Raw genomic sequence first — 144,179 nt, forward strand, 5'->3', positions numbered from 1 at the left:
GGGCCTAGTGGGGATCAAAACGTCAACTAGGAACAAGGCACGTGACTAGGAACATGGCAGCAACAATGTACAGACGTTTACATGGTATTTACAACAAAACTGAAAAAAGTAGCTCTTTCAGGCTATGAAAAACAAATGTCATGCAAGTTTACAAATGATAAAAGCATAGTATAGAAACTAAAATTTACGCAGGCAAAAATGGAAATTGCAGAAATAGGTCTGCTTGTACAATTTCGCAGGACATGTAGTGTACGGATGAAGGTATAATGCATCATTTCAAACGAGCTGTGCAAGAATCATAGCACAATTTCAACCACTATCTTATACGCGCTAACAATAAAGATGCCACTTAAAACACGACAAAATAAACGTGTACACATTATTCGCAATGATAAGAGATCGGTTCTTGCATACGTTGCCACTAGCTGCGTTCATTTGAGTAAATTAATTATTTACACACATACTGATAAAAAACTCCCGTACTTTTTTTAGAAAAATAATGGCTGTATCTTTGAATTTATTAAGTGCCACAGGTAAATTGTGTTTTAGCAACTGTAACTTTTATTGCGTTTAAAAGTAGGAGATGAACCATAATTTGCCATCTCTGGTCATAATTGAAGTATCGCGGGGCGTAAGAGAGGCTAAAGTGTGCAAGGAAGTTTGACGTTCATTCCCGCAAAAATGCATTGATCAAGCGAAATTTATAGGTGGGTGTAAATCGAGTAATATTCTATTGTAAAAATAAATTTCCAGTGATGAATAACATGTCAACATTTGCTATGTGTCGTAAGGTTCGTTTTATTAATGTTTCCCTTGGTAGTCATTCCCAAAACTAAGCTACAGTAGTTAATTTGAGAGGCGAGCGAAGCATAATATATTTGGAGTTTAACATTAACTGGCAGGATCACCTGACAGCGAGATATAGCTCCTGCTATTGAAGAGAGTTTATGGGCACCATATCTCACATGCCACTCCCAACTCAGGCGACAGGAAAACCAGACACCAAGAATTTTGAGTTCATTAACCACTTCAAAAAGGATTTTATTAACAATTATGTATTTCTTAGATCTAAAATTTTATTTCTAGCCCGAAATATTACTGCTTTTGTTTTATTACCATTTTTCACAATTTTTATTACCATTACCAATTCTCAGGCAGTTTGCCTCTGACCACGTCGCCAACCTATCGAGGAGCGAGTTACACCCTACTATCAGACTATTGACATCTTTGCCTGAAACACGAACAGTCCTGTCGTCAGCATATATAAAGAATTTCACGCATTCGTCAATAAAAACTCGGTCAATAATATATAAATTGAATATAAGGGGCACCAAACCACTTCCCTGTTGCACGCCGCAAGGATTCGGTAGTCGGGACGATTCCATGTTGCTAAGGCGTACAAGGCATACGAGTTAATTAGGCAAAGTGGTGTTCGAGGAATTCGAAATGATGAGAATTTTTGGGGAAGGATCTGATGATTCGGGAGCCAAACGCGTTACTAAAGTCCATGAAAAGGCCAAGTGTAAAGTCGCCATTTTCTCTGTTGTGAACTTGCGTCACGTGAAGAGACTTGCGCCCCGTGAAGTGACTTTGCCCACTCTGTGCCTCCTCAGCTGCCCTTCTCTTTGTTGCTATATAGTTCGGCCACGACTTCCATTAGTTCTCTTTATTTCCACCTTGTCAAGCGATGGAGTAATGTCATTCCGTTCTGTGTACGTGATGTGTTGCCGCCACATCAGTTGTCTGGCCATGAGCACACCAACATTCCAACATTGCACTTGCTCTTGGGTGCCTTTCCCAGTGCCAACACTAATTAAAAATAACAATATTAATGTTAAATGCTGGCCCTGTAAAGAGCATGTCCTGCCTAGTAGAAATGTATGAAAAGAATTGACCCAATTTTTAGCGATGCTAAAATAACATGCAGCCAAGGTTGGCAAACTTACTTTGCGAGCACAGAGGTGTCAACGCCTTGTCCTTAAGAAAGTATTGTACACGTATATTTGAGTGCACAGCTGACCAAGTTATTATCTTTTTTTGTATTTTGTATGAAAAGGAATATTACAGTTCTAATATCAACATTGAGCGCCATTTTCTTAGTAAACAGGGAACGCAGTGACTGCCACCAGTGTCCTACTAGGCTTTCTCATCAAGACTGTGTTGATAGAAGCAGCCAAAGCGCGAACAAGTTATCAGACGTTATCAGTATGTAAAAAGAGAAGCATCAAGGCGGACTTGGCTGAATGCCATGTACTTGGACAAAGATGTCCGAGTTGAAAGAGCCTTATCTGAAACACGTGGCCGCCACTGACGCCAACGACCTCAAAGAGCCTTGAGGCATAGCGGTACGAGTGCGACGCAGACTTCGCTGAACTTTTTGACGACGGCGGCAGCAGCGACGTGACCTGACGAGGTAGTCTGCACTCATTGTGTTCTTGCAGGTTAGTCTGTTTTTTATGGTGTATTCCGGCCAATCAGGCGAGGTATACTTGCTGCTGGTAACTTGTTTTTTTATTACAAATTAATGCCCCGCACTTAACCAAAGCCTATTGTGCCATATTTTGGTATGCCGAGCTCACCCGCCGCTATAGCCCCGTGGCTAAGGCGTTATGCTACGGAGCATGAGGGCGCGGTTTGAATTGCCGGCCGCGGCGGCTGCTTTTCTTATGGAGGCAAAAAAAAATGCCCGTGTTCACGAGATTTCGGCGCACGTTAAAATGCCCAGATGGTCAAAATTAATACGGAGCCCTCCACTACGGCGCGCCGCATCGCCTGTATTACGTCGATGCGTTAAACCCTACCATCAATCAATCATATGCCCAGCTACGAAAGCAAAGAGTACCCTTGCCTATCTCGTCTGTCAACGTCGTCGTTTTCTTTGCGCTAAGCCTCTCATTCATTAAGTACCCTTGGTGTGAGGCTCAGCGCGCAGATGACCATGGTTGTGTGCTTGCGTGATGCTACGGTAACTGCAATTTCAGAAAATGCTCTTGCATAGCATAAACTACCTGCAGCTTTCGATTGGAATCTTGCCCAGAGGCGTCGCTATGTGAAATAAGCAAAGATGAAAAAAAACACTTACGGCGGAAAAACTTCAGAACGAAGACGTCAACGTAGCGAGCCTAATGGTAGCTGTTAACCAAAAGTATGTGTGCGTCAGGCTACTAAAACCTTCTTACGAAATATCAACGGCGTACAAAAAACGTCCAATTCGTATTGAAAAGTCTCTCCCGCACTAGTGCACAGGACATACATCAAAAGAGCCAGAACGGAGGATTTACGTCAGTTCAAACCAGGGAGAACGCGCAAAACTAACCTGTAGCGGCAAGCCACAGTGCAGGGGCAGCAGCGTGACGATGGCCCACGAGTGCGCTCACCCGCTGGAGGGCCCGCATGCCCCTGGCATCAGGAGATAGAGACTCCAAGGTGTTCCGAATAAACCGGCCTTGCTACGTGGTCTGGTCGTCTCTCTTTGTACGCCTCCGTGGCATTGGCTCTACAAACCAAACTGCGTGAAGTGTGGTGACGAGTTTACGGCGTTCTCGTCACCGAAAGTGAGGGCTTCTTCAGCGAAGCCAACACCGTAACATAGAATTTAGTCATACACCGGGGAACCCACAATAGAGTTCAAGCAATACAGTGAATGCCGTCTACAGTAGGCATAGTGCTAGGAGGAATCGTACAATTTTCGAAGCAGGCCGCAACATACCCCGGCCTTAAGAAGGACACAGGGTGACCAGATTGAAAGGACTTTCTCCAATAATGGTAACCGTGATAACGGAACAGGATTCTGCTCCAAGAACAACAAAAGTTCGTCCTCAACATTGAGGTTACACAAGCTCACGTAAGGCGGAAAAGAGAGAGGGCTATCAAGGCGCAGAACGAAAGCGACATTGATAATATCAGATAATGGCGGTTGTCATTGACCCCTCTTAAAATAGTTTCGGTTTTTCAGGTCATTGGTTGAACCCACAAAGCCTTCACAATTAGTTGACGCCTGCGGATTGGATTAGTAGCAGTGTTTAAAGTGCTTCACTTAAACACGAAATCCAACATAAAATCCAAAAGCGCATCTTACTTATTTTCAAAAAATTCAGGACCTGTTTCACGGGGTTTTGTTTTGAGAAACAAGGTATACAAGAGATTCCATGCTCTAGGTATTTCAAGCTGACATAGTTTCATTTTTAAACAAACTGGGTGTAGCGGAGGTACTGTACGTATGTCTCATGGAAAAAAAATTCTCTGCCCTTCCCCTCTGTGAGGAAGGATGAGCAGTAAACCTTGCCGCAGTCAACAGGAGCGTACAAAAAGTAGCACATTTTTTGTAATTTTCAATTTAGCATAACCACAAGTAATTGGCGAAATAAAATTTGCAAACCCTGCAGTTTTATGCTAGCGGACTAGGAGTCAGCTGCCTGTTGCCTTCCCGTAAAAGGCCGTGTGTTGGCAGCAAGCGTGTTGACGAACAAACGCCCGAACTGAACGGCTCCCCGAGCATGGAAGAGCAGCGATCTTGAAAACGGGACTGCCACATAGTACCGCTGGCCGTGGGTTGTGCGCTATTTTGCAGCACTATAATGTAGCAGTATTTTGCGGCTCCAATTGGCAGCACTATTTTTGAAGGAATCAAAATTTAATCGGAGCAAATAATATTCTGTGGAATGCAACAGACTACATTTTCAGAGGCGGTGAACAAATGCCGTAATTTTTCATCAGAAATTTTTCGGTGCGCAGCGGCGGAACAAGTCCTTCGTAACCTTGTTGTGAATGCTTCTTGGACATCAGCTCCGAGGTACCGCAAAATTATCACGCAAGAAAGCACTAATTCAAAAGGCTGGAGTCGATGGCATGTGTTGTTTACTCTTGCTCTATCGCCTGGATCCTTGCAGTTCAGAAGGGAAGGGCAAGGAATACAGGCAAGGTAGGCGGAGCTTTACGCTTTCTCAAAAAAATGTTAAGCGTGACACTTAGCTTCTTTGCTTAAATTGACGGCGCAAAACTAACGATGTTGGCAGCGGAATACGACTATTCTTCTTTGCAATAGCGAAGACGTCATTTTATAACCTGCACTTTTACAGTAGTGCGGTTTAAACAAGCAGGATATGTAAATGTCATTCCCCACTTTAGTAATTGTAATGGCGCTTCATGAATACCCGCTGAAATGGAAAAAAAACGATCTATGCAGATTAGAGAGTGAAAAATGCGTCGTCTCGCAATGACTAACGAGTTATTGGCAACGCAGCATTCTGGAACACAACGCACGTAGTGTATTCAGCAGTAGCTCATACGCTTATATAGCGTGGGTGGGGGGAAAGTGGATAAGAAGAAAGGGCACGGCCCGTGCCTAGCAAACATAAGGCGCACACTCGCGTCTATCTTATCACACCGATACAAGAAATATCTGTAGATTTTAGGTAGAGATAGACAAAAGTAGGCTAGTGCATTTTCTCCAGCGATGTAACCTGACGGTAGACTGAATGTTGGGCTTAATGTTAAGAGAAAGGGCCCATTGTAGAAGAGACGAAAATTAAGATGGAAGCACCAACGCCTAGCTATTCTACGTTCGTTAGGTCTGTGTACTTGTTTGACGAATATTCCAGATCAGTATGGAGCACTCTATGGGCGCCGGTGGGCGACAGAAGGCCTTCGTTGGTGACTGGGCAGAAAATGCCGACGGAGCAGAAGGCTACGACAGCATTTCTCGAGCCATCAGGTTGGATAACAATGCACTGCTCCAATTCTACACGAGGGCGTTTCTCCCGTTTCACCGTTCACACGGGGACATTGGAACAAACAAGCGTCTACGTGGCCGCTGTCTGGACATCGGCTGTGGCCCAGGCAGGTAAGTTGTCAAGATTCTCTGGTGGACTTTTGCTCGCGCTCTTGGGTAGGTCAAAAAATTTTCATTAACTATTTCCGAAAGCTATATTGCTGTTGCAAATAATGAATATTTAAGTGGCAGAAAAGAACAAAACGGAAACATAGACTTACTTGGGACGTCATTACAAATCTTAATATGTTCGAAGTATTCCCACTCCAGAAGTACGCTCTGCAATGCTAGCCGAATCGAAGGTTTGGCGATCCCATCCACAATTTCACCTGTTCTCTTACTATCGCTTAGCACTGCCGTGGCCGTGATCAGAGCAAATAATCGGTTAGTTTTAGCTACAAAAGCGTTCTCTAATGGCGGTCGTAACCGTAACCAAAAAAATTCTGAGAGACTAATAAATGTAATAGGGTGCAGGTTTGGGCGTGTTTGGATTCGCTGCTGTACTTTACTTGTGCGAGAAAGACCAAGAATAGACAAAACAAAGAGCTGTCGCGTCACCTCTCCGCAGCCTTAGTCTATTTTGCACTAAGAAATATCACGCACGGAACACCCTTTACATAAGGACATAAGGTGGCAAAATCAGGGCCTTGGTAGGGACTGAATCGCCTTGGAAAGAGCGCTGACCATCGAATAGGGGAAAGTACTTGAAAGAAGAATAGTGCAGGCTACTCTGCAGAAACATGACGCCAAAGCCAAAAGCCCGGCTTCCTTCTTCCATAAAACCGCGCATTTTCTGATACAAGGCTCGCTAGTAATAACAAGGTTGCCATGGCATACACAAATAAGCTGCCATTTGGCACACCTATCAAAGTAACGATCTCGGGGATCACATTTAAGCAACGAGGTTTCTGTCCTTGCTCCACTCTCCCTCGCCCCAGCATGAGCTTTGCATTTTGTGTCGGGTTGTTTCATTCCAGCCATCGCAGACATGACGCTTTTATTTAAACTACTTCTGCTCGCTGCGGACGGGCGATCCGTCGTCATTAGCGGAAACAGATGAAGTGTACAATATATCCGCTCGGACTGGGTACCTTAAGGCTCGGAGAGGCAGGCAATGAGAATAACGGTGAGAGACGATGAACAGTCTGGGTGCACAGGTAATGAGTGACATGGAAATTTGGGATGGTGTAGCCGTACATTCAAGCAAGAAATATGCTCTCCGCCCAAGCAATTCGGCAGTAGCAAGACAGAAGCAGTTCGCTTTCATTCAGAGCGACCTTTAAGCATCGCGTGGCGCATGTTGAGGTTTAATTTCGCCGCACGACGGACAATCAGCATTGTTTATGTTACAAAAACTATGAGTATGCTTCAAGTGAAATAGTTCCACCGAAATGGTGAAGAAGGTATTCGCGTTCTTCGACATACCTATGGAGGGAAGCCCTGTACAATGTACTGCAGTTTAAACGAGGCAGTTACTTGGAGAAAAAAGCTTTTTTACTCTACGCCTCCTGTTTATCGGAAGTTTTCTTTAACGCAAACCCTGGTTCGAATATAAAAATTAGTGCCTTTCCACTCTGTGAAGAAGGATGACCTGCAACGCTCGACGCAGTCCAAGGAGTGCACGAAAGAAAACACATTTATCGTAATTTGCGTTGGAGAATACTTCCTAGCCCATTAGCTGTATGAACCCCTGAAGGATCCAAGCTTTGTTTTTGCAGATAAACATGGAACTGCCTGTGGCCCTCCCGCGTCGTAAGCATCTTACTGTTTGTGTAAGGCCGGGTTTGTGTAAGGCAACTGTCGTAATACCTTGAAAAAAGCCGAACTGCATGACATGCCATTTGTTTACGCGCATAGATCAATTTTTGCGTCGGCAGTCTGCACATATCCTAACACACAAACCCAATCTGCTCTACCACTGACTCCGGACATGTCCTATTTGGGCGTTTAACGTCCGCGTTTAAACTTCGTACCAGCACAACGGACATGCCATCCATCAGTACGGACATGAAACCTATACCTGCGCGTGCGCGCCCCACCTCCTCCCTCCCACTATTCTCCACTAGAAACGTGCGCACGCATAAACCGGCCACCGGTCAGGTGCGAGTGCTGTGAAGTGGACGACGCTGTCGAAAATATCCCCTGAAAGCCCTCTGAAGAAGTGATATTGGCTCACGCCGGCGTTCCAGGCGGGCAAGTTGCTGTTCATCCTTGAGGGATTCGCCGCTACTCGACGAGCTGAACTTCAGGCGTTAACGACGGCGCCAGCAGCTTACCATTGTTTTTGCGCCCATTTGCGTTTGTGTTCGGGCCAACGCTTTAATTTTTGCTCTTCTTCCTCTAAACGAACGGCATGCATAAGTCCCATAAATATTTGAAACTTGGAATCGCTTGAGCTCCATTCCCGCGTGGAAACATGTGGCTCTCCGTTTTCCTTCCCCCCTCCTATGCATCTTACTGTGTGCCTAGGATGTCTGTGTAGCACCTCAACCCACAACCGAACCACTCGATTAAGGAGGACAGCCGAGTAACCACATTGATCCATGTAATTTCGACATCTGCATCTTCAACCAGCACAACCGGCATTTCATGACTTGCAGAATGCAGCCTAGCTGTGCGTGCACGCCCCCCTCTTTCTACCGCAAAACGTGCACGCATAAACCAGCAACCGGTGATGGCGCAGACTAAGGCGTGAAAGACACCGGCGAAAATATCGCTCAGAAGGCTTTCTAAGTTTAAAAAAAAATAAAGGCTCAAACCGGCGTTCCAGCTGGGGAAATTTTTCTTCTAACGGGAGGGATTCGCAGCTACTTGGAGAAGTGAATTTTACCGGAAACGGCGACCGCGGGTTTCGGTTGTTTATGGAGGAAAGCAAGGGGCTTCCCTCTAAAACAACCGAAACCCACCGTCGCCGTTCCCCTTGCTTCCCCCTAAAACAACCGAAACCCGCCGTCGCCGTTTCCGGTCAAATTCACTTCTACAAGTAGCTGCGAATCCCTCCCGTTAGAGACATATACTGCTTTGCAGTAAAAAGTTCTGGGGAGAGGCTCTGACAGGTGCATACTCTGCCTCCATAGGTCGATCACTGCATCCCTGAGCGCCGACCGACATTCAGGCATGTCTGGTGTGGTACTGAAAAATCTGGCCCGAAAAGCAATGAATAAAACTCTGCGTAATGTGAACAATTCAACCCACGTGTCGGAATGCTAGAAAGCGTAGCTTTATGTGCGAGGCATGTCTTTTCGCCATGCTAGGCAAGACATTGTATTACAAAGTTTCAAACTATTTCGATCCTTTTTAATGGATTTTATATCTACGGCCGATCGATGGCAAGGAGTCGCTTTCATAACCTGCGGCCGTGGTATATCATTGCTGATTAGCGTCAACAACAACCGATTCTCGGCGACCCTTCCCGGCCAGATAGCGTACAAGAATGGCTGCACCCGGCTCCTCAGCCCTCACCCAAACCTCTTCTTGTCCAGGAACATTAGACCCACCACCTAACCTCGCTCACCCACTGGTCACCGAGATGGGTGTAGTTGCCGTGGAAGGGGAAGACTTTTCACCCGAGGACTACGACAACGGTGCCGGCTGGCTACCCAGTCACCGCCAGCGGAGAGGCCGCACTTTGACGCGATTGGGCCTAACCACACCGAATGCACCGAACAAACAGGAGCCGCATGCGCCCGAGAAGATCTTGCCCGAGATTCCCCTACGGCGTCACACCAGTCATCAAGCGAGACAGCCACGCTTGCCTCAGGAAGACCTCAAGGTGGTGCGTGACCCCCCCCCCCCAACGTGCTGGACGTATCTAATGTTAGTGAGGGTCTCCTTCAACACACTGTACTCAGGGCCGCAGGAATCACAGCAACCGACGCGGTCGACGATATTCTTCGCTCCCTCCCTCAGCAGAACCTCGTCATGATCAGTACGCCTTCCATAGCGCGCGCAGAACACTACAACCGCATTCGCAGTTTGCAATTTGGAGAGCTTTGCCACACTGCAATAGCATACACCACCCCAGCGGACAATGCCAGTAAAAGGGTGATTCACAACATTCCGTACTACGATACAGCAAATGACATCACCCGCAGCCTGGTCTACTCCAAGAACCTACAGTCCTTCAAGCTCGACGCATCGGAAAGACAAACTAAGTCCTAATACTTTTTGACGGCCGATGAGTTCCCTTTTACGTATATTACAGAGGTGCTGAATATTGCTGCTTCATTCACAAAAAGAAACATGAAGTATGCATGGCCTTCGGCAAGGTCGGACACCGAACGGACGTGTGCCCGAACCCTTCAAGACGAATAGCAAAACTTGCCATACAACAAATCCGCCACGAGATTATGCCTGTTCACCAAGATGTGCTCTGTGTGGCAAGGACCACTTAACCGGGGACCGGCAGTATCGCCAACGCTACAAGACCCCTTCATACAACGACAGCACAAGTGGGATAACCGTCGCCACGTGGTCGTGGGCTGCAGTGAAAGAACTCGCGACTCCTCCAAGACGGGCAGTACTACGGCACCAACAGGCGTCGGATTGCTAGTGAGGGGCGACCAATTTCCCTGTCTACCAGTTCCGGAAGATGCAACGATGGCCTCATCTAATTTGGCCTCGTTGAACGGACGACGTTCCCGCTCTAAGACCCGCGCAACGAGCACAAAGAAAACTGCCTCTATATCCCCTTCGGCGAACGGAAGCAAGAAAAATGCCAAGGTAAACTGGGCAAATCTGGTCTTCAACTCTCCCACTAAGGAGCTCCCGTCTAGTCACGCAGTACACGACCCCCTCACTACGATCAAAGCTGAACTCACGCAATTAAAACAAATTCTAGAGATATTGACTCAAGAAAATAAACAACTCAAAAAGAAAACGCTCGACTTCGCGCCAGCACACCATACGCCTCCGTCATAGACGCAACAGCAACCTCCACACTAGTCACCACACCTGCTCTTTCTCAGCCCATAGAAATAGCAATGGCATCCACATCCAAGGCCACCTTGCCCGCGAAACGCAAAGCCGCAGCACCTGTTGCTACCGCTCAGCAAGCCCAATCTCTGGGAGACATGGGTGACACGTTGGCCAACCACTTGTGCAAGCTCGAAGCCATGCTCTCCACACTTGCCGAAACACCCACGAAGCAACATGCTAATCTTAAAACGAGGATCCTCGCCCTAGAAAATAGCCACGTGGTTGGGCGCAGCCTGTCAGGTGGCGGCCTGCATAAAACGAAGCCGTACCAATTGGCCAACAGCAATCGATAATCAGAAAGCACAGGTTACCCCCGGCACCCAAAATGGAGCGGAGAACAACTGAAAGACAGCACAAAATCTGGCAATGGAATTGTCGAGGGTACAAACCTAAACGCGGGCTCCTACAGCTGTATCTTAATGTCATCGCACCTAACGAACCAGATATCATTACGTTGCAAGAGGCGGGTAATCCTACCAAATTATCGGGATATGCCGGATTTAGTAACCGTCCATCCCAGAAATTTCATCATTGGATAACCACACTTGTAAAACGTAATATAACGGTCATCCATCATCCCCTTACTGAAGAGAATATTGAATGCGTCCTCATCAAAGTCATATCCTACAAAAAGCGGGAAGGACACAGCCTCTTTATTCTTAACTTGTAAAGTAGCCCAAGTCGCCAAGATTCTTTTGCTAAACTATTTCGCCAGACGCTTGATATTGCACAGCGTAACACACTGATTGTTGTTGGGGACTTTAACTTTCCTCATACAGCCTGGGGCTATGTCAAGGACACCAAAGAAGGACGCATAATATGGCAAGAAGCACAACAATTAGGTCGTAATGGACCTCGAGGTCCTCCGGCTGCCAAGCCATCGAGAAAGAGCGAAATGCGCACGTCTGATAAGAATGAGGGCTTTCATCGAACTCGCTGCGGGTGAAGCGCGAGCGCGTGCCAACGCTTCGTTGTCAGACGAAACTGACGTAGATGCAGCGTCATCTGCTACAGCGCAGAAGAAGAAGTTCCAACACTCTTCCCCGCCGACAGATACCGCAGGTGCGCTACAGTTCAATGGTCTCAGCAGAGTGGGTGTAATTCTTGCTTGAGTGAATATGGCTCGACTGAAAACGTCGGCTGACGACGCATCCTCCAAAGTTGTGTCTTTTTTACTAGTTGTCCGCTAGTGGTATCCAGCACCTCTTGCAACCTCCGGTCAGAATATCTCGTACTCCCCCATGGAGGACCTGGGCGTGGACGCGCTGGATCACGAGGGGTGTTCGGTTCTTTCTTGGTTCCTTTTTCCAGGTCACTGCGGTCATTGCGTGATACCTTCTCACAAGGCTGGAATATTTTCGTAGTCTTTCCGTTGAGCTGTGGCGCCGCATCGTCGAAACAGCAAGGCTGTCCTATAGGTGAAGGCTTGGTTTCCACGCGAAAACCTCTTGTCGCTCATTCGTTGGTTTGAATGGTTTTTTTTTAAGTTTGTCATAACCTGTTTGGTGTCGGAGATTTGCTCGTCGTTGCATTTTACGATTTTTGCAAAGTCTGAGCCCCGGTTCAGAGCTTTCGATTCCTCGTTGGCTTCCACGCACGATCGGAGCACGATAGCGTTGGCACAGTGCGTGGCATTTTCTCCTAATGGCAGCGGGCCTTGAACAGTCCAGCCTAGGAAGGCTTTCACTGCTTTAAGCGCCGGCGTCACTGCCCCAACGTTGCCTGTTACAAGTTCCCAGTAATGGTCTACCCCAATCAGGATCGATATTTTGCTTTCGCCAACTCGTTGTGCTGTGAGGGCCTGAGTGTCCAAGCGCATTTCTCTGATCGTCGTGATGACTTTGTAGTCCGGTACGGGAATGTGCTCGTTCCATATTGTGTCGATTTCGAGCACCTCAATCTGTACGGGCCTCTCTGTCTTTCCGCTATCTACGGACAGACGTACTTTTCGGAAGGTTTTTGTCGCCTTTGGACCTCGGAAGGCAACCACAGTCAAGGTATCCTCTTCTAAAACCTCGCATCCCAGTTTCTTGGATGCCTCTGCAGTGATAAAACTGCATTGGCTTCCGCCGTCGAAAAGAATCCGGTGGCGTCCCGAAGATGCGGAGCCTGCTAATGTTGCGGTCAAAGTTTGGATGAGGACCGTGGTTCCAGTAGAGGCCACGTTGCTGCTGCTGGGGGCGTCTGCCATGCACGTGGTGATTGCATACTTTTGAGCACACTTGCGGCATCGCAGTCGACCTTGACAGACCTTTGACAAGTGGCCTTTCTTTAGACATCGGAAGCATCGACCTCCCTTGGTGAGCAGCTGTTTTTTTTTTTCGTGTAACGTTCCATTCATCGAAGTCGCACACCTCTGAATTATGCTTTGTGGACTGTAAGAACAGGCACCGCTGAGTGTTCGCTGAAGGGTGCAGAACTGATAGGCTATGTAAGTCACCGTATTGCTGCTTTCTAAGTGGCTGTTCCGGGGTCACAGCAACGTCTGAGGTCCTTACACCTGTATGGTGCTCGACGGCTTCTCGACACTGAACTTGATGGTAGATGAACTGGAGAATCTGCTGAAGCTCTTGTTCGGGCTCTGCCGTCTGGTTCTGTCCGTCCCTTATTACTTGAGTTGCGGTGGTTGCCGTTGTTGAAGGTGGTGGGCTGAAGCGCTCGCAAAACTTCAGAACCATGTCGCATGGCAGTACTCTGAGGCTGATCTCCCGTAACATGAGGCAGTCATTAGCGGGACTAGTGACAAGGGCCTTCAGACATCGTACATGCGCCTGTGTCTGATCGTAGAGACGTCGAGGTTGCTGTGTGTTGCCAGACGACGAAACCGGTTTCAGGTCCAGAAGGCTTCTGAGATGATCTTGGATGATGACTCCTTCGTCTCCGAAGCGCTTCTTCACCATCTCAACTGCATCCTTGTAGCACTCTTCGCTGGTCTGAAGCCCAGAGATGGGTGACACGGCTGCTCCAGTCACGAGGGTGTTCAAATAGTTGAATTTGTCCGCAGTGCTCAGTTCGCTGTTGTGCACAGCCGATGAAAACTGCATCCAGAAACCCTGCCAGTTCTTCCGGTTCCCGTCAAACTTGATTAGCTCAAGCTGAGGCAGCTTAGACTTGCTGGTGGCCGGAGTCGGAGCCTGCAGGTCGTCTGGCATCTCGTCAATAATCCGGACGTCGAGCTTCCTTACCTGCAGGTGGAGCGCTTCGATTTATTGAAGCGTTAAGCTCACCTCGCACGCCGAAAGTCCAGGTTGCCCTCACAACCCTGCTTCCGCTTCGATAATTACGCAGTCCAGCTGAGAGCGAAGGCTCTGGCGATGTCGGAGTAGCCGTTCCATGGCGGTCAGCTGGCGGCCGGGGATTCTGTGGCCAAGCTCGCCGGCGCCGTGTCCATTCAAAGGGCTTGCGCGGCTCCAGGCGTCGATGACACAGAGCGGAGAGCGCACGTCTGATGAGAATGAGGGCTTTACTCAAACTCGCTGCGGGTGCAGCACGAGCGCATGCCACTGCTTCGTTGTCAGACAAAGCTGACGATGATGCAGCGTCGTCTGCTACAGCGCAGAAGAGGAAGAAGTTCCAACAGAGTCTTTCGCTCCTCATTAATCCCACATATGCTACTCGTCTTGGCAATAGCGTCACGCGAGATACTACCCCAAATCTTACCTTCACCAAAAAGGCCACAAAAGCCGCCTGGAAAAATAATTATGAAAACCTAAGCAGTGACCATTACATCGTGGAGACTTCAATAGTGGCGGGCAACCCACGCCTTCAGCGGGGCAGAAAGCTCCACACCACAGACTGAAATAAGTTCAGGCTTTTGCGCTCCATGGTCCCCGGCCCTACGAGTGGCGCCATCAGGGATATCAAGGAATGGGTAGCAGAGCTTCAGGAACACGTCAACCAGATTAGGCTGGGGTGACTGAAGTTGATAATCGTCTATTGCACATGTGGGAAGCCTAGATAAGCATACAGAGCCGACTACAACAACAAAAACACAATCGCTCTCTCAGGAAATGACTGGCTGGGCTCAATAAAGGAATTGAAGCACATGCAGCCTGGCTAACTGAGCAAAATTGGCAGGTGGTTTGCGATCACATGGAACGTAATGTGGAAGTTGCCCGGACATGGAACACCCTGCGGTGTTTATTAGACCCAGAAGGTCGCGAAACTAAGCAGCAGAACAATCTGAAAGCCTTGCTACACAGTTGTGACGACTCCGATGAGGAACTTTTGCGGGAATCACAGCGCCGGTATGTGGGTTCTCAGCTCACACAGTCCCTACACAAGTACACCCGTAGCCTTAATCTGGAACTGGAAAGTTCTCTAAACGTGTCCGAAGTGCGCGCGGCAGCACGATTGCTACGCAGCAAATCCGCCCCCGGTCCGGATAAAATTTCTAACAAAATTCTTTCTAATCTTGATGACTCATCTCTAAAAGCCCTTAGAGACTATATGATCTATTGCTGGCCCTCTGGCACCCTCCCGCAAGACTGGAAAGCAGCCAAGATTACTCTCTTACCAAAACCCGGAAAGAGCCATCACATAGACAATTTGCGGTCCATCTCGCTGACCGCCTGTGTAAGAAAAATAATGGAGCACGTGGTCTTGCCCCGTGTCCATCGTTACATGAAATCTTCCAAGCTATGTCCGTCGTCTATGTTCGGTTTTCGGCTATGACTCTCCACACAAGATGTCATGCTCCAGTTACAACATCAGATCATCAACCCAGAGTCATGCCCAGCAGGAGACTCTAGAGCCATCGTGGCACTCGACCTGGTTAAAGCTTTTGATCACGTCCGGCACGAGGCGATCTTGAACAATCTGATAGACCTCCATGTGGGCCCCAAAACGTACGACTACATCAAGGCCTTTCTTACGGACGGCACGGCGAATCTCGTGGTTAGGGGCATGGAATCGGCTACCATATCCCCGGGTAATCGTGGCACCCCCAGGGATCGGTCCTATCGCGTTTTTATTCAATGTAGCAATAATAAAACTCCCTCATCTCCTCTCTACTATCCCGCATGTGCATCACAGTTTATTTGCTGATGACATCACGATATAGACGGCTGGAGCCAGCGGCGCGCACATCGAAGACTGCCTACAACAAGCTGTCGACATAGTGGAAGCTTACGCCGGAGAACGCGGTCTGATGTGTTCTGCGCAGAAATCCGAACTACTCCTCTACAGTCCTCCAGGCAAGCGACGTCGTCAAGGTGCACCATACATTCAGCTCACATTACAAGATCGCGCTATCACCATCGTTTCGTGCATACATGTTCTTCGACTCCGCATTCATCAATCAGGCTCCAATACGGACACCATCAAAGCCCTCTCTGCAAGTTTACTACAAATAAGCCGTCTTATAGGAGCGTTCGTAACTGGGCTAGTTGGTTAGCAGCGCCGGTGTTTGTCGCCTGTACTCTTAGTCCCGTACCTGCGCTGTTCAATTTCAAGCCGTCTTATTTCACGAAGCTAGGGTGCAATTAAAAGTGGTGAAGTGGAGGGAATGGCGTCCACGCGACTGAGAACATCCGCAGGTGTGTTTTCAACGCCCCTGACATGCTTGATATCCGTCGTATACCCGGAATGGTAGGCAAGCTACCGCACTTCTCGTGGCATGTAATGGGTGTCGGGACGGCTGATGGCGTACGTCATGGGTTTGTTGTCAGTGGAGATGGGGAACTGATGACCCTCTAGAAGATGTCGGAAATGACGCACAGCAGGTACATTGCCAAACGTACACCCCGAATACACTGTACCGGGTTTGCGGTGGGGTGAGACGTTTTGAGAAGGCCAAGGGCTGTCATGCGCCATTTACGTGATGTTGGAGGACAGCTCCCACAGAACTCTAGGCGTCGGTCATCAGTGCGAGTGGTCGTCCTGGATTTGGGTGAGCGAGGAGAGCGGAGTTTGCCAGCGCACGTTTGATGGCGTGAAAGGCTGCCTCAGCACTTGCGTTCCAGTACAATTGGGTGTAGAGCACTTCCCGGAAAGCAGGTGGTCGAGACGCTCAAGCAGAGTGGCGCAGTTCCTGATAAAACGACGGTTGAAGTTTACCAGACCCAGGAACTGGCGAAGATTGGTGACCGACGTTGGTGTTTGGTAGTCAAGAATGCCCTAGACCTTGTTGGAGAGGGGCCTCATCCAGTCTCGTCCAGTCGATGTCCCAGAAAGTCTAGGGCGGGAACGCCGAACTTGCTCTTAGTTGCATTGATGACAACGCCGTTGGCAGCTAAGCGTTCGAGGAGAATGCGGCGATGGTGAAGATGCTCCTGTAGGGACGTACTTGCTACCAGCAGATCGTCCACGTAAGCACAGACGAACGGCAGTCCACGCGTCACTGTATCGATGAAACGCTAAAACGTTTAAGCAGTGTTCCTGAGGCCGAATGGCATTCGTAGCAACTCGAAAAGGCCGAAAGGTGGTGTGATGGTCATCGTGCATATGTCCTCCTCAGCGTCGGGGATCTGGTGGTACGCCTGGACAAGGTCAATTTTTGATAATATGGTGGCACCGTGCAGACAGGCGGTGACATCTTGTATGTTGGGAAGGGCGTACCTATCCGGGTTGTTGGAGGGGTTCAAGAGCCGGTAGTCGCCATAAGGTCACCAGTCACCGTTCGTCTCGTGTACAATGTGACAGGGGTGACGCGTAGCGGCTGGAAGGTCGGACGATGCCACGTTCCAGCATGTGCGCGAACTCTGCACGCGACGTCTCACTCCCGACGTCTGTTTGGAGTGAGACGTCGCGGTCGAAAGAAAACAGGTGATTCGGTAGTTGTGATATGATGACGGACGTCATGAATCACGTGCTGAGTCCAGTCGGGTGGTGACGTGACGGTGGGAAACTGCTTTCAGGGCGGCAAACGGTTCTTCAGCAACTGTAGCACAGGAAGCCGTTACGTCAGCAGCTGCTGTCGCTACGACGCCTTGAACTGAGAGGAAGGTTGTGGCGTGGAGAAGTCGCCGTCGCTTGACATCGTCTAGGACGCCATGTTTGGTAAGGGCATCCGCATCAAGTATCGTAGCGAGAACGTCCGCAACCGCAGAAATCCACCGAAACGTTCAGCGAAGAGTCAGGTTCAAAGTCAGGGATCGCTTCGCGAAAACGGGAATACGCATGCCGTTCACTGCCTGGAGGTAGAAGACTGCGCTGGAGGTGCGGTCTTGGCGTAAAGCTGGCAAGACGCTGACTTGCGCTCCCGTGTCGACAGGAAACTTTTGTCCGGTGGTGCGATCGACGATGTAAAACAGGCGAGACATTCTTCAATGGAGCCAGACCGCTCGTCGTCGCTAGCGGTCTGGCGGGCTATTTCCCGTCCATGAGCATGGCAAGAGGCTGTGGCGAGCGTCTGCGCCGAAACGGCTTTGATAGAAGCATACACTCGGGAATGATATGGTACTGCGTCCACGAACGGCATAACGGCGTCGGGAAGACGAGCGGTCGCGTCGGCGTGACGAGCGAGCAGAATGCGTTGAGCTGTTTCGCCTCGTCGCCGTGACGAGTTACTCCAGTCGTTGGCACAAGTGATCGACATTTTCAGGTTCTGCAGACGCCTCTTCGTCGGCAGGAGCGGCATCGGGCGAAGAGCGGGGGATGTTCGCGTCGCAGTCACAGCAGCAATAGGTGAAGCTGTGCTGGCTACTTCCATTACCTTCTGGGCCAGGGACCCGAGCGAAGGGAGATCCATAGATGACGCGGTTGCGAGGAGCATTTGCACATTCGCAGGCAGGCGCTGCAGAATGAGCTCGCGCAGCAATGCGCCTTCCATGGCTTGGGCACGTTAGCCGAGGAGTTGGGTCATGCGGCGCAGGACTTGGCTCGATCTGCGGTCTCCAAGCTCTTCGGTAAAAGGTAGCTGCTGTAGACACGTGCGCTCAGATGCTGCTGTACATTCGAGAAGCGCGGCTTTGAGCTCGTCTTAGGCCGTTGCAGGTGGGTTGCGCATGAACGAGGCAAGAATGTCCGCAACCTCTTCCGCAGCAGTCGCGAGTCGAGCTCTCATGCCGTAGTGAATCATGCGTTGATGGAAGGTGATGCCAGACAGCGCGAACTGTGACTCGGCCTGGAGGAATCAGATGGCCGTGTTGTGTTCCCGATACGGCGGGAAGTGGATAGCCATGGCGGCGATCTCGTTGCCGGTGTCTTGCGGTGCTCGCTGGTCCGGGTCGTTGCTGGACATGGCTCTACAACTTCGCTGGGAGGCAGATCGCGTCCGGGTCACCAAATGTATAGCGCATGCCACGGAGGCGTTGAAAGAGAGATGACCAGACAACGTAGCAAGGCCGGCTTATTCGTAATGTCGTTGCGTCTCAATAACTCATGCCAGGGGCGCACGAGCATTCCGGCGCGTGAGCGCGCTCGTCGGCCTGCGCCACGCTGCTGCCGCTGGCAGTGTGGCTTGCGGCTACAACCTTTTGACCGGAGACACACCCCCGGCGACACACGCCTCGAAGCGCGTCGCGTCACTCGCCGCTTCCGCTGTTGGCGCCTGCGGGCGCCCACAGTGGTCGCCACTGCTGCTGCAGCCGAGGCAGCCAAATGCCCCCGCAGCCTCCCATGCATGCGGCGCTGTGTCGCTTCGGACACACTTTAGACTATAGGACTCCTCAGGCGTATTACATCTCGGCACCACGAGCTCACGTAGCCCGAGCGAATTCGGCTGCTCCATGCTTTCGTAATTAGCAGGTTCACGTACCACCTCCCATACTGCAGGCTCACCGTAACACACAAAGCCAAATCGGACTGCCTTCTCAGCAAAGTCTATAGGGCTGCTCTTTTCCTTCCACCAAATGCCCCCACCGACCGCCTCCTTCAGCTTGGAGTACACAACACCACGTCTGAACTCATCGAAGCCCACCCCACGGCCCAAATCCACCGACTGGCCCGCACCCACACTGGGCGTTTCATACTCGCTCGACTTTCAATCTCAACCCCTATCCTCCCCCCATGTTCCGTCCCCATTCCCCGAGAATTTCACCAACTCATAAGAATTAAGCCACTACCTCGCAACTGTCACGCCACATTACATGCGACCAGACATGCTGCTCGCGCAGCGAACCCGCAACGCCTGTACCCCCCCCCCTCACCTCATACCATCTATGTAGACGCTGCTAGCTACCCCTCCCGAGCTGCATTCTCTATAGTAGCGCTCTCCGAGGATAGCACACCTCAGGACTCCCTCACTGTCCTCACGAGTTCAGCCAGAGCGGCGGAGGAGACGGCCATATTCCTCGCCCTAGCCCAAGACCCCTGTCCAGACACCATCCTTTCAGATTCACAATCCGCAATCAGAAATTTCCAAGCTGGCCGGATATCCAAAATTTTACCCCGAAAACCCCCTCCCCACCCCGCGGTCTTGTTATGGGTCCCCGCCCATACGGGAATAGTTGCCAACGAAGCGGCCAACCGAGAAGCTCGAGCTATGACTACCTGAGCAGGCCCTCCGTTGGAGACCAACCACGGCCTTCCCAGCTCCCGGGACATCCTCATCTCGTACCCGGAAATCACACAACATTATCGCCTCCTCCGCCGCCACTATCCCCCCCGCACCCCGGCCTCACACAGGAGGAGGCCAGAACCTCGCGCCTCCTCCAAACGCACTCCTTCCCCAGAGCAGAGCCTCCCTCTCCCACTCACACCCTTCCCTATTCTCCTCCCCACTCTGCCCACTCTGCGGCGTCCGGGACTCTCAACTACACTCTTTCTGTGACTGCCCGCACTCCCCTTTTCCCCCTTTCCCCACATCCACCCACTGGGAGCAGGCCCTGCGGAGGTCGACCCTGGAGTCCCAGACCACCCTCGTCTTCAGGGCCCAACAGGCCGCGGATACCCTCTGGGCCCCCGCCACCTCCTCCCCCTGACCCAGCCGTAAAATAAAGTGGTTCTCTCTCTCTCTCGGGCAACGTGATTCGTCTCGTGCCAGGCGAAGAGGAACGGTGCGTTCGCCATGAATGTACGCCGCGTTCACCCCGGTGATCGACGTGTTCGCCCGGCCTCCTTCTGTGAGCATTGCAGGGAACCGAAAGGCTTTGAAACGTGGTCGGCAATAAAGCTAAATCAAAGGTTAACCAAGTGGAACCAAGACTCAACCAGACTAAGCCAAACTTTTACCTTGCATATTCAAGCTTAGCGGAGCTGAGCCGCAGCCATTTTTGTTGTAACTTGTAGACTGAGTTTTTTCTTGAATATTTCAACTTACCTTTTTGTGTTCCCCTCGGACACGAAGGGTACGCTGGAATCCCGGAGACATTCCGCAGTTTGAGCCAGGCTACAGTGCTTGATTGAGAACTCCTGAGTATACGGTAAAGGTCTGCCTTTTCATATTGGCGCAGGTTTACGGTCGAATACCTTCTACCCTCCTTACCGTCTTGGTGCGAGAAACTTGTGGCTGTGGACAACTCAGAGTCTATGCTGACATTTGCTCGAGAGAACCAGCCCCACCCAAAGGTCGAGTACAAGCGTCTGGACATTGCTGCGGATGAAGAGGTTGCTCGCTTTTGCGAAATAGAAGGCTGCTTCGAGATGGTATACTCCTTCGGCACTCTCCACTGGATTTTCGATCAGATTCAAGCCCTTCGGAACATCGCAAAACTGATGACCCCTGGTGGAGAATGCTTCGTCACATTTTCAGGAAGTATGCTGCTGTTTGACATCATTACCGCCACGATGGCACAGCCCCGCTGGGAAAAAATTTCGGAGGTAACATAGAAAATGGCAGTCCTGAGATACATTTTCCGCCGTAATTCATATAAACGTCCGGACGAGGGTATAAGCTGAATGCATTCAGACTAGTGAAGTGGTTTAGAGCTATTACATCTTCCATCCAATGCACAGAAGTTAGACAGGATTACATACATTTCTGCGCATTCAAACTAAAGTTTTAGGATAATTCTCACATGTGCCATTATAAGCATTAGGAACATGAGGTTGGAGTGCATATGTATTGGTCGTTTCCTGAACATCTCAAATATGGGCACAATCCCAACGTCAGTACACAGATATTGGAGTTATGTTGTTCTACTTGTCTTTTTTGTGGTTTACAGAACGTAGTAAAGGCCTTCAATACTCCTCTAATTGGTCCGATCCGAACGTCAGTCAACAGCAGTTGTTATATTTTGCCGTTTAAGGCTCCTTTTATTACTTTATGGAAATCCGTTAATGCCTGCTATACTCCCCAGCAAAGTAGTGTAAAAATAGTACCCTGCAAGGGGGGGGGGGCAGTTCCTGCAGCGAAATACGTGCTCTGAAAGTCTGTTGAATGCCGTAGACTCACTCTTCCAGCACTTGGGTGATATATTTCATAAAGCAGTTTATTTGCTGGTTTATTAGACTGATGTTATAGTGATGTTATATAGTGATGTTATAGTGATGGTATATTTGCTGGTTTATTATAGTGATGCTTCCCATCACGCTTGTCGTAATACTTGAATATCCATGAATGGAACAAAGTAGTAGACAAAAAAAACAATTTGCGCCGAGGAGTGGGGCGTAAGTGTTTGCCTAAGCGAAAAACACAACTTATTGAATGATGGAAAGCGCGTGTGAGCTTATAATCGGTGCACTTAATGGCTTACTACGCGGGAGAGTTTTCTGCCAATTACGAATTTTCTCACCAGTTTTCCAAACTGTGTTTTTATTAAAATTCTTCTCGCCACGAACAGAAGCAAAACAATATGAAAAATGAACTTTCATGTCGAGTCGAAAAGAAGAAAAATATGCGAAGAAATAACACACGTAGTAACACGGCATTGCGTTTTCCGCGCAGTATAGAGTGTCTACAGCAGCTTAAAAGAAAAAAAAAGTAGGAACAGAAGACGTCACCTGAAGCTCCCAACCCTACACCTAGCATTTATTTAAAGGGCCAGGTCAGTCCCGGAACCAACTGCACAACACAGCTGAAAACTGGCCGTATTCTCTAATATCAATTAACACATTTTTTTGCGCCGCTTTGTTCGCACAGTCAAGCTGGAGTATGTTTCCATACGGGTATGCAGATTTTACGCCATCTCTGACCCTTTTGATGATACGGCCGAGTCAGGATCAGTTCCCTCCGTATCTCAATAAGGTCTTTTCTGCCTCTGGCTCATAGTCCGGCAGCGTGCTTTGATTATGCGAACGTATTGCCCCGTTGTGAAGCTAGAGATTTTTTACATCCATAAAGGATACGGGAAGACGTGCCTGTATATCCTATTGATCCAACTGTATTTCAGATTGAAACTATATATAAAATTAACACCTTTGATGACAACAACATTGCCGGTGAAGATAGAGACGCAATGCAGGACACGAAGTTTAGCTACGGCCCTCATTTATTGGTGGATTCCATGAGGCAGAGAAATGGTGCCTCATTTGTATTATGAGGATCATAACAGTTATGGTATTTTAGAGTGAAGTATCCAACATGAGCGACAGAAAATGAGAAAAATTAAAGCAGTTCCCCTCCACGTGAAAGCTGCAGGAAGTGCGGAGCAGTGATTCGCCTTTATAGGGCGATGCCACCAACGGCGCTTGTAGGTGGCATCGAGCTATAAATGCGAATCACTCCTCAAACTTCCTGCAGCTTTCACATTGAGGGGACCTGCTTTAAGTTTTTTTCATTTTCTGTCGTTTATGTTGCATACAACACTCTAAAACTACTTTCCCTCCAAGAGGCGCTCTCCCGCCCCTCCTAGAGGGAGATTCAGTATCAGCCTGGCGGCGATATCGAAAGTTATCAAGAGATGGCGCCGCAGCCCTTCAGAAGGCCTGCGAAGAGACACTGGATTGAGTTTTTACGAATGGGGGGGTAATTAAAGTAAGTGTTAGTTCTTTGTTTTCTTTTTTTATGATATTGTGTTCTTATTTGCGTCCTAGCAACTGCAGTATCCGTGGAAAGAGCGCTGTGCGTAACGCAGTGCATATGAGTAACGTGTTTATCTGTGGTGCAACGGATTGTACGATATACATTAGTTTCGTTCCGCGAGATATCCAGGCTTCACACCGATCAGGGTAACGGTTTTGTTTTCGAAGCCTCTGTTTTGGTGTGTGACGCCGTGATCCCGGACCTGCTACGACGGCAAACCAGGCCCCCAAAGTGCTCTGCACTTTATGAAAGACGACCGCACGTAGCGGGGTGATGGCACTGCTGTGCCTTCGAAAGTGCTGTCTCCATACTCGGCAAGTGTTCGTGTGCCGTGTTCCCTTCACACTCTTAGTCAATATGTGGTAACATGTTGACTAAGCGTCAACATGTAACATGTGGCCTCGTATGAGGTATGGCCTCAATGTTATTTTCTGTACCCAGGACCTGACGGGCATGCCAGCTGTGAACTTGGTGATAAGCATATTCTTTCATGCCGATTGACGTAAGATATTTTGGAGCAACTGCTTGCTGATTCGACGCGATTTGGTGGCGTGAAACCTTCAGGCCACCAGTGTATAATTTTCAGTGCATTTGTAATCTTGGTGAACAAAACGTAACAATAATAAAGTGTGCTTTTCACAGCACCGGCATGTTGTTTATGCTCACTCGCTTTCTTTCTTTCGTGACAGCAAATCAGGCACATAGTTCCGGTTACCAATGTGATGGACATGGCCTCACTGCGTTCGTACGCCGCAAGTCTTTTGAATGCGACTGATCTCACTCCCTTGACGTGCGAAGTTTTGCTTTCGCCTCAGGATTTGAACGTCAGTGTGGAACATTTTGCAGGTGTGTACCTAATTTTCGATGAAACTTTTTCTTAACTTTTTCTGTTGAATCAAATATCCCAGTAACGTTGGTGACTACACCTTGTACGGCACGTTGCATTCTTGATTATGGCGCTGCATAAGTCTGCGGAATAGTCTGACTACTCGGTGCTGGTATGTGCCTCCCTATTAAAAATTAGTCCACCATAGCAACTGCATGCTGGTCGAACTCTTTGAGTTTTACACCACAGGCCTCCGGCTCAACACAACAGTTAACTTTTCATACGTAAGTGCCGTCACGAACTGCTGCAACTAAGGGCCGGCGCACTAAAACGTTTTTCTTCAGGGCAATATTGTCTTGCACCGCATGAAACAGGCAGCAGTGGCCAGCGCAAACTCATGGCGTGACAGCGGGTCATGACTCGCACAAGCCCATCCACTATGGCAGAAAACACGCATTTCTAGTGCTCATCACCAACAACAACTGTAATATTCTACTCCGGAAGAAAAGCTCGCACTTTCTTGTGCCGCTCTGCATGCACACAGAAAGCCAAGGATGACATAGTGGGTTGTACGAGGCAGCACAACAAAGTCTCTCCTACCAGGTCTTTCGCCAAGCCTAATGAATTCTGACCGAAATCAAACCGCTTGTTATATTTAACGCACGACATCACAAAAATGCGCATAATGGTCTCCAGAAAACACACTGTGAAACGTCATGTCGCATGTGCTTTACGACGGCTGATAAATGCCACAATTTGGCGTTAGTGATGGCGGTAACTTCTGTGCAAAACTTTCCAAACCATAATAACTGATCTCTTCGAATTATGAAATTTCTAGCTGCTGCGAGAGTTGAATTGAAAACTGTTGATTGAAGCACGCTTTCTCCAGGGATTCGCGAGCGAGTCGTGATCGTTCGAAATTTACAAGAAGGTGGGAGTGTTTGGCTTAAACGCTCGCGATATATAGGATCGGTGCGATGTGTAGACGTACGCATACATGCTAAAGCATTTATTCGGGCATTGTTAGGAGCACCTAATGCAAAAAATACCTGAGTCACAATTGCCATGGAGTAGTTAAAGCCAGGATTTATGATTTCAAAACAACCGCTCGGAACAAAATTGTGCTGTTATACGATAAAAATGAGGATAGTACTGACACCTTAAATGACAACCTAACACCATCAATCACAGAGTCAGCAGCGGCTAGTGGAGAAGCAGCATGTAGGAAACAAACTGGAAACTAACTCAGCAATTGAAGGAACGTAGTGGGAAACGCCAGAACATAAATCCTTCGAGTATGGTGGAGCAGACTTCTATAGCGTGCGTGTCAAAATTGATTAACAGAAGTTGAACAAATTACAAAACATGGCACACATCGAGGAAACGCTGGAAATAGCAGGAATCTTGAAGGCAACAACGACGAAATTTGGCTATTGTCAGATACAAAATTTACGTACGCAGTGATGAACAAGGCTACATTACGGACAATATCGATGATACCATAAAAATAGCGCAACGATTCTCCACTAGGCTATACGGCAGCCACGTTGCTTTCTGCGTGCAACTGGTGCAATGTTGTACCTATAAACCTCCCTGCTATGCCGTAGGGCAATCAATCGCATTAAAAAGAAGAAAAGGCGCTTAATGGCATGAAAATCGGAAAAACTACAGACGACGGTTGCATAACGCTTGAGGATCTACAATTGGAAAGCAGCGCCGTGGGTCTTAAGCAAGAATGAATAAATTTAAAGTGATAATGATCAAGCACGCAGAAAGCGCCCTTTTCAGCTTATGTAACGAAACGCTAGAACGCTAGAAACGCTATACGACTACGTCCACCTTTGACAAGTGGTCAGTGCTGATCCCAACACCGCGAAAGAAATTCGGCGCAGAATTTGAATGCGTTGGTGCGCACTCGAACGCAATGGTCATTAATGAAACGTAAGCTACCTCTATCCCAAAAAGAAAGGTGTTTGATCAATGCCTCCGCGGCTAAGGCCTTGTGCTGCTGAGCACGAGGACGCGGGTTCGATTCCAGGCCGCGACGGCCGCTTTTCTGATGGAGGCGAAAAGCAAAAACACCCGCGTGGTCGAGATTTCAGCGCACGTTAAAGAACCGCAGGCGGTGAAAATTAATTCATCGCCCTCCACTACGGCGCGCCTCAGCGCCTGTAAACCTTCTGTACGTTAAACCCCCAATCAATCAATCAATCAATCAATCAATCAATCAATCAATCAATCAATCAAGCAATAAAATATTTGATCAATGCTTCCCGCAGGTGATGACATACAGAACGGAAACTTGACGCCCCAATAAGCAACTGGAAAGCAAACTTAGGTCCCACCAACGTGACAGGGACCGAATAATGGTAGGGACACGCTTAGGGACAGGAAAGGAGCAAACTGAATTAGGGCGCAAACTGAAGTAGAAGATATCATATTTCAAATTACGAAAAGGAAATGGACTTGGGCCGGCAATGTAGAACAACGAATCCACAACCGCTTGTCTACGAGGGCAACAGAATGGATGCCAAGTGACGAGACTGGAAGAAGGGGGATAAGCATTAACTCGACGGAGAGAAGAAATAGGAAAATTTGGAGGCAAAGAATTGTCCCTGACAGCGCAGAACCGACGCGGGTGGAAGTCAATGGGAGAGGCCTTGGTCCTGCAATGGGCCTAGATAGGCTGTTGTTGTTAATGATGATAGCGAAGAAGAGAGTTATGATAATAGAATAAATTAGTGGAGCGCTTTTACCTACACCATCTTCACGTTTTGTACGCTGCAAATTGGCACGTTTTTGGATGGGTAGGTAAAGAAGTAGCTATGTTAAGTAGCTTACTAACTTCCGTAATCTTAATTTATGTAATGTCCAACTCGATGCATTCTTTAGAGACTATGAAATAGTATTCAACTGCATCCCTCGTCAAAGAATAATCACAAAACTTCTAGCCTTTGCCCACATCCGCTGATATTATCCTGGGCTAGATGCCCTTCAACTCATCGCTGCCAGTTCACAACCGAAGACTGTGAACGGATGAATCGTGAACGGATGGTCTTGGATAGATTTGATTAGCAAAAAAAAAATAGCGCCCTTCCACTCTGTGAAGAAGGATGACCTGCAAAGCTCTGTGCAGTTCACGAAGTGCATGAAACCAAACACGTTTATTTCTAACTTTCTATTAAGCATACTTCCAAGCCAGTGAGCTGAATGCAGCTTGACAAAACCAGCTTTATTCTAGAAAACAAACACGGAGCTGTGTGCTTCCATCCCGTGTATTGGACATCTTATGTTTGTAACCAAATTCGCTCGACCACTGCGGACACCGTATAGGTCGCATTGGGCCATTTGATGTCCTCGTTTGAACCTCGCGCCAGCGCATCGGACATGTCATTGGTAAGGATATGGAGCGTGCATGAAACCTGTAGCTGCGCGTGCTCCCCCTCCCTCGTCTTTCCACTCCCAACCCGTGCATTTCAGACGTGGCCACTGGGGACTTTTAAGTCGGCTTGTGTATGTGGGTACTTGATGTGAACTCCTGCCGCGCTGTCACCCGAGATGTAGCGAGGGAGTGGTTCCAGGGATCCTTGCACATCGATGGGAATGTTCACTATGTGGCCTCGGGTTCCGTACTAACCGCGGCCGTGAGAGAGCCGCTTTATGCACACAAACCGCAAACGGGGTGCGATCAAGTGCTCCTCGACCGCGTTCAGGCCAGCGAGACGAGACGGGTGCCGCGGGTACACGAAGCCGAAGGCGGTCGCGCACTTGGGCATCACAATTTTGTAGCGTAAGCTACACTAGCCGAGGTTGAGCGGTTTCGCGTGTGCAGTGAAGGGCCGTTCTGCGCAAGCGCGAGGAGCATCAGATTGGTTTGGATCGAACCGGACTGGATTAGAGTGGCTTGGATTGGATTGGCTTGGATTGGATTGGATTTGATTTGGATTGGATTGGATTGGATTAAATTGGGTAGTGTTGGATTGAAATCCAATCCAATTGGAGTACGGGTGTGTAGAGAATTGGGTCTGCTCATTCGCCGGTCTGCGCATTTCAGAGGAGTGACATCATAGCCGCGGCAGATGCACTGGCGCCGCCGCGTGCCTAGCCAACGCCGCCTGTATCAACAGTGCCTAACGCGTGAGCAAAAAATGGCCAAACAGCCACTCTCCTGTTGCTCTCTCCTACCCTTCCCCGCTCCGTAGCCTTCCAGCGTGCTTTCGTGTCCGCCAGCCAGCGCCGCTTCTCGGAAACTATGCAAAATAGTGAAAAGTTTGTTTAGCGTTCCCGAGGCGGCGCTCCTACGCCTTCGTGTTTTTCACCATGCCTGTCTGTCCTGGTCCGTCACTGATAAAACTTCCTTTGTCACGAAGCAAAATCCCTTGCGCTGCAGCAGGCTGAAGCCGACTTTGCGCGCTTATCTACTCGGATCACAGGGCCTGAAATTTTCTGAGTGGGGCATCCCACCTCTATCCCCTCCGCATTTAGGTATTGTTTTGACCCCGCTGTTCGCACTCCGCATCGGTACGCACTTCTAAAATTGAGGACTGTACTGTAGAAGCACCCGGACAGCGTGGCGGGATCCCAGCTGCTTATCCTTTTGTTTTCTATAATTTTCTGAAGTTTACAAGCACGTGATATTATTGGAAAGTAATCGTAGAAGTGAGCGCCTGAACAAAAAACGCGCACGCAAGTTTTTCTTCTCTAAATACTTCAGAAAAAAAATATCAGTAAAATAATGGCTGCCCCAGCAGAAAATATCGTTTTTCTGTTAGCTATATGTCTACCCGACAATCAGTATGTTCTTACACTATTTCAGTTCGCCTCCGTCTTTATCTTTCGAAAAATGCAGCAAGTATGAAGCGAGCGACACGTTGAACGAGATCCCCAGTGCGCCATAGAACTAGCCCCCTCGCGGCTAAGATGTAAGCGAAACGGCCCTTGAAGCCCAACAGGCAAGCTGACAGACACACGTCGTAGAAGTGGGTGCAGCGTTCGCGACTCGCGAGCAGTGACGTAAGGCGAGATGTCCGCCGGATAGGGCCACATAGTGGATCAGTGCCTGAACTAAGCGTCCCTACCCTTCCCATTGAAAAGCGCGCGACGCGTCAGGCAATGTTAATAGAGGCGGCTTGATAGCCGTTTCGTGTGGCTCCTGGAGAGCTGTGCTGCGCATGCTCGAGGAGCATTGACTAGACTGGATTGAATTGGATTGGATTGGATTACATTGGAAATCGTTTTAGCAGCAGTAAGCATAGCATAATAATCAACTAATCCTAGACAATCAGGAAACCTAAGAATAAGCAGCTGAACCTTAGCGCATGCTACCTATATCCTGGCATAGCCGAGCTTAGAAACTGCTAATTTTATAGTAGGGACTCCTTGCACGTTCCGCACACCATGAACTCCTTAACAATGGAAGCCCTTTGCGGGAAGTCTCCGGCCAGCACCCGAAGCGTGGACTCCTTTCCATCTAAATCTTTGACTTTTCCCATTTTGTGGACATCACTGTCGAACGAGACTCTATCGCACTCTTCGCAAGTGACGCCGAAATCGCGATCAAGAAAATTTTGTTTGAATTTTGAATGGGCGCCTTTGAATGCGTTGTCCTGCCTGGCGGCGCGGTAACGGCGGATTGTCGCGGAATCGTCGGTGTTGCGTCGTTGTGCGTCGCCTTGACGGTTCGACCGTCGGCGCTTTGCCTCAGCTTCCCGTTCCTCGACAGTTCATGATTCTCTGCAGCGACCTTGATTCTCCCTCCGGAGTTCGCGGTCTTGCCTTGTTCATCGAATTATCTCTGTCGCTCCAGGGGGTAACGACTTGTGGCCGTCCCATGGCTCGCAGGTTGCACTCACCATGAACTATTCAACGGTGGGAGTTCTCTGCTAGAATCGTTTGATCAGAATCCGAAGTTCCGCCTCCTTTCCGTTCCTATCTTTGCGTTTCCGATTTTTTTATTTCGTAGTTATCGAACCAGAGTGTATCGAACCAAAGTTTGAAACTGCTGCCAAAAAGGCAATCGATGAAATCGCGTTTTAAATCAAGTAAATCGCGCTGCATTGTCTGGGGTAGCGGCTTTGTGGTTTTCGCATTCATTCGCGCTGCTGTGCGTGCCGATGCTCCTTGAATTGCCACTGTTATTCCTCTGAGCGAACGACACGCATCCTTCCCGATGCAAGTTAAAAGTGCAGTTATCAGCCGATTGGGAAACTTGTGGAAGTCGCATCGTTGGTGGAGAGGGGAATAACCGCTGTAAAATACGGGTCGCCGATTCAGAGTAGGAGCACCGGAGAGCCGCCGGGTAAATCCGCTTCACCAGAATAAAAACTTTAGGGGGGAGGGGGGTTAGGCATATACCGCTTCGCAATAAAGCCGCCGAGAAGCGCCCACGGAACTCACGGAATTCTAACCCGTATGTGGTTACCTACTTTCGAGGAAACAACTTGCGCCTATTGCAGTCGTACAAGCAAGGAAGGGTGCTTTCTGGTGGTGCCGTCTTTAGAATTCAACGCAACAGCCCTAGCCGTGATCACAAAGAACTTTGACCACCAAAAAAGTGAAAAGTGCATCCCTCTCGAGTGGAAGAAAAAGCATTTGCGATGTAAGAGCATTTACGCCTGCAGGATCCCAAGGAAACCGTGAAAGCCACCAAAGACAAAGACTCACAAATTCGGCAGACTCACAAATCGGGCACACCATGTAGGCCTATTTTCAGTGAAATAAAGTCCTGGCAACAAGAAATGAGCCATATTTTTCAGAAACATTTGAATGCTCTGCATAATAATGAACCTTATACTACTAGAAATTGTGTCAATGTCTTGCAAGTGTTGAAAGAATACCAACCAGTCAGTTGGGGTTAGATTTTCTGATGACGTGATAGACCTATACTATTCCATACCACGTGAGCATTTGCTCGCTACTGTCCAGTCTTGCATCGATGAGAATAGAGCGCTGCAATTTCAAAATTTCACTGCCATAATGGTAGCAAAATTCATGGTAACGCTGGAGTTTCATCATAATTCCACTTTTATGTCTTTTGAAGTAAAACAGTACCTACAACATCATGGCATTTGTATCGCGTCCTTTGTCGCGCAGATTCTGCGGTGCAGATCAAACCTTTTATGACGCCCTTGACTCCAATGTTCTTGTCATTTTTAGATATTGGGACAATTTTTCAGCGGTTTTTCTTTAAAATAACCCCGGGGGTGCACCTTCCAACAGTAGGTTATAAAAAATTATACAGCTTTTTAATCCACAAGGGAAAGGCCTATCCTTTAACCACGAAGTACCTGTTCACAATGAACTGCAGTTTTTAGACATTGCCATGAGGTTTTCTGGAGAGAATGTCGGTGATACAATCCACGTGCTCAGAAAGAACTGCTGCCCCATGTATCGGCGCATTCGAAAACAGTCAAAAGGGCAATACTTTGCTCATTCCTAAATCTGTTTTACAAAAATTTTGTGCTCAAAAGATGCGGGGAAGTTTTATTTGTCAAAGTTGCCACTTGACCGGTTTCCTTGGCACTGTTGCGGTCGCGGTGCAAAGAGGTTGCCCTACAAAGTGGAAGGAGAGACGAAGGCTTAAGATAGTTACCGGCCGCACAAACGAATGTCATGTCTTACATGCACAGAGTGTCCCACAACATGAAAAGGTGAGAGATAGATACAGGATCACCCTTGCGTTCTCTATCTTTTGTAATGTTGCGCGCCTGTGCACGCGCACACCGGGTGAACGTAGGAAAGCCAACGGAAAAAACACTTAAATCGCCATGTCGATTGTGCTGTCGGTGTTTTGTACCTGTTCCGCTAACTTGAGGAAGGTCTTACGTTTGTCCAATGCGCCGTTCCGTCAACGAGAGAGCGAGGTAACATGACTTGTCGCTGGAAACAGATAACGAAGCACATTTGCTTACCCACTGTCATGCTTGCGGTTGTGAGACACGGTTCAATGAAATCAACATATTATACCAAAGCAAACACAAGGAGGCAAGGGGGTTAGCTGAAGAGTATTTAATGAGAAAAATAGCGAATGACTGCGTGAGTGATACCTCTGCAGCACTGTAGGGAAACGAAATGAGCTTTCTTGATAACATGCTGTACGCTTATGTTTGTTGTTATCATCTGTGTATACCTACTACCCTTATTTCTCGCCCTCTCTATTTTTTTAGGAATATAAGCGCATGCGTAATCCAATAAAATAGTTGGAAGTTGGCGCCTGTCCTGTCTACCCTCTTCACCGTCCGTGTAGTTTCTTTGGGCTTTAAATCCTGACAATCCTCCACCATCGCCTGTCTGCATTCACGTACTACAGTCGTACGGGGTACCTCAAGTTTTAGCTCTCGGCCCTCATTAATTTTTTATCTATGTTAATGATTTTCCGTGAGGTGTTTTCTCGTCCACTTGGTTAATCGCGGTTCACTGTGTTCTCTACTTTCTACTAAATAAGATCTGATTTATTGATTGTAGGGTTTAACGAGCAGACGCAACGTAGGCGATGAGGCGCACCGTACTGGAGCGCTCCGGATTAATTCTGACCACCTGGGGATCTATAACGTGCACCGAAATCTCGTAAACACGGGCGTTTTTGCTTTTCGCCTAAACAAGATCTGCTCCTCCTCCAAAATGGCCTAGCCCGCTTTGAAAACTGGTGCTCGCTGTGAACGTTGAAACTTATTTCGAAGTGGAAATTCATGCACGTTACCCGGACACACTCTGACCTTACCTTTACATATTTGCTTAAGTCAACCAACTTATCGCGGGTGGAGACCTCCCGGTACCTCGGTGTCATTATATTCAGAAAATTAAACTGTTCTGATCACATCCAAAAACTTCGCGCCTCTGCCTCTAGAATCCTCGGGTACATCAGAAGATCACTATCATGCTCACCTGCTGGAGTCCGTCAGTTGGCATACTCAACCTTTGCGTGCACTGCGCTTAAATACGCTTCAGCTATTTGGAATCCCCATCAAACCTATTTCACCAATTTCCATGAGTCAATCTAAAATCGCGCAGCCCATTTTGTATCTCGACATACGGCTTTCCTTCGAGCATCTCCGCCATAAAACCGTCCCTCTGTCTCCCCACCCTCGCGTCAAGGCGAAAAAGCGCAAGACTGTCTTTTTCATAGAATATATTATACATACCCCGACATGCACACATCATTATTGTTACCACCATTCCTCACTTCACGCCGCCTACGTAACTCAATGAGCAAGCAGCATCTTTGTGGTTGTACAATAGTATCTTACGAATCTTTTCTTCCTATTTCCATAGACGAGTGGAATAACCTGACTAAATAAAAAAGTATTGAACATGAACTAAATATATTCACGCAATCATAACCAGTCAACATATACCGCTATCTCTCATGACTAAACAGCGTGTAGGAGATTCAGAATGAAGTTCAATCAAATTCAGATGCTGGTGTTCCGATTTCTCTTCATCTCTGGTTGTGCTTGCTTTCTTTATTCCCTCATACCCAATGGGCTGAAGTGATTCTTATTTTTTGGGTGCCAGAAGTTTCGTTGCTTGCTTTGTGTGGACACATCTATCTCTTATTGGTGCCCCATGCGTTGTTTCCTTCCGTTTTTTTCCTTGTGATTCCACAAGCTAAAACTGCTGCAGCTGTCTCTCCAACCCTGCTTTTCGACAACATTGCTTGATTACTTCCTTACTACTGTCTCATCCTTTCAATAATTGTGTACAATCTGTTGTTGTATTGTCTCCTATTTTTCTGTGTCTTCTTTTAAGACCCTGTTGCAATCGGTCTCTTCTGTTTGTTCTCCAAAACTTTGTAACCCTGTTTTACATGTTGGCTCATCTTTTTTTTATTGGTGGTTCATTTTGTTTTTTTTTCCTTTTCTGTTTCGATGAACATGTGCGAGCTGCCGTGTTTTCACCTACCCTACTTAAGTAATCTTGTTATTGCTTTTATCGTGTTTCGTTCTCTCAGTTATAATGAACATTTGCAAGCTGACGTGTCCGCCTCCCCTTATGTACTTGCGAAGATAGAGCCTTCAAAAGGGCCTTCAACGGTTCGGGCACGTACGCCGTTCCAGCCGAAGCTCTCCTTTGCAATTTCGCTTTTATCGAGCGGCAACTAGCATTATGATAAATAAATAGGCAGGGTACTGATCTCAGCATATGCCACTGCATTTTGATCGTTTCTGAGCATTCGTTCGCGCAGAGCAGCACTCACTGTTACATTTTCGAAAAAAAGATCTTTGCGCTTTTACTGTGAGAGAAAAACTGCAGAACACATTTATCTGTTACTTTTTGTACAGATTTCTGCACCACAGCGAACCCTTTGCATCACTTGCTACCAGACGAGGAGAAACAAGAATTGCGGAAATTCACGCACGAGTATCTTGTTGAATGGGTGGAGAAAAATTCTGGGCAACTCATTAATGACTGCAAGCGAATCGTGATTCATGCCCACAAACCGTCGATATAAAATTCAAAGGTAAAAAGAAATAAAATATTGCTTGACTACCTTGAGAGTTTTCCTGCATTTTTGAACGTAACTGCATTATTCATTAGCTGACAGCAACGAAGTCATTCAAAGTGCGATCAAAGTGGGTTCCACGCCCTCAACAACTCTAATTTTTCTGTAGGTGCCGCTTACATTGAACTACACCAAAAGAAATTCGGACACGTTGACACTTGTTCAATTTATTTGTGTGCGAGATTTCGGCGCACGTTAAAGATTCCCAGGTGGTCAAAATTATTCTGGGGCCCTCCAGTACGGTGCCGCCTCATCGCCTGCGTTCCGTCGGCGCGTTAAAACGCTACAATCAAGCAATCAATTCTTCAAGTTATTGCACAAACTACAAAATTCGGCCAAGGGCTTCACCCGGTCACCTAGAACTTGGTTGATACGGGGCTAATTGAGCACTGGCTCTGTGCCATTAAACCAACAAGCTGTGATGAACTTCCTGGGAAATTGTTTTGCTGTTGAAGACTTCAGAAGGGCTGCGGACGGTATTCAGAGTCTGTCCTCCACTACATGTGTTTCCTGGACTCGGGTTAGGGCTAGGTACCGCAGTGCCTTTACATGCCAGAACTAGTTTGAATGATGTCCTCGACTGCAAGATGGAGTGGAAGATGGTTCTGGAATACGGGGTAAGTGTCTGCAGTTTCTCGTAGCGATTTCAAAACGTGTTTCTGGAAAGGATGTATTTAGAACTGAGTGTTTCGCATTGAAACCGCATGTTCTTGTAAGGCTTAAGCCATTTCTGACTTCCAAGTCCGTGCATTTCAGCATAGACCACTATGCAGACGTATTTACCTCCTTAATCCTCCGAACCACCAACCCAAAACCCATGATCTTTCCACCCGAGCCTACCTACGTAACAATTCCATGATCCTTACTTCAGCCTAGGTACACCTCCCACCCCGGCCCATATCTGCTCGGACTGTCGGGCCTATTATCCGGTACGAGTAAGTCACCTTTGAACGCTTCACGTGTCGTGTACCAGCCCTGGATCCGTCCCGCATGAGGATCCCCGGACTCAGACAGAATCGTGCTGGAGTAGCTTCCTGGCTTTTGACAAGCAGATGTGCTTCCCAAATAGCCTGTAACTATTTTCCCTTTTCTGCTGGCTCCCTTATTAGAGCCAACTTGGGTTACATTTGCAATAAAACATTTTACAGCAGCAACTCGACATTGAGCGGTTTGGCTTCTCATGGGGAGTGTCGTATCGTCTCAAAAAAAGGAGGCGAACAGAAAAAAGAGCCGAATTGCTTTGCTGCTCACATGGATTTTAACATCGTTCTCTACGGAATTGATGTTGAAGAAAAAAAGTCGCAGTGTACACCCTCAGCATTCTGAAGTACTCAAATCTCAAAGGTGTACACATGCTAAAGGTATTAATCGGTGCTTCTGCAGGACCTCTCACGCTTTTGTGAGCCATAGTTTCAAAGCCCAGGCGTAAGACAGAGCCTGTGTTGAGATGGCGATGTGTTTAAAAAGCTGGACCGTTGCAAAGATGACGTGATGGTGATAAGGGGTTCAATATCGACAGCGAAAGAGGGCACTTAGAATTCTGGTTATTCACCACCTCTTCTTTGCAAACAGTAGCAGTTCTCTTTCAAGGAGAACTGATACTTCGTCAGAACTGCGCAGGAGAAATGCGCAAAATTTACGGTTTCACGTTGTTCGAACTGCCAAAACGGCCGCTGCGTTTGGAGGTGTCAACAGTGGCTGATGAAGCAATAAATACGATTTCTTGAATACTGCATCTGTGAGATATAATACTGGATCACAAGGGGTTTCGCCCATATGTCTAGGTCGCCCTGTTGTACCGTGAACGCATAGAATCATACAGTACTGTGCAAGCATAAGCTTTAAAGCATAATTTCGTGCTGCCATAATGGCCACCTTGAGAACCCCGGCAGCTACGCCTGTTTTCTGTGCAACTTGGATTCCTGTGGCTTGAAATTAAAACTGTGCCCCTTATTTGTTGTAACGTAGTTTATGTTTGAGCGCCTGCTGTCGGCAGGCTGAGTGCCAGTTTTTGACCACAGTTTTATGTAAATCATACCCTTCTAGACATTTTCTTATTGTAGATGATGTGGGTCGTTTGAACTACTGCTCGTTGAATTATAAATTATTTAGCTAGTAGCACTGTTTTGCAAGCAAAAAAAAATGTTGAAAAGGAAGAGTCATTTAAAGGATGTTCCTTCATTTACACACCAAACAGGAACATCATTTGTTATGAAGTAATATTTTGAATGATCCTTATGGCAACTTAATCTAGTGGCAATTGTAGTGTTTCAACTATCGTGATGTTTTTATTTATTATGTGTTCAACAAACAAGACAGATATATTGTTGTTTTCCTGCTGCTCGAATCATTTGACCAAAGGTAGAGTGTGTTAAGTTAGGTGTAGCATGATTCGGGACACATATATTACAAAATATCGTTGCTAAGGAGCTTGTATGGGCAGCGCCCGTCAAGAGCTCGATCTTTCGGTGTCTCATGTCGTCGTCGTCTCATGTTGTCGTATTATCATGTAGTCACTGCACTAAAACAAAGGAACACTAGTTTTCCAACGCCCCGCGCTTCTTCTTAGCATACTTTTTAGCATGCTGCGGCGAGTGACACGAAGAAAACTTACGGCCCGTCCGTCCCATTTATTCGCTTAAATCAGGTTCAACGCAAGAGAGGGCGCCACCACCTTCGCAAGCGCGCAATTTCTCCTCCTGTCGGAGCTTCACCGGCGCCCAAACCGTGCGCAGGACGAGTGGCACGAGAGAGAGTTACAATATTTCAACACACTTACGCGCTGCATGCTTTGCCCCTCCGCAGGTTTCAGGTTAGTGAAGATGGCCCGAGATTTTAAAGCAAATCTTTCTAGCTCTACCAGCCAGCGGTTTTTTCGTGGCGTGCGGGACAACAAACTCCCAATGCGTCGTTGGCTGCGGCGGGGGAGAAGGAGGCAGAGGGTTTTACTCACGGAGCACCGTGTAGATGGCGCGGCGAATTTACCCAGCGTTGCCCGCGCGGCAGTGCCTGTTCGCCGGCGGCGGCGTCGGTGGTACGGCTTTGCGTCTACTTTAGTAGACAGTTGTTGTGGACCTGTTTTGGCGCAGTTTCGCGTCCATTGCGCGGTTCCTTCGAACGTCTTGATTAACTTATTCGACAGCCAGGGTAACCCGCTCCCGACGACATTCAGTGGTCGTACGGCAAACAAACGTTAAGATTGGTTTTTAGAGCGGGAAAGCAAAATTTTGAGAGCACATGCAGACATCTGGCCGCTCGAGGAACGCTCTTTTGCGCCCTGCAATTGCCACGAATGGGACTCCGTTTCCTAAATTGGTGATTACCAATTCTCTTGTGTTTTAAGCGGTATTATAAAAGGGGAAAGTAGCAACTGGTTCTGATAAACAGCGATTACAAAATTCCCTCCGCTCTCTCGCAATTCTCAAACTTACTTAAATATCTAGTTTTAATCGGTGTACACGGGAATCGCTAAGCTTCCATGCCGAATTGTTTCAGTGTCTGCGCTTGTGTCTCTCGGTAGTGTAGCCTCAAGCTAGCATAATATGATGGCTACTGTCGGGCTTTTCGGCACGCCAACTGGTGCGGTAATGAAACGCACGTGTCGCGCGGCGCCTGGAAACGTCGCGCATTCCGAGGAAGGTCGCGCCTGCCCGCACCGGATGCGCCAAATCGCCACCACATGGGGTTGGACCCCCACGAAGGACTCGCTCTTGCCCCTTCCCCGGCCCCAGCGACAAGACGAGGGGATGAAGACAAGAGAGACGCGGCCCGGGCGCAGGAGAGCTCGGCCCGCCGTCTTCGGGCTCCGCGCGAGTATTGTTTTTTAGTCGCCCGCCGGGCTGTAAATAAATGTACAGTTTTGTATCGGAGGCTGAGTTTGTCGGTTGGAGATACCCGGGGTGAGATCCTCAGCGCTACTGCGGATTGGAGGAGAAGCCCCGGCGAAAAGAACATCACGAAGATAACTGGCGCAGTCGACAGGATCTTCAACATCGACGACTCAGCCGGCCGGCGGGCGAGACAGGCCCTCGACGGACGGAGCAGGTGGAGAAGTCGCGGCCTGCTGAACGGGATCGGCGGGAGCAGCGAACTCGCCGTCCAGGTGGAGAAGCGGCTCGATCGGCGCTCAAAGGACTTCTCAACGGCGACCGAGGGAATCTCTGCGGCATGCTGAGCGGCGGAGAAGCAGCTTGACCAGCGGTCAGTGGAGGCATCGGCAGCCCATTGAGCGTGCAGCGGCAGGAGGAGCGAGCTGTCGGCAGGCGAGAAATCAGCTGGCCATTGTTTGGCGGACACCTCGGCTGAAGGAGCCGCGCCTACATGGATACCCCATCTGCAGCGGTGCGGCATCTCTACAGGCACCGAGCTATGCAGGTCAGTGCCTCTCGTGATCCTGGGTGCGTGGCTCACCATGACATGTAGGGGGTGCCTCATGAGCAGCCCTGAGATAATGGGGGGTGGTTAGCTAGGCATGGTGCAGCTCAGTGTGAGTGCTGACGAGGCAGCGAGCGTCAGAATTAGGTCAGCCATGTCTTTCGCTGACGAGATGGCCCTACTGCAGGCGAAATTAAAGGTCGTTGAGGCGGAGTTAGCAACGGAACGCCTAAGGAGTGAGCGTTTGAGAAGCGCTAACAACGCCACCGCCTCATCGACCGGGCAGCAAGCACAAGGGTGCAGCGAGATGGATGGGAGATTAGATTGCATGAGCATGCTGGAAGGGGTGCTCGTAGATATGCGCTCCCAGGAAGCGCTTGTGCTTGAATGGTTCGCTGATGCCGAGGCCATGCTAGACTCCTACTGTGTTCCGCCAAAATGGCGAGCAGGGGTAATTCTTCCCTACTTGAGCGTGAGAGCTAGAGGGTTCCTGGCTGGACTCTCGGGGGAGCAGCGGAAGAGCTACTTAGTTCTTAAAGCAGCAGTACTGAAGGGGCTGAGGCTGGCTTCAGTTGAGCGTGAGCCCGTCGTCGCACCATGCGGAGGCACAGAACATTCCGTGAGCGTGTGCGAGCGGCCAGTTGCTTTGCATGATGCAGAAAGACGGGAATCGCGCGAGGAATGCGATGCAGTTAGTGTCGCGCACACTGCATCTTTTGTTTCTGGAGATCCCCAAATGTCATGTCGTGAAAATGTGATCGCCATGGGGAGCTCCAGCGAATCGAAAGAGGAAAGCGTAAATCATTGTACGGCTGCTTATGTAATGCAACCCCAGGCAGTCGCAGGTAGGACTGCAGGCGTAGCTGAACAGACAGTCAGTGTCAGCGGTAATGTGACCGCTAAGCAGCCCTCTGCTGCTTGCGCTGACCAACCGTGCGTCGGGCAGCACGGCGCTCCGAGCGCAGAAGCGGCCGATCCCGAGAGTTCGTCCAGAAAGAGGCGAAAGCGTCAGGCAGCTTCACCTAAGTGCAGCTTGGCTGCAGCGCATGCTGACGAGCCAGCAGTGGTCCCTTCCCGAGCGAGGAAGCGAGGAGGAGATGGGCCCCTGATACTGTTGTGTGAGGGTGTGCGGCGCATGGCAAGAGCGTTTTCGGACGACGACGGCCGGTGCGTACCGCTTTTTAAAGGAAGATCGCTCTGAATGAGCTAGATGAGGATTGTGGCTATTTTGTCATGGTGACCTGCAGCCAGGGTCATATGGGGCACTGGCCACGCTGGTTGTGTGTCGTCAAGTGAAAGAGTGACGGTACACGTGTGGAAAGGGTGTGTGATGTGCGTGTGTTGTGTGTGAAACATTCCGAAAGTTATGTTTCACAGTGGCGGTGGAGGTGTCGGGCTTTTCGGCACGCCAACTGGTGCGGTAATGAAACGCACGTGTCGCGCGGCGCCTGAAACGTCGCGCATTCCGAGGAAGGTCGCGCCTGCCCGCACCGGATGCGCCAAATCGCCACCACATGGGGTTGGACCCCCACGAAGGACTCGCTCTTGCCCCTTCCCCGGCCCCAGCGACAAGACGAGGGGATGAAGACAAGAGAGACGCGGCCCGGGCGCAGGAGAGCTCGGCCCGCCGTCTTCGGGCTCCGCGCGAGTACTGTTTTTTAGTCGCCCGCCGGGCTGTAAATAAATGTACAGTTTTGTATCGGAGGCTGAGTTTGTCGGTTGAGGATACCCGGAGTCAGATCTTCAGCGCTACTGCGGATTGGAGGAGAAGCCCCGGCGAAAAGAACATCAAGAAGATAACTGCTACGTTCCGCTGTTTCACCCTTGGAAAGAAGCTCCTCTCCAGTTCTTTTTCTCCCGACTCACGGCCGGGCAACAGCGGCGGCATCCGCCGTTCTAGCCCGCCGTGGGCGACGCTGCTGCTGCGCTCGGGAGGCTGCCCCCGTGTATTCCGGTAACGGCTGGCAGAACCTCTGGTTTCACTCTTTGTAGAACCACGTGTGTGAATTCAAGTGACGCCGGATGGGCATTGTTGTGGGTGTCATTTCAAGTTTTTTTTTCCAACCACCTTCACATATTGAATTGGAGCCAATTTTTTTTTCATTATAAAACGGTCGGTTTTTTTTGAAAAACATGGACATGTGGTTTATTTGTAAACAACATGCACAAGCCGAAGTCTTCGTGAAAACATTCATCCCGAGCCTTCGATTGTTTACGCGTTTTCTTGCTTCATTTGCACGGCTTGTAGGCGTGAATTACCAGCCTTTGTAAGTCAACCAGAAGTGTTCCCGAGCTTGTCTTTGAAAGCTGGTCCACAAAATCACGAGTAAATTTCTTGAGCTCTTCTTTTTGCTTGTCGGATATCAAACGATAGATTGGATTCGCAGTGGTGTAAAAAACTGAAAAAAAGAAAACAGAAGCAAAACCAAAGATTAGGTACACAGTAGTCAAGGCTACTTGGGAATTTTCCATCAGTTTGACCAACAGTGTCCTAAGAAACAACCCATGTTTCGCAATCAAAATGTAGAATTAAGTCCTGCGACTGGGGAAATTCAAGATATTCGACCGAAAAAGGCGCGAGAACTGTAGAAATGAATCAAGCACTCAAAGCGGTGCAACTACAAGCGACTACAACTACAACTACCCATGTGCAAGTCGAGGTTAGATAATAAATATTGGCACATAGGTGACACACCCTTGAAAACAGGGTTCATAGTCCAGGTTTCGACAGAAATACTCTTGGTCCGATTGGTCCCACTTAAAACAAAGCTGAACAATTTTTTTAAACTATCTTGAAAAAAATTCATGGCCAATCGCTAAGCGATTGATTTCAGCACTGTAAACGGTCGCACGTTGGGAGACCTAATCCAACCAACCACTTCGCTTCATCACAATGAGTCTGTTTAACATGGATGGGAGCTTAGAACATTATTTTCGAAATATCAATTTTTCCCACTTTACAGCGAAATGAAGAACTACGGCGCTTCTTGTTCGGTGTAGCGCTCATTGAATGTGTTTTCTCTTGTTAGTTATTATTATTCTGTTACTATCATGGCTTGATATTTTTATTTACAAGATACTGCAGGCATGAAGCCTAAGCAGGAGATCTGCCTTGCAGCAGTGCCGTGGCCACACTATTTTTCTGAAGCGTACAAGTCTGACTTCCCAGTGCCGTTGGTGTTTAGGCGACGCCAACGTGATGGCGACGTGGAATCAAATCCTTGTCCCATCCCCATCACCAATGCGGAAGAGAAGTTGGAGTTGGTGAATGGCAAAATTATACAACTAATAATAGTAGGCCAATAAACCTCTCTGAATGGGATCCTGCATAACCGCCTAGGCTTAGGGACCCATTCAAGAAAACTGAAAACACGTTCGTGACCTTGAATGTAAAATCTGGGCGGTTACGCCAACGGGAGCGTGCTAATAATGGTCTTAAATCCAGAAATAATAAACCAGAAAAATTTTCCCGAAGCACGAATGTGATAACAGGTGTGTTCTCGAAGGTGTGTTCTGGAATTGTTTCCTTAGCTCGAATGTGATAACAGCTGTGCTCCAAAACTATCGGCCATTTGTTCGGGAGATGTTTGTACATTCATCGATGTTCACGTAGAAAGTACAAATCCCCATTTATGCAGCCTCCTCGACAATGAACACAGTTCTGACAGCGCTCTGGCCATTGTAGGAAACACTTTCAGAGCGCTTATAAACAGCGAAGCAGTTATTGGTCGAGCCTTTCATGGGGCGAACTGTAGTAACGCAGCGGCACCAACCTGAAAAGCGCACAGCCTAGCGGCGAGGAAATCAAGCGCCAAGCAAACATGCAGCAAGTTAAAAAAGTGCTTGTACGAGACACTTATATATTGAGCTTCCAAGTAACGTAAAAACACAACTGCGCCTGTTTGCAGATGACTCCGTTCTTTATAACTCCTTCATTCTTCTAACGACACAAAATGGCATATGCCTCTAAACCTCACTAATGCAAAGTCATGTCCTTCACGCATAAACACACCACCACACACGAAACCATTAAGCCGGTTCCCATTGACCTTACTTGCACTTACAAATATCAAGGCGTTTATCTGACGTCATCAGTAACATGAGTGAAACATATTGAAACCATTCGTTCAGAAGCTTCGCGCACATTAGGCTACTTACGGCGTAACTTGCGATCTGCATGTCCTGACATAAGAAAACTCCCATATCTAAGATACCTGCGACCAAAACTTGAGTACGCATCGTCCATGTCACCTTCTCACAAGATTATCTCGAAGACGAGTTGGAAGCCGTTGAAAACTGCGCAGCTCGTTTCATTATGTCCCAATATTCGAGACATATCAGCGTAGCTGCACTAAAACAAACATTGTCACTCTCATCACTCGCTTCACGTCGCATAACTTCTCGTGTCTGCCTCCTCCACACTTTCTTTTACTTCAACAGGTCGGGGGCACCCTCTCGTAAAACGGTCATGATCTCGCCTCTCCAATACGCAGCCCTTGATGTCCATAAAATGCCGGACGATGGCGATGAGCAGTTCATTTTTCCCCAATGCCATAACACTCTTGAATGCACTGCCACATAATATTGTTTCTTGCAGGAACCGCCAAACATTTCGCGATAAACTAACGCCTTTCCAAAATCCAAATGATACGTTCTAAGAGCACATTTACCTCTTGCGTTTATAGCTGGGTTTTTACAGCCCTGGCAGAATTTATTTATCGCCTGTCATGTATTTTTATGCTTCGTTATGCGTGTTCTTGTCGTTTGTTTTCTTTCTTTGTTTATTTGTTGTAATGAGTTTCCAGCTTCATATTGTTACATTGTCATGAAACGTCTAACATCGATGTACCCCCCCCCTATGTTATGCCTTCGGGCCCTTAAAGTTGAATAAATGAAATGAAATGAAATGAAATGAAGTCTTTTCTAAACTATTAAATCTTGTAGCCGTGTTTTTTACCAGTATAAATTCTTGAGAAAAAAGAAAACATTGCTTATATTTCCGGCAAAGCATAAATACATGAGTGATGCTTGCATTGTTCTTTTTATTAAAAATGCATGGCTGCTCGATTTTGCTGATTGAAAACCAAAATACGCAGTGAAGAAACAAAAAGCGCTCGCGGTGCCCCTTCGTGTCAGGGTTCAAAGTTCAGAGGTCACAAACGGTTCCAGTAGATGGAGCTAGCAGTGGAATGCGGAAAAAATGAATTGGCACAAACGAGAATCCATCTACTGGCTTTGAGGACTTCTATTAAGCGCAGCCTTGTGATTATGGAACGCAAGGTAGCTTCGCTGTTGACGTTAAAATGAGCGTCCGCGCTGGTAGGTCAGTAATGCTGGCCTAATTTCTTCTTGTTTATTTGGAGTAGGAAATATTATTTCCCTCCTCCTTACTAAATTGATATCCTTTTGTAACGAAAGAACAACGGGGACAAGACCGGAGCCATGGCTTCCAGAAACGGGGATAACTTCATGATGCGGGAAATCTCTGTGATAATAATGGTGACTACAGGCGCACAGCCAACGAGAGATTTGACATATTTCCGCGCGCAATGTTCAAATTTGTAATTAAGGTGTATAAGCAGCGTCCTTCAATGTTCCGGCATAGGCGCTGCAGCGCGAACCGAACGCTCTAGCTGTTCGAGGGCTGAACCTGGCGCCCCGCTCGATTTCGTTTCTGCGTGCTCCTCGTGGGAACACGTCCCTTCTGGCACGATGCTCGCGCAAAGAGCCCCCTGGTTGTCCGATAGCTTGAGTGGCAGCTTGGACTCCTCGCTGAGTTAGGAGCTGAGGTGCCGCTCTAGGTGCGTTTCGGACTTGCCTAGCCTGAGTTGCGGTTCAGCCTTGAAGGCGCGGACTGTTTACCCGTCGTCCGTAACACCTTGGGTCACTTTTCTTCAAGAGCGCCTCAAGACGGTGCTGCTTTTGGCGGCCCGATGCTTCTGCTCAGGCGTCTTGCGAAAAGAGCCATACGGTCGCAATGTGCAGCCTGCTCAATTTTAACACGTCTTTCATTCCCGGATAAACGAAGATTTTGCTGACGTCATATCCGTCACGGAAGTGACGCCAGTACAACAAAGCAAGCGGCCCGTAAAGGGTGTACCCCCGCACACACAGTTCTTGTGGAGAAGCGACAGTTAGCACTAAACAGTACGTTATACTTAGGGTTTGTCGTTTCCGGGTTATATATTTTAACACGAAAGTGTTTTGTGCCGCGTTACCCCAAGATTTCACTGACGTCATATCAGTCACAGAAATGACACCAGACACCTTTGCCGAAGTGACCTGTCAGCAGGACGTCGCTCGCCAAGCACGGCCACAAGACAGCCGCCGACCCGCAAATCATGCTCAGCTGCACATTTCACTTTCGCGTTTTACTGATTCCTATGACCGAGGAATCAACCGCAGTTTTTTCACCGAACGCATCAGGCAAAGTCATCGTAATCTCCAGTTTCACCATCTCCGTGATCGTACAGCAGCTATGACCTCTCAGCAATTCTGTCGTGTTCAGAGTGGGGGAATGTCGCCTGTCCGCGACTGTCAGTTTTCGGTCGAGAAACGTCTCTTCGCGAGAATCACGCTACTGGACTTCCAGTGCATTCCGCCGCAAGTCCTGCTTGGGGGACGACGTGTAGGGAGACTTTTTTATACGTGGTGTCCTAGGTGCAGGCAAGAAACGCTGGTTTCGTGTGGGCAGGCAGGCGTAGCTTATACAATCAGAATGCTCAAAGGCCTCTGAATTCTTCGTCGGCTTAAAACGGCTGATCACATCCCTCACTTTCTCTCGGGAGAAAATCGCTTAGAGGAGAAAAAACAAGTCTACAATCCTAAAAGTTTGGTTTTCAGTTCGTGACTCGAAGCCGTGTAAAGCTATCAATAAGTAATATTCTTTGTTGCGTTTCCAGCGGTGCGTGCGCCGTTGTGTCACTTTCAGGACAGCCAAGCGCCGCCAAGGTGAAGCGAACGACTACCAAGCTCTACATGCAGCTCGCTGTAACGTTCCCACTCCCGTAGGTTTATATGTATTGCAGTGAATGTGTACCGGGTAACCCTGAAATTTTCTGTTCTGGGGTATGCCTTGGCCAACGGGTATAGTGGTGTTCCAGATGTGTCTTGTGAGTTTCTTGAGTTAGCTTTTTTGTAGTTTCTGACCCTGACGAGTTTATTTTCGTGTTAAGTGTCTAAAGGTTTCAATATGGCTTCTGTGTTTCTTCACGCGCACTCGAAGCGACGAGCGAAGGTTGTTCCGCTTTTATACCTGCAGGGTATTGTAGTGTCTCAAAACCCTGCATGAGTGCCACCTTCGCCGCTGCTGTGACGTTTGGTGATAGCCGGCTTTTAGTAAGGTCCCGTAACAATGCACTCTTCATAAAGTCGGGAACGAAGATGTACCTACTCGAATTTATGCGGTGGAGGCTCTACGTCCTCTCTCACGTCCTGGACATCACGGTTTTTGTCGTAGGCGTGAACTGACGCTGAATCATCAATGCATGCGACTGGAATAACCTTTCCTTCTTCAAGCTTGTCGACAATTTGCGCTCGTGGCGCTACCTCATGAAAGGCTTCCACCTGCAAGTCCTTTCGTTCAGCCTCATCTACCGCCTGGATCGTTCAGGGCTGGGCTGAAACGACGGGTGGTTTCTTAACGGAAGAATCAGACTCGTTAGCGGACAAAATTGGTCTCAGTCGTCTTTTCGTCTCCTCGTAGGGCTTAAAGTACGGAGGGCTCCTAAGGGTTTGTTTTGTTCCTCGCTTCACGATGTCGGGAAGGATTCGAGGTATGAGAGACGTGGCACTGGAATTCGGCGCGACAACTTGTGAAGTAGACGTGCGGGAGCAAAGGTGGGAGGTGGTCGCCTGGAAACGGGAAGTGCTGTTCTCAGTAAACTTTATGCCCGGTGGCATCAGGTCCTTCAAGGTTGATCGCGGCAGACTGCGGGCCCGCATATCCTTTCCTGGGATTGCAACACGTCGTAATAATCACGTTGAAACTCGTCTCCTCCGAGCAGCCCACCTACCGCCTCGTTCAGCTGGTTGAGTTCGGTGTCTTTTTGAGTGCGTTAATTTCCTTCAGCACGTCGAATTCAGATGGCGAGTGGGCTTCTGTCAGGTTCGGGACAGTAATATTAAGAGAACGAAAAACTTTCGACGAGACTACGTTCTATTGCTCCAAACCACCCAAAATAAACACAACATAAACAGATACAGAGATGTGGGAATAACAAAAGGTGAGCGTGGCTAACTCTTGGCAGAACGTTACAGTTCAAACAAAAGTAAAGAAAGTGCGCGGTTTGTCACCGTGAATGGTCCACCGCACCTCACTTTCCGGTAGCGCACTCAGGGCGTGTCATCTCGTGGCCGAAGGTAGGGCAACGCGCTCCGAGCTCCCGTCGCTGAAGAGCCGACGCAGCTCTCTTGGAACGTCGCTGCCTTCTGCCGATGTCCGACGAGACAACTTGCTTGCGGGAGAGGGCGTCAGGGGTTTTGTTGTGAAGGACCTCTTGGACGTGGTCCGGGTCAGGGCACCCGGCCGCCAGCGTTCCGGTCTCTCGTCACCTTCGGTGTTCTTCTTCCGCTGATCCTTCCGCCAGCTGCTGTCGCTGGCCGCGTCCCATTGGCTGGTCGCCGGCGCAAGCTCGTGCCGTGGTCGCGGGCCTTCGGTGCCATAGCCGGTGTCGATGACCTTCGCGCCGCGTGCCTTGCGTCTTCTTTGTTGTCGTCCTCTTCATCGTCATTGTCTTCGTTTTCACTCGTGACAATATCCCCCCACTTAAGCATTTTTCTCTGAAAAATGTCTGCTCACTGATGTCCAACACACCATGTACACAGTCCTTGGGGAGCAGTCGCAGAATATCTAGTCGTCACAAATGCAGTTGGAACGTCCCCAAGAGCAAATAGGAGCTCACAAAACACTGATCACCGTCGATAATGAGTGAACACACCAAGTGAACACACCAACTACATTTATAGACGACATTTAGGTTAAACCTCAGACCAGACATTAACCAAAAAGGCAATCAGGCAGATAGCTTATCCCTTTTTCGACAGTGGCTACGGTGCCACTCCCTGCTTCTTACGTACACACGTCTGGCCGCGTAGTTCAAGGGCTTTCCATTTAAATCATATGGTTCCCGCACACATCCGCACTTTCTGACAGACCGTGGAAAAGACTGAACAATGTGTCTTTTAGTGGCCTTTACATTTCGTGAGCCACTCATGAGTCGTGATACAGCTATTTTCCCGGTGCTACGGTTCTTTTGCTTGGTTTCTGAACATTTACTCTTTTCCCGACTAGAGTAGTGCCTTCTTAGCTTCAGAGGCGGGTGCTTCTTTTTTGACACTAACTGGTCTTTTCGGACTAAAATCGGGGGCTGTGGGACCTTCTCGTCTCTAACAGGACTGTTTTTCGCTACAGAGCGGCGCTCCGGAGGCACAATGTCCTCCATAATAGCTCTAACGACATCATCCACCTCGAGCCCAGCAGACGCGCTGAAAGGGAAATTTGATGTCGCTTCCCGCACCTTTACGGAGGTTGCGGTGTCTCGCTTAGCGTGAGGCACCTTCTGACGTTTTGTGATTGCTTCAGGTTCACATGCCTGGTTGACCTCAAATGCTCCTTTTAAAGGCAGCAGAATCTCCTCTGCATTAGAAGTCTGTGATGAGACATGTTGTACTTGCTCAAAGTTTTCCCGCCATCCATAGATTGACAGGCCGACTCTCCCGTCGCCTCAAGCTCCGCTAGCTGAAGCCGTAGCTGCAGCGTTTCTTTTTCAATTCTTTCACGCGCTCGCATGTGCTCATCACGCTCCTTTTTAATCGCGGCTAGATCTTTGGCCACCTCGAGATCTAGAGCCATCTCTTCGCGCCAGAGCTCTTGTTCGTCGCGCACCCACTGTTCCAGCGCTTCACCGCTTAAGCTTAAGCACTTCCCCAATTCAAAAAGCTCTGTGCTGTCCATGTCGGGGATTTAGGTGCATAGACAGTAACTAGTCTCGTCCTGTCGCGGACGCCAATTATTGTTAGGTTCGGGACAATAATAATAAGAGAACGAAAAACTTTCGACGAGACTACGTTCTATTGCTCCAAACCACCCAAAATAAACACAACATAAACAGATACAGAGATCAGGGAATAACAAAAGGTGAGCGTGGCTAACTCTTGGCAAAACGTTACAGTTCAAACAAAAGTAAAGAAAGTACGCGGTTTGTCACTGTGAATGGTCCACCGCACCTCACTTTCCGGTAGCACAGTCAGGGAGTGTCATCTCGTGGCCGAAGGTAGGGCAACGCGCTCCGAGCTCCCGTCGCTGAAGAGCCGACGCAGCTCTCTTGGAACGTCGCTGCCTTCTGCCGATGTCCGACGAGACAATTTGCTTGCGGGAGAGGGCGTCAGGGGTTTTGTTGTGAAGGACCTCTTGGACGTGGTCCGGGTCAGGGCACCTGGCCGCCAGCGTTCCGGTCTCTCTTCACCCTCGGTGTTCTTCTTCCGCTGATCCTTCCACCAGCTGCTGTCGCTGGCCGCGTACCATTGGCTGGTCGCCGGCGCAAGCTCGTTCCGTGGTCGCGAGCCTTCGGCGCCATAGCCGGTGCCGATGATCTTCGCGCCGCGTGCCTTGCGTCTTCTTTGTTGTCCACTTCTTCATCGTCGTTGTCTTCGTTTTCGCTCGTGACAGCTTCCCACAGCTCGGTCACTGCCCTTAAAAGGCTCGTAATAACAGCGCGAAGAAAATTCCGCAACGAACGCAGAGTGCTCCCAGGTGGACACCAGCTTGGTGCTCGGGAGTTGTACGGTTGTTCATGACGTTGCGGACGTGACTTTGCGTGTCTGCGTCCCTTTAAGGTTCTGCTCGGTCGTAGGTGGGCAGTCAGGGCCAGCCATGGAGAGCTCAGGCTAAGGGCAGGGCTATCAGTGCCGGTCAACAACGGTCAAAATCACGGTGTTGTACGAACCCCGAGCCAGAGGTGACGTCGGTGGTCTCCTTCGTAACACGCGGTCATCTTCCCGTGTTTAAGGGCACCAAAACGTATTGAAAGAACGGCGGATGCGAGGTGGGAGCCATGGCTACCCGAAAAATTGAAATATCACTTTGATTAGACGGGAAATCTCTATGATGATAATGGTGAATACGGACGCACGCCCAGCGGGAAATTGAAGTGTCAAGTGCAGTTTAACTTCTGACATTGCCAGAAGTCACACGGAGCCGTGTCCGAAAAGTATTGAGCCTGAAAAATAAGAGGAACGTCGTGTTTGGCTAGTAACTTCTAAACCACGCACGTGGAATGGGTGTGTGCGTTTATATGGTGGACCAGCAGTTCCAGCAGCAGTTGTAAGGACACCTACCTCTGCCCACAACCTAGATGAAAATATATTGGACCGATCTCAAGCTTACCGCTGTCTTGTTCAGGCTAGGATTGCACAATCATAAGTGCGCCGCAGTTAAAGTATATTCCCATTTCGGCCCATTTTGGGTCACCCTGAAAGCGGTTCGCAGTCCAATGGTATATGGCCGCATTTGAGCCTTTTGCACTCCTATATTTGTGAATGGCTCGTGGCATCGTCCCTTAAAACCTCTTTATTATTGCAAATTGTTTCAACATGGGTATCGCCAAACGTCAGGGAACAATTGATGCGATATTGATGCTCATGTTCCGTCATTTCGCGAACTACTGGAGTAAGACGAGAGCTCACTGAATGTCCGCACTGATACGCCAACTGCCCGCGACTGACGGTAGCTGGCGCTGGAAAGAATCGCGCATGGTCACGAGTCCTCTCTCCACATCCTGCCCGAGAAAGCAGCTCGGACTGCAGTGGTTTAACCTGAGAATAAAAAGCTCTGATACTTTTTACCACACCCGGTATTCTTTCGGATAAATGGAAAGGAACAGTTGGGAACGGGGGGATCGTCTAAACGCCTTGGGCTCCGTTTCTGCAGGGCCTACGGAGCTGATTCATTTGTTCAGCAGCTGGGGCTCACGACATACGTTGCTTCTCCCTGGAGAGAGAGCGTTCTCTAATAGGGAAACTGTTCAATAATTAAAAACATTGAACAATACTGAGCACAGGCTTCAAGCTAAGAATGCAGCCTCCAGTGATCACTTGAACACCCCGACACTGCGTTGGACAAACGTAGCAAGCCACAGCGAAAGAAAGAAGTAACACAGGATGTAATCATGTCGGGATTTGACAAGCTGTGGCTAAATAACGACACTAACCTTGAGGCAACAGGTTCTAAGGCCAAGTGCCCGTATCACGTGCATACGCACAGCCACGAATTGCCACAGTAACATTGCAGGTTACTTCAAGTACAAGTAACCTCCTCACTTCGATTATGTAGAAAGGCCCATTTTGTGCTAATATTTCTTTTTGTGCTAATATCTCAACAAACCGACCGGGAATAGATACATGATGGCACAATGAGCGCCTGGTGCTGGTGGATCACGGCACCAAACAAAAGGCTCATCGTTAGATGTCTATTTGTGTTACGTACCAACCATATCCTCCGCGCTAACCTTGAGATCCAGCGTAGGAGTGAACACTTCGCATGCCAGTGGAACCAGGCTGGCGTCAGTCACGAGGTTGGCGATGTAGGAGCGAAGCCGCTGGACGTCCATACCATGAGTGACCGGAATAAGCTTCTCTACGTGCTGTCGGGAAGTAAAGATGGTCCTCATGCACATTTAAACAAACAGGAAGTGTTGATTTTAGTTTACTCACATCTGTAATCACTCGTCGTCGAAGTCGCTTTTTTCTGGGTCTGCACTTACTCACTATCGAACTCACATTTCTTGTTATGTATTCACCCCTCATCGTACTCTCTGGTGAGTTTGAGTACAAATCAGTACTCTAAAATGCAATTCAAACGAACGTACTCGTAAGTGAGCACTCCGACCTATGGCCAGAAATAACAGTCATCATTCCTGCCGGCAAAGGTGGCAGCGTAGTCGTCTTACGAATGCGAAAACACAAATATGAAGCCTGTAGGCGGCTTAACAACCCGTCCCACTGCAATCCCTTAGATAACAATCTGAGCCAAGTGTGCAGTCTAAGGATCCTTCATGAGGTAAGATAAGATAAGCTAAACTATTCATATAGATTTGCAAAATACAAAATGCAATGCGAGAGCGGACGGAAGGGAAAAAAAGCTGCCTTGTGCACCTTGAGCACGCCTTACGACTTATACCTTCGCAGATCGGCTGTCTAGAGACTAATTCATGGTAACTGCCCTAACCTTTATGAGACCGACTTATAATCGACAGGACGTTTCTACCTTCAGCAGAAATTCATAAAGTCTTCGTAGAATCATTGTTTACAGCCGACATTCCTGGCAGACTCAACGTTTCTAGTAATAACGCCCCAATCGAAGCATTATCTCTGCATCTGGTAATACTACCCATCCGACATTTCGGTTCTTCGTCAATTCGTCCAGAACCCACCAATTTCCTCTCCATAAAAGAAATAAAGAAGGGTGCGCGCCTCATCACTGAAAACCACCTGCTTACTATTGAAGCTGCCACCCTGTACACAAACACCCCCCTCGTCGAAGTAATCAAAGCTATTTCAAAACCCAGCTCAGAAAACCCGCACGAATATGCAGCAGAAGTATAGATGACTACTAGACCCAGTTCTAACTCTCAGTTTTTTTGAATTTGGCTCATTTACTTGCACGTTTTCGGAATGAGTGTGATTATTCCTTTTGCGTCGACCAATGCTAATAGTTTCATGAAGCACGTTAAAGCCACCCTGCTGAGCTCTATTTTGTGCAAACCTTAGATTTACCTCCATTACATAAACGACACGGTCATTATCTTGGAGAACGGACGTGTGACTCTAGAAACGTTTATTTCCCATCTCAATTACGCATCAGGCTCATACATATTATGCCAGCATTCGAATAAAGCAGCAAATTTCCTTGACACTCCCGGCATTCTACAGAAGGGTAAGCTTAAAACCAAACATTTTATAAAACCAACGGGGAACAGCCAGCAGTACGTAGAATATACGAGCAATCACACGCGACATTGCAAGCGAGGAATCTTTGTAGGGAACCCTACCAGTTTTAGAAGATTATGCGGTGAGGACGTGACTTTGTAAAACATGTAGATGAACTCAAGTCGAGCCTCGTAGGGAAACACCACGAAAACTCGCTCGATCAGGCCTACGAACGTCCATCTACTGTTAAAAGGGACGTGTTCCTCAACAAACAGCCTCAAAACCAAAGCGCTTGTCCGCCTGCCCTAATAACTAAATTCTCATACGCGCTTCATAACATGAACAATATCCTGAGGGAATACTACCCAATTTTACCCCGTAACGACCGACTAAAAAGTCATTCCCGGAGACACCAAAGGTTCAATAACAACCTAAACCAAGGGTTTAGGAGAAAAAAACACAGAAGGTATTTTAGTGCATTCTAAGGAGCACCTTAGAAACAACCAGGAATAACCCCGTGTTTTCTACCGAGATACAAGGCTTGCAGCCATCTGAAGACAGACGGCATTGTCTTCAGAGCCAGCAAATACGTTCACAAGAATAATTCAAGTTTTACGTTCACTTCTTTAAAAATTGTGTATATGTTAGAATTATCACTATGTCTTGAGCCGAATATAGGAAAAACTAGTCAACCAATGAGATTACGTATGAAGAGCCGCGACGCCGATAATCTTAACAAAACATCCTTAGCGGTCGCGCAGTATTTCAACCGAGCACGCCAAATGTTTTGATGACCTGACGTTGTATATACTTCAGCCAAACTTGAAGTCTCCCGGGAATAGAACATGCAGAGAATACCATTTATTCATACAATCAACTCCCTGGAAACCACTGGAATTATGCTTGTAAAGCCGACTTAGAATGTTTGCGATATATATTTACAACGGCCACAGCAATAGGCATTGACTTGCAAGTGGCTTTCTTGGAGCAATATGGCCCCCCTCCCCCTGAACCCTAATTCTTTCTTTTTTAGTGCTCTTTTCTCTCTTTTTTGTTTTTCCACCCCCTTGTCCTGGCCCTGATATGCTTCTAACTTTATCTTTTAGTTTTCAGTTAAAGAAAAGGCCCTTTCTAGGAATGTTGCTGTTTGTGATACCTGCAATATCTGTTATTACTTCTGTTTTTTTTCACCTGCGGCTTGCGGACACTTCCTGGTAAAAACTTCGGTGTTCGACCTGTGACGCCACTCATTCACAAAAAGAGCGATGAGTGCTCTTATGCTACGCGCCCATTTTTTGATGCAAACACAGTAATGATGCTAGTAATGATGCTGCTACGTATGTATTTTTTTAATGCGAGCACAGTAATGATGCTGATTATGGAAACACGTACGATAACTGACATTGCTTGCTTTACTGAACGAATTTCTTTTTCTGTGCCTTTCGAAAACGTTTTCTGGTTTCCGAAATTTGCCGGAACTTGGTTTTTCTACATTATGCGATATATAAATTTTTTTCTGCTTTGCGCCACTTTGACTTCACCCATAAAAAGTTGTAAAATTTTGTAATTCTTGAGTATTGTACCGGTGACACTTTAGTTGCCTAACAGGCCATGGTCGTACGTTCGGTAATGCGCACCGTTTACATGGTATTTAGAAAAAATGACCGGTTAGGAAGATTACAACACAAATATATATTAGCTTAACGTTTTTCCTATTAGTATAGCTTTCCTTTCTTTGATATCGTATTGACACGTACTAAGGAGTTTGACAGATTTTCCAGGCATGACTGAGTTTCACGAATTCTTAAAGAAACCTTAGAAACTTACCTCAGCGTATTTACTCCACACTGGTGACTTCATCATCCCGGCGTAGATGTCAAAGAGTAGCATGCTGCTTGCGAATATCAAAAAGCATTCCCCACCTGGGGCCACCAGGTCTCCGATATTCTTGACGGCGTGACACTGATCTTGAATCCAGTGCAGAGTACCGAACGAGAACACGATCTGGAATCGGCCATTCTCCTCGATGAAGCGAGTGACATCGTCATCCCTAGTGATGTCCAATCCTTTGAACACGATCTTGTCGTGTGGGCATTTCGCCCGGGCAGTTTCAAGCATAGCCTCGGAGTTGTCGACAGCCACAAGCTTCTGAAACCCGGCCGGCAGGCTCGGCAGAAGGTGTTCGAGTGTAAAGCTGCATCGACCAAAAAAGGCGTACTTTCATTCAGCAAAAGCTGAGGTTTGGTTGAATATAACTGCTTCACGTTACCATGAAGCCAATGACAATTTTCGTTTGAAACGCTTCGGTTGATTCGATATATGTATATTTATTTTATGGTAATCAGCGTCCTCAATCTGGTGAATACAGAGCGAAGCAACAAACAGCAACCAATAAAGTCCGTCTACGGCTAACTGCAATGATATTGCAGTGGCCTTTGAACCAATTGCTTTACAACGGGACTTTCGTTCATGTGTTTGCGGCGGAACATGCGTCTCATCATACTTCCAAGTTTAATCCAGAGCAGCTTGTGAGGCACACCAGGGCGCCGCTTCTCCTGTAGGAAATGACGTGGTCGAAAACACCCAAGGGATCAGAAAATCCTTGAAGGATTGGTAGTATTTCTTCCGGAAGTACAACTAATCCAGCAAATATAGGGTATTATCGATACCGCAGACACTCCATATTTATTTATTTATTTATTTATTTATTTATTTATTTATTCGGTTGCCTTTAAGGCCCGAGGGCATTACAGAGGGGAGTGGGTACATACATACATGTACAGCATACAAATCAAAATACAACAGAAAAATTGCAATCAAGTAACATCGCTTGCTACTGGGTTGAATTAAGGCTACGTACAAATAAAATTAGTGACAGCAACTTTAAATAAAGCAGCATCTTTGATACCAACAATATCATGAGGAAGATGATTCCAATATACAGAAATTTTTGGCACAAATGACTCCTGAAAACACTTGGTGTGCGCTGGCGGAAGTCCTACTTTATGGCGATGATCAATGCGAGTGGAAACGCAAGTTGGTTGGGCCAATAATCCATTTCTGAGTAATGGATTGGTGAAGTAAATTTTATGAAATTGACACAGCCGAAACACTTTCCTGCGAAGAGACAGTAGGGGTAATGCTAGTGTGGTTTTCAAGGATGTGACGCTCGAGGTGCGATGGTAATTAGAAAGGATGAAGCGCTCTGCCCGATTCTGCACTCGTTTTAATTCGTAGATAAGCGAGTCATGACCAGGGTCACAAACAGATGCTGCATATTCGAATTTGCTACGTACCAATACTTTATAAAGTAAGAGTTTCAAGGAAACGGATGCCTGATTAAAATCTCTTCGAAGGTAGCCCAACGTGCTATTAGCTTTAGCTGCAATATATTCAATGTGTGTCTTCCAAGATACTGTGGAAGTTATGTATATACCCAGATACTTATACGAATTTACTGTTTCGAGAAGAACATTATTAATTTGATACGCCCTGATACTAGTGCTGTGACGGTTAACGTGCATGTACTTGCATTTGTTAGCGTTTAACGTCATGCCCCAAGTCTCACACCATTTCTGAACCCGATACATATCTGCCTGCAATTCTCGAACGTCTGAATGACCCTTAATTCCCCGATAAATTACGCAGTCATCTGCGGAAATACTGACTGAAGAAGTAATGTTTAGAGGCAAATCGTTTATATAGACCAGAAAGAGCAATGGTCCCAACACAGAGCCCTGTGGGACCCCAGAGCCAACTGGGACCCTGGGCGAGTCAAAGTTATTAACAGTTACAAATTGGGAACGGTTACTGAGAAAAGCAATCACCCACGCGAGGACGTTATCATCTATATTGAGGGTCCGTAATTTCAAAATGAGTAAATCATGAGGTACTTTATCAAATGCTTTTGAGAAATCTAAAAAGATACAGTCAATGGGTGTGCCGTTGTCAAGGATAGAATGCAAATCGTGAATAAAACATAATAGTTGCGTTTCACAGGAAAAGTTTTTACGAAATCCATGCTGCGAATCAGTAAAGAAAGAATGGCCCTCTAAAAATATTTCGAAGAACTGTATTCTGGATCTTGAACTTGGCACTGGTAAAATGTGTTGCTGGCCTAGTTGATGCATTATGAATTACGACATTTGCGCTAGCTGGACATACAGACGAAGGAAGACAAACAATGCGCATTGTTTATCTTCCTTCCTCTGTATGTACCGCTAGCGAAATTTTCGTAATTCATAACTTGGCATTGTTCAGACTGCCCAGAAGGGACCTGCACATCTTATGGCCTAAGCGGTTTGAAGTATGCTGGCGCTTATTGTGCGCGAGAATCTCCACGGTAGTTTAAAGCAGACGCTAGAGTAGAAGGCCAGAACACGCACATAGCTTTATGTATTATCTTTGTGCCGACCTGGGCAGAGACAGGTAGCCGCGACAGCATTTTGGCACCGGATTTATTCAGTTTGCCTAAGCACACGTGAGCTTGGGCCTGGTGAGGAACGCCCGCCGTCTTCCAGGCGTGCGATGGCTGCCTCTTCCTTCTGGGTGGCAATTTTTGTCTTGAGGGTAGCCTAGCTTACAACTCTTGCATTACGACCGACTGATTGTTTCCGACAGATTGCGATTTTCGCTGTCATGTCTGGGAAAAGATTTTCTACGCTATATTCTCCTTTTTGCAGGCACTGTCGGGAGAAGGCGGACGCTTGCTACACGAAAAGGGCATGGCAGTACAAACCAAATATACACCCAATCTCATACACGTCAAGGGAGCAGTGGGAGGCCACCCTTCCTGCCAGCGATTGCTGGTAGAGAGTGCAACAGCGGCGTCAATGGCCAGCGGAATCCTGGAATTAAGATGGCCAAATTATTACCTCCCTCGTTTTTCTTTTTAATAAAGACATTTCCGATCAATCCAGGCGTGCGCGTGGGCTTGCATAATGGGAGGAGCTCCTACTTTCGTCGTCGTTGACTTCGGCGCGGCGTTCCCTTGGCGCGCCGGTCGCTAGATGTAAGAGCATGCTTTACAGCCTAAAGTTCATTTTCCTTTTGAAATAGCTCGACAATTTGCTCATAAGAAACTGGTAATATAAAATATAATGGTATTCTGGCATCGAAAGGTCAATCCCTTCCTTATTGGTAGTCCGCATAGTTCCTGGGTCCCCCAAATGGATCTCCAATAAAGTGATTATCGCCAAATTGAATAAGAAGCTGGTGTAAGTATTTGAGCATGCAGACTAACAAATAAACGAGGTTTGATGTGAAATTTCAGATCACGCATAGCGTTCTCAAAAGCTGCGCTCGTTTCAACAAATATAATATTTGGCACTGAATGTTCACAGATGGCCAACTATGTATAATTCTGAATAATTTGAGGCGCTAAACAACGGGGACCAGAAGAAACACGTAAACACAGGCAAGGCGACACCTCCAACTAAACTTTATTAGTGAAAACCCTAGGTTAAATACACTGTTCTGACGTCAGAAAACGTCACATCAACCACGTATGCAATCCTACATGTGTCCATCTAAGAACTCAAGTTCTTTGAGTGATAATGCAACCAACGGTGTACTGATGCACTTGTTTTTTCCCGCCTTATGAATGAAGTACGCCTCCACAATCCTTCTTTTTTGCTTACCTCGGGCCTATTTTAGAAAAAACGTGGCCTGTTTTTTGAAGAGCGGAGTGCAGTCTGTACCTTGCAGAGTGCCCCTATTGCAGTGCCCAGCCAGATGGCCCTCAGGGTTGTTCTTTACTGCCCAACAATGCTCGCGCGCTACGTTGTTGAAACATCTGCCTGTTTGGCCGATATAAGACATGTTACAACTCATGGGAATCTCGTCGACAACTCCCATGGTGAATTCTGTGCATGATTCGTCGTGCTTCTTTATTCAGTATGTTCAACCACCTAGCCCTAGTCAGGTTTTTGTTCCTTATATGTATAATCTTTTTGGTACCCGCGCTAAGCACGAGGTCGCGGGTTCGATTCCCGGCCGCGGCAGCCGCTTTTCTGATGAAGGCGAAAAGCAAAAACGCTCGTGTGTACGAGATTTCGGCGCACGTTAAAGATCCCCAGGTGGTCAAAATTAATCCCTCCACTACGGCGCGCCTCATCGCCTGCGCTACGTCGGCGCGTTAAAACCCTACAATCAATCAATCTTTTTTTGGTGGCCGCGGCCATAGCTAGGGTTCAAGGAAGGAAAGGCTCGATTTCGGTGGGTGTGATGGGATCTTGATTGCACCTCACCTCGGCTGCGTTATAATATTGCCCTCATAGAAAGCTCTCGAAACACCTTTGGCAGCCTCAAAACTGGCTGCCGTCTCGGACTGGCTGATATCAGGTCATGCCTTTATGAAAGCTGGTCTCTTAGGTACTGGATCTGTAGCCAACATTTCAATTTGGAAGGAAACAGTTTCTCGCAGAGGCAATATTCACGTGTTCATTGTACTGAACGTGTGATTTATGTGCCAACAATAAGTAAACAAAAATTCCCCGCATTTCCCCGAGGGGAAGAATGTGGAAGTGCGAATGCACGAGTTGAATTTGCGCGGTTCGGTAATGTTCGCGAAAGAGAGATCACACACACACACACAACTACAAAGAAAGAAAGATGCATTTATTCACAGACACCTATTTGTGTTGTCGTTGTACTTGATTGCTAGAGCGGATCTCAGCTTTGAAATTTCGTGTCAGTACTCCTTTAAGCAGGTACATTAGCCCTTCTCACGCCCGATTCCTGGCCAATCCCCCACGTGGGTATGTGCCATGTCAGCGGCCAGGCAGCGCGCGCCCATCTCCCCCCGTTGCCAAGGAAGACGAGGAGATTCCTGGCCATATCCCCCACGTGGGTATGGGCCATGTCAGCGGCCAGGCTGCGCGCGCCCATCTCCACGTACGCGGACATCGCCGGTGGACGCAGGTTCAGGGTCGCTTAAGAAGTGCATTGCACTTAAAACCGTGATCAGTGACGGCATCACAGCTTATATGCCCTGTGCTGTAGTTCAAAGTTGCCTAGGCTGTTTCCGTTGCGTATTTGTGGAACAGGCGTGGCAAAACCTTTAGCGACCGATGCGTGATTTTTAAAAGTGCACTGTGTTTCAAAGGGTCCATTGCAATTCGGTATATATCATTGCATTTTCATATATACATTGCATTTCGTCCGTTTTAAACTCGACAACTCGATATCCGATTACTTCTACCCTCTATTAGCGCGCAATATTTTCCCGTATTCGAAATATTACAACGTATATAAGGTGCCAATAATGCAGTGATTACCAGCAAAGTAATGGCGCACCGGGTTCTGACTGTGGCAGGAGATTTGGCAATGATCTCATACATTTTTCTTCGCACCCATCTATTGCGGCCTGGGAGAAGAACTAATTGACAGCTTCCTGTGTTCTTGGTACTGATTCAATTCCCAATCCTTTTTTCATAGCACGAGTAATCATAACCTGTCCCTCTACACCAGCCATCCTGATATACCTTAATTGATTGTAATTAAGCTCTTGGTTACTGGTTTTAGTAGTTTCTTTTGCATCTGTTTTCCTTAACTATATTTGGTATTTTTGCCCTACTTTGCATAACGTCACAAAAGCCACCATCATCATCATGATTACGTTGCATCTATGTCCCCACTTCGAGTGATGCTATTTGGTAAATTTTACTTTCTGGATCTTCTTTCCGTTATTTTTTATCTCAGAACCGGATCAGGACGGTCGTTTAGATACATCTTTGTGTTCTCGTAGCATTTGTTTTTGTTCCATTGACAAAAAAAACTGCCATTACACAATTTTAACAACCTAATGCTTGTACCGCGCAATATACGCCTGTTTTATTCGAATAGAAACATTGACTTTTCTTAACGTACGCTACACGGCCAGGAATGGTCCCGCTAAAAAGGTTCTTTATAATGCTGTTTTTTTTTAAACATTACACCTTGCCTAAAATTAAACGTGCTGATCAGAACAAATTCCCTCCGTACAATATTTTCTGGTGAACTACGTGGCATGTCGGCAGGATTCAAACTACGAAGATACAGGACAAAGGCATGGCAGAAATTTTTACTTGGATTCTGAATGTCTACAACTGCATTTCGCTGCATGGATTTAGGTTGAAGAAAAAACGAACCGCTCGTGGAATTTTCCCATTGGCATGCAATACATACACCCGAATCTACAGAATTCTCTGTTCTTCTCTCACTTTCTCCATTTCAGTAGAATTGTGATCCTATCAAAGCCATCATTGTGTGATTCTTTAAGAGTGAATGTGGAAACAGAGTTATATGTTACTTACGTGCGCTCCATACTAGAGTACGCTTCGTCAACTTGGAATCGTAGATATACTAATCTAACTAACAAACTTGAAGCTGTACAAAACCGTTTTATGAGATTTATACGTTCTAACTATCATCGTACAGCCAGTAAAATCTATGAAATCCAGTCTGAACCTAACTCGTCTCGCTACACGTAGAAAGCTGTCCCGTCTGTGCCTATTTCAGAAAGTGTATCATAATAACCATGTACTCATTTCCCGCTGGACACAACCCGCACGTATCATATCTGAACTTCTTGAACATCGTCACAAAGTTCGTATCCCGCACCAAACACTGTCACCTTTTTTTTCGAAAACGTGCCGTGAATGGAACCACCTGCCTGGTTTATTATCTGACATTACTAACCCTGGCCATTTCCTGGAAGCATTGTCAAATTCAAATTTCTTGTAATTTTTTTTTGTCTTGTACTTTCTAGTAGGGAGTGCTTTTTTGTTGTGTTTGTTGTTTATCTCTTAGTATATTGTATGCTTGTGTCGATCCGTCGTTTCTGTGTTTTTTACGGCGAATGATGTGCGTTTACCATTTCTTTTCTTTTGCTCCGAGTGTGATTGCGTTTATGGCTGCGTTTATTGCATTTGCTTTAGGTTTGTGTTTAAACATTACTGTATATTTTTGTGTGTACAATGGTTAAACACTTGTCTGGTGCTTTTTACATCTTTTTTGCTCTTTTATGTGAGCCCCTCCCCTCTACAATGCTTCTATGCCCTAGGCTAAAATAAATAAATAAATGAATAAATATATAAATAAATAATAAATACATAAATAAATACATCAATGAATATATAAATAAATAAATAACAAAATGAATAAATAAAGAAATTTGAACCTTCGTGCAATGAGGTAGCAAATTTACTTGTTTTTGTTGTTAGCCTTGACATGCCCTGCGTTTTCTCCTAACGCCGCTTCAAACGTCCGTTCAATCTTATCAGGCCCCAAACTAATTGTTACTGTCCACTCATTATCCTGTAGTGTCGCCACATAGTTGAGACGCACTTTTTAATGGTCGTCCTTGTGGTGCAACGCCCGTTTAAATGGCCAGTAAAAAGTACCTATGAGACCGCCAATTTTTCGAGCTATGTATCCGCAGCCGAAGAGAGGCTCGGAAAAATTTGGCCGCGTATCTCCTACTTAGTTACAAGGAAAGGCGATTGTTACAAGAGTTACAACGCCTGCACGTGCGGGAGGAAAAGGCGCATTTTCAGGCTGGGGGCGGCGAGCACAGTGACGGCGGGACATTTGAATTGCAGTGGGTGGTAGCAGTGAGCAGAAAACCGCGCTACAACCCATTATGCCGAATCACTGCTCTGCACTTCTGACAGCTTTCACATTGAGGGCAACGGCTTTAAGTTTTCTTTAAATGAATCATCAGCGTATTTTAAATCAAGAAAACGCGGCGAATATCACTTGCGTATTGGTGTTTTACCCCAGGTAAGCGTAGCATTTTGTTTTGGCTCAATATTGTTGACAAGTATGAACATTGCCACCGGACTTAGACGTTTAGATTTGACTGTGGATTTATAAACCTGTAGTGCAGGTTCTGTTTCCTTTGGCCGGGCGCCTGAATTGAGTGACAGACAGACAGACACACAGACAGACAGGCGGACAGAAAAACAGACAGACAGACGGACACAAAAACAGACAGACAGACAGACAGACAGACAGGCAGGCAGGCAGGCAGGCAGGCAGGCAGGGAAGGAGACAGACAGACAGGCAGACAGGCAGACAGACAGACAGACCAAAATTTTCGCATTCAAGTAGCCCAAGAAAGACAACCGTCTTTAAAATTGTCCAAAGAGCATGAGATCAGCACCCAGCGACCAATTGTGATCCCTTTGTGCACACAGGTTACGGGTGAGCCTCGTAGGCACGTCGAGCCTGCGTCCTTCACCAATGTTTTTCACCTCGGGCCACGCGGCATCTGCAGCTTCTCCTGACCTGCAATGTGCACGTGATTGGCAGCAGGCTTTGTACGTGTGCACCGTGTGGCCTTAAATTTAAGCTCTTTTAGATCCACACGTGACTGTGGTGGATTGCTGTTCTTTTCTTTCAGTTTATCTCTGAGCTGGCTTACTCGGGCCTCTCACGGAGCAACCAGGGTCTTCTGCTCTTCTGTCTGCATGGGCGCTCTCCTCGGTGTCTTTTAGGCGTTGCACTGAACTTCGCCCCTCCAACCACCCTCCTCTGGCGCTGACTTCCTTCCGCCAGCTCGGCGGCTTTCGGCCTAGTCACGCCATTTTTACATACGGGGCTCCCAAGCTTCTGCATATATGTCAACGTGCTCATGCAAATTTCTCGTTTAACGAGCACCACCTGTATTCTTTTCATTTAAGCCGACAACATCACCAAGTAATTAGAGTTTCTAATAACATGGACGCACTGTAGCAATTCAAGGAAAGCAGGTTTTTTTAGCAAGTGTGCTCCTGGCTTTTAATAAAAAAGTCACCTGCAGTGAATGTTTGTTGCACACACTTTAGGTGCAGGCTTCGGTGTTGACTTCCCGCCCCTACCTGCTCGCGGACTCATGAAACCTGCGGCGCCCATTACAGCAACACCCACGCCGTCATCCGAGTCAGCAACCATGGAGACGTCGGAGTCGTTTCCTCCACCTGCAGCTGCGTCCTCAAGCGTGACAGCGCCTGAAGCTGCGGCGTCTAGTGTGACAGCGCAAGCGGGATCTTCCGGTCAGCGCTCAAACCAGAAAAGGCCTCGGCGCCGTGTCGAACAAAACGCTGGCAACGTTTCTACTCTCATCGTTTTAGTTGCGGAGGCCATTCGAGTTTTCTGGCTCCGCTCTCATCTGCGGTGGCCAAGGGCAAAGGCACAATCACTGACCTTGTATTGCCTCATCTCACGCAATGGCGATAGAAAGTGTGGCACCTAAAACTCTGGAAATACGGAACAAGGCCACTGTCTTTCAATGGAACGCCTGCGGTCTTCGGAGCCGCCTTCAAGACTTCCGACGGTTCATACAGCAGCACCGCTTTCCAATCATCGTAATATCAGAGACGCGGTTACACGCAAACATTCGGCTCCCTGGGTACACTGTTCTGCAGTATAGAACAGGTGAGGCTTCTTTCAAGAGTTCTGCTCGCGATCAGGAACGATTTGACGTACATGGAGCATACCTTGGCTCCAGACGACACAAACGGTATGTCGCAGCGACTGTTAATAGTTATGCGCAGCAATTTATCCTTATCGCGGCATACATTCCACCTGATGCTGCATATAACGTCGATAGGCTTCAGCACATCGTACGCACGACACCGGCACCGCACGTTTTAACTGGAGATTTTAACGCGCACCATCCTTCCTGGCGCAACAGTAAAACCACATTTAGAGGCACGCGCCTCTTCGATGCGGCTTGCCGTAAGGGCTTGACTGTCATTAATACCGTTGAACTCACGTTTAGCCGAGGCACAGCATCGAGCACACTCGATGTCACCATGGTCTCCCTCGGACGGTCCCGTAGGGCCCAGCGGTACGTCGACATCGAGTCACATGGGAGCGATCACCATCCCACATATATCTTGCTGGATGGTGTCTGTGGAGGCCCTTCAATCGAGAAATTCGTTTCCCGGATTGGTCTTTATATTCTGCCCTTATTGAGAAGCTCTATGGGAATTTCGAATGGTATAGTAACCTAATAGACGCCATGACACGGGCTAGAGGTTCCTATACGAAGTTTTCCAGTCTAACCTCGAGGTTCTCTGTGGCCGATGCAGAGTACCAAAGGCTCCGCGCTGTGCGTCGCAGTGCTGAAAGGGGTTCTTGCGAAACGCGAACATCCGAAGATATACAAGCCGCTAGAAGCGCACAGGTGCACGTACAGCGACATATGAAGCAATTGGCTCAACAGGAATGGCAGTCGTTCTGCTCAAAATTAGACCCCCGAACAAAATAAAAACATCCCCCTCGCGAGGGGCACGATCAAATGCAGAGCATTTCAGCGGGGGGCGTGCCTGCAAGTCTTATGGATTACGTATTGGTTGTTGTTGTTGTAATTGTTGTCTTCCAGCGTAGACATTGTCGATGAAGGCGATGGTGAAACGTGAAACGTGCCGTGAACCCCCTGCCGCGGCTATTACGCAACGTGGAGAGGCTACGACGCAACGTGGCGCGGCTATGACGCAACACAATCCAACACAATCCACTTTAATCCAACCCAATCCAAATCCAAGCCAATCCAAGCCAAGCCAAGCCAAGCCAATCCAATCCAATCCAATCCAATCCAATCGAATCCAATCCAATGCCCTTAGCGAGAGAGTGTTATAGCGCCGAAATCGCGCCACCACATGAACGCGAACCGAACGCGGCGAGAGAGGGTGTTGCGAGCGGAGAGAAGGCGAGGAGGACGCGGGGGAGAGGGCGCACCTGTGGCCGACGGTTGAATGAGTCAAGGATATAATGCGCGTGCGTAACCTTCCATTCTCTGTCGGCTCCGTGGAGCAGTCGGTAAAGTGCCGTGTACCTTGCGTTCCGCCCGCAGAGTCGTGGGATCGAAACCTGGCGCCGGAAGGTATTATTTCTTTATATAGTGTAGGGTGCGGACTACGTAGTGATGCGGACCACGGACGCCAACGCGGGTGACATCGTGAGTTACTAAAATGCTCTGCATTTAAAACCTCTCACGACGATTTGGAGCTTAGTACCCAGCCTCCAGGCACCGCCTACTGCTCTGCACCCTTTCTACGCTATCGCTTTGCAACAAAACCACCGTGATCTAGGCGTCGCTGAAGATTTCGGCGCAAGTGTCACACCTTGTCGTCTCCAGTCTTACCGTCCAGCCTGACAGCTGTCTGTTTGCCCTCTGCAAATGTGACCGTCATGGACAAGCCATTCACAAAGGCAGAACTATTTGTTTGCTTGTCTTCTGTAAATAAGGCTCCTCCCTCGGGCCCAGATGGCATAAGCTATGTAGCTTTGTGGCACCTTAGAGACAAAGCTCAAGGCTTCCTTCTCGACACTACAACCACAGCTGAGAAACGTGCCGCCTCGAACCGGGCTGGAAGCGCGGTCGCTTTGTTCCTGCGCTCAAACGCGGCAACATCCCTTTGGAGATTGAGTCTTACCGCCCCATTACACTCCTGAGCTGCGTGGGGAAGCTGATGGAGAAGATGGTCCTTGCTCGCCTAGACTGGGACTTGACAGAGTGGAACGTGTATGCCCCACAGATGACTAGTTTCAGACAGTCACGCAGCAGCATCGGCAACGTGCTTGCCCTTGACAATGACATAAAGAGTGCGACATCCCAGCGTCGCGTCACTCTAGCAGTGCTCATTGACATTAAAGAAGCATTTGACTGTGTGGCACATGAGGCAATAAGATCTGCATTGGAGTCGGTGGGCATCGGAGGTCGCATGTATGGGTGGATATCCGATTATCTGTCTGACAGATCCCTCTTTATGTCCATGAAGGACGGCTAAACAGCCCCTTACAATGTCAGGTGAGGTGTGCCACAGGGCGGCATCTTAAGCCCAACCATATTTAATATCAGCCTCATTGTAATTGAGAAGTGCGTTCCACACACTGTTGAAATATCGCTCTATGCTGATGATATCTACACCTGGAGCGCTGGCCCAACAGGCGAGTTCAAAAAGCCTTCAATTCAATAGTGGGCCTTTTGAGAAGACGTGGCCTCAAAATTTCGGCTGGGAAATGTGCGGCAATAGCCTTCACCAGGCGTGATGACTCCCGCTATCATCTTTCAAAGGAGAGGTCCCCATACCCTCTGTGACTCGCACCGATTCCTGGGTGGTCGACGACAGGGACAGGTCGACGACGTGGTCCCCTCACGTTCGTCTCCTGAAGGAGACTGGGCTCCTTTGCTCAGGTGTTACTTATGCTGACCAGCGGCTCAGGAAGCTGTTCTGTTGGGCCCCTCCTACGTCTCTACACAGCACTCTGCGAACTACTGCTACGATACAGCCTCCCAGTACTCGGCCCTCTTTCCAAGACCAACACGAGGCTGTTAGGAAGTATGCAGGCCGGAGCTGTGCGGTTTTGTCTGGGTCTTCCGAAGACAACTTCTACGCTGGGGACCATACGAGAGTCTAGGCGCCTCTTACCCTATGTACTGGTGAAAGAGGAGCAGCGTCGCCTACATCTACAGCTGGCGACTAGGCCCTATGGACATCCATTGAGCTCTAGCTCCGCCTTAGAGGTACAAGATACTCCACCACCCTTGTGTCAGAAGTGCTCTGCGCCGCTTCATCTCCCGCCCTGGTAGTACTCCCCTTGGTGAATTGTCACCACCAATTCCAATTCCACCCTAAAGTACTTCACTCTAGAGCACATGTGGAATTGCTACCCTAACCACAAGCATATCTACACTGATGCATCGGTGACGGCCACATCATCTGCGTCGGAATATGGGTTCCATCGACGCGGACCGCAATTGTAGTCGGGTTAAACCATAAAACAACGTCGACGACCTCAGCAATTGCTCCCTTGCGCTCCGCTTTGCAGTATATTCTTGGGACAGAAGATTATGTGTGGGTGATTTTCGCAGATTCACGGGCGGCGCTTCAACAACTAGCACCATTCCTGTGCGAACTGGCCCACGAAATACACACCCTGCATACACAGGCTGCCAGCATGCTTCACGAGGTAGTGTCACAGTGGCTTCCTGGACATTGTGGGCTGAATGGGAATGTGGTGGCCGACGAAACAGCTTGCGCGGCCCACACCCAATCTAGTGTAATCATCCCGATTCCTTTCTCTCGTCGTGACGCCACGACCCTAGCGTACTCCGTGGCGCGGCAGTTACAACTCTCAAGATGGATGGACGGAACAAAAATTTATCAGCCATTATACAGAAATGATCCCGCCTGCCATTTTCGAATTCCGTATGGCCTTCCAAAGCGCGACGAAGCATTCGTTCACCGCATTCGCCTCAACGTCGCTTTTACTAGCCACTACTTGCACAAGATGCACCGAGTTGCCTCCCCTCACTGTCACGTATGCAGTGTTCGTGAGGACATAGAACATATACCGTGTGTGTGTCGCCGTTATGACACCCCGCGGCTATGACACCCCGCGGTTATGACACCCCGCGACAACTTTGGGACTGCGTGTTGATGCACCATTGAAGCTTTGCGACGCCAATGGACCATGGCACTCAACTGCCACGGCAACATGGAGTACACGGGCCTTGGTTTCATTTCTCCGTGACTCCGGCCTGAACGAAGCTCTGTGGATGTCGGCCTTAACTTCACTTGTGTTTGTGTGCTGTGTGCGTGATCCTGCGTCTGACAGTTTGTGTGCTTATTTGCTTTTGTAGTGTCTGTATGAGTTTTTGTGTCTTCGTTTCCTTTCACTTTCGCACATCTCATGTTCATGGGGAGTGGCAAGCCAAGCTCGCTGCCAGGCTGACTTCTCTTCATCATTAAAACCATTCCTCCTCCTCCTCTTCCTCCTCCTCCTCCACATTCAAATTCAGAAAGAAAAATGCGTGTGGTTTCTATTACAACAAAATTTTTTCCCAACTGAATTTACAAAGCACTGAGAAGTATAACTCCTCTGCTACACAAACCATAAGTAGCAAACGAAAGCCCGAAGGCATACAAGTGAAATTTAATCAACAACACATTTTTTCTCTCCTTCACAAGCACCCTATCGACTTTAAGTGAGGAATTTTATCACTGTACCTTCCAGGGCCACATCCAACATCCAGGCACTGAAAATATTGCTGTTCGCCGCTATCTCCTTGCAAAGGCCGGTCGCCACCTGGCAGGAAGGCCCCTTTGAAGGATTCCAGGGTTATAGACATATCCAGTCTCAATGCTGCCAGGCAGCGATCAAAGGCTTGGATGCCCTTATCGGTTGTCGCCCAGTCCCCGATGTAGGGTTTTTCTGAATGAGCGGAATCTTTAGTATTCGCCATAACGGTGCTCTGAAAGCAACAAAAAAATACCTTTGATTAGGCTGAAACTTTGATCACAGCAAGATATTCCGAGAAGCGACAAAAATAATGTCAACGAAATTCGTAATAAACTGGCATGGGACGACAAAGGATAAAGGATGGCTATTCAATTCCTAACAAATTCGAACCATACAAAGTCCGCCTCAACAGGCTGCTCAGTACAGTCAGAGATTGGAAGCGTCATTTACTTATTCGAAAAAGTGATCAGGAATCCACTGGTTAATCTTCTTCTTGGTAGCACATCCCTGTCCCTACTTCAAATATTGCGTTAATTGCAAACATCAAAATAAAATATTATTAGCTTTCACTCCGCTATAGGCATATGTGTAATAAATATATTTCCTTCAATTATTTCAACGCCATAATTTACTTTTCTCACTCATTTTCAGCACTGAGAGTAAACATTCTTGACATGCCGGCGATGGTTTCAAAAACAAATTCGCTATCTCCGTGAGCGCAAATTATGTGTTCGCCGTTCCCACAATTTTCTTAGTTGTGTTTCTGTTTGTTCTTAAAGGTCTTTTTACTTTGTCTTAGCTTTTCGATGATTGGTTCTCAAAGGTTTTCGTGTTTTGCTTTGTTTCAAAAATCTCTTGTACGAATTTTCTCTATTTACGCTAACAGATAGAATAAATGTTCAGATTTTCTAATGATGTATTTTTAGCAGCGCTACACTGTCACTGCTGTGGAGGTACTTGGCAGAAAATGCTTACGCGTTAAAACCCGTGCTCTACGTCAAAGTTACACCAATGCACCCACCGACAGGTTTAAGTGCATCAGACGCCTTGTGCCGACTTTTTCTGCTGAATTGCCGTTTCATGCAACAGAATTATTGATTATCACGTGAAACACCAGTTGGCCGCCATGGCCTAGAACTTAACGTAACAAAACTAGGAATGAATTTAGGATTCAGCCTGGAAATTTTCAGCAGTATATCAATCATGACAACCGAATCCGTCATCTGGGCGTAGTTCAAACGACCATTGAAAAGCTTCGCATTTTTTAGTGGCAGTGTTTATGAGGCTGACCTATATGGTAGGTCTTGGTAGCTCATTTCGTGTGATATCATTTTCTGGCCTGCAACTTAATTTTCTAAGCCTCACATCGTTATGCAGAGTACACTGGTAATGTTACTTTTTGTTCGTGTTAATGTGTTAATACACTAACGCTAATGTATCGAGCAATTTCTGCAATGCAGGTCTTTATTTAAACAGTTCTTTGGCGCAATTATATGGAAACTCTTAAATTAAGTTACGATAGAATATTGGATCACCACGACATTGCCGAACATAATTTAGATGCTGGTCACATGAAGCACCAAAAGAAACAAATACTGTGCGTCCTTTTATGTCTAAAAGCATTCGGTAGATTAAGCTAACGTTTTTTTATACCGCCGTTTTGCTGGTCACATGAAGCACCAAAAGAAACAAATACTGTGCGTCCTTTTATGTCTAAAAGCATTCGGTAGATTAAGCTAACGTTTTTTTATACCGCCGTTTTGGATAAATTATTGTGTATACTTTTCCAAATGTAGAAAAAGTCTTTACAGGTACCCACCTGGACTTTTCTGCAGATAGTTAATAATAATAACAACGTACACGGTCTCCTAAAAGGAGAGTGTAGCCACCAAAATTGCCGCTAAAATGATGAATATATATGCTCCCGAAATAACAATCATCTACCGGGCCTCTGTATTATAGTACAGACAATGCCGTTCAAAGGTTGCAATTCTTACCAAATGGTGCGAGTAGTCTTCCCTGATTTCCTGTTCGAGAAGTACACTGCACGATTCAGTTTTTTAAGCTGAGAACACCTAGATCGTGCGTTATGTGCTTTGCCCGTGTACGTTTGCCGAGTGGATCCGTGTTCTCACAGCAGGCTACAGCATTACTGTTTCCTGTTATCGTCCTGTTGAAGCTACATTGGCCCTTTTTCAGAAGACGAAGTTCGTTCGCCAATCTGAGCGGATACAGCACAGCTGCGTCGGTCGGCGCTGCCAAAATTATTTATTTATGTATTTTTTTATTTCTTTAGTTAGGATCACACTGCGGGCAATGGAGAACCAAGAAGGAGGGTCCTAAGGGGCTAGCAATGTCAATCTTGTGGGTCATTCTTCTCCCATCAAAACGCTGTGGTTTATTATCACTCGATTGTGCCCTGTCACAATAATCTGATACGGCACTTGCTCCTACCCCGCGAGGCCATTGACATTCTTGTAGTTAACGAGCAAAACAATCACCCCCTCCAAAAGACTGTTAAGAGAAGCGCGCAGACTTTCTGACCTCAAAACTGTGTCAAAAGAGCCTCAAATTTTCAAAGACCCCAACCGCAAAGGCAGCAAAAGCCATGCGACGATGTTTTGCGCACTACGTAAACGCATCTACGTACGATGCGAATGTGTACCGATAAAGGGGTTATGTATGCTATTTATTTATTTATTTACTTATTTATTTGATAAAATACTCTCCATGCCTCGAAGGGCGTTACGGAGAGGGGTAGGTATAGTATATACAAAGTTTAATATGGCCGTCTTGAACGATTATGGGTCAGTGTTGCTGGCGATGGAGGCAGGAAGGCGGTTCCAGTCGGTGGTTGTCCTTGGTAAGAATGAATTGAAGTGCACGTTTGTTCGAGAGCTCGGCACGCTAACTTTAAATCTGTGGTCAATACGTTCAGAAATATAAGCAGGCGGTGAGAGAAGGTCGTGATTAATATCAGGATTGGTGAAGTAGACTTTGTGGAAGAGACAGAGATACAGGTAGGTTAGAAAGCCCGAGGTTAGATATAATAATAGACATGCTGGCGGTGCGGGAGTCGTTGGAAACAATGAAAGGAGCTAAGCTGTTCTGGATCGTTTCGATTAGGGAAGAAAGAGATAGCTGTTGAGGGCCGCAAATCACTGGAGCACACTCCAGCTTTCTTCTAACAAGAGTCTTATGAAGAAGCACTTTTGAAAAGACTGGAGCTAGCGAAACATTTCGACAGCTCAAGCCAAGCACGCGGTTAGCGTTGTTAGTGATGTAATCAGTATACTTATGCCATGATAGATCGTTACTTAAGTGAACACCAAGGTATTTGGAGGAGAGAACGGTGTTGAGTTTACAAAATATTCAGGCAGGTTACGGCGATTAGTAGTGCTAGAAATACTCATGTATTTGCACTTGTTTGGGTTAAGGTTCATGAGACAGTTGGACCATGAGGATACGTTATTGAGGTCAGACTGTAGTAAAGAGGAGTCTACTGGGTTGGTTACTTTACAATAGGTTACACAAACATCCAGGAAAAGTCGAATTGAAGAGGAAACGTGGTCAGTACGATCATTAATATAAATAAGAAAAAGCAAGGGGCCCAAGATAGAGCCTTGGGGAACCCCAGATGTTACATGCTGCATGCTTGAATTGCAGTTATTAGCTGTGACATACTGCGTTCGATTTGTCAGAAAAGCTTCTATCCATTTCAGTAGGCTGTCTTCTAGGATAAGCTCGCTCAGTTTATAAAGAAGGTGGTGTGACACAGAATCAAATGCCTTTCGGAAGTAGAGAAAGATGCAGTCGGTGACAGAAGTCTGATCTAAGGTGGAGTACAGATCATTAGTGAGGAATAGTAGCTGTGTTTCGCAAGGGTAGTACTTTCAGAATCCATGTTGGAATTTAATAAAAAAAAATTGTTTAATTCAAGTAAAGTGCTGAGATGCGAATACAATATGGGTTCTAGAATTTTGCACGATATACTAATTAGTGAAATGGGTCTGTAGTTCAAGGAAGTAGAAGTTTTAAAATGCTTGGGCACTGGCACCACCTTTCCCACCCTCCAATCACTGGGGAAGTTAGAGCATTGCAAGGACTGTATGATGATTTAAGACAGAATTATAGAATAATACGTTACAGTGCCCGTTGAAAATTTAGAAAGAATTTCATCAGTTCCAAGAGATGAATTCTTCATATTATTTATGATCGATTCAATGCCTACCCAGTAAATAACAATGAAATCCATTGGTGGCAAACACACATTGTAAGTGCTGGGCAAAATGGTACCAGGATTATTACCATATGAGACAGTACATGCCTCCTGTGAAACTTGGCAACACTGGTTAAAAGGAATAGCAGAGCATTGTTCTCAGCAAAAGTTGATTAATTTTTGTTTAGAGCCAATTATTAAGTTCCAGAATTTACGCGGGTTAGTTTGAAGCAAAAAAGGCAAGCTGCTTGCAAAAAACTTCGATTTGCTCTCGTTAAGTGCCCGTTTGTAATACAAAACAGTGATATTATAAGCGGACCATCTCTCTGCTTTATCTGTCGACACAGCGTGCCTGTACAGGTGCTTTTTCTTGCTGCAGAGCCTGTTTAGCTTAGACGTAAACCACAGAGACTTGAAATTAGGACATATGGTACGGGCGGGTATGAATTTCTCGATCAGTGATAAAGCTTTGTTTTAGAATGCGTTCCAGTCGTCTTCTACTGTGCGATTTTCGAAACTGCTGGTTCGACACTGATGGCAGCAAAATCACCCCCCCTGCATAATTTCTTATTATCTTTGTGGTTTGTTCTTCACGAGGAAATTTGGTACTATGAGTAAATTGTAGTGTACAATGGTCACTTAGACCACTTAGGTAGGTCACAGGTGAAATGGTGTCGGGGGTAATGGTGAGGATTAGGTTAAGCACATGTCAAGAGGAAGGCGTAACGGGTGCACGTTTTGTTACCAGTTGGGTTAGGTTGAGACCCTCACAAAGGCTAATGAACTTTGTGCCTTCAGATGAATGGGCCACCGGTGGGTTACTAGTTCACTTCCAGGAAATATCCGCAAAGTTAAAATCCCCCAGGACGAAGATTGGCGAGGTGGGATATCGGACAACTAAACTGTGTAACGCGTCGTACAGTGTGCAGCGAAACGTGGATGGGGATTTGGCGGGTGATAGCAGGCACGTAGTACCACTTCGTTGTGAGTGAAACGAACGCATGCGCCAACAAGCTCGGGAGAGCATCGTATGCGAAGACATGAGAATGCAATTGTGCAGAAGCACCGATTAAGACGCTACCGCCGAAACTTGTCTCGCGGTCGGATCTGTAAAATCTGTGTGATTTGAAAAATTTCGCTGTCATCTATTTTGCTTGACAAAATAAGAGAATGGGGGAGGGGTGTGAACGGACAACAACGCCGTGTGGAGGGACAAGGCGAGTGAATGAGATGCAGTCGCATTTAAAAGATGTGGTCTCACCGGAAGCGCCGATCACCTAAATCAGCGTTTTAATGCACGAGCCTTTCCACTAACTTCTTACATGAGCCACGCGGAGGAGCCTTTCGTCATCGTCGTCTTTGTGGCTCCGCCTCATAGCAGACGCACTAGTTACATTTCCCCCCTCTCTAAATCCCGATGCTCAGAGTAGTAGCTACACGCAGAAAATGGTAGAGAATGGGCACAGTCTCTGAGTGTGATGGCGTAGACGTCGCCTCATCTTCAATAGCAGGGTTTCATGCGCACCACGTGAACGGTTTCAGGCTGAAGTTTGCGACGCCCTGCAGGTACAGTGCTTACCGGGATAACTTCATACGTTACGTCACTCAGCCGACGCAGAACATTGTATGGTCCAAAGTATCGTCTAAGCAGCTTTTCGGAGAGCCCGCTGCGACGAACAGGACTCCACACCGACACACGGTCAGCATTTTGGAACTCCGCGCGCATGTGGCGGAGATTGTAGCGGTCGGCGTCATGGCGTTGCTGATAGCTTGTGCTCACGCGAGCAAGTTGCCGTACCTCTTCCGCTCGCCGTGTAAACTCTTCCGTGTCGACATGCTAGTCGCTGTCGGCATCTGGTAGCACAGCGTCCAACATGGTCGACACTTCGCGACCGTAGAGTAACCTAAAGAGTAACGCGCCGTGTTGTATCCGAAAGTTACATACGGCAGAATGGTATCCCAGGTTTTATGCTCGACATCTACATACATACAGAGCATGTCCGCGATCGTTTTGTTCATGCCCTCGGACAAACCGTTGGTCTGCGGATGGTATGCCGTTGTCTCCTTATGGGAACTCCCGCTTAGCGTCATGGCAGCTTCCATGAGCTGCGCCGTGAAGGCTGTTCCGCGGTCTGTGATTACAATCGATAGAGCGCCGTGTCTGAGCACGATGTTATCGAGCAAGAAGTGGGCCAATTCTGCAGCTGCACCTCGTTGTTAGGGCCTTGTCTCCGCGTAGCATGTGAGATAGTCGGTTGCAACGACTACAAATTTGTTCCCGGAAGGTGAAAGTGGGAAGGGTCTCAAAAGGTCCATTCCAACTTGTTCAAAGCGTTTTTCAGGAATCTGAACCTGTTCAGGCAAACCTACTGGTCGTCCCGGTGGCGGTTTCCGTCGTTGAAAATCACAGCACGTCCGGACACAATGTCTTACGGTGATGGCTTCCGGCCTTGGCCAATAATATTTCTCCTGGGTTCTGGCCAACGTGCGAGTGAATCCCAGATGACCCGCGGTGGGTTCGTTATGACATGCTTGTAATATTTCATTGCGGACCGTTGCGGGGACGACTAGAAGGTGGGTATTACCATTAGGGGTGAAGTTACTATTGAAGAGCACAATGTTCTGCAACGAGAAGGATGACAACCCTCAAGTGAAGGATTTCGGAACACTAGTTATCTGTCCCTCCAAAAGTAGATGAGTGGCTGCAGTTCTGGGTCTTCGCGCTGTTTCTGGGACATGTTGGTCGTGTTCGCAGCTCCTAAGAACGGAATGTCGTATTCGTCATCGTCTGCAGGCGCTACTGGAGCTTAGCAGAGACAGACCGCATCGGAGTGCTGTCGTCCAAATTTATAAACGACGGCTATGTCGAATTCTTGGAGCCTCAGGCTCCAGCGCGCAAGGCGCCCCGAAGGGTTTCTAAGGCTCAATCAGCATAGTGAATGATCGTCGTTTATGACTTAAAACGGCCGTCCATACAGGTAAGGCCGAAATTTCAACACCGCCCATACAACCGCAAGGCATTCTTTATCAGTTGCCGAGTAGTTCGACTCCACACCAGAGAGCGTCCTGCTTGCGAAAGAAAAAACTGGCACCGTCTTGCTTTTGCGCTTAAACTGCTCCTAATCCGATAGTGCTTGCGTCAGTGTAGAAGGTGGTCGCTGCGTCTTCGTCAAAATGAGCTAAAAAAATTCCCCCGCATTTCCCCGAGGGGGAGAATGTGAAAGTGCGAATGCACGGTTGTCGGCCCGCTTGCGGCGCTTGCGCTCGGCCCCCGCAGCCCACCGCCTTCTCTTCCATCTCTTCCATCGGGTTTGTAGTATCACGTGTACACCACGCAGTTATCAAGCCGCTATAACGCCGCTGAGTCGCCAACGCACGCCGCTGACGACGTAGTTTGAATGCGTTAAAGATATAAGGCGCGTTACTCACTCTGATATCAGCGTGGCTTCCGTGGCTTAGTCGGTAGCGCGTCGCGCTGCGGCCGCAAAGTCCTCGGATCGAAACCTGGCGCCGGATGCTGTTTCTTTTTTAAATGTAGAGGAGCACTGCGGACGCCAACGCCGCCGACGCCGCCGCCGCCGCCGGCGGTGGATGGTTTGGGGTCGCTTATAAAGAGCATTCGCTCTTAAAACGGCGGTGTTTGCATGCGCTGCTTCAGCTCATTAAATCCCGTTTGCTGTTCCTTGTTCCACACAAATGGGGTTAGGCTGGTTAAGGGGGCTGCGATGTGGGAAAAGGCTGGAATCAATCGCCGGTAATATGAGCAGTGTCCCAAAAAGCGGCGTACGCCTTTTTTGTCCGTAGGTTTCGGGAAATCAGGGCCTGGCTGTACTCCTTCGCGGCTAACGACGTGGCCTAAAAAGCGGAGCTTCTCGTAACCGAAATGGCACTTCTCCGGCTTGAGTGTGAGTCCGGCAGAACGTAATGTCTGGAGGACCAAGCAAAGTCTTTCCTAGTGCTCCTCGAAAGTGGCGGAAAAGACAACAACGTCATGGAGGTACACAAGGCACGTTTGCCATTTCAGGCCGGTCAAGACAGTGTCCTTGAGCCGTTGAAATGTTGCTGGAGCTGAGCATAAACCAAAAAGCAGAACCTTAAATTCATAAAGTCCGTCCGGTGTCACAAATGCAGTTTTCTCCCGGTCCCGCTCATCGACCTCTATCTGCCAGTAACCACTACTGAGATCCATCGACGAAAAATACCGTGCGTGGCACAGTCTATCAAGAGAGTCATCGATTCGCGGTAGCAGGTACACATCCTTCTTGGTGACTTGGTTTAGCTTGCGGTAGCCGACACAGAAGCGTAGACTACCATCTTTCTTCCGCATCAGAACAACAGAAGACCAGGAGCTTTGTGATGGGTGTATCACATTGTCCTCCAGCATTTGTTTTACCTGGTCCCGTACAGCGTCTCGTTCCTTGGGAGAGACACGATACGGGTTTTGGCGAATAGGTCTCCCGTCCTCCACAGTAATGATCCGATGCTTCGTTAGGGGCGTTTGTCGTACCTTGGTTGTAGAAGAGAAGCAATCAATAAACTGTTGTAATAGATCCATCAGGCATTGTTGCTTCGTGGTTGGTAGACCAGAGCATATGTCGAAAGTGCAGGGTTCACCACCGCATGGCACTGTTTTGGCCTGTAAAGCAAGACATTCTAAGTTTTGTTCAATGTTCTCAAAACGTGCTACGGTGGTTTCTTTGGAGTTTGCTGGCTTTCGTTGCTGAAGTTTGTTAGATGTACTTCGGTGCAATTATCATTTAGATGTACTACTCCACGTGCGATTGTGATGCCACGGGTAAAAAGAAGGTTACTTGTTGCTTCAACTATACGTTCCCCACACCAGGAACCCTCGCACTTCACGGAAACCAAGGCGCACGACCTCGGTGACAAGACGACGTCTTCATCAACAATACGCAAGGTCGACGAGAATTGTTCGTAATCGAGGTCTCCAGCCATGACGTTGGTAGAGAATGTGACTAGGCGCTCTGGGGTATGGATAATGGCGTGATATTCCGGCTGAAAGTTCATTCCCAAGATAAGGTCTTTACAGCACTGGAGAAGGATGACGAAAGTGCCAACAAAGTTTGTATTATTTATACGGATTCTCGCAGTACACTTGCCCGTCGGCGTGATTACGCCGCCGCCTGCGGATCGAATGCGTGGCCCAGTCCATGGCATTTTTACTTTTCTGAGCTTGTCTGCGAGTTCTTGGCTCATTATCGAAACATCTGCGCCGGTGTCCACAAGAACAGTTACTTCCGGCCCGTCGATTAAAACAGAAAGATCGGCGCTCACCACTTCATCGGCGCATTCTTCTCGCATTCTTATGCCGTACGCCGATCGACCGCCGGCGACATTGGAGGGTCTTCGGAGCTTTCAGCGGCAGCAACCTTGCCTCCAGAGGTTGCCGGTTCAAGTTTCCCCGGTGGGAACTTGGAGACCTCCCACTTTACGCATCCTGAGAGCTTCGACGATTGAATGAAGTGTTCAAGCGAGCTGCCGAGGGCGAACGTGGCCGCTGTCTCACAGACTGTTCTTGCCTCGCCGCGAGATAGGCGTCGATTTCAGGTGGTCGTTCCCCGAAAAGAGGAGGGCAACGAGCGGCGGGTGAAAAACCGGCAAGTCCAATCTCGCGGTATGGGCAGCGACGGTACACGTGACCCGCCTCACCGCAGTGGTAGCATAGCGGTTTTTGGTCTTCGGTGTGCCATAAGTTGGTCCTGCGTATCGGTGGCTGGAAGATAGTCTCAGTGCGGGACCATGTCTCAGAAGGCAGCTTTCGTTGCGTTTGGAAGAGGGCCGTGCAGACGACGAAAGACCCAGGGGATTCACATAGCTCACTTGGAAAACTTCCTGGCTGGGTTCAGGTAGGACACTCGCTTGACGAATCACTTGGCGGATGACCTCAGCGATTGTAGCAATGGCTGGCTGCGAAGAGCTCGTGGTAAGCTTTCTCAGCTCTTGGACAATGCTCCGGACTAGGTCACGCTGCGAAGTTTCGTTGGCTGGTGAGAGAATGGCGGCATGCGACGAAGTTGCGTTGTTCAGTTGGTTGTATTGGAGGCAGCGATCCCGCAGCGCTCGTTCAATTATGGTAGCTTCTTTTATAAACTGCCGCACAGTCTGTGTCGGGTTTCGCACGAGTACAGCAAACAGCTGCTTCTTCACGACGTGCATAAGGTACCGGAGCTTTTTCGGCTGGTACATGTCGGGATCGGTTCGGCGAAAAAGACGTGCCATGTCCTCCGCAAACATTGCCACACTTTCGTTTGGCTTCTGCACGCGCGATTCAAGGAGCTTCAAGGAATTGTCCCAACGTTCTGCGTTCGGGAATGCCTCGTGAATGTCGTGGCGGAAGTCGCCCCACGTTCGAAGGCTCGCTTCATGGATCTGAAATCATCCTCTAGCGAGTAGTAGACGTTTCTTAGTTGTGGGCGGCATTCCAGAGATTGCACAAAGCGGCTTGTTCGTACTGGTCTAGCCAGTCGTCAACGTCTTCGTACACTTCGCCATGAAAGCTAGGTGGCTGCCGAGGCTGTTGGAAAATCACCTGTGAGATGTTGGACTCCATGGTTTGCGTTTCGCGAGCTTGACGCACCTGAGCGTTCCGGGGCATGAGGCCGAATTCAGGGGTTAGACCCAGAAGGCGACGGCTGCTGCAATGGACACACCTATCGATGAGAAGAGGCTGGCCAGGCCTAGATGAGCGGCTGCCGGTAGAACTGCTGAACATACCCAGCACCTCCACCAGTGTTTCGTTGCAAGTGCAACAGGCGAAATTGGGGGCAAAGACAAACGGAGATTTATTTAGGCGAACTTGAACCTCTAGAAAGAAATCCACCAAAAAGACGTGGTCTCACGCGAAGCGCTGATCAGCCAAATCAGCGTTAAAGCACGAGCCGTTCGACGAACTCTCCTACACGCGCCACGCGGAGGAGCTTTTCGTCGTCATCTTCGTTGCTCCGCCTCATAGCAGACGCACTCGTGACAATATGATGTTCTTAGAGGTTCCCGTAATTTTTTTACGATGACCGAAATGTCGTGTAAGCACACACAGTGTGCATGAATCAGACGTGTTGTGTCGTGATAAGTAACAACTCGCACAGATTTGAGCAGGTCCTTACACCATTGGTTTAAGAACGTAATAGTTCACAACATAAGCAACAGCCTTTATTTCACACTACCGAAATAGCGGGCTAGATTTGCAGAACGGTTTGCTGAAGGGCCAGTTGGTACACTGTACCACGAAGAAAAAAGCGTAAAAGAGAGGACGGAGTAAAGAACTGAAGAGCACAGGCGCTGTGTTTTGGCAAAAAACTACAAAGGCAAAGAACTACCAAACACAGGGCAAGATACTAATGAATTGACCGCATTATCAACTTATGGAAAAAATTGAGTATAATAAGCCACATTTACACGGCGCCTATAGAAAATGAACAATGTTTTATCTGTAGACATCGCCACAGCACTGGAAGCATTAAGAGGCCAAGGCATAAACAAGACCTACCTAAGGCAATCAAACTGCACTTAAAAGGAGCGCACGAGCCCGATAAATCTCAACCGGTAGAGCGAAAAGTTTTAGACAAAAGTGTTTTATGCCCGGATACACGAAGATCTCACTGACGTCACATCCGTCACGGAAATGAAGTCGCCAGAAAAGGTGCAACTGGTGCGGCGGCGCCCAGTTTCGAGCCCACAAGCTCTCTGGCCGCAACGGGAGGTACGGGACGCCTTCTCAGCTGCGGTACGAACTCTTCAAATGCGCCTTAAGTCCTTCCCAATGACTCATTCAGATCGTGCCGCTGTCTAGGAGAGGCGAAGCGAAGTAGCGCATCATGACGCTAATGAGCGCCACCAGTTGGTGTGTCGATTCCAGCGCATTCGCGTACGGTGGACGCGCCTGAACTGAGGCATCCTCCGCTGTCACGTTGTTCCCATGAACGTTACATGTTTCAAGCTGCTCATTCTGTGCATGCCATTTTTGGTTTTGTTCTCCCGAAATAAATCAATTTTTCGGTTTTGCGTGTCGGCGTCACTTCGTCTGGTAGGGTCAGGCTCGCAGCATCGCGAACCTTTCGCACATGAAGGAGGTTCCTTCAACATTGAACTGCTCCTGTGTAGTGTGTAGGCACCATTCACTTTCATGTTTTACTGATTCCTATGAAAACGGGATCCATCATACTTTTTTGTACTATGGATGGAACGATACTAGATACAGTCTGCCAGGATTAACGCCTATTTCTGAGTTAATAAATAAAAGCGGGGATTGCGTCCGCAAATCCGTTCATAAATTTCTTATTAACCTTGATGCGCATCATTGGAACTCAGATGGTGATTGTGCTGTCCGTTTATTGCAGCAGGCGCCAATCGCCCACAATGTGAGGATTCCCCAATGGCGCAACTAGAAACCGGTGGCCCTTTCATAATCACCCTCCAACTGCGCTGCCCTAGCGGATCGCAATCCTACCCGAATGATCCATGTTCGTTATCTACAATCACGCTGACTACAACTTGACTCAAAGATTTTCTGGTATATAGTGCTTGCAGAAACTTCTATGCCAAGACAAATTCCTATCCTCACAGCACCCTCCTCCATTCTATCTACCCCACTCAGTATCCCTCTCTTTGCAATTTCTGTCCGACTCCCAGCACCCTGTACCACCAGGTATGAGAGTGCCAACAGACTCCAAACCTACCCCCTATCCCCTTCCCATCTTTTGAGCCGTGGATGGCTCGTCTGGTCGATCTTGGACACCAGTAAGAACTGGTAAAGAGGACCTGGATGGCGAGTCGCAGCCTGGGTATCCCGGAATAAGGATGCTCTCCACCGGGCGAGTGTCCTGACATCAGCACGTACGCGCAATAACTGTTTATTCTCTCTCTGTCTCTCTCCAGCTGTTTTTAATAGCTGTGAGCGTGAACATCATACAATCTTAGTCTGGTTAAAATAGGTTACCGTTAACAACGTTTTCCATATATTTCATATTCAACAAAACCAGAATTTATATTGATCTGGCTGTTTTCAAGCAATATATGCATGGGAATCTTGTTTGTTTATGTCTTGCTGATTTATGAGGAACGCCGTATAATAAACGCCTCACAACGCTGGCTCCGCTTATTCCCATTTACCGTGCCCTGGTTGACCTTAAATGTGGTTCCTCTTATCCCCGACTACAGCACCACCAAGGCATGAAGGTGGCTAGGAAGATAGAAACCCTCCCTACGCACCCTCCAAGACAACTGTACACCCGATTCAGTTTGTCGTTTACGAAGGGTTGAAGGGACACTGAAGTGATTTGTAAACATTGCGGGATTACTAGCGCAAGCTGTAGTCCGGAGTCCCTAGGCCATGTTTCGACCGCTCTGGGTGCGTTTGGGCGAATTTATTTAGCAGCAAAATCAATTCGAAAATGCTCTCCTCATCTCTGCACACTCACGCGTTTTCTGTGGCGTTTTCGTGTGACTCAGGAAAAAAATGACTCCGCTGCTGAATTGCTCGCCGATCTTCCGACAGAGTCAGTCGTTCCAGCATTTAGTCCGCCGGCCGCCGACAGGTCGCCGCAATTCGTTCGCTCAGTTGAAACTAAGCGACGACTCGTTTTTGAGTGGAAGAATGTGCCTTTCTTTAGTGTTTTAGTTTGTGCACTGTATCAAGCTGTATAGTCCAGATTGCTCCACAGAAGCGCTGCATAGGCGCACATGCGAGGATTCGCTGACGGGTACGCTAGTAGAAAAATCTAAGGCCAATCGAAGGCGGGAGAAGAGTCAGAGAAGCTGATATAGGTACTAAGGAAATAAAATAAACTGAAACGTTTACCCTACAGAGTAAAACTAGGGTGCAGGCAGCCCTTTTTTGCGCTGGGTGAAGACACACAGTGGTCAACAGCACGACCACAGATCTTCGAACGCTTTTCCGTCTAAGAAATGCAATTGCTAGACGTGAGCTATTGTGGAAACTCGGGGGACGCTTACTGCACGAGCGCTACACAACAAATAGTCATCTAAGCTGCTTGAAATGCTAAAACTAATTAAAATTCTAAACTGGTTATAGATTATATACCCGATATTTCCTGTATCGCCAGCGCTGGCTCGTGGCCGAGTGGTACGGCACACTAGGTATGTTATTTTGCAAGCCGCAAGTCCGAAATCCTCAGAGTAATGTTTTTTTAAGTATATTTCTTCTTTTTCGGCCGATGTTTTCTACACTGAATTCACCATTTTTGGGCCATAACGTTCATTGCTCCACGAGCGAGTTCGGAGAGTATGCGCAGACTGAAATTGCGGACCCTTGACTGAAACTGTAGAATCCGAAGACCCTTGACCTGGTGCGAACACACTTTTTAGAATACCGCCATGAGTGAGGCAAGCTCCAAAGATAGAGGAAAAGCGCATTACATTTGAGCGTCTGCGCTGATGCGGTGGGCGTTCATCCACGACGTAGGAATTTTACAGCCGACAACATGGCAGAAGCGCGGTATGGCGATTACTAAGATATCGAGAATGCCCATCCGGCGATAAAGTCCAATCCCGAGCATGTTGTTTCACAGAACCGAAACCGATACTCATTTGGATGCTAATCTTGGACATCGCCCAATCACGTAGCACCTTTACCTGACGTCACTGCGGTACGTTGGTGCAGCCAACGCAAACCGCGTACGGTAGTTTTTCTTCTGTAAGGCTTTATAAAATAAATACCGCCTTATAGCCCGAACAAACGATGAAAAGTGTCCCTTTAAGAACGTTGGTCTACAGTAAGCTTTTGCTTGACTTCAAACGTTTGTGTACAAAGCATTTCTCTTTTGAAGTCTTAACCAACTTTATTAAAAAGTTCTGCTCTTTAGTGATATGTGGGCAAAAATGTTTAGGTCGTGACAGTAAAGCAGCAGATATTTGCTAGTGTGGACAAGTGAAACCTATGGGTTAACTAAATGGCTGAGTTTGAATTTAGGCAGACTGTAAAAATGTTGGTAAAACAACAGGTTAAACAAGAATTTAAATTTCGCTCCTTTAAACTGAAAGTGCAAATTATCAGATTTTGTACTGTACTTTATCTTGAACTTGGAATGCATCCAGTGCTGACAAGGCAGAACATACATTGTCTTCCATATGTTAAACAAAAGCACAGGACATGCCGAGCTTATATGTGTGATATATCACATGTTGTAATCATACCGTCAAGAAATATTGCATAATGTCTATGACTCGTGGTTAAAATATTCAAATCATAACATGTTGATCTTCTCCGACATACTGTTTGACTCTCGACGATCTGAGACGTTTATGATCTTGCAGTATATTGACATTTTGAGAAGCCCTTATGCAGTCAAAGATGTTGTTATCCTCATTCGACAAATCGTTGAACTTTTTTCTATATTGGACCTTTACTATGTTAGGGGACTACGAAATATCGTTGAATCCTTGCTATGGCAGCGATACGTCGTAAAACGTGTTCGACATGTTGAAATCTTTGTGATCTAAAAGACATGTCGTTGAAATCTTTATGACATACATGTTATATGGATACTGTCACCATATTTTCAGCAGGCCTATATGTACTGGTACAATAAAGCGCTGAGAGTTGTGTTATGAAAGCTGAATGCCTTAAGAAAATACAACTTTATTGTTTAATGTTTAAGCTTTAATGATTAAAATTCAATCGTGAATGTTTAATTAAAGTTTTAATGCCCCTGGCTGTCCTTGGTCGACGCCGTACCACGACGTCTATATTTGTGGTATGCAAATCGGGAGCTAATAGCTATGTTTTTCTATTTTCGCGTATTAGCAACTGTGTACGGGTGCCACAAAATTCTGGCATATTCAAGAGAAGGACGAACTTATAGCTTGACACGCTATGGGTTTTAGTGAGATAGAATAACGACCCAATTTGTGTTTTAAAAAGCCTAATTTCTTCCGGGGAGCAAAACATACGCCGTATATGGGCTGCCCATCTAAGCTTCGATTGCGTACGGCAATTATAACACGACATGACCTGATGAGGCCTCTTCCGAGTGTACTATTCATGCCAAACAAATCTATTCTCTACCGTTCATGATCTTTGTTTGTTCGTTACATTTCACTAGAGGTTGCGGCCTAATGAACATAACCCATGAAAGCATCCGCGGTGGCTCGGCGTGATTGACCACATCTACCTTCATGTCATTTCTCTTTGGCTTTAAGCAGAAACGCCGTGTTCCCACAGGTCAATTTGAAATGCAGGATATTTTCAAAGGCGCACCAACTTACCGGTTCGCTGCTGTGCGCAGCAGCGTTGGGGCACCGGGAATATATTTTAGTTCAGCATGTCGTTTTGTCGTTTTTTAGCTCACAGCTGCCAGTAGCAGATGAAGGGTCGGGAATCCGAGTGTGCTAGCACGCTGACCCAGCAATTGAAAAGAAAATGTCGGCCGTCGTTTGCACCTGTGTTAAAATAGGACACAGCACGCAACCGCATGAAGCTGCGGTAACGGCTCACCTCTGATGTGTCATGACATGGTTGCAATATTGACCCTTTTTGCAGAGGTTTATAGTTTTAAGTGCGAATGCACTTTATAAGCGACCCCAAACCATCCACCGCCGGCGTCGGCGGCGGCGTCGGCGTCCGCAGTGCTCCTCTATAAAGAAACAGCATCCGGCGCCAGGTTTCGATCCGCGGACTTTGCGGCCGCAGCGCGACGCTCTACCGACCAAGCCACGGACGCGACGTGATATCAGCGTTAGTGACGCGCCTTATATCTTTAACGCATTCAAACTACGTCGTCAGCGGCGTGCGTTGGCGACTCAGCGGCGTTATAGCGGCTTGATAACTGCGTGGTGTACACGTGATACTACAAACCCGATGGAAGAGAAGGCGGCGAGGCGGTGGGCTGCGGGGGCCGAGCGCAAGTGCCGCAAGCGGGCCGACAACCGTGCATTCGCACTTTCACATTCTCCCCCTCGGGGAAATGCGGGGGAATTTTTGTTGTCGCAGGTCGATGTTTCACGATGTTCAAAGTGCCGTGAGTAAAGGTTTGTATCACATGGACGTCAACAGCTTCGTAGGGCGAGAATTTAAAAAGGGGTGACAGCATTTTTAGGGGCGAAGCTCCTCTTGCTCGGGCCCTGTCCCGGACGTACACGGCACATTGTACATGGCACATTGATGATGATTGTGGCAGGATCCCCCTAGGGATCCGCCAACCAAAGATTGGCCGAAGAGGTCATAACGTTCAACGCGTTCGTTGCTACTCACCAAGGAGGAGAGGAAGAAGAAGAGGTTGTCGTTCGTCGCCTGCGAACTGAAAACACGTACTGGGGGTACGCGACACAAGACGGTCTGCAGAAGGCCACGGCCAAGGTGGCTAAAATGTCCCACACCAAATTCGCCAACTTACCCAAGGAGATTCTCATCCCAAACAAGCCCTACATAATCACCATAAACATCGACGTTGTCCACGGGCTTGTCAACGTATTAATGGAAAGCTTGAAATGTCGAGTCTTTATGTGATATGTGGGCGAATGTTTCACGTTTTTACCGATAAGCATTTTAGCTTCGCATTTTAGCTTTAGCATCATCATTCAATTCGTGGAGATGGCGGCAGTTTTTTTTAGTGAAAGCGTTGGCCCCGTATTTGCTCTTTCCGCTGAAAATGTCGTCGAAAAACTAGTCTTCGGCTGCCACTACCACGTAAACGCCTCCCTTCTCTTCCCCTGGCGCCTCTCACGCTCTTCCCGTCCCTATTCCCTCTTCCCACAATGAACCCGGGAGACGTTTGTTAAAGTCGAGTGCAGTATTGGGCTCGTCCTGTGTGCCTCAGCTTAAGTCTTTGTTTCTGCTACGCTGTATTGTTAAGTCGTTAGGTTGTTAAAGTCAATACAATTTTCCCTGAGTTTCATACCTCGAGCCATCTACTAAAATCTTTCCTTACTTTTGATCTGGGGGCACCACCACGAGGTCCACACCATTTTTTGTATGTTTGGGTCGAAATATTTTCAACTCTTATTTTTATTTGATATTGCAACTATCCAGCAGCAACGCATTTTTAAAGGACACTGAGTATTACGTGTACATTGATGTATTTCCTCGAACATACGTAATGTTTTTTTTTGTTCAACAATGGTGGCAAGTATGAAGTGTGTTGCCAGATTTCGGGGTTTGAAAACGTTTTGCCTATATAAACCTATAGTTACAGTATTGATTTGTTTGATTGTAGGGTTTAACGCGTCGACGCTACAAAAGCGCTAATGCGCCGTAGTGGACGGCTCCGTATTAATTTTGACCACCTGGGGATTTTTAACGCAAAAGGGTTGAAAGGTGGCCAGGTTGTTAATGATGCATCTTAAAAAACAAACTGCGCGCAAATTAACGGCATCCGGAACACATGAAGACAGCACAAGCACAGACTGGGAACTGATTCCTTATTGCACACATCGAAGCCTTAAAAGCCCAAGCGCCCAATCAACACGCTAGAGGCGTGACAGTTCTCAATGCACTCGGCCGCTCGTGCAGAAAACAGTAACAATAAATCCACAAAACACACTGAGACCAACGAATGGCGAAAACAAAACAGCAAAGATAAGCGCATCACACATGCGCTTATCTAAAACGCCAAGTATAACACTTATCTAAAAAGACTGTCAAATCGCAAAAAAAAGATTGTGCCGATCTGTAAGGAATTGTGAAACCTTGTCTGCCCGTTGGGGCGCGTATAAAGCCGCAAATATCCTGTATATTTCTGTGGTAAAACAAGCTAAAACGAACTTTTTTCGAAAACACGTTACCATCATTGCTCGCTAGTAACCCACACAAAATTTGGATCGTCATTATACCGTAAAAAGTAACTATTTTACTAACAGATAGCAATGACTATGTACCCGACATCGAGTGCCATTTCGTCCTAAACACTGAATTCTGCAAAAACTTCGTTAGTACAGTAAGCTCCGCCCCCATACGCGCGGCCAACTGTGATTGCCCTTAATCACTCCTATTGTAATTGAACCACGTGGCATAACAAAAATAATCTAATAAATTAAGTTGTCTTCCAGTACACCTCCAGATTTAATTTCAGCAAAATTTTTGAAAAACACTGTTGCCTGTTGCCTGTGCCCTATCTAAAATATTTCAGCAGTCCCTGGACACTGACAAAATACCTGCTTTTTTTTTCAAGGTCGGGAGGGTGGTCCCGCTGCACAAGTGTGATCATATGAACCTTCACCCAGTGATTATCACCCCATAGGACTAAGAAGCATGCCATGTAAATTTCTTGAACATGTTATCTTTTCTATTCTCATAAATGTTCTTAAATCGAACTCCTCTTTTACCTCGACTCAACACGGCTTTCGCTAGGCGTTTTCGTGCGAAACGGAACTGTTATCATTCACTCATAAGCTTCACTTCATTTTGGACCTCCGCTCATGCGCAGACTGTATTCCTTGATTTCGCTAAAGCGTTCTATAAAGTCTCTCACAATATACTTTTAAAACTGAATAAACTAAACCTAGACGCTAATCTTCTTTGATGACTTGAGTTATTGCTCCTCAATAGGTAACACTATGTAGTCACCAATAATCAGAAATTATCACCAAGTCCCCTTTGTTCTGCCATCCCACAAGGATCTGTTCTAGGTCTTCTATTTTTAATATACGTTAACGACCCACCTGACTGCGTTTCATTTAACATCCACTTGTTGGCGGATGATTGCGTTATTTTCTGTGAAAGTACCTACGACAACTATATTAAACTTTTCCGCACAGATATTAAAGCAATCACGCCTTGGCGCAACAAATGGAAGATGGAACTCAGCAGTAATACGTGCAAAGTTTTACGGGTATTCAAGACTTAAACCGTAGCTGTACCTTTTTATCACCATAACAGTTCCATTCTTGAGTTCGTAACATCTTACCGTTATTTCGGGGTACACATATTATCAGACCTTACCTGGTATATTCACATTGATAGCGTAATTAACAATGATCACCGAACGCTAGGCTACCTCCGCCGTAACTTTTCTACTGGCCCTGTTTCCCTAAAAACATTGCTGTACCAAAAAATTAGTCCGCTCAAAACTTGAATATGCCTCTCCGGTTTGAGACCCCGGCTTTGAAATTCTGAGCAACGCTCTTGAACCAGTTCGAAATAATGCCGCCTGTTTCATTTACCGTAATTATAGTCGTACATCAAGCGTCACTTCTATGAAAAACTCGCTGTTTACCAGAACTAGCAACTCGTCATCGATACTTGGGTCTTTGTTTCTTCCCCAAGATTTTTCTACCATACTCCGGTTCCCCGCTCATCCTTCATTCCTTCACCATCCTATGTCTCTTCACGCATTTATCATCAACATAAAGTTGGCGTGATGCATTGCCACACTAAGACATGTTCGCAGTCATTTATACCCAGAACATCGCAGGACTGGAACCACATCCCCGGGCCAACAGCTGCCATCACAAATCTTTTACAATTCCGAAGAAACTTAGTTGACACCGTTTTTTCCGGCACTATGAAATAATGTATAACATCACTCATGCTGCTTTTGTTGTATATTTTATATAAGCTAACCCAATCCCCTCTGTAATGCCTCTGGCCTTGAGGGTAAAATAAATGAAATTAAATGAAATGAAACTCATCACAGAGATGGACACGAAGCAGACATTGTTGAGGCAGATTCAATTCAGAATTCCACCACGCGACAACTGTGTGGCTGTCATGTCTTGTGCAGTAACTACGTGTGGTCTAAATAACAGTGAACACAACAATATGCTCCAGTCAATACAGATACACACAAGACCACAGGCCCACAGAGGAGTAAAGAGGGGGAGGGGCTCCAGAAAAAATAAAAAGGGGTGGAGTGTACTAATTTTATCACAAGATGAAGAGCATTGAGAATGAATTTACTATTACAAGCTAATCAATTTACCTTTGCAAAAGCAAGGACAAAACTCTCTGCAGGTTTGTCCCCCTTTTTCACGATTAGCCATTCTGAACGTCCCCAAAACGAAAAAACACATAAGCAGGATGGCAGAGTCGCATTTATGTATGTTCACAACATCAAATATTCTTAATTTGAATCTTTTTTTTTAATTTGTTCATTGTGCACTGCTTTCTATTTGCCTTTTTTCATTTTTGCCTTCGCGCATGTTCATTCCCGTAAACGAAACCCTTCATCAACCAATACACACGATTTATTTAGAAACAAATTTATGGTGGAAGAGTGAATCTTTATGATTTTAAGCCGTCTATCTTGACTATCACTTTCTCTTCTCTCATCTCCACTCCTTACTAGGGGGTTTAACGAGATGTTTAAATGGTGTCAGTATTGCAAAGCCACTGTTGTGAGCCATGTTCTAGGCACTGGCTCCTATATTAAATTGAAATTTGTCTGCTATGGAAGCTGTTTTTAATGCGTGCCTTGCTTGTCTAGAAACTAGCTGTTTTGAAGGGTGGTAAGTACGCGGGCAATCGGAACACGCGGCACCTCTGTGGACCACAATGCGTAACCGTTCAGTGCAATGCTGCTTCCACCCAGTAGGGCTCCAGATATGGCAGGGTTCCAGTACGGACGATATAACATACCGTCTGTGTTCCTTGAATTTAACTTTTCGGTGATGCTTAAACAGTTTGGAGTGGGCTTCCTGTTACTCAGTTGAACATGTTGATGTCAGGTGTAGGAAAAATACTGTCGATTGTCATTCGTACTTGTCCTCTCTTGTTTACTTGAAACAGACAACTTTTTACTCTTGTTTGAGCAGTGTAATATACAATGTAAGCTAAGGGTCGGTTTGAACATTACATGAAGTCCTTAAATACATTAACCCAATTTCACTCAATCCATACTCAAACAGACCAATAAATTGCTCAAGTGATGCCGATCTGCATATGTAATACACCATTCAAAGACCAAAACACCTCCTAGAACTATCTTTTAGTGGAATCAAGAAAGTTCTGGTAACTGAATTACACTTTGCACATCAGAGCAAAGCATTTCACAATTGTGTAGAAGAAGGTGTTCACCCCTTGTAACTAACCTGAAAAACAGTCGGTGATGTCTGATGAGAAGTCCACCTAGACCATCGAAGTAGGTATGCCAGCTTATCTACACTACAAGGTGTAACTGTCAGCGGCCAGCAAGACTGAAGTTGTCTAAATGACAGGCAAGTCACAAAATTCTTAGGCCTATAAATCCTACATGCGGTATTACGGTGTTCAGCAAGGCGCTTTGCAAAATCCAAGATAGAATATGACAACCCCTGAAATACCACGTCCAGCTCGATGTAAACATGTTGACACTAAGTGACTAGCACAGCACGGTGACAATGCCAACAATCAAGTGCATAAAAGTTTTTTTGAAAGCAGAAAAAACAGCAGGAAACACGTATGCAGCTGCAAAGAAGGACATTGTCAGCACTCGTGTATGATGCCGTCTCCTTTGCCCCAGGTGCACAGCACTTCTTTCTGTTATGTCGAACGTCCAAATAGCCACTTGGCAAAAAAAGGTAGTTCTGTGTTATACAAATAACACTAAATTGCTTGCTTGTAAGAACAAGCTTCTCGACACGCAGGAGAAACATTGTATTGATTTCATATAAAGCAACACTACGATGCGATGTCCCCTCGGCTTCACAATATGCTCGCTCATTACTACTACGGCAATCTATCGCTTTACATATCCTGAGACAGAGCACAGACTTAATTGGTGATAACTTTGCCCTAATGTTCCTGGTGGGCTATGTGATGAACAAAAATACCAGCGAAATAATCTTTTGATTCCAAAGCCTTTATTGAACAATTTCAACTTAAACCAGTCTAAATTAACCTTCATGTGCAATGGCTGAAGCCTACATGATGTGTCAGTACATGTTTCTAACTCGTACCAGCAATATCATAGGAACCACTTACTTTTTACTTTAAAACGTGCGCCTAATTTGGCCTCATTGACGACCGTGATGTATCAGGGAAGCATAGGGCACTAAATGTGAGGTTGTGCTCACATTCACAAGTATCAAACCCATCCGAACTATAATTCAAGAATTAGAGACACATTCGTATTTGCCGCAAAGATTGAAACATGACAATAATGCAGGAGCAGATAGCCAGCACTTAAATAATTATTCTGACGAGAAAGAGGACATCCTGTTCTGAAAAAAAATCCGGTGTGGCGTAACCATTGCCCATCTGGAAAAAGGCTGTTCTGCCATTGATTCTCTAGCAGTGTACTCTCTCGCCTTCTTGTTTGAAAACCGGTGTAACCGAGAAAGAGATCCTCGGCCTTAAAGGAGCACTGACACGAAAATTTTATGTTACACTTTTATTGCTTTTATCGATGCTTAATGGCCTGGAACCTGAAACAGCACTTCAAATACTTCAGCGCGCGATAGTTAATTACATTGAACGGCCTGAAAATCGTTTGTTTCAAATTCCCGCGCTTTCATCCCGAACGGCGAATATGACGGACTCCCTGCCTGACCTCACCGCTTTGTGTGGACGTCACCGGCGCCCGCTTGAGAGGGTGCTGCGCCAGCTCGTCGCTCGTGGGGCCGCGCGCATGAAGTGACGTCACGAGCTTTTGACGAGCGCTGCCGCGTCACTTCTTTTGGCTCTCCCTGGATTATGTCACGCTGATGTCCATTTGCTGAGTGCCGCTCCGCACTCTGCTCCGTCGGCGCGATAAATGAGATCCAATTAAACTATGTTCTTCGCGTCGCAGACCGCTCATATTTCACCCAGGGTATTTTGTTGAGTGAAGGAAGCGAACTGTGCAATAATATTAACGCCGAAAATTGTTCTCAGTGCTCCTTTAAATTGTGACAGATGACTTTCCCGAAGAACCAGTAAGCATGAGTCCCGCAATGTTTGAAGCAATTGCTTCTGTGGGGGTGCACTCACCCGCAGAATGAGGGCCAAACACAAAATATGACTTAGCTACACACGTGTAGCCGCGCTTTTTCGGAGTCGGTAAGGAACGTTTGCAGTGCTTGAACGCTCACGATGCGCGGCGAGCGTTGCTTATGCCTCTGCCCCAGACACACGATATGTGTGTAGTTTCGACGGGGCAGAAAATTCTGGTTCAATGCACGTTTTTCGTGCTACTGGTACACATGCGCAACCTTTTGTACCCTTTATTGAATGACCGGAACGCTCAAGCATTCACTTCGAGTGCGGGGCGTGAAAGTGTTACGTCAGTTTCAGTCATCGCACCCTTAGTCGGAACACGCACAGCCTTCTTTGTAGCAGTGAAACTGACTGAGCGATCGCTTTGAAAATTACGAGTACGTGCAGTGTAGTGTGGACTGCTATGTGCCTCGCGTGAAAGCTACGTAAAGCGTGCCACCCCGCACCCGCTCCCAGAAATGATGCGAAGAAGTAAAGTTCCGTAATTGCTTGAAAACAACTACCCAGAGAAAAAACGAAATTGGAACTGTTGAAAATTGAATCTGCAGTGGCGTGTCGGTGCAACATTGGTCTGCCGCGCGTATTTATGATCGGTTGCGAGAAAGAAACCGTTTAGCCAACGTAGCAAGCTGGTCGCAATTCGCCAAATAAAAGTTCAGAAATGGCATAAACACTGACGCTGCTCACCGCACGCAATACCCCTGGGTCGAACGACGCTCTCAAGGTATCGCTGCCACACAACATTAGGGTTAACCCGGCAAGGCAGACTGCTAACACGTAACGAACCTATCAAGTTAAATACACTAGAAAACTACACAGTGTCCATAGTGTTCAAAGCAACTAAAACAAAGCCAGCCGACAAGCAGGTGCGATCGAGCAATCGCCGTCCTGCGGATAGTGAAGCGATGGCCATAGCGATCGTGCAGGAAATTTCAGTGGAGCCTCCATAGTGCAGGGGTTTCGGTTTCGACTATGTTCCTGTTTTTCAATGAAGTTCGTACAACTAGACTCAGACTGAGCGAAATGCGCCAGAGAAAATGATGGCTTGAACATAGACGCACAAAGCATTACAAATAGACACCAGGTTCTATTTCCAGCAATAAGTCGAGAGTTCGTTGTGCTATCCTGTGTATCAGCAAGTTGTGGAAATAAACCTGCGAAGTCATTTACTTTCTTGTTGAAACCGAAATCACATAACAGGCACATTACCTTGTTAAATAAAAATACTATATTGTCACCACAAGAAAACAAGGAACGTGAACAGGGGCCGTGCGAAGATCGAGCCCAAATCCGTTGCAACAAAAATTGAGGGCGTTACCACTGCACCACTGTGCCAAACGTGACATTGTAGCCAACAGAGAGTGCACAAATTCGGGTCGTAAAATAAATACATCAATACACAGTAATACCTCGTTCACTCAAACTCGCACATCTCGAAAAATCAGCTAAGTCAAAATTTTCCGCGGCACCGAACCATTTCCTATACGTCCCAAATATTTGGTGTCCTGTATTTCGAAGTATTTTTGGGCCCACCACCGGATATTTTGAAATCTTGACTGAGAGTAGAACGTAAATGTAGCCGCAGCGGACCTTCTCACAAGATTCCCGCGATGCTGCCGCGCTGAAGTCCTTTAATTTTGTTCTCATTTAGGCGCGCCTACAACAAAGCCGCTGTTTTCTGTGAACGTGAAGTCTGAGCGAAGAGGGATATCAACTGTGTCGAGCAAACCTGCGGCACGTCATGTGACGACAGATAAATGCGCGGAGGCACAGCAGAATGTGCCCGTGAGAGGAGAATTTACGAAGGCCGAAATCGTTGAAATGGCCACAAGACGAGGGGATGGCGAAGACGGAGGCGATGATGACGACGAACCTCCTCGAGAGGTGCCGACACCTGCCGAAACGAGGAATTTGCTGCACTTGCTGCGAAATAAGGTTCAGTACAGCGGCGGGGAAGATCGGCTCATGCAATGCGTCAACAAGCTAGAGGACCCCTTACTAGGCCCGAATTCGGCCGCAAAGCAGACCAGCATTATGCAGTTCTTTTCTGCTTAGTAAAATTGCATTGCCACAAAACCGAATCGGTGAACGTCTCTTGTATGTTTTTTGCTGTTTCAAACATTTATGAAAAGCAAGAGTGGAAGCTGCTCTTAAAGAGGTAGTAAGCAGTAGCGCCTTCTGGCAAAGAACTCGATATTTCATCGCAATCCGCGCAACTTTTCTTGTCTCGAAAACTCGCTTATCTCAAAATATTCCCGGGTCTTTACTACATCGAGTTGTTTGGTGTTATCGAGGTGTTTGTTATTGCATTGCCAAATAGCTTACAATGGGAATTGCCCAGTATAAGTTATGTTTTATTCTTTGCATGTCAGCCGTATTGGCCGTCATACCGCTTGTTTTTCACGCACCTATCTCTAGAACGAGCCGCATCATAAGCCACGTAGCTACCCATCTCAAAAAACACACATCGTACCACCCGTTTTCCCAGACGAAAGCCAATTCAGGTACGAATCAAATGGAATCTGCCACTGAATGAGAATTGCCTTGTGTGATGATATTCTGCTTGAATTTGACACACACGCACCCACTCCCGCACACGCACGCGCACGCACACACACACGCGCACACACTCACACGCACACGCATGCACGCACACCTACTCCCGCAAACGCACGCGCACGCACGCACACACACACAAACACACTCGGACACGCACACGCACACACGCGCACCCGCTCCCGCAAATGCACGCGCACACGCACGCGCACGCACACACACACGCACACGCACACACACACACACACACACGCACACACGCACACAGACAGGCGCATGCACATGCACACACCCACACCCGCATGCACACGCACACACGCAAACGCACACGTACGCACGCACACACACGCAAACACCACACGCACACGCACAAACACGCCGACGAACACGCACACACGCGCAGCCACTCCTGCTCACGCACACACATACGCACACACGCACACGGACATGCACACACATACGCACACACCCGCACACACGCACGCACGCGCGCACGCATACGCCCACGTACGCACGCACATACACACGCAAACACGCACACACACGCGCAAACGCACGCGCAGACGCACACGCGCTCGCACGCACGCACACACACACACACACAGGCGCACGCACGCATGCACACACGCACACGCGCACAAACGCACACGCGCACAAACGCACACATGCACGCGCACACGCACACATGTACACGCACGCACCCGCACACGCACACGCACTCACCCGCACACACACACGCATGCAAGCCCGCACACACACACACATGCACACACGTACGCACACACACGCGCGCACACCCATGCACGCACGCATCCACGCACGCACGCACGCACGCACACGTGCACATGCACACACGTGCACATGCACACACGCGCACACAAACACACGCGCACACAAACACACAGGCACATGCACACACACGCACGCACACACGCACGCACGGACACACGCACGGCACACACACGCACAGACTCGCACACGCATGCGTAAACACGTGCAAACGCACACACGCACACGCGCACGCACACAGCGGCCCCCTACCCGCATACGCACGCACACACGCACACAGCGACGCACGCACGAACGTAAAAAACGGCGAATAAAGGGAATACATTTCGATACAATATCTCTAATTTCTCGCCTGAAAACAAGCGCCTTAATCGAAGTAGCTTATATGGAATATGCTGTGTTCGGTAACACGTGTTCAAAACGGCCATTTCTGTAATTTTTCCGAAATGTTCAAGGCCACCGCTATGTTTCAGTTGTTTCGACCATGTTGCTATCAAATGAATTTTGGGTTACTGCAATCATTAATTTATAAAATTGCTTCCCTTCATCAATTTAGGGGTCAAGCTAGCCATCACGATATGATGGCTGATGAATATCTTCGTAAATCGGGGCTTTTGTTAAATCGGGTTTCGTTAAATAGAGTTTTGACTGTAAACAGGTCATGTTTGATACTGTACGCGACGGGCTCTGGAATCTGGTTTTTTCGCAAGAGACCCCCCTCGCCCCCGTAGTGTTCCTTTTAAAAGAGTAGTGACACGAAATTTCACATACCCAGCTTTGTCGCTCAAAATTACAGCCTCTCGGGAACCTAAAAAAACCACTTTAGGAAAATGATATTTGGCAGAAAGCTAGAAATCAACGTGAAGATTAAAACGCTAAAAGAAAATTTCAGGTTTCTGAATATTTTTCTCTGTAATTCGCTGTCAAATCCAACTCCCCATGCATTTCTATGGGATAGTTCCCATGGCTCAGGAACCCAGTCGCGCAACGAGCGCGTCTTGAAACTGTGTACAAAGCAAGTATTCACCCCAAATATTAGCTGTGCAAAAGAATTTTTCATTTCGCTAAAAAATTGCAGAGTAATCACTGTTGAAAGGACTGCCATGATCGGGAAAGCTGCACATGAAAACTTAGCTAACAATGCACAATGCTTCCTTTTTATCAAGAGACATCTCCCAGAAAGTTTTAACAGTAACTGTTTTGTATAACATATTTTAAATCCATTCTATTCTTTGCATGCACGAGAAAGCCCAGAGCGGGCCAACATGACATCATCTACTACTTGACCCAAACTGCCGACGTCGGGGCCCGCGTGACGTAGCCGACGCGCCGGCTGAGGTTAGCGCTTGCTGCTGTGCCATGTGGTCCAAGGCATGGTTTTGGGAATGACGTCATGCTGCCGGGCGCGTGGGGATGGTGAAGACCTCGGCCGGTCTGGGCGCGCACGTCCCGACCGTCAGCGGCGCGACAAGAATGGTGACGTCACGTGCACCCTACTGTCATGGCGGCTGCTCCGCGTTCGCTTTGTCGAAACCGGAACTTACACGAATAAACGACACCGTAAATGATTATTAAAGACGATAGTCTTTCTTGGGCTACTTAAACCCAGAAATTTTGGTCTGTCTGTATGTCTGTCTGTCCGTCTGTCTGTCTGTAACTCGATTCAGCCACCCGGCCAAAGTAAAATGCTTACTGCGTAATAGTCTTATATACTCACAGCCAAATGTAAACTCTAAGCCCGGTTTATATGGTCATACTTGTCAACTTTGTTGAACAAGAACAAGGCATTACGCAAATATAAGACGGGAAATTAGTACACAAGGGATATTTACAGTGTTCCTTTATTAACGAATTCCTGGGTGCTTGGTTTTTCGATAGCAAATGATATTCTACATTTACTGCAGAAAACGGCCGCCTCCTGGCGGCATATGAAAAATCACGCGGCAACAGCAACGAAAGATTCCACTAGCTAGGTTCCACGTTCTGCTTGGAACGCACGTGGAGCACGGCCACGCGGTTCTATAAACCTTGTAGTCGGCCGCCTCCATTCACGCGCGTCTCCGCCGTACTGCAGCGCTGGCATCGAGGAACCCCGCCTGTAGCAGTGGAACGCGGTAAATTCAAATCGCCTTGAGCAAACTTTTAGTGTGTTTACTATGGGATGAGCGCGACGGAACAGGAACAGCATGAGAGGCGAGCGGAAAAGCGAAGGTGGGCATTTCCTTGGCAAATGCCTGCAAAGACTATCGTCTTTTGACGACATTTGCAACGAAAGGAGCAGATACGCGGCCAATTTTTTTACGCTGCGATCGACCGTCTAATGTGCCATTCTATGATTAGCATCGACAAAAACGAAACGAAACGAAACGTAACGTAACGTAACGTAACGTGACGAAACGTAGCGAAAAACGTAACTAAAACGAAAGTAACGAAAAAACGAAACAACATCGCAGCGAAAAAACGTAACACGAAAATTTCGGGTCAGTACTCCTTTCACAACGCGTGCTTTACGCCCCAATTTTCTTTTTGCTTAAAAATCTCCCTTCAAAAACAGGATGCGCCGGCAGTCCGTCCGGAAAGAGTATTTCAGCGATCCTGATAATAGACAGGAAACCACTGTGTTCGTTTTTCGCTCTTTACGACTATGTCATCGAACCTAGAGCGCCGGAAGGAAGCGGGCATTCCTCCGCCCCGTGCAATCGAGATGTACATTAGTTGCTCTCGATTTGTTTTTGTTTTTTTCAATTACAGCAAAACTGCGGGCGAAACATCGAACTGGTACTTTGAAAATGTACCAGTGCCTTGCTAGCCACCCACAAGACATAGGAAATACGGGTGCACTTGTACGGACGCCAAGAATAGTCAAAAGTAACAGGGAATATGAACCCAAATTTCTGATGTTCTTCGCTCGCGAAAATTAGGACAACTTCATGAGCCTAACCCAGGATGTAAAAGTTTTTAATTTCCTTCCGTGTATACCGTTTATGCTATTATCGTTCCTACATTTTTAACGTAAATATGTCTTCCTCAACTTTCTCAACACGAGCCTGTATATTATGCTAGGTATTTAGTTCTTAGCTGTCGGCCCATTGCCGTTTTGAGCTGATCCAATACTTTTATACTGAAAATTGCTGAGAAATATTCCATATCAAGAAACGTAAACCGATGACATCTAGAAGCTGCAAGCGTTCTTTTAAATTCCTTTCTGTATATGGAGACGACAGGTAACCATGCTAGCGGGACAGTTGGCGGTGAGCGCGAACACGGGCGGCGCTGTGAAGCGCGTGTCCGTGATTTCGGCTAGGGATTCTCGCATTTGACGTCTGCTTCACTCGGCCCACTCTCCCTGCTGTTTCGTTGCGCTCGGTTGACTTTTGATGCTTGTCCGCTCCAGATTTTGCGTGTGCGTTACTTTTTATCACAATAAAAAGCTTAAAACCGCATACACTAGCTCAAGGCGTCATTTAACGTATAACTTGTGATACTGCTCCGTACGAAACATTGCCGCCATCACCCCTTTTCTTGCGAAGCCCGTCCTGTGCGTAGTGCAAAGAGTCGCAGCTAGGCGTCAACTTCTGTATTCAAAGAACTTTGGAAGAAAGGGAACAGCCACAGTCTAATAACTGCAGCAGCAAAAATTCAAGACCAACACAAAGTCCAGGCTCTCGGGGCTGTCGGCTTTCGTAGAGGGCGTTACGATTCTCGGTAATTGTATTTAAGTTAAAAAAATTTTTTCCAACCTTGCCGAATGCTCGAAAGTATTGTATCACATCACTCTGCTTTGTCGTGGCATGAAAGTATGTCGACATGCACTATGGGCGGTTAAAAAATGTAGGTTAAAGGGGCCCTGAAAGGCGTTTTGAGCACACTAAATGAACTAGCGCAATCGTTAGATTGGCTCGTCACCGTCATCTGTGCCAAGTACTACTCTTTTACGCACAGCGGAAAGCTCACACTTTTGTTGCAAAGTTTGTCGCTTTTTTCTCACCCTTCCCTTTGTATTTTTGAACGCCGCCATCTTCACATGTCTACATCATCGATTCCCAGATGTTCGTCATGAGCTAGACATCCTGCTATTGGGCGGCTTTTTCACGCACTTCCTGCAAAGAGATGAGTCGTCTGCTCAGCCTCGGCTCGCCGGCTGATCTGCAAGCGTAGTGCCGGAGTTCTTGGACATTTTACAACAAACGGAACAAGTGTAAACAAACGCTTAACCGTTTGTATTGAATGCAACACGACCATAACACGACATGGATATTCTCTTACCTGAGTACGTTCCATAAAGAAAGCGTTGAAGCCCCGTGGCACTTCTTTCGTGCAATCGCAGAAAACGCCCTGAGCCGGATGCCCGGGTTTGACGCACACGTTTTATTCAACTTCAAAACAATCCAGAGATTCGTTTCGAACGAACACAACGTCACAACATCGTTGCAAGTCTGAACCGCGATTGACAGACGGTCGGTTTCCTCCTCTTGCCCGTCGTAAGTTCGGCACTCACCTCGGGCACGGTTTGCGGGGACGAACAGCAAGTCACTTAACTCTGGCACACAAGGCTTTTAGCCACGTACAGTGCACATACAACATGCGAGGTTGAGTCTTACGTCGCTCGAGAAAGATAATCCAGACCATGGGAAGCACTATCCACCCGCAGAAGCACAACGTCGCATTTCATCGCAAAACAAAGGCAGCAAAGGCGTCCACAACACACACCATCGCCTCCTGTAATGTCAAACGCATCTCGCACTTCCCAGTGGGAGTGAGTGGTACGCCTGCAGTGCCCACATGTCGCGAGGTGGGGCCCCAAGCTCAACCGAGATCACGGAACCGTAACAGACTTCTAGAGCGGTTTGTGCCTTGTTGCCAAGGCAACCGATGTTTGAGATTGTCAAAGAAGTGGCGCTCGCTCCAGTGCTAGAAAGCTCAGAGCCGCGGCGGAGCATGTTTTGCCAACGTTGCCGCTCTCCACCACGCGTCACCCCAAGCTGAACTGGTCACATGATTGAAGAGTTTTGTGCACGGGTTCTGTATCGGTTTAAAATGTCTTTTTCACATGCCGCCGGCAGAAATTACCACCGCCGCAAAATAAGACCCGGCACCAGCGGGGCGACATCTGATACGGCGCTTTTTGGATAAACACTGCGCGGTGCATCAAAGAAAACGAGCGCACGATCCTTCCCGTGCGGCTGCTAGTTCGCCTCCGATAAAAAGTCGCGTGCCGCCGATAGCAACTGCATGAACGTACACCGCGAAAGGGCAAGGCCAGGCCGCCGCACGCATGCGGCCAGATTTTTCGTTCGCTTTTCCAGCCTTGAGCGGAGTGCGGTATTCATGGTGTCAAGAAAGCTTGCCCGTAGCAGACGGCAGTATGAGCAGCACATTAGCGGAAGTACGTCCCCGCTGAGGAGCGCAGCATCATGGGAAGGAAGGCTTGCGCCCCGTCAACAGCGGAGAGTAAGTTGAAAGGAAGAGGAAACGCGGCGCGACGATAATGCGCGGTTTTTGATTTACGATTTCTCAGCTAATACTCATCGCTTTACAAAATTCTTGCGGGGGGAGATTGCTAATACATTGCTTTATTTGGTTACATGTACAACCATGCATCAGAGGAAGGTATTTCAGGACCCCTTTAAGTTCAAAACCTACTGCGTAGGCGCATTCTGGTTTTATACCGGGCTTCTGACGAGTATGGAGACTAATTGAGCAAAACCTTAGCAATTGAGCACAATACCAATAACGTCGATTCCAGCTCGGTGGCTGTGCTCATACACAGCTAGGGCACGTCGCCATAACCACTTCATCCACGAAGTAATCGTGGTTTCGACCTTAGCTGATATGCGTAGCTGTAAACCAAATCATAGAGACTTAGGATCGACATGCCCATTTTTTCATTACTGCTTTTCTGTCCTTATAAATAACTCAGTACGGAGATAAGTCAGCGATAAGTCAGTGCTAGTGCTAGTCGGTTGGCATCATTTTTGCGGATGCCCTGCCTGGCCGCCATAACGTGTTTCCGCCGCATATCACACACGCGCGCAATCCCGCACACTCACGGGGACGCACACACACGCACACATACGCATGCACACCCATACACGCACACACGCACGCGCACACGTGCGCACGCACACACAAACACACACACGAAAACACAAACGTGGACGCACACGCATGCGCGCATGCCAGTCACATGTACGCGGTGAAGTTACAGTAACGTTAGGTTTCTTCAGACCAGAGGGATATCGTTACAAAGCTAAAGAGGACGCAGTTGTCTTGAGGGTAAAACACAAGTCTATTGGAGCGAACACGTGCTCCGCTAACAACTCCAAAGTATACAGGCGGCGAAGCAGCAGTCAACGAAGTGACGTGCGCTGGCGAGTGTGGAGAAATCGAATGCCGCGGCGAGATAGCCAAATGCAGCGAGATAGCCACGCTGTTCCACGCCACATGGTCCTGCCCAATGATATGGGGAACAGGCACTAGCAACACCTCAACGCAGCCTACTACACTGGATACATGGGAGGCGGCCTTGGACTCGCACATCTCTACAGGACTAACTCACCCTTCTGGAGAGAGCGAAGACAGGCGCACTAGTCACCGAGCCCTGGACCCAGGGTTCCAACCATGAATTACAGTCCACTGATCCTATCCACTCATCACATATCCATTCCCTCCTTTTCCTATTCCTCAATTACGTTTGTTCAGTAAGTCAGTCGGCGGTATACGTTTCGCGACGTTATTAAAACAAAGAAACGTTAGTTTTGACAGTGTGTCCTCACCTAAAAGTATATCTTACACCGTGACCGCCACTGCCGCTATTGAAAATGAAGCGAACATACGCGGCTCCATTGCGACGCTACTGGAAGCCGCCATTGTGGATACCAGTGATGCCAATTTAGCGGATTTTCCGCTAAATCTGGCGGATTTCATTTTATTTTGACGGGCGAAAAATTAGTCTAGCGGCTAGTGGATTTTTTGACGGGCCATTTTCACACATAGCGGATTTCTGGCGGATACCTCACGCAGTACACCGATTCAAAATCGCCCTGCAAGAAACCATTTCCGTGTCCTCTAAAAATGCAGAAATTGTTTAACTTAAGATGGTAGGAGGGCTCCCGTTCACTTACTCCGCCTATCTCAGACAAACAAATCCGTGAGTTTTCAAAGCGGTGATCGCTTTCTAAGTAACACATAACAGACGAGCTGCGATGCACCAATCCGTAAACTCTGCGCGTCCCCTGCCGCTTGCCGTGCAAACAGTGAATCCGCTGGACGTAGGGACCAGCCCAGGTTGATCACCCGAAGTCCTTCATGGCTTCATTAAAGTCGATTACTCCTCCTCCTATCGTGCAGGGAGCGGGCTCGCTGTTTGCACCGCAAGAGGCAGGGGGCGCTTGTAGTCCCGGCGGGAAGCGAGGCGATTGGCGAAGCAGCCACCCACTTTTTGTTTTTCGCGTTCGAAGTTGCAGAGAACAAAGGCAGAAGTCCGACTGATTTGTGTCGAAAAACGGTTCTGTTTATTGTCCGTGTAACCTGACTCCACTTCCTCTTGAGTTATGCCGAAAGTGGTATATTCGCAGAATTTCAGGACGGAGTGGTTGAAGGATCTCTTGCTCAGCAAATGGCTGCAATGCAAAACGTCTGCTGACGGAAAACAAGTTGCGGCGTGCAAGCACTGCGGCTGTCAACTAGGCAGCATATATTTAAACCTGAAAGTTCATGCGAACAGCAAGAAGCATAGGGAACTGACTGGCAGTTCTTCAATCCAAAAGGCTTCACTACAAAGAGGCAAGCCCAACCAGGGAATGCCGCTTAGGGCAGAACTGATCTATTTATCGCCGAACATTCTTCAATTATGACTGCCGATCACTTCTGCCAACTTTATAAGAAGTCGTTTCCTGACAGCGAAGCTGCAAGAGCGTATAAAATGCGCCGCTACTAGTGGGCTTAGTGATTAAGAACGTTCTTGGCCCACGTTTTAAGCCGGATCTATTAAGCCGGATCTTGGCCCACGTTTTAAGCCGGGACGGCTATTACAGCTTGATCAATGATGAGTCGACCGACATCAGTGTCACAAAATTCCTAGCCATTTCTATCATCTATAACAGTGTCACCAAGTGAAGGATCGTGACCACATTCCTTAACTTGTGCACCTTGGAAGTTTGCATGGCAGATAAAATTGTGGCGGCCGTGAAATCCACTCTGATGGAGTACTGTCTTAAACTGGAAAGGATGAGAGGCGTAGGGACAGACAACGCGAGCGTTATGACGGGGTTCAATAATGGCGTTCATCGGAAGTTGAAAGCTGAGGCTCCCCACTTCGTACTGATCCGCTGCGTCTGCCACTCTTTGCAGCTAGCCACGTCGGCTGCTACAGCGGAAGCATTGCTGAGAAACTTAAAATACCTAATAAGCGAAACGTACAACTGGTTCGCAAGATTCCCTGCCCGGCAAATTGGATTCAAGAAGCTCTACGGTCTGATGAGTGACGGCGATGGACCACTGGAGATTGTGCAAGCGTGGAGGACGCGGTGGCTATCCCTCGAAATAGCCGTATCAAGGATCATGGACCAGTGGACCGAATGGAAGGCGCATTTCGAGATGGCAAGGCGGACTGAAAAGTGCTATGCGGCAGAGGTGCTGTATGGTATGTACGAAAACGTGATCAATCTGTGGTACTTGCTTTTTTTGAGACCGATTCTGGCAGATGTTCAGAAGGTTAACAAGGCGTTCGAGGCGAAAGATGCGGATCAAATAAAGCTACTGAAAGACCTCATGACTTTACTTTCAAGCTTGGTTAAAAAAGTCGTAATTCCGACAGAGTAGATTGACGTTCTGACGTGCAGACTTGACGACCACTTGAACCCCAAGCCATATCTGGGCTACCTGTTTGAGACGTATGCTGACAACGTAAAAGCTCAAAAGACCGACGGGTTGTCTCTCGCAGATGAAGCTGTGATGCGAGAAAGCTGCATAAGTTTTATTACCACGCTAGTAGATCAAATCAGACAGCTACTTCCCGACAAGATCAAAGTTCTCGAGGAAACATCACTCTTATCGGTCGAAAACGCTTTGTGCGTCGTGAAGGAGCCATGGAAGCAATGGCAGTGCCCCATGAGACAATCGAAAAAAATCAGAACCAGTGGAGCAAAATCACTCTCCTGGACTGGAAGCAAATATCGTCCACGCAGTCGTTCTGGCGTGAAGTTCACTCCTATAAGGACGCTTGCGGCGAAAATCCGTTCGCCGAGCGGGCCGGATTTGACATGTCGATGCTCGTGCGGCCGTATTCAAATGCCGAACTACAGAGGACGTTTAGTCAGCTGAACATAGTAAAATCCAAGCTGAGGAGCAAGCTGAAGCCTGAAGCAACAAACGCCATCCTCGGCATAAGAGCGTGGCTTAAGCGACACCAGAAAAGTTGTTTTGATTACGAACTTCCCGCGGCAGTTGTTAGTGCAATCGGGACATCTGCAACGTATGTGCAACCAAGTCACCTTTCTGGTCTCTCAATAAGTACCAGCGGTCCTGTGGAGATGATGTCAGACGACGACAGCGACGAGGAAGACCTCGATGTGTTTTTCGTTGACCTGCGAGGTCTTTTTTTTTCATCAGTGTGAACATTTATAACTTTTAGACTCATCTGTGATGAGGTTGACCAATGACGACCACCGTAGCCATGAAGCCTCAAGTGTTCTAGTTAGACTCCTTGGAAGACTCTTTTATGTGTCATTTCAGCTCTCGTAGTTTTGGGGAGCTTTTAAGAATGATAAAGGTATTTATCATACAAAATTGCACTGTTTTTAAATAAAATAGGCCCTAGCGGGAAATTTAGCGGATATATTTTAGAATCTAGCGGAATCTGGCGGAATTCTCATTGCTTTTTAGCGGATGTCTGACGCCCAGCGATGGCAACACTGGTGGATACGACAAAAAAATTAGAAGTGCACGTATTAGAAGTGTACACGTAGAAGTGTGCACTTAGAAGTGTAAAAATTAGAAGTGTACACGTAGGCGTTGGCACTGCCAGGATATACGTAACGTGAGCTAAGATTCAGCTGGTCTAAGCTTTCCTGGTTGTCTAGGATTAGCTTGATTATCATGCTTACTCTGCTTCAATGACACACACACGGTCTAGGCATTATGTAACACATGTGTATTTACTTTTGCTCAACGTCTGGTTGCTTCTCTATTGCCACAAAGACGGCTCGGTGGTTCGCCGCAGCGTCAGACTTGGCTACTGCACAACGGAGGGGCACAGATGGGCACGTGCCGGCGCCAGTGCGTGTGCCGCGGCTATTACGTCACTCCTCTGGAATGCGCAGACAGGCGAGGCGCGCGTGGCGGCCGCGGCACGCCAGCTGTGCGCCGTGTGACGTCACTGCTCCTCGGGTATGCGCAGCAGGGCTCCGCAGGAGCCAAGTGAAGCTGCTCAAACTCGGCCAGTGTAGGTCACGCTACAAAATAAAAAAATGGTGTTCCCTCTTCCATAGGAACCGGTAAAACACGAAAGTTGAATGTGCCTTCACAGGAGCAGTTGAGTGTTTATTGTGCATCGGTAAGAACTTGCCCGTCGCTATTTATATTTTGTCTCTATGGCATCGTTAGACCAACGCCGCCTGTATAAACAGTGCCTAACGCGTGAGCGAAAAATGGCCAAACAGCCACTCTCCTGCTGCTCTCTCCTACCCTTCCCCGCTCCGTAGCCTTCCAGCGTGCTTTCGTGTCCGCCAGCCAGCGCCGCTTCTCGGAAACTATGCAAAATAGTGGAAAGTTTGTTTAGCGTTCTCGAGGCGGCGCTCCTACGCCTTCTTGTTTTTCAACATGCCTGTCTGTCTTGGTCTGTCACTGATAAAACTTCCTTTGTCACGAATCAAAATCCCTTGCGCTGCCGCGGGCTGATGCCGGCTTTGCGCGCTCATCTACTCGGATCACAGGCCCTGAAATTTTCTGAGTGGGGCATCCCACCTCTATCCCCTCCGCATTTAGGTATTGTTTTGACCCCGCTGTTCGCACTCCGCATCGGTACGCACTTCTAAAATTGAGGACTGTACTATAGAAGCGCCCGGACAGCGTGGCGGGATCCCAGCTGCTTATCCTTTTGTTTCCTATAATTTTCTGAAGTTTACAAGCACGTGATATTATTGGAAAGTAATCGTAGAAGTGAGCGCCTGAACAAAAAACGTGCACGCAATTTTTCTTCTCTAAATACTCTAGAAAGAAAAATATCAGTAAAATAATGGCTGCCCCATCCGTCCGAAAATATCGTTTTTCTGTTAGCTGTATGTCTACCCGACAATCAGTATGTTCTTACACTATTTCAGTCCGCGTCCGTCTTTATCTTTGGAAAAATGCAGCAAGTATCAAGCGAGCGACACGTTGAACGAGATCCCCCAGTGTGCCACAGAACTAGCGGCCCGTCGCGGCTAAGATGTAAGCGAAACGGCCCTTGAAGCCCAAAGGCAAGCTGACAGACACACGTCGTAGACGTGGGTAAAGCGTTCGCGACTCGCGAGCAGTGACGTAAGGCGAGATGTCCGCCGGAACGCGCCACATAGCGGATCAGTGCCTGAACTAAGCGTCCCTACCCTTCCCATTGAAAAGCGCGCGACGCGTCACGCAATGTTAATACAGGCGGGGTTGGTTAGACGCATCAACCTTAGACACAAGATTGCACGCGTCGGTGCATTGTATGAATCCGACTGAAACAACAGGCGCTCGCAAACCGTCCGTGCGAATGAAACCGAACGGGTTGTCAGCGAATTGTTTGGTGAACACACGGTCCGCTGCAGCGAAAGCAGCAGAGGTCCGTGTCACAAGCGCGATATACACAAGTCGGCTTCACAGCTTACGCCAACTGTCGGCGCTCATTAGCGTCATGATGCACTAGTTGCTTCGCCTCTCCTAGATGGCAACATCATCTAAAGTAAGGCTATAAGGCGCGGTTGTCGTCCTATTCACGAGTCTGTTCATAGCGCAGTCGGGAGCGCGTTTGGTACCTCCTGTTGCGGCGAAGGAGTTCGTGGCTTGAATCCCGGCTCCGCCGCGTCAATCAAGGTTTTTCTGGCGATGTAATTTTCGTCAGGGATATGACGTCAGTTAGATCTAGTGAACCGCGGCATAAGACACTTTCGTGTTAAAAAATAAATCAACTGCAGCAGAACGGAAAGTTGAGCTAGTTGGATCTTATTCGTGTTTGAAGCGCGGACAGACTAAACACAAGAGGAGGACCACACGGGCGCTTCTTGTGTTTCGTCTGCCCGCGCTTCAAACATGAATCAGATCGAAATAGCTCAACTTTCCGTTCCGCTGCAGTTTATTTCTAGTTCTTTGAGCTATTTTCCCTGTTTAACTTTCACCTTGAATAACCCCTCAGTTCTATAAGAAAAAAAAGCGCTCGTGTTATCTTCGTCTTGCGTTTCGTCTGTCCGCGCTTCAAACATGAAAAAGAAATCATACGCATGAAAGCGCAGCCATCACCACTGGTCAGCGATGGTCTGGTAGCGAGAGCAGACCAGTAAACTCCGCGCGTGAAGTCACGTTTGTTTTCTTTGTGTTTGTTTGGAATGGCTAGCCAGTGAAGCTTTCGTGCAAGCCCCCGCGGTGGCTCAGTATCTAAGTTGTGCTGTTGAGCCCAGTGACGTGGGTTCGAATCGCGGCCACAGCGGCCGCTTTTATATTGGAGGTGAAAAGAAAAACGCCCGTGTGTTCGAGATTTCGGCTCAAGTTAAAGATCCCCAGGTGTTCAAACTTAATCAGGAGGTCTCCAGTACGGCGCGCCTCATCGGCTGTGTATCGTCGGCGCGATTATTCATCAATCAAGCTCTCATTCCCGCAGCCGGCCAACAGGAGCAAACCTGCGCGCAATGCTTCGCCCGTGCATCAGGAATAGGAGAAGTGCATTCAAGCAGCACACCCTCGACCTTAAGGTCCACGTTGTATGGAGCCGGGAGGCACCTCTGACGAACGGGCAATAAGTTTGCCCATAGGCAAGCCTGCGAACAATCTTCCGAGGGTGCTTAAGATAAACCGAGTCTCGCTCGCCTGCTCGCATATCAAGATATCCCCCAACAATGCCGCACTTCCCGACAAACATTCCCATCTCATCACCCGCAGCTTACTAAATCCGCAGTAATAAACCGGAAACTACAAACACTTTTCCTCATCCAATTTGGCAACATCGAATGTACTCCACCCAATACCCTGCTACACGTAAATTCCCTCCTAACCCATGTCGCCTCATTCACATTATCTTGAGGCGCCCACACTACCCAGCCCTCCTTCCCTTACCCACTTTCTTTCTCCTTCCTTAGCCGTGGAACAACTTATAACCAGCTCAGGTTTGAACGCGCCCAGCAACTCCTGGGGCGGTATTCTCGAGTTTTGTCCCTTTTGCGTACCTTTCAAAAGTGTCCCTTTTGGCGAGCCCTGATTGGCTAAAAACAAACAACCGGAAGTGACGTAACGCAAGCGCAACAAACCTATTGCCAACGTTCACTGCTTAACCGGAAGTACGTCACGATGAAAGGGACTCAAAAGGGACGTTTTCAAAAGGGACAGTTACGAGAATACCGCCCCTGGTGTGCTGGGCTGAGGCAGCGCGGTCGTCCCATGGTGTCCTAAAATGAGGGACCACTCTCCCATCACCCTGTTCAAACTGAGACAGAAGGAACGACAACAAATTGTGGAGGCTCTTCTCGGCTTCGTTAAAATATTCCGGTTATCCTTGCCGCGCTATCGAGGTCTGCGCCCTCGTTACTTCGCTACACGGGCGCTGTATTTTTTGTTTGGGCGGTTGCTTTGCTCTGCTTGTTCATGTTCCTTTTATGATTGTTTTTTATTTCTTTTTCATTTTTTCCCTTTGTTCCGACTCTCTTTCTGGTTGTCTCTCTCTTCCTTTGGTCGTCCCCTTTTTTAATTTCTTTGTTTTTTTCACAAAACGAACCAAAGGTAGTGTTGGTTGTGTGGAGAGTGGTTGGAGCAGTATTTTGTGGCGGGGCAGCAGTAGGTGGAGGAGAGACAATTGCTGACCAGCTCACCTTTGTTGCGTCAGCGGGAGCCAGTCTTGGGTAGTTAGCTTGCGTCAACGAAGGGAGCATAGGCAGGGCTTGGCTGATGACGTTTCGGAAAGCAGGTGGGGGTGATGGCTTCAGCTTGCGTTTGCACTCCTTGCTGGCGGTAGTGAGTAAGTCCACAGAGTTTGCAGCAGGGCACACAGTCATGGGTCGGAGTGGGGTTGGGGGTGTGACACTACGCGCAAATGACCGCCAGGGGGCGCCGACCAGTGCAGACGTGACAAGATCGGCTCCCAACTGTTTGAACGATTTCGGTCGGATAATCTACTTTTATCGCTGTGTTTTTGGCTTCAACCAACGCCGGAAGTTGCAGCGCTTCTGTGGATACCAGGTTTTCGCCGGTGGGTGATCTTTTCACCGAAGTACTGAACTTTTTCCCCGAGCGCCACGCTGGCGACCGCTAGGCCTAACGCTCGGCAGGCCTAGCGCGGCGACGCGCCGGTGGCTGCCCTCGCTGCTGGCACGGCGAACTCTGCGACAGCTGTCATGGCGGCGGCTTCGATGCAAGTGGAAGGAGATTTCATCGCCGAAGACGATATTGACAAGGAATCGGGCTGGAAGAAGGTCACCAGCCGAAGAGAAAAAAAAGTCAGCCGAGAGCAGCACGATAGCCACGCGAGCGAAGAGAAGGTGAGTGCACGCCGGCCGTTTTCCAGCGTCGTGAATCGGGTGGTAAAGGCCTCCCGCATGCCTCCCATGCCTCAGGAGCACATCAAGATTGTGATACGCCCCAGAGGGGGATTGAATTTGGAGAAAGCGGGCCCCACCGTGGGTAAGGCGATTACCGAAGCGGCAAGCTTGAGCTCGGAGCAAACGCTGCATGACGTAATCTGCCCAAACATTACGCAAAACATTATGGTGGCCAGCACCCCTCTAAGAGAAAATGCGGACAAGTACGCTCGCATCAAGTTCATAACGGTGGCCGGGAAGGTCTTCGAAGTCAACGCTTACGAGACCGCCCCCAGCGATACGTGCAAGGGGGTTATTAGAAACGTGGACATCGCAGACGGGCCTGCAACCCTTGAAAGGAACATTTTGAACGACCGTAACCCGTTGGCGCTCGGCGTCAAGAGAATCAAGAACTCCGGATCTGTTATTATTGTATTCGATGGACTTCGTGTACCAAACTTTGTGAGATATGGACCTACTCTAGTGCGCTGCTACTTATATCGGAAACAAGTGGACGTGTGCTACGCTTGCGGAAAGATCGGACACCGGAAGGACGTTTGCCCGACACCCGGTGTTTCGGAATGTAGGGGCTGCGGCGTGCGCAACCCAAGTGACCCACATGTGTGCAACCCGAAATGCAAGCTGTGCGGGGGCTTGCATGTGACAGCGGATAAATCGTGCAAGAAACGCTACTTGATGCCATATGTGGTGCGTGTTAGACGTCAAGAGCGAGCGAAGGCACAGATGGTCAAGGAAGAGACGCAGACGGTGAGCGACAGGTCCGAATCCAGGGGGCGAGCTAGCTCGCGCTGCCGCTCTCGGTCCCGACGTCGTGCGTCATCAAAAAAGCCAGACGCAAGCAGGAGCAGAGGTCGCTCCCGCTCCAGAGGGCCGCAAGCGCGTTTCGCGGCTGGTGGTGGCGCAGACTCGTGGGCCAACAAGGTTAAGGGCAAAGAAAAAGGCGCGGATCAGCCAATGACCCAAACGAATCGTAGTCTAGAACGAGATAGGATTCTATCGCTGGAAAAGGAGAAAAACAGCCTCAGGGCGGCGGTAGAGAGGCTCACTCTCGAATTGATCGAGCTCCGCAGAGAGATTACTCGTAACAAGTCCGAGTCCTCTGAGAGTCCCTCTGATAGCGAGGTTCCGGGGTCCATGGAGGTTGCTCCGTCAGAGGGCGAGCGTCCCTCAGATAGCGAAGTTCCAAGGTCCATGGAGGTTGCTCCGTCAGAGGGCGAGGTCGCAGAGTGCCCAGCTCCCAAGAAGCGGGCCCTTACTCCGCCCAGTCAGTTGCAGTTTAAGGCAAAGTCGGAAATCAAGGAGGCTCTATCTGCGATTAATGATAGTATCAAGCAGATAAACGACCGACTCACTCGTATTGAGCACAATGAGGAGAGCGTCGGGGCTAGGCTGCAAAAGATCGAGGCATACTTGAATGATACGGTAGTTCCAGCTATGGTGAAGATCTATCCCAACCCTTTGGCAGACCAGGGTATTTCCCACAGTAATACTAACCTAAATAACGCAAGCCCACACGGTCAAGATGGCCTCGATAACTAAAGCCTTTAGAGCCTGGCAATGGAACTGCCGAGGATTCAACCCAAAAAAGGCGGCCCTCCAGCAGTTTATTAGATCACAAGCTGAGAAACCACATGTTATTTTGCTTCAGGAGACTCTTGCGGCTGACCTCCCTTTCACGGGATACAAGGCGGAGAGCCTCCGGGAGGATAAAGGCAGGGGTGTGGCTATTTTGATAAATAAGAAGATCCCTTATATCCGACACGAGCTCCGTACGTCGCATTGTAAGGTAGAATTTATCGCTGTGGAGATAATTCCTAACAATTACATAGGCAACAGCAGCAGTATATTTATCCTCAATTTGTATAGTAGCCCAAAAGAATCGAGGCAGAGCTTTAAGGCCATCCTCACTAAAGTGGCACGGCTGGCCGGTAACGCTCCTCTGATTGTTGGTGGGGATTTCAATGCCCCTCACCAAGCGTGGAAATACCCTTACTCCACCGGCAAGGGTGAAAGGTTATGGACGCACGCCTCGGACCTTAGTCTCACTCTCATTACAGACCCGGGTCACCCAACTAGATGCGGCACTTCTACGTGCAGGGACTCGACGCCGGACCTAACTTTTGTCCGGGGAATCGAGAAACCTAGCTGGGTGAATACTGATATTGACCTCGGCAGCGATCACTATATTGTAGTCGTCAGCTTCGAGGTAGTCTGTAAGAATCTGAGGGAGTTTCAACTGATTGATTGGAATAAGTTCCGCAAATTGAGGGCTAATCTCGATGCCTCTCCCGATGAGGCAGATCCTCCGCTCGAGAGCTGGATAGAGCAGCTTGGGCTGGACATTCACGCGTCAGAAAGAACCATCCTCACGGATGTTGGAACTGAGAAGATGGACCACAGATTAGCTAATCTCCTTGAGGCTAAGCAATCAATACTAGCACGGTGGAAAGGCCAACGACTGAACACGAGACTTAGGAAAAAGATCGCGCTGCTGAACAGAGAGATTGAGGAGTACTGTAAAGTTCTATGTAAACAACAATGGGATGAGATATGCAATTCCTTAGACGGCCAACTTCGCAAAGGGAGAGGCTGGGGTCTCCTCAGACATCTACTAGATGAGGGAGGTTCCAGATGCAAGCCAACCCAGCGGTCGCTACTGAGCAAAATAATTCACAAGGCGCGGAAGGAAGCTAAGGATGACGAGCTCTTGGAAGATCTAGCCGGTCAGTATTTGCCACTTATAAAAACGCAGACTTTCGTCCCTCCGCCAGTAGTGTATACGGGTTCTCCCAACCACGCGCTTGACGGAGAGTTTTCGGAGGGCGAAGTTCGTTTTGCTATTCAGGAGCTTAACAGTAAATCTGCTGCTGGCCCTGATGGTATTTCGAACAGAGTTCTTCGCAATCTTGAGGATAATTCCATCAGCTATCTAACCAGACAAATCAATAATATCTGGAGAGAGGGCTACGTCCCAGATACTTGGAAACACGCTAATACGATACTCATTCCTAAGCCGGGCAAGCCTCTCGGACTTAAAAACCTCAGACCGATCTCTCTGACGTCCTGCCTCGGCAAGGTTGCGGAGCATGTTGTGCTTAACAGGCTCTCCGCTTATGCGGAGGATAACCAGCTTTTCCCGTATACCATGATCGGTTTCAGGCCGGGTCTTTCGACCCAGGAAGCTATGCTCCGGATAAAAAAGAAGCTGCTAGATCGGGTCACTCAAGACACAAGGGCCATTCTGGGCCTTGATGTAGAAAAAGCCTTTGATAATATACGCCACACGGCTATACTTCAGGCCATATCGGACCTTAGTCTCGGCGAGTGTTTCTTTTCTTACGTTCGATCTTTTCTCAGCGGCAGAACCGCCTCCCTACGCATTGGAGATATTATATCAGAACCCCTCCAGCTTGGAGACAGGGGAACTCCTCAAGGCTCGGTACTGTCTCCATTTTTGTTCAATCTAGTCATGTCCAAATTAGCTAGAACACTTCTCGATATTGAGGGGGTTGAACACACCATCTACGCTGATGATGTTACCCTGTGGAGTGCTGGGGGCAGTGACGGTGAATTGGAGGCTCGATTGCAAAAAGCTGTCAGGGCCACAGAGCTATACCTCGCCCCTGCGGGTCTTAAATGCTCCTCAAAGAAGTCGGAGTTGCTTTTCTATAGCCCATCTAGACCAGGGCGCAAGCCCAGGGGTTGGGGGCAGGACAGGAGGCCCAACGTGGCGCTTTTTGACAGGCACGGCAATCGCATTCCGGAGGTCAATTCCATCAGAGTTCTGGGCTTAATTATCGAAGGAAACGGTTCCAATAACTTAATGTTACAGAAGATTACCGGGGAAGTTGAAAACGCGTTACGAATGTTTCGACGCATTCTCAACAGGAATAGGGGTATAAGCGAGGAGTGCGCCATCAGGCTTATCCACGCTTTCGTCCTATGCCACATTTCTTACGTCGCGGCTATGCTCAATTGGAAGAAAACCGAAGAGAAACGCCTCGACACCATGATTCGTCGTATTTTTAAGGTAGCTTTGGGGCTTCCTATCAATGCATCCACAGATCTCCTACTGAAACTAGGGGTTCACAATACGTTATCAGAAATCGCAGAAGCCCAGCACACTGCGCATGTAGGTCGACTGTCAGGCACAAGAGCAGGCAGAGACATTCTGGTCACTCTGGGCATCTTTACCGAACAGAATAAGGAGAGTGTTAAACACCTTAGCAGAGAAATCAGAGACTCCGTCGTGGTCCGTCCTTTCCCCAGAAACGTCCACCCTGTCTTTAATCAAGGAAGGAGACTGTCTCGAGCCAAGGCACTTCTAGCTGCAGCTCTCGAGAGCCCTACGGAGTCGGCTTTTGTAGATGCTGCTCAGATAAATGGAAGACAGGCTTTTTCGATAGCCGTCATTGATGCTCAAGAACGGATGTGCAACGCACTTTCCGTGTTAACCAAGAATCCGGAGGTTGCTGAGCAAATGGCCATTGCACTTGCTCTGCTTGATCCTCAACATAAGGTCATTTATAGCGACTCTAGGGCGGCCACTCGAGCCTTCGCCAGGGGAGTGGTTGATGCCAAAGTCTCCAAGTTATTGGAAGATAGACACATTAGTAATCATTCGATAGTCTGGTTTCCAGCCCACATGGGCGACCTCGGGGGAGGACAGCGGAACTTCAATGAATCCGCACACGAGGCGGCGCGAGGACTCAGCAGCCGCGCACCCTCCCAACCACCCCCGTCTCCACAAAGGGCTTTCAAGGATCAACTTCAGACCTACAACGAGCTCACCAAGCACTTCTACTTAAATCGACGGGAATTTGCGCTCCTACACAAAGGACTCAACAGGGCGCAGTCAGTCACTCTCCGCATGTTACAAACGGACTCATACGCCAATCCTTGGAGGATGAGCCACATCGACTCGGACTACGACGGAACTGCTACGTGTTCAAAGTGTGATGGGCATGTGAACTTGGGTCATATGTTGTGTGGTTGTGCTACGCAAGCCTCCTATCTGGAGGATAAGGTCAAGTGGGACAGTGCTCTCAGGAGCAGTGAACTTAACGATCAACTCTGGGCTGTCCAGAAGGCCCGCGTAGCGGCGGAGAGTCTCGGGCTCCCCGTCCCGACGTGGGAGATGCCCTCTACACCTTGACACCGGTCAGGTGTCCTTCAGGACCCTTTTTGGAAATAAAGTTTCACCACCACCACCACTACGCGCAAATGTTCCTGTGGGGATCGGGGCAGATGTCTTGACGGTGACCAAGTTCGCCGCACTGAGCACAGCACTGATATGTATTGCGGTAAGGGCGACAGCGAGTTAAGGCACTGTACGCCCTCACAAAGAATGGAACGTGAGGTCCGTCGAAAGTAATAAGGGCTGCATGCGACTTCCGGAGCATTGTGATGTCCAAGATGGGTGGGCCGGTGGTATGCATGGCCATGCGGAGTTCATGCGGGGTGGTGCCTGGGGTGATGCCCTGAATAACGCCCCGGGAAGTACCCGGGGGCGGCTTCATGTAGGCCGTAACTTCGTATGCAGTAGAGCCGAGTTGGATAGCGGTAAGAAAACAGAGGGCGTCAACGATGGCTTCATTGGGAGTGCTTACCTCAAGGAGGTTGTTTTGGTCTTGGGGTTCTTGGGAGTAGAACTGTGCGGCTGGTATGTGGCTGGCGACTTGCAGGATGTTGGTTATTTGGTTGGTGGTCTAAGCTCCGACCCGAAGGCCCGAGCGCGGGCGAATAATTATCTTGTAGTCTGTGGCAGGCAGTCGGGGAACAGGCGGTGCACGGGAAGCGGCAGGGGAAGCGCTGCGTTCAGGGGAAACGCTGCGTTGAGGCGTACTCGGATGGTTGTGGTTCTTGAGGGCTTGTCTGTGGTGTAGTACTTGTCTCCAGGGGTCGTCGCATGGCAACGACCGTCCGCTCAGGGGGTAAATGCTGGTGCGTCGGATGCTGGTGCCATAGTGCTTGAAGAGGGCTGCATACGAGGCGCTATATGTGCTGCCGGCGCAGCTGCCGGGAGCCGAGCGCGTGCCAAGAGCGCGGCGCAGCTGGGGCTTGCGAGCTAGGCCTGATAGGCCTAACGAAGTGAGAGGCGTGGTCCGATTTCAAAGGGCGATTTCTGACCAAAACAGTAGTACGGATCCTCTAGTGGGTGGGGTCCAGGTGATCCGCGTGATGTAGCGATCCTCCTGGTATAGGTTTTACCGCGATAACTGGAAATTATCGGTCAATACAGCAATCAAGGCGGGAGCCGATGGGGAGCATGTATACATGACGCGGCCCCCTAGCGGCCAGTCACCTTCCTCGAAGATTTGACGCGCGGGCTGCACCTCAAAATTCTATCTATGGCTCTCGTTCGTCGCCATGGAAACGGTTTAAACCTTTCTATAGACTCGTGGAAATCGTGTAAAAACCCTTTGCCTTTCTGGCACGGGTTTCTTGCGGTTTTGTGATAAAGAACCAGAAACTGCTTTTGTGAATCTTTATAAATACCCGGGCATACAATATTCTAAGACTTAAGGATCAATTCTCTCCTCCGTTCCTCGGTACGCCTTTCAGATGAATATTTGTGCAGGTTGTATGCTATAACTACAAAGGGGTGTTCTTCGCACTCAGACTGTTATTGTCTGAATACTGCTAGTGATTTCTCGCAAGTATGTAAAATGATGACATGGTGCGCCTTTTTGTTCGTATTATTATGGTGCTTGTTTTCAAGCATAATATTTCATAATTGTTTAGAAACAAAATGACGCACCAATCATGGCGTCACAAATTGAAATAAACGCTCTAGATGTTTGGGATGGTAAAGCGGTGTCCTTCGAGATAGTCTAGATTTGTTTTTGTTTTTGACACGAGTGCGGGAGAACTCAATTTCAAAAGTTGAAATGTTTCATTTTCATGCGCAATCTTTTGCATTGTATTTTTTGTTTCCATCGGTTTTGCTTCGTCCGATAACGGGCGGAACAAATGAATACTTCAATACCTCTTCTTTTCAATCACCGCCAGACTTTGTACGCTCCTCGTGATACGATCAGGTTTGCTTAGAGCGCCAGCGAATATCCACCGGGAAAAAAATCAAGCGGGATTGAACGGGGGCCCATTAGGCTACATGGATATTTTACATTTGGCGCCACCGGTGTCGCCGCCCTAGCCCGAATATGCTAACTTGCAGCTGCTTTGGCGAGGATGCGGGCTCACTGAACGCCGCAGGTGTTTATTGCAACGAACGTCCACATGCTCATAGTCTGTTCAGCATTGTAAAATTCCTCGGGGCAACGGCTGCGTAAATCTGTGCTCTTGTATCAGTACATCTGTCTTACGAAATGCCCCGCTTTTCTTGCGTTGAAGCGGCTCCGCCTGTCGAACTGTTCGCGCTGATGAAAGCCTACAAAGCCGACACTTTTTCTGAAAAAGTAGATCTTGGTATTGGAGGTAAGAGATTTTTCAATATTTTTTGCGGTCTCACTGCTTTTTTTTTTTTTTTGCTCGCAAAAGTAGTGGCTGTGTGATGCAGCCATTTCCACCAAATGAACGGTAGCCAACAGCTGGTAAATTATAATTCTGGGTGCTACAGGAATTCTTTGGCGTCCAGGTAAAGTGTTTAAATTGCAATTGCCATCAAAGGTAACCTTCAGTGCAGCCAATTTGTAGAGGTAAAATATTTCAATAAACAACAACATGATTACCATTGCTGCTTTACCAAATACTTCTGCCTGTACAATTCCCATTCCTCAATTCTGGCTTTTTCTTACCGCGAACACTCCCGACAATAAAGGGAAGGCGTGATGCACCGTCCTCAAAGAAATATAGAGAGCACTAGAGCTACGTCAAAACTACTGTCTCTTGGTCTATATCGCATTTCAGGTTTATTCGAGGTACTGTCTTATTTATTTTCTGTGTTGGGCGGTCAAACGACTTCTTCGGATGTTAGAGATACAATCACTTCACCGTTAGTTACTCACGCACCACCTGCTGCACCCCCGCCATTCTCGGCATGGACGTCATTGGCGACGATGCCAGGAAGACTGCGATGTAAAGAGCACTCACAAAATATTTCTCTGCTAGCTTCGTACGAATGACAGCGTATGCACGACTGCCAGCGGGAAAGCTTTTTTCGCACATCTAGCGTTCGTTTTGTCTGATTTCAATTTATTGCAAATGAATGACAACGATTGTAACAGTGTGGGTGTGATTCATCATTGAAATCAGTATTTACTACCGAGCCTGTTACCGATCTTTCTGACACGCAATATTTCCCACAGCCTTGCGATACTACCATTTCTTTCAACGTCACTCGTATTGCTGGTTTAATTCACAGGACACAGAAATCACCCTCAGGTGGAATGGATTACATCTATGAGGAAGTGCTCAGGAATCGTACATTTTACCTAATATATCAGGAGCACTTGGACGCACGAATTGTTTCATGAAAATGGCTAACGTGAAATCACCAGTGTCGAAAAGAAAAAAAAGGAGGATATCATAATTGCCGCCCATTTACATGACGTGCGTTTGCAAAGAAATGTCGTGTGATATCATTTACTTTCATGTTGCTAAGTTTCTATCATCGGTAAAATTATTTAATCCTAACCAACAAGATTTCCCCAAAAGCTATCCTCGGCGCACTCAACTTGCTCCATTCTTTCAGACACTGGATTTTCATCTTGATGGCAATATTTAAACCGGCACGTTTGCTTTAGACTTTTTGAAGGGTTTGACAACGTTCCCTACCCTGTCATAATACATAAGCTGTCTCGGCTCAACTTAAAGGGTTATTAATGAATTGGAGCAAAAATTTTGTAAAAGGTAAAGGGAAAGAACTGCGCTGTTACTGAGATTAAAAGCGCGAAAGAACGGGAAAACAGAGGAGTAGACTAACACAGCGCTGACTAACAACTGAAGCTTTTTCGAGTGTGTTATTTATTGGTACATATATACAAAACAATTTTATTCTGCTGTTCGTTTATTATAAACTGCGTACGTGCTGTTTTTTTAGCACTTCCACTTCTACATGTCATCTGTAACCCTGAAAGTGAGCTTTGCGGTACAGGGCGGGAAGCAATTTTTTTTTTTTGTATATGCCGAGAAAGGTATACAAAGCTTCGTTACCACCAACACCACTTCCATCGTCGCCCTTAGCCTCATATCTATTTGTACGCGCCCACCTGGCCTTAAGCGGCGATAGCAAGGATGATACAACACTGGCAAACCAAAGACTGGCAATTCTTATACCCATTCTGAAGTTGCAAAACGAAACGGCGATCAATACTTTTGAGCGAAAGTCAGCCAAAATAAATGCAAATTGTTGGTAATAGCCCGGCAGATGCGACAAGACCTTGTCGTAATGGCTTCCATCAAAATAAATTCGGCCATCTTCGTACTAGTGGCGCGAAAACTGGGGAAACAGCGAAGCTAGCGGCCCCACTTAGCTTATTCTTGGTTCGTAGGTTTATGCGTTGTTATGCTTGGTGACTCGGCCAAGTTTTTAAGTGCAATGCACTTCTTAAGCAACCCTGAACCTGCGTCCACCGGCGATGTCCGCGCACGTGGAGATGGGCGCGCGCAGCCTGGCCGCTGACATGGCACATACCCACGTGGGGGATTGGCCAGGAATCTCCTCGTCTTCCTTGGCAACGGGGGGAGATGGGCGCGCGCTGCCTGGCCGCTAACATGGCACATACCCACTTGGGGGATTGGCCAAGAATCGGGCATGAGAAGGGCTAATGCACCCGCTTAAAGGAGTACTGACACGAAATTTCAAAGCTGAGATTCGCTCTAGCAATCAAGTACAACGACAACACAAATAGGTGTCTGTGAATAAATGCATCTTTCTTTCTTTGTAGCTGTGTGTGTGTGTGTGTGTGATCTCTCTTTCGCGAACATTACCGAACCGCGCAAATTCAACTCGTGCATTCGCACTTTCACATTCTTCCCCTCGGGAAAATGCGGGGAATTTTTTGCGTGGTTGTACTTCGAGCCACTGCCACGCAAATATTAACTTCAAAAATATTCCCTTCACCTGTGCTATATTCGGGTTTGGACTAAAGTCGTCGCATCGGTTCTCCAGTAGCAGCACGGCGACTCTCGCGGCGCGCTTCGTCTTCTTGAGTGAAGATATGGTTCTGTTCGCCTATCACATCCTTCGTCGAGACCCTGCTGTTCTGTTGCAACGGCGCCAGAGTGGACCTCCTTTAAATACCCCTGGTGACGTCACGGCGCAGCTCCGCATCTGCGCATGCGTGGCCTCCGTACGGCCTGCGAGGCAAAGCTACGGTGAAGCGGTGCCGGCGCGCGCGATGACATCATCGCTGGCCGAGGTTTTGCTGCGCACGTTCGCCGGCCTAACCACCAGCCTAAACAGCATTGCTGTTAAGATCTGTGCTCTCCGCCAAGTGCTGAGGATTTCTGCGATGCCGAAGCAACAAACCATAATATTGTTCCCCTCGCACCCCGCACCTCAGCACAATTGTTACGCACGGGGAACAACGGCTTATTGAAAGATTTTAGTATAGCATTTTGTGTATTTGCGCACTCTAAACGTTGAGTTTATCGTACGCGCGAAAGTGTTAGGACACGCGCGAAAAGTGTTAGAACAGCGTTTCGGCAGTTTTGCGTTGCGCTAACACTTAGTGCGCCATCTGTGGAACCGAATGCGAAGCGGTTCCCTCATCTGACCGAACGAGCGCCTGAAATTTTTGACCACCACCCAAACCAATGCAAAATGGGCATAACCTGACATGAATGTCCTCCTACATCAGCACTATATAGTGGAAGCACTTAATACCCGAGGTACTTTTCGCAATCGTACACAACGCATGGATACAACAGATCGGGTTTGGCGTATGCATTTTATTTTACTCAATACAATCCAGAAACCCTCTTTGACCGAACGCCACGTAACGCACTGAACTCAGAGCCTGGAGCGCAAAAATAAAACGCTACCATTTGTCTCGTGCCCGTCGTAAAGGTGGCACTCATTTCCCGTGATTTGCGAGGTCGAACAGCAAGTCGCCTCCTCCTGGAGGAAGCCGAGAAGGCTTTTAGCCGCACATATCGGAGATACCCCGTGGGGGGTCGAGCCGCCGCTAGTGACAAGTAAACCTGAAAATAGTAAGTACAGTTCACCCGCAGTAGCAATCCATCGCATTACATCGTGAAGTGAACGCGTCAACAGCACACAAACACATACGCGCGCGCAGATACCTCCGGATGCAAGCGTGGACAAGCTTCCTTCGGGCAATCAGCGATTTCGCGTTAGTTTCAGACACCGCGAGAGGAACAGCGAAGCTAAGTGACGTTTTTAAGAAGCCAGCAGCAAACAAGTTTTCTGCAAGTGAAATTCCGGCTCACCGAACAGCGAAGAATGCGTTGAGTTGCTCCCCTCTACTTTCCGCCGTAAAGTAAAACAGGGATGGGCAAGCGCCTTAGCCTCCGCACGCTGTTTGGCTGTAATAGTGTGGGTCCGCGTTGCGCTAAGCGCAATACCAACTTTGCATCCAGCGCAAGCGCAGTGCGAACGGCGCAAGAAAATAGCGTACGCTAACACTTTTCGTGGGACTGTGTGCTCTAAAAGCTCTAATTTCAGGCGGGCAAGCGGTCGCTCAGCATGACTGACTGTAGTCGCGAACAAGCAACCTCTTCTTCTGCGTCATCCAGCTATCTCAAGCACACCTGCGCAATGGACCTTTCCCGGAGTACGTCACATGACGGCCGTTACGTCATGGCCAGCCCACGTGCTCCTTGCGGCCGGGCGGCTGGTTGGCAAAACAATCCGACCGGCGCGCGGCGCGTCTACAGTGAGGCTGGTTTGGATGCGCGCAAAAGCGCGGTTTTTGTTCGTGCTTCGGCTTTTCTGGTGCCGGCAGGCAGTTTTGCCTTTCGGCTATGCAAATCGCGCGAGCAAAGGCAACGGCATCATACTCCTTCGCGTCCCCCAAAAGGTAAATTCGGCGGGTATTGTGGATGCGCGCAGTGCGCCGAACAGGCTGGGCAGCTAAAGCAGCGGCATGGTCTGCTCTTACCCATTGCAACATTTCCCACGTACGAACTTCTGCAGTTCCTCAAAGCGCAGTCACACCGTCAGCATTGGTGTTCCGCGCGGATTAGTGCCATGAAACGATGCGGCTTGTTAATCAACTGCTATCGTGCAGCACCAGCAGAAATTTCGTAGAATGAAATATTGCCGTGGGGGGGGGGGGGGGGGGAGAACAGGGGGAATTTCCTTGCTGCGAAATATTGCCATGTTTTGACGAAGTACGTTACTGTAATATCAAAAAAATTAGCAGTGGCGTAGCCCGGCTATGTCAGGATATACGTAGCGTGAGCTACGTTCAGCAGTCCAAGCCGATCGAATCCAGTCCAGTCCAGTCCAGATCAATCCAGTCCAGTGCGGTCCGATCCAGTACAGTCCAGAAACTGCTCCTCGCGCATGCGCAGCACGGCTCTCCAGGAGCCACGCGAAACGGCTATAAAGCGGCTCCGGCGCAGCGTCAGACTTGGCTACTGCGCAACGGAGGCGCACAGCAGGGCACGCGCCGGGGCCAGTGCGTATGCCGCGGCAATGACGTCAGTCCTCGGTAATGCGCAGACTGGCGAATGTGCAGACCCAATTTTCTACACACCCGTACTCCAATTGGATTTTCAATCCAATACAATACAATCCCATTTAATTCAATCCAATCCAATCCAATGCTCCTCGCGCTTGCATTGCGAAACTGCTCAACCTCGGCCAGTGTAGCTTACGCTACATAAGACAATGATTGTCTAACCTGCTTAGGCGAAGCAAAGTAAATGTTTCGACGAGCGATCTGTGATAGCCGCCTACCGCCAGATCGACCACGACAAGTTTGGTCGTATGGGGAGCAGAAAAAAATCTATTAAAGACGAACGCTTGCTTGTAAGTGGAAGAGCTTGATCAATTATATTATACGTTGTGGCCACGGCAAAACATAGATCCTTGCCGTGCCCGCGTCTGTATCTGTGTCACGCGTCTGTGTCTGCACACTCAACTCGAAATGAGTTTGCTCTAAGTGACCGGACTCAGTGAATGCATTCGTTTCGTGCGGTCTTCCGATGCTACCGTATGCAGCGGGGGTACAAAGCCACTAAACTGGATTATCATGAAATAATGACTACCAGTAATTATTTTGGTACCACTCTCAAGCACGCACTATTTATACGTGGCTGCTATATGTGTACTGTCACAATGACGATGAACCTTTTCGCAATTTCACTGGGGAAAAAGGTAACAAAACACGTAGACCACATCATCGCGATATTTTTTATTGGAAAAAGTTTTGTCTTTGGCTTTCTAGTTTCGGTTTTGTTGCTGTTCATTTTAAATTTTCGTCCTTTCATGCTTCTCCTTTCCTTTTTTACCTCGATTTGAAATCATGTGTACGCCACTGTTTCTTGGCAACGTAGAAAAACCAAGAACAGGTAGCGTATACGCTGCCTGAGGCCCCGCTGAGCTTAAGCGGACTTCGAAAACAAAACTAAATCAGCTTGCCTTGTTATAGGATCCTCAAAACATTTTTAAAAAGCGTCGCAAGAGCACCAACCTTCAGAAAGCCCCGTTTAGGCTGTTCTGTTGCGCACTGGTTATCCGAAAGCATAAATGCCCCAGTCGTCAGTTGCCCGTACGGTACACAGTTCTGTTGCGGCGGTTTTGGGTGCAGAAAGCCACATGGAGGTGTGACGGCCTTAGCTAGGCTAGCCAGACACCCCAAATTCCCAACCCCCCCCCCCTCCCCTCCCCTGTAATGTAGGCGGCCACCGACGATCTCGGCACGTCGTTCCTTTCGGGCGCCGCGCGCCCTCGCCTGGCCTTCGGCGCAGGCGCGTTCTGTCAACCAGCACCGCATTTCGCGGCCGCCAGTAGGCTCCCCATGTCCCACACGTGCGCTTCGTGAGGCCACGGTGTTTAAATACAGGGAGAGGTCCACTCGTTCTACAATTCATCAGAAACCATGAGTAGGCGGCGTAACAATATTACAAATGACCGAATTAAAACTGCGAATGGTCGCTTCCGTTTTAGAGTAGGGGCGGGTGAAGATGGGGAAGACGACGGAAGACGGAACGCACATTGATGCCAGTCTTATTGGTGGTGAGCGCGACCACGGGCGGCGCTGCAAAGTGGGTCTCCGTGACTTTGGCTAAGGGATTCTCGCATTTGCCATCTGCTTTCCTCGGGTTCTCTCTCCCTGCTGTTTCTTTGTGCACGGTTGGCTTTTGATGCTCGTCCGCACCAGATTTTATCGTATGCGCAACTTTTTATCATAATAAAACACTTACATCCGCATACAAAAGCTGAAGGCGAGATCTAAAGTATACTCTGACACCGCTCTCGAAGAAACAACATCGCCGTCGTCGCCAAATTCCTGCGAAGCCGGTCCTATGCGGAGTGCGAAGAGTCGGAGCCAGGCGTCAGCTTCTGTATTCAGCTATCTTTAGAACAAAGGGAACAGCGAGAGTCTGGTAGCTGACAACAGCGTAAATGTGAGACCAAAACAAATTCCAGGCGTCCGGAGATCTCGGATTTAGCAGAAGTCATTGCGATTCCCGTTAATCCTATGTAACGTAAAACAGCTTTTGCAACCTTGCCGAACACTCGAAAACATCACCTCACGTTGTCATGGCACAAATGTATGCCTACATGCACTATGGGGGGCGAAAAATGTAGGTTCAGTTCCAAATAACGTACTGCGTGCACAGGCGTGGGCTGGTTTTATACAAGGCTTCGAACCAGAATGGAGGCTTATTGAGCAAACCCAGTCACGTGCAATGTAAAAATACCGTAACACCATGTTTGTTGAAGCCTGGAGGGATGCTTCGGAAAATTTGCCAAAGTAATTTCCCGCTTTGTGAAATCTTCACAGTATTCAGATATGTGTTACAGTAAAACTGCAGTCAGGAGGGTTTGAGGAGGAGGCAGAGCAAGGAAAACTTTGTTTAGCAGTGGAATCTGGCTAGTACATGGGCGGGCTTCTGAGTCCATAACGAAAGAGTAAGAGTAATTTTCTTACATTCATCGAACGTCATCCCGTGTTGGCCACGATTTGTTCTTTACGCCTTAGGGGGTTGGAAAACAATAAAGAGCTCCTTGGACATTTTCGCCGGTTTCGATGCTTACAGCCCCAAGAAAATATTCACTCGAAATTTATGAGCTTCCCAAACATCCCCAAAGCTCTCCTAATAAAACGTTTGTGAAGGTGCAGAAACTTAATGCGTTGGGCACCGAAAAAACATTCATCTGATCTGTCAACAACAGCCAAAGAAACAAAAGACAGCCGTTTTATTTCGTGCTCTGCGATCAGCGTGTGGGAACCCGCTGCTTGGCGCGTAGCATTAGACTGTGTAGTCTTCATAAGAGCATTCCAAAAATACTTTAGCGAAGCCTACTGCTTTTGAATACTTATCGAGAAACTCTGACCACTGAACCTCGCAAATGAGCTAATAAGGGTGTTACATACGGTCTTCTGACCGATGCTCTGAAGGAAGTACTCTCTCTCGACTGGTGTTGCAAACTTGTGCGGGATGTAGCTTGAAATTATTCAGAGGTTTTAGAGGCTTGCAAAATAACTTAACTACTGGAAATACGCTTTTTAAATGCACCAAAGCATATTTCTAGCACAGACACCGTTGCCCCTCCCACGCGGACGACAGCGGCGCGAGTGTAGCGGACGACAGCGGCGGGTGTCCCTAAGCTGACGTCAGAGCCAGGGGGCGCCACTGAAAGATCTCAGGGCTAATACGCTCACTGAATGGTTTTGTTGCCCACATTAAAGGGACACTGAAGTGAATTTGTCAAGCTCCCGTTTTTGCTTGCACTGCGTATACTGGCTCAAATTAGCACACTTTTCATCGTTTGTCCGGTTGACAAATCGGTAATTATTTTACAAAGCGCGAAAGAAGAAAAACTACTATGCGCGGTTTGCGGCGGCCGCACCAACTAAGGCTGTGACGTTGGGAGGAGGGGGCACCGTGATTGGACGATACCCAAGGTCAGCAATCAAACAAGTTTCGGTTTCGGTTCTGTAAAACACAACCGATGGCGTTGTTGGATGGGCATTCTCAATATCTCAGTAATCATCGTACCGCGCTTCTGCCATGTTGTCGGCTGTAAAATGCATAAGATAAGCCTCCCAGGACGGCTTGGAATCGTAGCATTCACTAGCCGAGGCCTACGCAGTGCATGGACGCCCTCCGCGTCCCCGCAGACGCTCAAATGCCATGCGCTTTTCCCCCATATTTGGAGTTTGCCTCACTCCTGCGTGTATCGTAAAAAGCGTGTTCGCACCAGGCCAAGGGTCCGTTGATTCTGGCCTGTGCCCGCTGCCCGCAAGCAGTCGGTGCTTATGGCAACAGCACGCCAACGAGAACTCGCTAGCGCGCCAGTGCCAGCCGGCGCGCGTTCTGTGAACTAGTTCGTCAAGCAATGAATCTTGTGGCCCCAAAAAAGGTGAACTCAGTATAGAAAACATCGGCGGAAAACGAAAAAGTTAACTTACAAAAAAAAAAAAAAAACAAGCGCGTACCCGTGGGGATTCGAACTTGTGACTTGCAAAACGCTTGCGACGACATATCTAGCGCTCCAAACCACTCGGCCGCAGGCGAGCGCAGCCGACCTCGGAAATATAAGGTATATAATGTACAACCAGTTTACACTTTTATTTATATTTAGCATTCCAAGCAGCTTAGGTGAGTATTTGTTGTTCTGTGCTCGTGCAGTAAGCACCCCCCAAGTCCCACAATATATCACGTCTAGCAATTGCATTTCTTAGACGGAAAAGCGTTCGCAGATGCGTAGTCGTGCTGCTGGCCGCTGTGCTTGTACGCCCAGAGCAAAAAAGTGCTTCCCGCGCCCTAGTTTTACGCTGTACGGTAAAAATATCAGTTGATTTTATTTCCTTATACCTATATTGACTTCGGTGACTCTTCTCCCGCCTTCAAGAGGCCTTATATTTTCCTACTGGCGTACCAGTCAGCGAAGCGTCGCATGGGCGCTTGTGCAGCGCTTGTGGGAAGCGACCTTGACTTGGAGCTAGATACAGTGTACAAACTAACCAAGTAAAGAAAGGCACATTCTTCCATTCACAAACGTGTCCTGGCTTCGTTTCAACTGAGCGAACAAATTGCGACGACCCGTCGGCGGCCGGCGGACGAAACGCTGGGCCGACTGACTCTGTCTGAAGGCCGGGGAGCCTTGCAGTAGCGCAGCCAATTGCGAGCTCGGCTCCTCCCGACGTCACACGAAAACGCCACAGAAAATGGGCGAGCGTAAAGAGAGGAGGACAGCATTTTCGAATTAATTTTTCTACTAAATAAAATCGCGTAAACGCGCCCAGAGTGGTCGAAACATGGCCTGGGGACTCCGGACTACAATTTGCGCTCGTAATCCCGCAATGTTTACATATCACTCCAGTGTCCCTTTAAGGGCGGATTCGACCTCCAGTCTTTTGTTGCAAGCAGCGCCTGCGTAAACACGCTGATGCATTTTTTTCTCTGGGAGCAGCATTTGAGGGCTACTTTGGAAGTGTGCGTATAACCTCGGTGCAAAGCGCTGTGCCTAATTAAGACATGTGGGATATTTAACGGCCATATGCTGTATACGAAATTGTATGCGTCTAAGCATGGAATGATGTCTGTAGAGCGAAGCAGATTCTTGTCAGCTTGATTCGAGCGTTCTTGAGAGAGCTCGTTCTTCAACTTCTTGTTTTCAAGAGATGGCGGTTTACATCACGCCAATTTCTTCCTCATTATTTCAGTACCCAACTGCTTCCCAATCCTGTTTGGAATTCTTGCGTCGGACCTAACTGTCCCGTCCGTTTCGGGACACGCCGTCTCTATATAGAGAAAATAATCTAACAGATAGAGCTTGTAGCCTTTATTTATCATCGGTGTGTGTTTATAGCTTCGCAATATTTTAAACAATTTGCACTTTAGTACCACTGGATCAGGACGAAACGCGAGAAGACCGACTGCTCAGAACTAAGTTCCCATCGTAATATACAGATTTGGGATTAAGTTGTGAAACACATATTGATGTTAAAAATGTGGACACGATAAATACCAGAAATGGAATAAACGGTAGGAAATTAAGAACCTTTACATCCTGGGCTGAGCTTAAGAGCTTGTATTAATGTGGACGGACCGAAAAATCATGACTTCGCGTTCCTATTTTCCGTTGCTTTTGACGATTCTGGGCCCGCAAACGTACTCGAACTGGCATTTTCTAAGTGTTCTGTGGCACTCGCATGGCAGTAATACTTCTTAAAGTACCACTTTCATGTTTCGCATTCAGTTTTACTGTAAATAAAATACGAAATTGACCGCAAAATAGGTTAATTATTCTTGAATGGCGCAGAGAAACGCGCGTGTCCTTCCGGGGCTCTAGGTTTCTTGACACAGAGGTAAAGAGCGTAAACTAAAAACAGCGTTTTCCTGTGAGTCACGCTAGCGCAATTGCCAGAACCGCTGAAATGCTCTTGCCGGATGGACTCCCCACGCATCCTGTCTTTAAAACGAGTTTTTCAAGCAAAAAAAATATGGGAATAAAAGCAAGCACACGTTGCTAAAATACAGTCTACGGGGTCGAGTGGAGTCCACCCCATTTGCATTTCCTGTGGCACTCTCCGACCGATGTCTTTATGAGTATGACTGCGGTAACGTCGACCACAGTCTATCGACATTTAATCATAGCCCGCTAGCCCGAGCATCCCGCGATGCCCGGGTGGGCGACTATACTAATGACAGTAATCGCTATAACACCTGTTCAGTTATTTCGTACCTAATATAATTTGCTAGTTCACCACGAAGTTGCACAAAATTAGGAATTCCCGCCTCCTCACAAATCATCGGCTCCTCCAGGATCCGTGTGGTAATGGGAAACGACTGTAACAACCGAAACAAATTGTACCAAAGTGGAGCACTCAAACCACTACATACCCATGGGAAGTGTTATTTCAGTAAGTATCAAAGATACTACTCAGTAACAGATTTATGATAAATAATATGGGCTCCTCCGCGAGTCGGTACATTTTACTAGCGCAAAAGATGAACCACAAGAGTAAGAAAATCACAGGACGAACGCTACACAATTCTAGCGTTTGTCCTGTTATTTTCTTACTCTTGTGGTCCGTCTTTTGCGCTAGTAAAATGTACCCAGTATCGTCCAACCAACTAGCCCAACATTCCACCCGTGATTCGTTCCTACGGGAGGCGCGTTGTGGCTGAAAGTTTCGAGATGGCGAGCGCTATGTGAACCCGGGAAAATTGAACTGAATTTCATGTCCCGGTGAATTTAATTGAAGAAATCCCGCTCGCCCCTCTGTAAGATTGTTCTGAAAGTCCTGAAATTGGTTTTCGAACAACTATGTGGCCATCATTTGCAAGCAAAAACGAATTGAATAAATCAACGGGCTTTTGAGGAAACAGTTTTTAAGGAATTTGACATCGCTGGGTCGGTCGGTCGGGCCGGTTGGTCGGCCGGTCGGTCGGTGTACCGGGCAGTTCTTTTTATAGGTATAGATTTCAGTCGCTTATTCCCTCATTGTAGGTCGTTTCCTTCTGCTGGCCTTTTTTAGATACCATAAAGCATTCTATTTCGCACCATTTGACATTTTAGGGATGCGTTGAGGTTAGTGCGATTACTCAGAAATCATCTTAAAGGTATATCCTAGCTGAAGAACAATTATCAGGGTGTGTATTTTTAGAATGCATAAATGCCATTTTATATAACATTGCACAATTTTTAGGGGGAAGGCACTTAATTTCATTTCATTGTTTTCATTTCATTCAGTGCGCCACGAGGTCGCGGGTTCGATTCCCGGCCGCGGCGGCCGCTTTTCTGATGGAGGCGAAAAGCAAAAACGCCCGTGTGTACGAGATTTCGGCGCACGTTAAAGATCCCCAGGTGGTCAAAATTAATCCGGAGCCCTCCACTACGGCGCGCCTCATCGCCTGCGTTGCGTCGGCGCGTTAAACCCCACAATCAATCAATCAATCAATCAATCAATCAATCAATCAATCATTCAGTGCGCACTGTAACAACTCGTAAATTTACTTGTTGGTTATGAGTAAATACGCAAAGTGCAGGTGACATAATACACTGTTACTCTACCCGCCACAAGGTTTTTAATTCTACTCGTCCCTACAATCCTGCAGCCAACAAAGACAAATTCCCAGGGTGCAAGCGTAATTTTGATTCCAGGGCAATGTTTTCGGTCTGACGCATTTTGGCAGCATAGTTGAAATTCTTTTGAGGTGCTGAAGCTGACGGAACATGTCTGTCTAATCAGGTACGTCGTTGGGCTAGTTGGTCGTTCATACTAAAGGGATGCATTGCAAATAAGCAATCTCTTTTGCCGATAAATCAATTGATGCTTGACTAATGCATCCGTTTCCGGCTTTGAAAATTTCCAGCGCTTCCGCTATTTCTCTAACTATAACGTTCGGGAGAAGCAGGGACACATTACTTGAGCAGCATTGTCGCGATTGTGGATGCGTGCCATTGTTTTCGAGCAGCAAGATATTGCTTAAAAAGCAATAACCAGACTAAGGAAATCATCGTACTAGCGAACACTAAACAGAGACAGAGGTAAAAGAGGCGACGAAACACACGCTAGAACTTCAACTCAGTTTATGCAACAGAAACACGAAAAGGCTATATGTACATGAAGCGTGGAAAGGGTAAAAAGCAGTGAACACAAACCAAATGAAATAAAATAGTATCTCACTCGTCACGCTTGCTCATATAGCAGAGCCACCTCACAGTGCCCGCCAATATCACTCGGCGTAAATTAAACTTACACGTGTGTTCGGCTATCACCCCTCACCCGTGCACAACCTGCTCCCTCTCTCCAAAAAACCGATTTCTTTTTCAGACAGTGCCAAGGATGGTGAACTGATGCACCTTTCCCTTTCTCTGTTTATCATGAAGGCCTCAGAAATTTCTCGTTCTATCTGCGAGGATGACCTGTACAGGATGCGCGTGTGCAGAAAATCTGGAGTGCAATCCTTACACATTCTGCAATGATCAGCTAGGTGGTCAGCCCCCATCTGCGCCTTCACAGCCGCTTGGTGCTCTTTCAGCCTTATATTAAGGCACCTGCCTGGTTGACCGACGTAGCATTTCTTGCACGACAGGGGGATCCTGTAGACTGCGCCCATCGCACAATCTACAAACCTACTTTTGTGCTTCGTGTCACAGCGGGGCTTTGTGCAAGGGTTGTTCACCTTACGCAGCATCTTGGAGAGCTTCTCAGGTGCAGAGAATACAACCTGCACACCGCACTTCCCACCGACCTTTTTCAGGCGGTGGGACACTTGATGCACGTACGGAACAGCCACCACAGGCACTTTTTGCCTTTGGCTTTCCGAACCTGGCAAGCGGTCACTTTTCAAATCCTTGACAAGGTTCTCCACCACAGAGGACACAACTTCTGATGGAAAACCTGCCGCTCTCAGTCGTTCAGCTTGCTCAAGCAAACTAGCCTGCATTTTATGCTGGCACGACCTGGTGAGCGCCGTCCTCATAACGTTCTTCGCAATGCCACGTTTCACCAGCTTGGAATGGGCTGACTGGTAGGGCAGGATGCCCTTTTTACTACGAGGCACATACTGCCAACACGGCCGATCACCGCCCAGGTGCAGGCGCACATCCAGAAACTGCAGAACGCCCATCTCAGGCAACTCGTGCGAGAATGTCAGACCGCCTGCGCACTCACAAAACGTGCGTAGCACATGACCTACAATATTATCTGTATCACCGGGCACAACCTGGTCTAACACAACAAGGAAATCATCCACATATCTGCATATTTTCACAACCGAGCTGCCCTCAAGGCGAGAAGAAATCTGCCTATCACACTTTGCTAAGAACAAGTCACTCAGGACTGGGGCAATACACGAGCCTATGCAAACACCCTCTTTTTGCACCAATAAAGTTCACATTTCTCTTTCGACGACATATGCAGCTACGTGAGCAGATACGGGGCAGGTTTTTAGTTTGAAAACTGTTGTCTTTTTATAATAGGCTGACAACATTTTACCCGTGATGCTTAACCGATTACGTCCACATATTTCTGAATGTGCCGCTATTACTCGCAAAGAATTGCATGCTATAATTTTCAACGACAAATTACAGAGATGTTTGTAGCAACAATGTTTTTTTTTTTTTTTCTCCCAAAGAATGGCATTTTGTGCGGTATGTGTTTGACATTTTGTAAAGTTGGATATCAAAGTGATTGATTAATATTGGTGAAATATTGTTTAGTGTACTGGAACATTGATTCTGTATAACTTGCTTTTCTGATGGAGATGAAAAGCGAAAACGCCCGTGCGTTCGAGATTTGGGCGCACGTCAAAGATCCCGAGGTGGTCAAAATTAATCCGGAGCCCTAAACTACTAGCGGTGTTGTGTGTGTGCCTCCTCCTCTTGTCCTGCGTTCTGCTCGCTGGTTTCCCCTTTTCTGAACATTATGAACCAACTAGCCCAGCAATTCACTCTCTTGACCTAAACTACGGCGCGCCTCATCGCCTGCGTTGTGTCGGCGGGTTAAACCCTACAATCAATCAATCAATCAATCAATCAATCAATCAATCAATCAATCAATCAATCAATCAATCAATCAATCAATCAATCAATCAACCAATCAATCAAATGTGTGTAACTTTTGACGTATTGTTTATGACCAAAGTTGTCGCAGTTTCACCGCCACTCTGGCCTCGTCAAACTGTCTCTACAGCGTTTTCCCAGAGTGACCGTCAACATTGTCGACGCTGTACCAATGTTGAAAAAAAAACATGATTTGATTTGTGTTTTGCAGCTTACAGAACAGAGGAGGGCAAACCATGGGTTCTGCCGGTGGTTCGCAAAGTAGAAAAGCAGATGGCCGAGGACACTACGCTCTACCACGAGTACAGCGACCACCTTGGTTCAGAGGACTTCACTAAGGCAGCTGTCCGTTTGCTGCTCGGTCAGGACAACGAAGCAATCAAAAACGGAAGGGTACACGCAACTTTTGCCCTGCAATTTCTCTATGTATTTTTCCAATTTCTGAATTGCGGTTACTACATTTTTTGCCCTTTAGGCCGTAGGTGTGCAGTGCCTGGGTTCAAGCGGTTCGCTAAGGATTGGTGCCGAATTGATGGTCAGACATGGCAAGTTTACGACTGCGTACATTTCAAGTGTTTCCTGGTGTAAGTATGTTTCGAATATATTTTTTGCCTCGACGTTGGAACACAGCGTTTATTTTAAAAAGCGAAGCTGTCAGCCTCTCACCGACACCATCTGTTGTCCATCCAAAACGCACTACGGGAGAGCCCATTTTCTCTAATGACAACGATGATCGCACGTGCACAGAATCGGACCTACGTATCTTTTGTTATGAAGCCGACGTCTGCCTGATTGCGCTATTTCGGCATGGTAGAGCCACTGTTTATTTGGAGAGGGGCGCCCGGACATGCAAAATTAGAATGAAAATGCACCTTTTTGTCTAACGACGACGATGGCTCCACGCTAGGGAAAGCCATGGAATGCCCGTATCAGTAAAGCACTAGAGAGCACAATCAGCTACCCCTCTGACCCCGTAACGTGATTTCTACAGATAAGGTAGGAATTGCGTTGCCACCACAATAATCATGATACATAAATGGGGTCCAGTGGTTTCTGGATTGGTTTGTGTTGTGTGTGGCTTGACTTTGAAAAGATTCGCTATCCAATTGTTGTAATTTCTACAAAGGGGTAGTTGATTTTCTCTACAGCAGGGTGGTGCAAAAAAAGTGGGGTAGATATTTATGAATTATGAAGACGTTCAGTTACCAACCATACAAGTCGCATCTCAACAAGTGCTTAGACTTTTATTTTTTACTGCTTCAATTAGCATTGACCTAATGGGAAAACTTGCATCGCTATATAAGTATATATAACTCACCAGCTTATACTTCTCTATAAACACTCCTAAAGAAAGCGTGTCGAAATATGTTAAACAGTGCATTTCATTTTACACACAAGACTTTCAGCCCTGTATACATCGATGGTTTGGTAGGCCCATTTTTAATGCAGAAAAAAATGGCTGGCGATTACGATACTCCCTAATACGAGACGTGGGCGCAGCAGCAGTGCGCAAAGGCAGCACTCACTCGTGGGCTTTCTCTAAGGCAGCTATGGTTAGCCTCTGCGTCGGCGGCTCGAATGGCGTCTCAGCAACTGACCGCGAAGTGCGTCTTAAGTGAACGCGCATCATAGTCACGCGCACGCCCCCGTCACGTTTTCACCAGGTGTCACGCCGTCGAGCGCCTCGTGCGGGCACAGCATACCACCCCCTGCTCTAACCCACCGCACACTTTCGGAGAGCGCTGGCTCGCGCCGCCACGGCGAACCGCTCCCCTCCCGATTTCGCGACACTCCCCTCCTTTGCTTTCGTTCATCGTTTGCTTTTCCTTGCACTCGTCGGTCCAGCACCGTTCGTTCGGTCACGAAGACGGCGACGCGGCTCAGCCCACGAACGGGTGACGAAGGGCTGCGCCCAAAAATGAAGGAAGCACACACTACCCCACAAGACGGGAAGGCAGCGAAGCTGTACGCAGCCTCCACGACCATCACGATGGTTTAGGTTCACGATCGCAGCCGATTTGCCGCAACGACCTTTACTGCATCTTTGTTGCTATAACGGCGAAGAAGCAAATCGAAGAAGCAAACTGAACGAACGGGACGCGCACACCTAAGCTAGGCGCTCGCAGGTGCGACGTGTACCCCATCACGTGTCCTCTGTCGAGCAGGTGGCGTCATTCCTCTCTCCATCGTCAGAGTGAGGGAGTAAGCCGTTTGACTCTCGGGTACTTGCTCACGGTCCCAGCCGGGTGGGTATACAAGACGACTGACTGAAGGGTCGTACACACGAGCGGAAACACACGCATTCCCGGACGCGTCTCCACCACGAGAACCGGTGTGGCTGCCGGCTGACCTGCCGCGTCTACCGCTACCCCGCGCATCCACTCTGCTAGATATTTTGACGCCCCGCGTTGGAAACCGGATTGCTCGGACGGACAAGTGTCCCCCGCTCAAGCCCGTTGATCTACCAGCCGGGGGTTCGAATCCTGCCGGTGGTTTCTTTTTTTAGATGCGACGCTGAGAGGAGCATCTCTTGCCGGCGGCCCTGTCCTGCGTGCGTCCATCGTCCGCGTCCGCACAGCTGCGTCTCTCCTCCGCTCACCTCCTCTCCTCTCTCCAATAGCGAACACTCTCTCCCAACATCTGCGGTCGCGCTGCGCGCGGCTGCGCACTCTGCGCATTTGCAGTACTCTCTCTCTCCGCGGTCTCTCCTTCGGGCGCGCTGCGCATAGAAACGGAGTGCCGCGCTCCGGCCGGTCTCTCAGTCGACGGTCGTCCGTGCTTGCGCTTGCGTTTGCTCTCTTGCCGTACCCGACGATTGCTTGATGCGACGCCAATGGAACCCCCTTCAGCGTCGCATCACACCAGGGTTCCCGCGAGGGGAGGTGGACGTAATTTTTTTATATTGGTAAACGGGGCTTTGTGACGATCCGAGAACTAATTGCTAAGCAGTTTCGCTATTAATAAAAGCATTTTTAAATATGGTGCAGCCACAATGAGATGGTTAAGCGTATTTATTAAAATGCTGTTACGATGACCTGGGGAGGGAGATGCCGGAAAGCGCGCCGACATGCCGGCAACCCTGTACGCTGCGAAAAAAAAGCTACTCATGCTGGCGTGGGGACAACTGGCTACCCGCATGAAATCGGGCGGGCGTTAATACTTTTGAAAGTTTACTCTCGCCCTCGTTCGACTGGGCCTGAGAAGCCGTTGCAGTGGCGGGCGCAGGTGGCCTCTCGCTTGTTGTCGCTCGTTTCGTTGGCGCTGGTAGGAATGTGAAAATGCCCCCATTGTATTTTAACTTAGGTCTATTCCTTGTGCTTTGCATGGGGCATAGTAAACCAATAAAGCTGCGATCTTAGAGAAGTAAGATCAGAACAAGTTTATGCCAGCTGACGTTCCCGAAAACACTTGCAGCAGCTGAGGTCCTTCCTCTCTACGGATTGTAAAAAGAACGGCTATGGAATAAACAACTGCAGGTATACACCATGACCTTCATGCTTCCCGCTTTTGGATGCCATAAAACGCAGTCTGCCCGAAACATCTGGGACTTTGTGCCCTAACGATCGGTTGTTAATAGGTAGTGTTCGATGCCGAGTGCTCGAATAGCTGCAACCCTGTAACGCCTTGCCTTTGCATAAAATGTATAATTGGTCGAGTAAACGCGCTTCATCGTGGCAATAGTGTGACTGAATATAAATGTTGGACAGAGAAACAGAGAAACGCAAGAAATAAACAAAAACAATACGACAACGAGCTAACCAAATAAAAAAAAAATATGCGTAACACCCATCTCCCTCCTACCCCCCAAAAAAATGAAGGTCATAAAAAGAATGAGGGAAACGCGAATAGAAAATCATGAACGTGGAGGAGTCGTGTAAGGCCGCACACTTGCAGTGTAATGCATATTTATTTGAGTTAACGTCACATATGCGTAAACAGGGATAATTAAAGAAAGGAGTAAAAAAATATGCGTAACACCCATCTCCCTCCTACCCCCCAAAAAAATGAAGGTCATAAAAAGAATGAGGGAAACGCGAATAGAAAATCATGAACGTGGAGGAGTCGTGTAAGGCCGCACACTTGCAGTGTAATGCATATTTATTTGAGTTAACGTCACATATGCGTAAACAGGGATAATTAAAGAAAGGAGTTCTAAGTACCGGGAATAGAAAATAAAAAATAAATAATTACCAAAGGAATTTTGCGAACTCAACAACACAGAACTTTTGCTTATGCCTCATAACAGGGACGTACGCAGAGAGCCCCCCCCCCCCCCCCCCCCCCGAAATTTTTTGGGCCATACCCCCCCTTGACCGCGCCACATCTCTTCTCCCCTCGCACACATTCTAAAGCGCCTCCATATGAATCGTGGGCTTGGTAGCTATTTGAGGCGGGGTTTTTTTTTTTTCGAAATGAGCCGAATCCACCTCAGGAAACTTTGCGGAAAAAAAAAACGAAAGTTTGGAACCGGACCTAAAGGCAATGCTGTCAAAACTATTAAATGACATGTTTCACATGTCAGCTAGGGGAAATCCATAGCGACAAGTAATTAAGAATTATGCCGAGAATTTGAGCAATATAAGGATAAGTTCGGATTTGGCTCGTAGTCAGTCGAAACAGACAAGTTGGTGTGGCATTCTTATGAAAACTTTATTGCAATTGACTTTCAAGAATGGTAGGACAGAGTTTTAAGCAAAAAGGCAATAAACATGCAACAGGGCTACAAGGATAGTAAAACTATACATGAATAGCCGGTGAGTCCTCTTGGCAGCATTAGCAGCTATTTTTTAATGGTTTCGTATGTTATTCTTTTTTTTTTGCACGCCTGAAGACACTCATAAAGTTCTTCATTGCCTTGCCATAAATTTAAAAACTGCTTCACAAGAAGCCTGCTCATATCATATTTCATGGCTTACCATGGCTTGCAAGCGGCAGCTAATTTGTTAGGTATGTAAATGGGAAATATGGGAGCAATAACAATAATAATAACCAGAGTTACTCCGTAAGGACGAGGGAGACGAGATAAAATGATAGTATCCCATCTCTCACTTTCATTTTGTTCACTTCCGTTCCCGTTATCGTAGACGCGTGGCGGCAGATCATTTGCAGATCTCCTCATTGCTCTCTGAACTGATAAGCCAGCTCTCAAAACCAAAAACAATTTATGCAAAAACGAGCAAAACAGCGCAGTCACACCAAAAGCAAAATCCGATTGGGCAAATGAATTAGACGCGTTTTGATCCGTGCCACAACAGGGTCTGGTTCATTTTCCATACCAAGTAAGATCTGCGTACACGTTTGCAGGGCATTGTCTCAACTATTTCCTTGGCAAAATTTTTTTGTAAGGGATAGTTGCCGGGATTTTCTTGGCCGGGATTTATCTGACTTAGTTTTGGTTTGTGGATTAGGTTCAAATGGAAAAAAAGACGGCTCATTTGGTGGTCAACGTGGGCTTTAAAAAAACAGGCGATGTTTGTTTGCTCCGGTTACACGGAAGCCAGTACCGCTGTACACTGGCGTTGTGCTCTGCTGCCGTCCCGCGACTTTCAATTCGCTGCACCCCGTTTACCCTGTTCGTCTGCAATTGGGGCTTCGGTTCTCTCGGACAGCAGTAACGTATCGCTTGTTTCGCCGGGGTGGCGGTTTCAGCGGGCCGGGTCATATATGCTTTGGTGGGGAAGAAAATTTTTGTCTTCAATCATTCAACAAATCCCCCCATTCTAACGCGCCGTGGCGTCGGCGGATACTGTCGCCCATGCCTGTTGTTTGTGTCTCAATCGTTTCCTTCTCTGATCCGAACTCACAGCGCGTTTTTCACTAGTTTTCGTGGAAATGCTGTTTTTGCGTTTGTCAGTAAGAAGTCTGCTGGCCGCAGAGACACCCGCTGTAGGGTTTCTCTACGGAATGCCTTCCAACGTCCGGCTCGCACACGTGTGAAGCGTCCGACGAACAAGCCAAGGCGACAAAAAGCTTGCAGCCGGATGGCGACGAGCAGAGTGGCGCGAGGGGATGCTTGACCCTATCGCCCGGCGCCTCTAACAACTGTTACGCCCGCTTGGGGAAAGCTACCGTGGGAGTACAAAAGCCCTGTTCCACAGTCGGCGCGTCCGTATGTACAAGAAGGATCGCCAAAAAGGAAGCACAAGAACGTTACCACGCCCAACGACGGCCGGGGGACAAAGTGAAGGCGCGTATCGCAGTTGTATGGCGGCAAAAGACACCGGCGGCATTCCTGTGGACGACTAAAGCCAGAGACAGCGGCACTGTTGATTGACACCCATTGTGGTTAATGGCTGCTATGCACAACGGTGGGTTTACGGTTCCCGAGCTGCATTGCTATGGACAGACCTCGAGAACACTTGGCTTGAGCGGGGAAGGGTACGGAGTCAAGGTGGCCAATGGTCAACATGAGGGAGACGGGTGTGCAGCGGGTGATCGGTGAAAATGAGCCCGGGCCGGACATCTCGACGGACACCAACCAGACTTTTGGCCGAGAGAAATGTCGGCTTCAAAATTGAACAGCGAACTGTTTCTTTGTATTAGATAGGTTATAAAAATACGAGGCGCATTAAACATAGCGTAGTCTCGTGATGTCGGAGTATCGTGAAGATGTCGACAGATAGCACCGAGTTTACTTCATCAACGGGCCGTACGAGAGCACAGAGGAGATTCTCATTCCCGCATTGCATCCTGAGCCGTTGCTATGGGCAAAGACAGCAGGACAAGCCAAGCTGCGACGCCGAGGAAGCGACAAGGCGCATCTCTGTAAATAACAAGGTTCTTTACAAAACTTCCATAGGCAAGCGCTGACGCGCTGGCGTTTCTCACCGTTATTTTATCTACATATACTGTAGTCCAGTGCGTCTCGATACTGCAATTTCTGAGGCCTGAATCATTGTCACTTTGAATTGGAGATCGTTAAACGTGTAACGCTGACGGTGTTTTAGGGTAATAACACAGGGAATTAGGCGTATTACATCTCCGATTTACCTAGCCTTTTGTTTCCTTCCTTCATAACTAGTAGCCACAGGTTTTGGTTGGGGAAAAATATGGAAGCGCAAGAGGCTTGCCACGGGGATCTGAACTCTCGAGTGCCTACATGCACTTCCGTTTCTGCCGACTTCGGTTGCGTATAGCGTGTGTGATGCTCCGGAAATGTGTCTTGACATTAGCAAAGGGAATCTGTAGAGAGAGAGAGAGACAAACATTTATTTTAGTAATGAGCAGGAGGATGTTCTTAGGGCCTCCACCCAGTGAGAGGCATCCTTATTCCAAGATGCCTTGGAGCTGGCTGGCCGTCCGGGCCCGTTCCACCAGTCGGCGCTGGTCCGAGAGCTCGGAGCTGGTCAGCTGCTCCACCCACTGCTCATAGGTAGGGTTGGGATTTGGGGTTAGAGTGGGGGTCCGTTGACACTCCCATACCACGTGGTATAGGGTGCCAGCAACAGGGCAAAAGTTACAGGTGGCAGGGTATTGGGTGGGGTACATAGCGTTCAGTAGGGTGTTATGGGGATACGAATTGGTTTGGAGGCGCCGGAAAGTGGTTTCCTCGTCGCGTGTTAGTTGTGCATGAGGTGGCGGGAAGCGACGGCGGTCGTTTTTGTAGTGGGATAAGATTTCGGTGTATGTATGGATTGGTGCTGGCTTTGAGGCGCTTCGGTCATTGTTTTCTCCCTCTGAGGTAACGGCCCGGTGTGTATGAGCACGGGCAGCGGCGTGTGCCGCCTCGTTCCCTTCGAGGGACTGGTGGCCGGGTGACCAGAGGATGTTAATTTCTGGTAGTCTTTTTAGTTGGCGTAGAAGGTGCAGTGCTGGTTGAGAGATGCGGCCAATGAGGAAGTTTCTGCAGGCGGTCTGTGAATCGGTTATAACTGTAAGAAATTCCTCGCCTGTTGTAGCGGCAAGGGCGATGGCACACTCCTCAGCAGTCTCGATGGAAGTGGTGAAAACGGTCGCTGCTGCCAGTTCTGCGCCTTGCGTGCTAACGACACAGGCTGCATGTGCTTTCTGATGAGGGTACGGCGATGCATCTGTGTACCGAGTGCATGGTAAATGGTGATTGTTCTTATGAATCAAGCGAGCTCGTGCAGTCCGCCGCTGTTTGTTGAAAACCGGGTGCATATTTCGGGGTATGGGGGCTACGCGGATGTGTTGCCGAATGTCTGCTGGGATTCGAATTTTCTCATCTTCTCGTGGTGGGACGTTGTAGTGTAGACGGAGAAGTGTTGCTCTTCCCGTGGGCGTTATCTGTAGTCGGCGTATCTGAGATGCGTGGTGGGCCTCTTGTATTTCCTGCCAGGTATTGTGGACCCCTAGCTGCAAAAGTTTTTTGGTTGCCGTGCTGATTGGTAGCCCAATAGCGGTCTTGTAGGCCTGGCATATGGTGGCGTCGAGTTTCCGTATTTCTTGTGGTCTCAGGGCTAGGTATGGCGTGCCATACGCTATCCTGCTGATGAGAATGGCTTGGACCATGCGTAGGGTGTCGTGTTCACGAAGTCCGAAGCGACGATTGGAGACGCGGCGGATGATGTGCATGAGCTGGTTGAGTGTACGCTGTAATGGTGGTAGGGCTTGTAAGCCAGATCCATCTCTAGGTATAATGAGGCCCAATATCCTAAGCTAAGGGACATTAGGGACAGGGTGATTATTTATGTATAATTCTGGTTCTGGTATACTGTGTGCGGTCTTGCGGGTAGATCTCTTGCTGAGCGTTAGTAAACCAGACTTTTCGGGGGCGCACTCCAGTCCTCTGGATTGGAGATATCGTTGGGCGGTGTCAATTGCCATTTGAAGTGCCTCTTCCTGATCTCCAATTGATCCAGTGGGTGTCCATAGCGTGAGGTCGTCCGCATAGAAAGCGTGTCGGAGATGCGGAATATCTTGGAGCAGGGGTGGGAGGTCCTTCATGGCAAGGTTAAAGAGTAGGGGTGAAATAACCGAGCCTTGAGGTGTTCCTCGGGGAATTGCTGAAAAAGTGTCGGATCGCAGATGGCCGATGCGTACAGTGGCGGTTCGGTTGCTAAGAAATGCCGCGACGTAGCTGTAAAGTCTGGGCCCGCAGTTGGTAGTAGCTAGCCCTTGTAGGATGGCTTGGTGCGTGACATTGTCAAATGCCCCTTTTATATCAAGTGCGACAATAGAATATTTGTGATTGTTCGAGAGTTTCAATAGTATGTCTTCTTTAAGCTGCAGCAGGATGTCTTGGGTAGAGAGATGGGGCCGAAATCCATACATGGTGGTTGGGAAGTAGTTATTGTCCTCTATGTAATGGGCGAGACGATTGTGAACCATATGCTCAAGGAGTTTGCCCACGCACGATGTGAGAGAAATGGGACGGAGGTTTTTGAGTGTGAGGGGTTTTCCGGGCTTGGGAATTAGCGTGATATCAGCATGTTTCCACTGTGGCGGGAGAGTTCCTTTCATCCAGTGTTCATTCATATATGCGAGCAGATTTTCAAGGGCGATGGGGTCCAGATTGCGCAGAAGTTTGTTGGGGATCTTATCCTGTCCAGGAGTGGTGTTCCTTGTTAGGCCGTGTATCGCGGCTTCAATTTCCTGAATGGTGAAAGGCGTATCCAGTTCTTGGTTCGGTTGACCGGTGTACTGCAGTGGCGGCTGTACCTGTGTAGTGGGCTGAGCTTCGAATGATTTCTGCAGCTCTTGCAGCAGGTCTTCATCTGTTCCGGGGTGGTTGTGGATTAATATTTTAAGCTTGTGCGCAGTCGTGGCTTTTGATTCTTTGGAGCCCATGAGGGAACGGAGAAGGTGCCAAGTTCTCCGGGTGCCGAGGGTTCCTTGGAGCGTATTGCAGAATTGGTTCCAATTTTGCTGGCTTAGTTGTCGAGCATATTCTTCTGCTTCTTGTGTGAGTAAGGCTATACGAGTGCGTAGTTTCCGGTTGGTCTTGCGCCTTTTCCACCTTTTCAGAAGGCCGTTTCTGGCGTCCCATAAGTGCTTGAGGTGATTGTCTATGGCCGGATTGTCTTCGGTAAGAGGAAGCTCTTTTGTGTGCTTGGCGAATGTCGTGATAATCTCAGCGGCCCAATCCTCAATATTTTGGATTGACTTAGTAGGCGAGTCTTCTCTGAAGGCCTTCCAATCAGTAAGTCTGGCTGTACCAATTCTTTGCCTGGCGTTTTTGTGATGAGCGATTCGGA

General features: G+C 48.0%; 4 protein-coding genes across 5 annotated transcripts in view; 3 read left to right on the plus strand and 1 right to left on the minus strand.

The window, feature by feature from the left end:
• Window positions 1-2,292: 2,292 nt before the first annotated feature.
• On the plus strand, window positions 2,293-34,905 carry LOC144141272 (uncharacterized). Of its 2 annotated transcripts, none has more exons than XM_077672849.1 (5): window positions 2,293-2,441; window positions 5,601-5,842; window positions 21,082-21,448; window positions 24,281-24,437; window positions 34,698-34,905. In XM_077672849.1, the coding sequence occupies exons 2-5, from the start codon at window positions 5,607-5,609 to the stop codon at window positions 34,865-34,867; spliced, it is 930 nt and encodes a 309-aa protein (XP_077528975.1). In that variant the 5' UTR covers window positions 2,293-2,441; window positions 5,601-5,606; the 3' UTR covers window positions 34,868-34,905. The 2 variants fall into 2 exon arrangements, with proteins under 2 accessions (XP_077528975.1, XP_077528976.1); XM_077672850.1 differs by having other exon boundaries at window positions 2,310-2,413.
• Window positions 34,906-41,400: 6,495 nt separating this feature from the next.
• LOC144142065 (uncharacterized) lies at window positions 41,401-85,722 on the minus strand. The gene is made up of 5 exons (XM_077673493.1): window positions 85,674-85,722; window positions 69,199-69,443; window positions 55,046-55,412; window positions 51,777-51,933; window positions 41,401-41,691 (listed from the first exon to the last, which is right to left on the minus strand). Exons 2-5 carry the CDS (start codon window positions 69,432-69,434, stop codon window positions 41,522-41,524), a joined length of 930 nt encoding a protein of 309 aa, XP_077529619.1. The 5' UTR covers window positions 69,435-69,443; window positions 85,674-85,722; the 3' UTR covers window positions 41,401-41,521.
• A 25,475-nt stretch (window positions 85,723-111,197) lies between these two features.
• On the plus strand, window positions 111,198-112,359 carry LOC144143375 (uncharacterized). The gene is made up of 2 exons (XM_077675140.1): window positions 111,198-112,148; window positions 112,306-112,359. Exons 1-2 carry the CDS (start codon window positions 111,198-111,200, stop codon window positions 112,357-112,359), a joined length of 1,005 nt encoding a protein of 334 aa, XP_077531266.1.
• Window positions 112,360-118,647: 6,288 nt separating this feature from the next.
• LOC144141273 (aspartate aminotransferase, cytoplasmic-like) overlaps window positions 118,648-144,179 on the plus strand; it is a 101,211-nt gene continuing 75,679 nt past the window's right edge. Inside the window, exons 1-3 of the mRNA XM_077672851.1 lie at window positions 118,648-118,838; window positions 134,234-134,415; window positions 134,498-134,606. Coding sequence (XP_077528977.1) covers window positions 118,730-118,838; window positions 134,234-134,415; window positions 134,498-134,606 — 400 coding nt within the window. The 5' untranslated portion in view covers window positions 118,648-118,729. The remainder of the gene's footprint in view (window positions 118,839-134,233; window positions 134,416-134,497; window positions 134,607-144,179) is intronic.

This window comes from Haemaphysalis longicornis, unplaced genomic scaffold, assembly GCF_048455015.1.
Source record: "Haemaphysalis longicornis isolate Haplotype H1 unplaced genomic scaffold, Haemaphysalis longicornis Haplotype H1 scaffold_6, whole genome shotgun sequence".
Lineage (NCBI taxonomy): Eukaryota > Metazoa > Arthropoda > Arachnida > Ixodida > Ixodidae > Haemaphysalis > Haemaphysalis longicornis.

Bases quoted from the DNA above. Each gene is read 5' to 3' on its own strand.
- LOC144141272 (XM_077672849.1), top strand. From the start codon at position 5,607: ATGGAGCACTCTATGGGCGCCGGTGGGCGACAGAAGGCCTTCGTTGGT. The intron at 5,843-21,081 runs GTAAGTTGTCAA...ATATTGGCGCAG, and splicing joins ATCGGCTGTGGCCCAGGCAG to GTTTACGGTCGAATACCTTC. The intron at 21,449-24,280 runs GTAACATAGAAA...CTTTCGTGACAG, and splicing joins GCTGGGAAAAAATTTCGGAG to CAAATCAGGCACATAGTTCC.
- LOC144142065 (XM_077673493.1), bottom strand. From the start codon at position 69,434: ATGGCGAATACTAAAGATTCCGCTCATTCAGAAAAACCCTACATCGGG. The intron at 55,413-69,198 runs GTACAGTGATAA...TGGTCGATGCAG, and splicing joins GTTGGATGTGGCCCTGGAAG to CTTTACACTCGAACACCTTC. The intron at 51,934-55,045 runs GTAAGTTTCTAA...ACTTCCCGACAG, and splicing joins TGTGGAGTAAATACGCTGAG to CACGTAGAGAAGCTTATTCC.
- LOC144143375 (XM_077675140.1), top strand. From the start codon at position 111,198: ATGGCGGCGGCTTCGATGCAAGTGGAAGGAGATTTCATCGCCGAAGAC. The intron at 112,149-112,305 runs GTGAGCGACAGG...GTGGTGGCGCAG, and splicing joins TCAAGGAAGAGACGCAGACG to ACTCGTGGGCCAACAAGGTT.